The 133699-nt window shown below is 35.1% G+C and overlaps 8 protein-coding genes and 1 long non-coding RNA gene across 17 annotated transcripts; 8 read left to right on the forward strand and 1 right to left on the reverse strand.

Moving 5' to 3' along the window:
* Positions 1-26686: 26686 nt before the first annotated feature.
* On the forward strand, positions 26687-62407 carry Ken (zinc finger and BTB domain-containing ken and barbie protein). 6 transcript variants are annotated; one of them, XM_072886342.1, is made up of 7 exons: positions 53333-54478; positions 54839-55016; positions 55267-55557; positions 55828-56000; positions 56380-56610; positions 56756-57071; positions 57314-62407. In XM_072886342.1, exons 3-7 carry the CDS (start codon positions 55270-55272, stop codon positions 57788-57790), a joined length of 1485 nt encoding a protein of 494 aa, XP_072742443.1. In that variant the 5' UTR covers positions 53333-54478; positions 54839-55016; positions 55267-55269; the 3' UTR covers positions 57791-62407. The 6 variants fall into 6 exon arrangements, with proteins under 6 accessions (XP_072742441.1, XP_072742444.1, XP_072742447.1 ...); XM_072886340.1 differs by lacking the exons at positions 53333-54478; positions 54839-55016 and adding an exon at positions 26687-29895; XM_072886343.1 differs by lacking the exons at positions 53333-54478; positions 54839-55016 and adding an exon at positions 26687-29895 and having other exon boundaries at positions 57317-62407.
* Positions 62408-64102: 1695 nt separating this feature from the next.
* LOC140662742 (apolipoprotein D-like) lies at positions 64103-67295 on the forward strand. The gene is made up of 4 exons (XM_072886347.1): positions 64103-64285; positions 64753-64883; positions 65672-65915; positions 66177-67295. The coding sequence occupies exons 1-4, from the start codon at positions 64118-64120 to the stop codon at positions 66633-66635; spliced, it is 1002 nt and encodes a 333-aa protein (XP_072742448.1). The 5' UTR covers positions 64103-64117; the 3' UTR covers positions 66636-67295.
* Positions 67296-68185: 890 nt separating this feature from the next.
* Positions 68186-71343, forward strand: LOC140662743 (apolipoprotein D-like). 3 transcript variants are annotated; one of them, XM_072886350.1, is made up of 5 exons: positions 68186-68336; positions 69470-69586; positions 69876-70006; positions 70178-70357; positions 70643-71340. In XM_072886350.1, the coding sequence occupies exons 2-5, from the start codon at positions 69476-69478 to the stop codon at positions 70785-70787; spliced, it is 567 nt and encodes a 188-aa protein (XP_072742451.1). In that variant the 5' UTR covers positions 68186-68336; positions 69470-69475; the 3' UTR covers positions 70788-71340. The 3 variants fall into 3 exon arrangements, with proteins under 3 accessions (XP_072742451.1, XP_072742450.1, XP_072742449.1); XM_072886349.1 differs by lacking the exon at positions 68186-68336 and adding an exon at positions 68901-69052 and having other exon boundaries at positions 70643-71339; XM_072886348.1 differs by lacking the exon at positions 68186-68336 and adding an exon at positions 68949-69158 and having other exon boundaries at positions 70643-71343.
* Positions 71344-75456: 4113 nt separating this feature from the next.
* Positions 75457-76900, forward strand: LOC140662900 (uncharacterized). The gene is made up of 2 exons (XM_072886600.1): positions 75457-76201; positions 76571-76900. Exons 1-2 carry the CDS (start codon positions 75623-75625, stop codon positions 76871-76873), a joined length of 882 nt encoding a protein of 293 aa, XP_072742701.1. The 5' UTR covers positions 75457-75622; the 3' UTR covers positions 76874-76900.
* An 8398-nt stretch (positions 76901-85298) lies between these two features.
* Positions 85299-110671, forward strand: Dnt (tyrosine-protein kinase Dnt). Its single transcript, XM_072910994.1, has 8 exons — positions 85299-85895; positions 104039-104169; positions 106964-107370; positions 107462-107647; positions 107798-107936; positions 108167-108459; positions 108890-109049; positions 109288-110671. The coding sequence occupies exons 1-8, from the start codon at positions 85787-85789 to the stop codon at positions 109534-109536; spliced, it is 1674 nt and encodes a 557-aa protein (XP_072767095.1). The 5' UTR covers positions 85299-85786; the 3' UTR covers positions 109537-110671.
* A 2677-nt stretch (positions 110672-113348) lies between these two features.
* Positions 113349-115211, forward strand: LOC140676199 (uncharacterized). Its single transcript, XM_072910998.1, has 3 exons — positions 113349-113669; positions 114470-114781; positions 114898-115211. The coding sequence occupies exons 1-3, from the start codon at positions 113379-113381 to the stop codon at positions 115111-115113; spliced, it is 819 nt and encodes a 272-aa protein (XP_072767099.1). The 5' UTR covers positions 113349-113378; the 3' UTR covers positions 115114-115211.
* A 24-nt stretch (positions 115212-115235) lies between these two features.
* Positions 115236-121688, reverse strand: LOC140676198 (uncharacterized). Its single transcript, XM_072910997.1, has 5 exons — positions 121422-121688; positions 117886-118878; positions 117233-117356; positions 116124-116262; positions 115236-115928 (listed from the first exon to the last, which is right to left on the reverse strand). The coding sequence occupies exons 1-5, from the start codon at positions 121519-121521 to the stop codon at positions 115740-115742; spliced, it is 1545 nt and encodes a 514-aa protein (XP_072767098.1). The 5' UTR covers positions 121522-121688; the 3' UTR covers positions 115236-115739.
* Positions 121689-125553: 3865 nt separating this feature from the next.
* On the forward strand, positions 125554-128204 carry LOC140662769 (uncharacterized). Its single transcript, XR_012046173.1, has 3 exons — positions 125554-125665; positions 127129-127365; positions 127481-128204. It is a non-coding gene; the product is annotated as an uncharacterized lncRNA (long non-coding RNA).
* A 904-nt stretch (positions 128205-129108) lies between these two features.
* Positions 129109-132330, forward strand: LOC140676323 (uncharacterized). 2 transcript variants are annotated; one of them, XM_072911248.1, is made up of 5 exons: positions 129109-129215; positions 130466-130703; positions 131007-131332; positions 131560-131807; positions 131903-132330. In XM_072911248.1, exons 1-5 carry the CDS (start codon positions 129155-129157, stop codon positions 132215-132217), a joined length of 1188 nt encoding a protein of 395 aa, XP_072767349.1. In that variant the 5' UTR covers positions 129109-129154; the 3' UTR covers positions 132218-132330. The 2 variants fall into 2 exon arrangements, with proteins under 2 accessions (XP_072767349.1, XP_072767350.1); XM_072911249.1 differs by having other exon boundaries at positions 131581-131807; positions 131903-132328.
* Positions 132331-133699: the final 1369 nt, after the last annotated feature.

The following is a 133699-nucleotide window of genomic DNA, read 5'->3' on the forward strand; positions in this document are numbered from 1 at the left end:
TCGAATTCAAATTAATCAAGATGAAAAATGATCTGAGATTTTTACGTAGTGCGAGTCAGGTAAGATTTATTTTTGGATCCTTGTCTAAATATTATCTTGGAGAGTTACTACCTTTAAATGTTATATAAGTTGACTTTAAATTTTCAATAAATAATGCCTATGTAGCGTTGCGCAAAAATTCTTTTATCTTAATTTTTGCACGACGATTATTTAAATTACACATTATGTAATGAATAATTTTGTCTATTTTTATTTCTTAATTAAAAAAAAAAAATACTCGTAAATGAATATTTTGTAAGTAGAATTTTATTTATCGTATATTTTCTTATCTTAATTTATAGCAAGATATATATTTTCACACAAGCATTTATGAGTATATTTAAATAACTGATTTCCTTCATTATTCTTTTTCGAAATACATATATCATATTTTACTATCTATTGATAAATATGCAATTTCAGATATTAACAATCTTATATTTCTACTTTAGCTAAAGTAAACAATCTCATAGAATTGGTGGCTCCTCGTAATAAATTTTTCCTTAAAAAATACTTTAATAATTATTTTATTTAGAATAAAAAATTCATAACAATGTATAAAATTAATGCAAATAGCATGCTACGAAATAAAAAAAAGTAACATATTTCAAAGTAGAAAAACAGTATTAGCTACACAAAACAGAAAAAAATAACATGTTACACGAAATGATGATTGGCCATAAGATTATAATGCATCGTATTATCTTTTACGTTAATTACCGAGTCATTTAACGGGTTAACATGTGCACGTGTAACATGATAAAAACGTGAAACTAGTAAAATGTTGCCTTATCACTAATAGCACAGCCGTAGAGTAATAGTAAGACGTCGTTTATGATGCGCGACTGTTCCTTATCGACGTTAGTTTTTTATCACTTACAGCCGAAGTTAAGTTTATCATTTAATGTCGAAGTTCTTAATCACGTTTTGTTAGAATGCAGTATTGTCGCTCGCTCTTTTCCAATTTTTAGAAAAACATTGTGCAACGGCGTTCGCTGTAGAGTTGCAAAACATTACACAAGTGAATTTTATCGGCACAATTGACCAATAAATCTACGCGTACTTTTAGACAATTAAAATAATTTTACTTTAATTTTAATATCAAAATTTAAATTTTTCTTGCCTATAACGAATCATTAAAAAATCAATTTCCATATATTCCGAAATTACTTTAAGTAATCTATATAGGTATGTATAAGTAATATCTTTAAGGCTATATTTAATTTGTGAGAAAAGAAATCCATTTTTCTTATGAATATATAAAACAAAGCGCTTCGTTATCGGTGTATTAATATAATCTGTAAATTATACAACATATACATATTTGTTACATTTATAGAGAAAAATGAAGTAACTTTAACATAATTATATATGTACAGACGTGCATAATTTTACAATATTACATATGGAAATGTCTTAACCGTCACATTGTTGCACAAATGCGTTACAATTTGCGGCTTATGTAAAATGCAATCATATGCATGACAAAGCAACCGTAAAATACCGCACATTTTTAGAAAGCGCTTAAAGTCATTGCGTGCAAAGTATCTATGCCGATATTATCCACACGTTATAAGGAGGAGGTCATCGTAGAGATAGCGTAAAAGCAACATTGTGAATCTTATCGCTGCCGTTAAATTTGTGAACTATAATTTGCATAAAGTAGAACGGCCGTGAATTTTGCACGTGTAGCTTATAAAACTAAACGACAACTTATTTCTGTTTCTTTATCGACAAATTTTATTATCATTTTCTTTGTTTTTCAATTTTTTGCTTCTGCTCAAGTCATCCTTGAACTCTTGCACATATTTGTTTACTTACATGTAGGTTGAAATGCGTCCGGAATATTTAACTTCATTTAACTTACTTTTTCAAAGATTTGAAATACATGATTAAAACATATAGTTTTCGCAGATTTAAGTAGATATTATATATTATATAATATATAGATATCATATATAATTAAAAGATAAATTTTTGTTATTATTGAAATGTATACATCGAAGTTTAAAAATATTATTTATTGTATCTATTATTATCTATTATTTATTATGTCAGTGGATATAATTTTGCAAAAAATTTGTCGCATTTATACGTGCATGTTTAAAGGTCATTTTACCTAAACTCAGTTTATCCACTCAGTTTATCCCATTCTTCGACGATGAATAGAATTCGGAGATAGAATTTATTTCTTAACAAAGCAAAAGCGCTTTCCCTCGGTTTATCCGTTGTTCTTTCTAACACGGAATATCCCTTGTTGACGACCATTTGACGAAAATGATTATTTTATGACAACAAAACGTACTGTTTCACGATCGTACCTGCTGCAAGAACACGCGCCGCTTGATTACGAGAACATTGGCAGCGCGATAGTCTATAGGTGCGTGCATTATGCGTGGCCATGTATAAGCGTGCTCACGATTGTCACGAAAATAGGTCGTCGAGCTGCTACAACTGAGATTGTGTATGTATATGTATGCGGGGAAAAAGAAAGAATTATACTGTTTGCTTTTCTTCTCTTCAAACGGGCCAGATATTTGGTTTACTTGCTCGCGAACATTTTAATGACTGCCCTAGAAATGTTTCGTCTTTTCAACCGCACACAGTTAAACCGAGATTATGTTATTTAATCTTTATAATTATCACGCATGAATCATTCAGATACGATATAAAGAATGAACTGGTTTATCTAATTTATCAATCAACTACCTAATGTAAGTCGATCTCAAAGATATTCATTGTTTTTTTTGGAATAAACCTAATGTAGGAGAATAATTCACAGTTTTATGTGATAAAATATTATTACAAACTCTATCTAATCTCTAGAAATTTAATGTCTTCTGTGCATGAAAAGAAGTCTTTCAATATATCGAAGAGCTGTTTACACATTTTACGATTAATTTTTTACTTTAGACAATCACTATATAGAATGATCATACTTTCATTATTTATAATAAATAGAGAGACAAAATATAGTGAATTTATCAAGTAATATACAATTCACTTTAATATTTATTATTGTAAGTACAATAATTTCATACAGATAAAGAGAAATTTTTTTCGTGAAAAGTAGTGGAAATTGTTTGCTAGAAAAATTGATGTTTAACTTTTATCACATTCCCAAATTAACAATTAAGTAAATATGATTCGTGCGTATAAAGTCGCCGCCCTCGCGTTCGTTAAAAGCGATGACTGTGGCAATAAAACGTGAGACTATCGTAGGCTTAAAGTGGGTCAGAATGTTCACTGGGCCGATGTCGAAAAGAATCGTGGACGAAATGGGTCAGCGCCGGAAACGATGTCGAAACGAATCGCGCGTCTAGTCGCGCTTTCTTCGCGACCTTCCTCCCTGTCTATAAATACACGTACGTGCGTGCCTTGTATACACGCAACAGAAGCAGACACGCGGGTGCGTGCGAGCTTACGGGCGTGAAACGTTTCTACAACCACGGCCCGGGAAAATAGGTCGGCGACAAACATGATACATAGTTACGCATGTACTTTCGACTGCTGTGATACTCTCATAGCAATCTCTGCCATGAAGAAACTACACTCTGTATAAAATTTAGAGAACATTTTATAAGTTTATCTCAAAACATTTGCGGATAATTTGATAATTAGCTTTTCTTCAAGTAAATGTCTCTTTAATTAATATTTTATTTTAATGTTATCTTTTATGAGGTTCTGCTAATACTTACTGATAATGATATAATTTAATGATGACATAATTTATTTTATTATGATAAATGAGTCTGATGATAAAGAAATTTATGGGAATCAATCGCTAAATAATTGAAAATTATTATTATTCAATAATATATAGTTCACAAAAATATCATATTTTTTATTAGAACTTTTATAAGAATTCTAGTTGTGTGATTCTTATATTTTTATTAAGTCATATATTTGTGCACATTGATTGCATGATATTTTGTAGGAGGAACGCAAAGAAATTTTGTAGCACGTTCCGTGAATAGTAACATTCACAGATGTAAATGTAGAAATGTCTCTGGCTACTTAGAAAGTCGTTAACGCCGTCGTTGCCTTATAAAGTTCCACGATTTTTACGAACGAGGAGCGATATTGTTTCACCCATGATACGCAACGAATATCGTTACACAACGCTCGGGTGATATTATTAGTGACCCGCCTGGATGATTGCTCGGCAGCTGCCTCTGCCAAACGGTCAAATGGTCTAGGCGCTTTCTTCCCGACCTTCCTCATCTATAAATAAGCGTGTGAGCTTACGCGAATGCGTTTATGCAATTGTACGACGAGAAACAGGTCAGACTAACGAGAGCGCGATCTTTCATTTTTTTTTCTTAATAATTAGTCTTTGTCTTATTCTATTTTTTTTTTTTTTTTTTTTTTTTTTTTTTGACAAGAACTCTAGCATGTTTTATTGGTGAGCATTAAACCGGACTTCCTACACCAACAGGAAAGGAATTGTAAACTCGTTAGATGTTAGATCAGGTATTTATGTTCCGTCTATCTTTTCAATATCTATAAGCTTGATATATATTTTACTTTGTACAATATACATCATTGATATCTTATTATTTTTTTTTAATATATAATTGTTATTTTTGCTCTCCTTTTCTCTAAAGGAAAGGTTCATTTATGATTATTCAAGTCTGCAATAAATTGTAATATTGATAATAATTATACTTATTATTATTATTATATTTATATTTATTGGGTGAAATAAAAATATAAGAAAAAATAGATCAAGGGATGTCGCGATAGAATCGGGATCGTAACGTGCTTTCTTCTTGGCCTTCCATCTTCCTTGACTTCTACTTCGTCTTCGTCGTTTCTATAAATAGCGGCCTGCACGCGCTTACGCTTGTGCACGCCGACTGCGTGAACCGAGGGACACGCGTATATTCACGCACAGTGTGCGGTTGCGACAGTCCGCCTGATTACGACAGGGCCGTACGCACAATGTCCAGTGGGAGGAGACCATTTCTTTCTCCTTTCCATTATTGTGTTCTTTTTTCCTATTTGCTCTCTACGATCGCGAGATGTAAAAAAAATGTTATAAAAAAGTAATGCGTGCTGTCGATTTCCAATATACCCTTTATTTTTGCTTATTCGGGGCGAAATAAGTCTCCGATTTTTTTGACTTTCTAGGTAGAACAGACGATAAAAATACTCTAGTGTAATATCTAATGACTGTTTAAACAACCAAGACCCTTGGACTCTTGTATAAGTAGGTTTCGTCACGCATTTTCTAAAAGTGGGACATTATCCAATTGTGGTTGACATTATCGGTAGCAAGAAGTTACGGTAGCGCAACAAGTGGTTCTTTCAACAATCTCAGTTAATCCGACTGCAGCAGGGAGCTACATTTCTAAGAAATCGACAAGGTGCGAGAAAGCTTTGAGAAAGGCCGGTTTTAACAACTTTCAATGATAAAACGAAAGCTTTTAATGTGTTTAAAAATGACATTTTCTAACGCTATTGTGCGCAACTATAAAAAAACAAAGTAACTTGGTTTCACAGCTTTTAGCCCAATTGGCCTGAAAATGCTTTTTTAAATGACTCGACCTATTGTTGACCATCGAAAAATAAAGAAAATAATTTAAAACATTTATAACTTTTTACAAAATGAAAAATAGTCTCTTTTATACTGCTTTTCGATGAACTTTGTGAAAACGAGCTTGTAAAAGTACAGGTGTGAATTGAAAGATTATCTGTATACATATATATAAATATATATATATAATTATAACTACATGTTAAAACAGGATGTCTAGTCCTTACAAAAATCTTAAATTCTCAAGAATTTCTTTTCTACCTGAAAAAATCAGAGAATTGTTATGGAACGTTAGTGGGACACAGGAAATTTTTAACTTTTAAAATATTTACTTTATGATAGTATTGCTTTTATATTGTAAACAGTCGATAATCCGCCAATAAGCCATAATGAGTTATGAATTATGGTTAAAATACATATATTATAAATATATATTTGTCTCTGTTTACATATTTAATATTTTAATAAGAGAGTCGCGTGTCGAAATAATAGTGGCCACTCTTATTATATATTCGTTGCCAACGTTAACTCTGATCGTACTTTAAGATTTTGCTGATGATCGCGTTCGGGCAAGGAGAAATTAATTTAAAGGCATAAAAATATTTTTAAAAATGTAAAATGTGCAAATAAATATAAATTTTTTTCTCTTACAGGATATCTACTGAAATATATATAAATATTTTATTAAAATATTAAATATGTAGTATACATTTTTTATTGTAATTTTTAACGATAAAGATCACAGTATTATGCAAATAAAAATGTTTATCTCACGAAAACACTATTAAGTTCTTTTTTTTTAGTACATTTTCTCATATTCAGCACTCGAAACTTAAATGACTTTGTGTTTTTCCTTAGAATAGTAAAATTTTTTCACAAGATTTGAGTAGATATCCTGTAAGAGAAAAAAATTTATATTTATCTGCACATTTTACATTTTTAAAAATATTTTTATGCCTTTAAATTAATTTCTCCTTTCCCGAACGCGATCATCAGCAAAATCTTAAAGTACGATCAGAGTTAACGTTGGCAACGAATATATAATAAGAGTGGCCACTATTATTTCGACACGCGGCTCTCTCGCGAGACCGGCCCTTCTCCTCTCTTCTCCGCTGTTACGGGCCCCGCTTATGTAATTTTCTCAACTGTCGGAGTGCGCGGACGAAACGAAATTGAAAGTAAAGTAACCAAACGTTCCCCGTACTGGTTGAAATACGATGAGAAGCGAGTACGCGGGGTACGAGAAGTACAACAAGTAGAAGCTCGGTGAAAAGTCTCTTGGTCTAAGTGAGAGAAGGAAGAAGGCTTCCTGCCCTTCTTACATGCAAAGGAAGTGGTCGTGGAGGAAACGGCACTCTCTTTTTACCGAGCTCGAGTTCGAATAAACTCGTAACCTGGTGAATGGCACAGGACCATCGCGCCGAGTCAGTGTGCACTTGCTAGAGTATCTATTAAATCTTACAGTTAATTAATCCTTTTGGTACTCTCTCTGGACTGCGTCTCTACCTATGCAAAAGAGAGACAGAAAGAGAAACAACCACAATTTTTTATGAGCTGCTTCTTAGATTTGTGTTATATATTTCGTGAATTCTAGGGAGATTTTTAAATAAACAGTTTTTAATGAGCTGCCGTTGTTTATGAATAAAACAATTTACTTTATGTAAACAATCGATTTCTCAAGATAAATAAACTAACTAGTTTTTCAAAATAAAAGTTTGTTCAATCAGGCAAATATTTTAAAATATTAATATTTGTATTTAACAAACTATTAATATTTAATATTTATGCAGGATTGCAAATGTAGCATCAATGTTCGACTTTTTTCTAAACTTTTCTGCGTGACATTGCGATGATTCACAAAGTGCAGCCGGTTTACGTTTCTCGGAATTTCACGGCGATTTTTGGATGAGTCGATGGAAAAGCTCGCGCGACGATGTCGTGTTGGCCCGGATGAATTCACGGGAAGATCTATTTTCCCGCGAGTCAGTCACTTGGCCAACCGCTTGGCTGAGAGCCACTTATTGCATCTTAGCAACCTCTTCCTAACTCTCCGGACCTTGCTCCCATTTCACCAGGAGATAAAACGGTAGGAGCAACTAAATCCTCCGCGCGAGAGACGTGTAGGCTCGATACTCCTCTCGCGCGAAAGTAATCGTTAAGCAAATAGCACTTTGCGGTGATAAAATTAATATTTCCGCGTAATGTTGAATCGATAGATATGTTAAATGTGAAAAATGTACAGAGAGATTTAGCAGAGCGTGTTTTTTCAAATTTCTTTTATCAAAGGATGTTATAAAGTAAAAAAAGAGCAGCACTAATTTTATGAACCATGAATGCTAAATCTGCTAAGAAGAATTATTTTTTTCTTTATATTATTTATTTCTTTATATTATACTTTATATTATATTTTGTTTATCCTAATTATTTATTTCATCATTTATTTATATCATTCTTTCGGTTGCCCGAGCTTAAGAATAAAAGTTAAAAATGTATTCTTTCAAATCCACTTTGGTTTTTTCAGATTCGATTATTTTTGGCAACGATATTCAACTTTAAAGTTTGTGAGAGAATTTTAAATAAAATATGCGTATAGTGAACGTATTCTTCGTCAGCGCCTACAGTTCAAAACGTGTATACGCGTACATGCTAATGTGTAGTAAAAGACTACGAAAGAAGGCAATTCTTTGCCTGCATTGAGATGATGAAAACACGGGAGAGAGGGTTTAGAGTCGATAAATACTGTGAAAGTGACGAACCACGGAGTCCTAATCTTTCCTATATCATCCCAACAACAAATAATTGCCTTCTTTCTTTCGTATATATTTTATATTTTTTGAAGAATTTGTATTAGTACATGTATTTGAGATCTTCGCGCGATAAATGATTTCTAAGAGCCACATTATTCAACTTATCGTTAGAGTAAAATAAAATTGCTTCGTCGAATTTAGCACAGGGTCATGAACGGCAAAAGCTGCACTCGATTTCACTGGTACAGTTTAGTTTTCCTGACGGAAATGGTACAATAACCCGTTTATCGCCTCTTTTAATACCATATTGCACTGCCCTTAAATCGTACACACGTATAATACGCATTAAAGGCAATTTCTATCCTTCTTGGCAACCTTGAGACTAAGAGAAACGCTGGTCCTTCGTCTCGGTCAGTTAATCCACAAAAAATGTAAGAAAAACTTACGTGAAGGAAAGAACCGAGAAACGAGTGAGTGAAAATTGTCGGTTTACATGATTCTTTTTCTTTAATAAAATGGACGGAAAGAATGGAAAAAAAAAGAATGAAAAAAGAAGAAGACTTTTCTACTCAAGCCGAAACTCAGGCGACTTCCTGAAACTTTTTTTAGACGAAAGAATCTCCGAAAAGAAAACACAGAAGGGAGTCCGTACGGAGATTGAGTAGATAGTATTGTACGAATTAAAAAAATGTCATAATTTTAACATTTGTAACCATCCGAGTAAGTCAAGCCAACGCTCGTAAATGCTCTCATAAATGCCTCTAATGCCAACGATCGTTTTTGCTAGTCCGATTTGAAAGATGCACAGAGAGAGGTAGAAATTTTTGGCAAACTCTTACATTCATCTCTTCCGCCTATGAATACGTTTAAAGACGCGCGCCGAAAGTTTTTTACGAATATATCTGAAATTAAGTTTATCACCGTCCTTGGTTTTTGTCCTTATTGTGCCAAATGTGAATAGTTTCCTGACCATATCTTCGAATTCGCATAATGCGTATGTAAAAAGATTTGATTTATAGTTCCTTTTTTGTATATCCATTGTTCTTAAAAAAAAAGATAGAATTTGTTAAAAAAAGATTCATTTAAAAAAGTGAACAAATAATGAAAATACATATATTATATTTACATCATAATGTTTTAAGGACATTAAAATTATAGTATAATAATAATATGTTACATTTTAATTCATTTTTTCAAAAATATATTTCTCTTTTATCAACTAATTTTTAAAATTGCTACGATATATTTATTTTAATATATTTACAATTTGTTTTTTTAATTTACATTCTGAAATTGTTTAGGGGAAACGGAAGATAAATGTCGATGAAGTAACTAAAGCATATAAGGAAAACGAGAATTTTCTCAGTGATTCAGTATTAAAATGTAATGAAAGAAAAAAATTAAATTTAAATATAAATTGAATATTTATCCATTATAATAAACAACTTTATACATAATAAATGTAATTCAATATACTTTTTGCCATTCAATTCCTTATCGTTCATTCACACAAGATGAGACAAATGAAGAAAACACGTCCTTTCAATTTTTTGAAACGCGATTAATGAATCGGAAAAGATTTAGAAACGACCATCGAACAAAATTTTTCTCGAAAAGGAGCTTTTAAAATTTAATTATATAACTGTTTCTCTTGAATTATTTAATATTTATTACTTTTACATGCATTAATTGTATTAGATTAATTATATTATTTATTATATGAGAAACAGAAAAAGAACTTATGATCATATTTAATACTAATTGTAAGACCGAGGTTACATTTTATGATATTTTAGTCCCAGATAGTTCTTTACAAGACGGTATCTAAAAGTATTAAGCTGTATTATGTTAAGATTCGAACATTTGTTTGATTCTTTCTATATTTCTGTCATCGATGTGATACGATACATATTGATGACTTAAAATTGTGAATCTCTGGTAATATAGTATCACAGCATAGTCCACAATTTCAAAGTTCTTAATTATTTATGATTGACAAAAAATATGTTTACTCTCTGAATTTTGTAAAAATTGTATAAAACCATGTAGTTTTCTTTTTGTCATTACATTTTTATTTATTATTATACGTAAACAAAAAATAAAACTCAACAATCAATATAAAATAATATGTATACGCTTGATTATATTATGCAATCGATATAAATATTATGAAAATTATGCAGTACTTGTAATTATATTATTTAAATATTTTTAACGTTCAGGACAAAATTAATGTTTTAGTAACGTTGAGAAAACAAATTATTAGTATAATAATTATTATAAATTTTTGTTTTTATTAATCAAAGACGCAAAAAAGTTTTTGCATTCAATGTTTGTGACAATTATTTTATCTCTTTTGGATAAAACAATAGCTTCGACATTCTTCGTAAAATAAAGTTTCTTTATATTTTGTTTCTATTCATTGACACCTCGATAATGATTAAATCTTAATAGAAAACTGACAATGTGAAATCATGTCGAGGTTGACTTATCCAGATGTCATTTGACTTTTCATCGTCTCGAGGTTATTATTATGATGAAACACGACTAGTTACGGGCCGACGGCTGAGATAAAAGATAATATGTAACTAGATAAAACACGTATTGTGATATAGGACGTTGCACCTTGGCAGCAACTATAATGGACAAAAATAGAAAGTACATTTGAGATTAAATAAGACAAAAAATTTTACTAATAAAGAATTAATAAAGAATATACATAAATACGATAAATAACATTTATAATTATTTATTATACCTTTTTTATTATACCTAACCTTTTTTATTATATATAGTATGTTACATAATAGATAATATATACCTACTACATTTACATATATGTATATATAAATTGATGTCTTTGCACACATAATATTTTTATTTTTGATATATATATATATATATATATATATATATATATATAATTAAATATTATAAAATAGATCTTTAAGAACAGATATTTATTATATATTATATATATTATACATAAAAATTGTATATATTAATATATTGTAATAAAATATTAATAAATAATTATAAATATTATTTATCCGCATATATAATATATAAATCAATGTCTTTATATAACATTGTTATAGAAATTTTTTAAAAAAACCTATACAAAATTACATTATAATTTTTTTAATTAAAAAAGAGAAATTATTATTTACCAAAAAAAATAATGTATACTATACGTGACATTTAGAGATACACTCAAGTTTTAAAGTAGATTTATATATTTATATATATATATATATATATATATATATATGACTCGTGCCATGAGACTATCTCTATCTATAATCAGTCTTTTATCTTGTGATCTAAATATTTTAGTGTCAATACATTTAATCAAGGGAAGTGATTAATGTAGAAGCGGAAAGATCCAAGAAATTAGATCAATGACGCCGAAATCTATTCTCTCGTTCTGGTGACACAAAAGAAAATTGCTCAACGGTGTCTCGTCAATACGTGAGGATGATAAGTATCCGCGACTATTCCACATCTCGTTATCAGCAAAACTTCAGGCGCAGTTATCCACAACGGGCGTTTCAATTTCCGAATGACCTAATTTTGCAATGACGCCGCCATACGCATACACGCGTGTGCGCTCGCGTGTGTTGCATTTGCCCCCGCGGATCGTTCTTATGTATCCACGTGTTCCCAAAAGTTCGTTTAGCTTGACACGTGCGGAACAATAACTTGTGTTATCAGATACGAGGCGTCACGATTGAAAAGACGTTAGATGCTGTTCCAGTCGCTGTCTTTTATGGCGAATTTTCGAACTTTAGCTTTAATCTCGAATAGATATCTCGGGAGAGAAGAAAATGTACTATTCTTCAAACACGTTCTACATAATATGATTGTATATAATTTTTTTCAAGATTTGATCTTGACTGTAACCTTTTCGTAATAGACAATGACAAACCAGTCATTTCGCACGTTTTGAATTTACATATTTGCTAGCAGGTACAAATAAAGAAATTACCATAAATTTTGCACACGTTTCCCTTATCAATATTTAATGTAATATTAAACGACGTGCGAACTGTTTCCTATCATGTCTCGATAACTATTACTGATATCATTTCATGTTTGTAGTGAGATTAAAAAAATATTTACTAAACATTCTTCGCACTTCTTCGTACTTAATGTACGCCAATATTTCACGTGTAGCACGTGTATGACATAAAACAATTATATACTCTTTCATATTTTATTGTATGTATATGTAGACATTAAAAAAAATATGTATATATATGTGTATATATTTGTTTTATTGTAAATCAATAGTTCGGTAAAGAACTGATATATATATATATATATATATCTATTTATTTTTTTATTTATAGTAAAGCTCAGTTTCTAAATCTCTCTCTCTCTCTCTCTCTCTCTCTCTCTCTCTCTCTCTCGCTCTGTCTCTTTCTCTTTCTTTTTTTTGACCGTAGTTTGTACTTTATTATTAGGGATAATTAGGCATAACATTTCTCTTTAAAGCGGAAAATCTAAAAGAAAGGAGAAAATCAATTGTTTATTTTCTCACTTTTTCTTCTTGTCTCATATATTTTCTTTACATAGAATTACTCACCTATATTTGTTCCGCATATGTCATTGTTAGACATTTATCTCATCAGTTTTTATCGATTCTTTCGTTCAATAATCATTATTATATCGTTCAATATTCATTATTTTTATATAAATTATATAATTATATAATTTTTATATATTTTTATATAATACATATTTAGTGTTTTTTTAAAAATTGAATAAAACCCTTTAACATATTTTTCTTTCACTTTTCTCCTTTGAAATGCAAGAACAAATGATTATTTTTGTCTGTTGAAAAATATATAAGCGTGTCCTTGAAAAAACTTTTTCAAGGAAATTGTGAACTTAACCGATTGCATTATGTTAAGACACTCCGAGATCAAGAAGCATTGTTGTAGGCTGCTATTTGTATATTTCATTTTGTATGACGTCACATAAATAACGATTTCTCATTCTTTGCATATTTAAAATATGTATCACATAATGTGTGAAATTCGCCGTTTCTGTAGAAAAATCTTTTTGAAAAGGTTTCTTTCTGACAAAGCAAATACTTTAAAGAAAGAGTGTACATGCTTAGCTATTACAGTTACGTTAAAAGCGCGATGCAACGTATCTTGTGCCTTTAAGACAAATGGAAATACTAGAGAGCTCCCATATTTTTGTGGCGAGTGGTTTCTAAAAAAAGTAAACTTTCGATAATGTTCTTGGATTGTCGCGGTTTCTTTTCGATTGTATCGAATTTTTCAAATACTAAACGCGACATTAGTCCCTCCCTATAAATTGCTATTGTAAACTATTATTTTCCATAGATTATTTTCCAGAGAATGTCAAACAATCATTCTATCATGCATTCCAAGGCCAGTGTCCCTCTTCATCTTCCATCCGTCGCGTACTTTGTAAGCGTCGGCAAAACAACATTGGCAGGCTGGCCTCTCAAGTGAGAAGAAGCCGGTGAGAGCGCGGTAAAAGGAAAAAAAAAAAATCGAGAAAATCCTCGGCTCGCGCGCGAATAGGCGTTCAACGTTCACGCGTGCTCGCCCTCGCGCTTGAGCGCGACGGCGTCGTGCGACGCGTGTGTACACATGCCGATCGCGCTGCGTGCGTGCGTGCGTGCGTGCGTGCGTGCGTGCGTGCGTGCGTGCGTGCATGAATGCTCGCGCGGGCATTAGTGACGCATATAAGTGCGCACCGAGTGTAAGTAGGCCACGGTGCTTTCACACGATAAGACCTTATCAGAGGCGTGCGCGTACGCCTTTGGTTCGTATCGTGTATGTCTCCCCCCTCGTCCGTCTCCCCCTTACTCCTTCCTGCGCCTGTTGGCACTGTCGCCCCACCCCCCTGAAGCTCCCCGACTGCTCCGTCCCCATGATCTCGAGATCTCCTTCCCCTCTCTTTCATTTCCCCGTGTAACTCATTTCATCTCTTTCACGCACTCGTTCCGTCCTATGTTTCTCTATCCTTCACACACAGGTCTCTCTCTTTCGTTGGTAGTATCAACAGATTATCCGTTTCCTCTCGCTTGTTGTACATAGCGGGGTATGAAGGAGTATTTTTCTTTTTCTCGGACGATTCCCGTTATCTATAAAATTCTTGTCTCTAAATTAATGTTTCCGCGGTAAGATAATAGTAAGCATCATAAAACACACTTATCTCTTTAAATCGCTCGGTTCAGTTTGTGTAAACGATCTAGAACATATACTGCATATGTACATACAAACACACACACACATATATATATATATATATATATATATATATATATATATATATATATATATATTTAAAAAGACTTTTAATTTATTAAAAGAGAAAAAGTAGGGAAGAAATAATAAATGATACGTATATAAGAATTAAGAATAGACCAATAATACTATACTTTCAAAATAATAGAAAGTATGAGAAACAGCCTGCGACATGTTTCCTATCCCTATATCTTCTTATATATATATATAGTCCGAAAATAATTAGCTATATTATTATTATTATAGAAATAATAATAATAATATGAATAATTATTGCTATTTAAAAAATAATTAGATTACGTCACAATACAGTCGGGCCTCTTATCCTACGACCCTCTTATGCTACGAAACCTCTTATCCTACGACAAAAAATCCTCTCATGCTACGACCGCGAAAGGGGAATTATACCCCCACTCTCAAATTTTTGTCGTAGGATCAAAGGTTTAAGAAGAAGATTCTGGACCGAAAATGTCGTAGGATAAGAGGTCCGATTGTATATGTGTATTTTAGAGTAGTTTTACCAAGTGGATAAATGCGGTCAGAAAACGAATATTTATGACTTGTAATATAAACGAAAATGAAAATTTCGAAAGCGATTGTCATATATTTATGTTTAAAGAAAAAAACTAGTAGAGTAGTTAAACTAGAAACTGTTGAATAGAAATAGTTGTATATTGTTAGAGAAAAGGGTAACCTTATATATAACAAAAGAACAATCTTTTCACTACGCGCATATCCTTCAGTTTTACGAGGGTGAATTGGAGGAAGACGAAAGATTCGTTAACATTAATATATTTGATGTTTTTATTTGCCGTTTATTGGAGCATTTTCTCTTAGCTTAGCCTATTGCAAAAGAATTTTAGTTCAAAGACGCTAGTTAAAGAAGAAAAAGTTCTTAAGCGATATTGGAGATATCTCTTCGACTAAAACCCATTCAAAGATAATTTGTTGGGTTCCCCAACGTCATGTTAAATGGTTTATTCTATTAGTAAGAAAAAAGAACTTTACGAAAACTCGAAGATTTCTAACGATACATTTTACACGCTTTACATACGTAAATATTGAATAGATTCTTTACATTTCTATACATTCTAGCAAGCATGCGTATTCTAGAATTTTATAATTTTAATTTGATAGATTTCACATATTATTTTTTATCATTTAAGAACTAGTTTTGATTTAAAGCGTAGAGATATAAATATAGTTTTCAAATTAAAAAACAATTGTTAATGAAACGGTCATCAGGGGAAATTAAGTTTCTACGTAATAAACGCTCGTTTACTTGAATTCAAATGCCTATTCAATTTACATTATTTCATAAGATTTTCCGTATATATCTGCACGAGAGAAATTTTCTTCGCACGAGTATTTGCGGTGCACAATGAGATATTCGTGCGTATCACGTCCCTGGACCGCATCGGAACGCGTTAACGCGACATACAAATAACAATGTAGGGACCTTGAGAGCGCAACGGTGTAAGGCATCGAGAGCGCGAAACGCTCGCATAACGTTATGGCATTACATAATGATGCGTGAATGCAACGTCGCGTTTACTGTGCTCGAAAACAGGGCGAAAAAGCTGAGGATCGTGCAGAAAAATCGTGCGGAAAGCTGCGCGCGTGCGCATTAAATGTTTAATCGCGCGCGCGCACGTGTGTGTATGTCAAGTCAAGGTAACAGAAGATTGTACGATCGATTTATCGCGCCGTGGCTGTTCTCAAAATATCAACAATTAGCGTTTGTTCTATTAAGGAAAGCACGATTCCGTTTCTAATCTCGAGTATGCATTCTATCAATAATGATTGATAGTGGATTCCCCACGTGTAGCGGCTCGATATTACGACATATTTTAGAAAGAAATCGGGTAAATATCATTTTATCTCAATGTAATCGACAACACGCTCCATCGTGGAACACGTGGAATCAGTTAACGTAACCGCGCGTTATATTTTTCTAGCTCACACATACATCCTCACGACACACAGTAGTCACGTGTTTCGAGAGAGAAAAAAATTCTTGAAATATTTCTTTGAGAGTGAGAGAGAAAGAAATTTCTCAATTGCGCTTTTTCTAAACCCGCATTTTTCTCTATTATATGTATCGATTCTCTGTACGATGACATATTACTCGCATTTTTTATTGCCAGTAATCATAGACAGTTTACACTCTTTCAAATACTTTCTAGAAATATAGAAATGAGATAAGAGTAATAAGCACAATAACTCGTTATCACGGAAAATTGTGATTGCATGCAACAAACGTAAGCATATGGATGAAAGATTCTATCATAAAAATACTGTTGCAATTGCGTCGTCTAATATAAAAATATATAAAAATATTGTGCATAATAACAAGAAAGCAATTATAGAAAAGAAAGCCGAGATATGCGAGCAACGCAGTTAGGAATGGCCGTGAATCAATCTGTGACGTGATGCGAATTTGCGTGAATTGTGAGACTTTAATCAGTTATGCGAACCGTCGCTGCATAATTGAATGACATTTTCGTACACGTTCTATCTTTCTATTCAGATTATATAATTGTTTTTATAGATGTTTTATATATACAATATAAAATAGTATTCAATCAAAGAGAAAGAGAGAGGATCTCGGTCTCTGCGTATTTGTGACACATATTACGTCCTATGCTCTTCGTATTCTGCTTAAAATTAGCAATTAACAAAAAAAAAAAAAAAAAAAAAAATGAACGAACAAGAAATTTTTCTAGAAATAATGTAGCGATATACTCGTACAAGCGTCGACATTCGCTTCTGCGCGTCTCTCCTCGGCTCTTGTCACTTGGATGCATCGACTCCGACCGATGCCGCGCGATTGCGTCAACGCCTCTAACCGTTTCTATCGGCGGTACGAGAACTGTCGTTTCAGAAAGACGACCTCTTATGCAACCTCGTCGTTGTTTTTTTCCTATTTTTCTTACGGCGAGGCGCGCGTGCGTCCGCGCGCGCGAGCGCGTATTCTTCTTTGGAAAGTCGAGGTCTCGCGGCTTATTATCTGGCCACGTACGTGGAAAAGAGACCTTATCGTTCGTCGCCAACGCAGATTCGTCACGATCCGTGCTTCGTCAGCGCGAATCGTTTCGCGAAAACTTTCGCGATCGCGCAACTCGCCTTTCACTTTCAAATCGCATTGATAATTAGTGATGCACTTTATTAATCTGATACAATTTTAATTATTTAATTTAATTTAATTTTAAATATTTATTTTTCTCAAGACACGGTGGCTGTATATTATCTAATGATTTGATTCGAGACGATATATGCAGAACAAATAGAAAAAAAAACACATGAAAAAATTAATTTAAATGTCCAGTTTTAAGTGGTAGAATTATAGATTTTTTCTAATTTTTTATTATTTATTATTAGTGCGTCAGCTAAAGATTCTTGTGTTATTTAAAATACTGCTCTCTCTCTCTCTCTCTCTCTCTCTCTCTCTCTCTCTCTCTCTCTCTTCGTAAATCATATTTTGAAAAATATTTGAATCCATGGAGAAAAATTTCAGTAAATATTAATCATCTTCTTCGCGACGATGCATTTTACAAAGTCAGCAAAGGGATATTTCTTGGCAGGAAGCGTGTTTACGATTGCATTTTTGCGCGAAATACCTTCCGGAGCGAGAATTCTCGCATGCTTCGATTCTATTTCGATGAACGGGAGCTCGGGAGCGGACACGCTAGCGTATTTCTGTCAACTACTACGTACAAAGTAGAAGGTTACCGCATGACATCAGGCCGGGAGCCATTACTACACTCTATTATTGCGTTCTCCGCGATAATAGCACAATTGCATTTTCTTCTATTACGCGAAGTTATGGGCTCGCGAGCTTGTCGGCGGGGAATCGCCGATGGAAAATCGTTGAATGGGATAAAGCGGCACGTGGGGGCGCGCGCGACGTCACTTCGGAGATGCAAGCGGGACTCTTCAAGGTAATTAAAATCTTTGCGATGCGCGATTAGCGGATGAGTTTTATTGACTGAAACAAGAACAGATCCGCGCGTGCGATAAGACGCGCATGCACGAACGCGACACGTCTCTCTTACACGCTTAATAAACAGCATAACGATGTCAGGCTTACGCAATCAGTTTCGCACGTTTTCAATTGTCTAAGGCATCGGGGTTCCAAACTGGGGCGTGAGGAAATTCTTGTGCAATAATATAATATGAAGCGTAATATATCTAATTCTCACCAGGAGGAAAGAAAAAAAGATATTAGAATATTTTTCAATTTTTATTTTATATTTATATAAAAAAAAAAAAAAATTAAGTTAATTACAAATTTCACGCGGTGAGTTTCAAATATTAATTTTATTATATATTGTTCAAGGACGATGTAAAGAGATGTAAGGCTAATATAGTTTTGAGAATGTTGATGTGAAAGCAGCGAAAAATTTGTTGCGATTTAATTTTTTATTTAATTCGACGTAGTATAATTTTTAATCATATCTTTATGTAATTTGTTAATTACGAAAGAGTACAAGTAGTCTGCTAATTTTTGTTACAAACATGACTGATGGCTTTGTCAATGGGCGTACGCTGCCGCGGCGGAGGAGCGTTACAAAGAGAAGCGTTTGTCGCGACCTAAAGCCATACATTCGCTCAGTGAACGAGCTCGGCATGCTGATATTTTGCAAGACGCGCAAATATGTGCATAAATAGATGTGCCCATCTTGTAATCATTACGCGAATAGTTCCGAGACGCTCCTACGGTCTTAACGGCCGTATCTTTTCACTTCGTGAAAGCAGGACGGCAATGAAGTCGGATTATCTCCTTCGCCAAGAGATGACTTCATCGAGCGTGTTTCTTCAACGATTTAATAGGAATAATTTTAAACAAAAGTACTTCTCTAATGTCTATTTTACGAAACATACACAACTTCAAAAAATTGCGAAATATTCTCCGGGAAGATTTTCTTTGGTACGCGCCGCTTTCGCGATAGTTCGTCATAGATTGACAATGATTTCGATGCTCGAGGCCGCCGCGGAAATCGCGAATCGTTGATTCGATCGGCTTACGCAGCGCGTAAATAAGTGCCCATCAATGCTAATGACGAGCGCACACGCCCGTGCAACCTCGTTCTTATTTTAGAATCCACTCGTATCTTTCCGCGAAAAGGTGTTACCGCTTTTCATTAAGCATCGTGCGGCAAAAAGCGCTGCACTCTGGGCCTACCTTTCGCATAATTATAGATAATTTTTCTTTTACTTATGTGCAATAAACCCATATTATAATTTAATATCATAATTGTCATAACAAATGATGTAATACTTGGTGTTTCCGAAACAACAATATAGGAGCGCATGTACAGAAAAAAACCAAGCTTAGCTATTAATTATTGTCAATGATAAAAACGTCAGTGATATTATTTAAATTTTCGTAATTATCTCTTAATTTAGAGAAAATTTAATTTCAAATTGTCATTTAACATATCGAAGATATTAAAGTGTGCATGTAATCAGATGTATGGTTTCTTTTAAATCGAGAGATCTTTTTATTTTTTTGAAATATTTTTTTCAAAAATTCACTGGTGGCCAATGATTCGGTATTTTATTCCTGTATCGTTCTATACAAGAGCGAAGCATAGTACGCCTAGTTAACGTGCGTAACTCATGCGCGAGACTCGCGCAAGTGTGAGGTGGCAACCTTGAAACTGGGCACCACCTTCGTCACTTCCATCAACTGTACCACCACTCTATCTCTCGTGCGAGCCGACCGACAGCCGGTAGCAGTACCAGCAGCAGCAGCAGTGACGGCGGTTTCAGCGGCAACGACTAATAGAACAAGAGGAGAAAGGGCCGGGAGGGACAAGGGGCGGGGGGCCCGGCGGGGGGGAAGGAGGAAAGGGCGGGAGGAAACGGCGTTGGCGGAATGAAAGAAAGAAGGTTCCCTCTCCACGTGCGCGAGCTATACGTGGCCCTTTCCTTTTCCTGCAACTCTCCCTCTCTCTTACCCTCTGTCTCTCGCTCTCCCTTCGGTGCTCTTATTGTTAGCCGTGCTAGCTCGCGTCGTGCAAACGCGGGAAGCGCAAACCGGATTCGCAATAAAACGAATGAATCCCATCTCGAAGTGCGCGCGAGACCAACTTCGGAGGATCTAAACCTACACACGTTCAAACTGGATCTCCCGCTCTTTCTCTTTCCTCCCCCTCTTCCCGCGCCCTCGCCCTCATCGTCCCGGCTATCTCTTAACGTTCCTCGCTGTTGCTTCCTCTCCCTTCGCCTTTCGCGCGACCTCCCTTTCTCCGAGAGAGATTCACTCGTCCTCTCTCTCGCTCGTTGGCTCGAGTGAAAGGGACGCGGAAAGAAGGGATGACCGAACTTGCGACGCACTGTGAGAAAGGTGCAAGTACAATCGTTGTCGACCGCGTCCAGACGAGGGCAGTTAGAAAGGACTGAAGGAGAAAGAGAAAGAGTAGAGAAAGATAAAAGAGCCTGGACGAGATAAAGAAAAGAATTGGAAGTAGTATCAAAAGGAAGGGTGAAATTGTCTCACGAGAAAATTAAAAAAAAAATCAAGATTATTTGTTCTTTCAAATATCGTCTTGCATGATTAAGTTCTTTTCGACGCGTTTAATAGCAACAAGTTAATTTACAAAAATAAGAGAATTAGGTACATTTTCATGATACAATGATAATACAACACGGTATGTTTTTATTTCATTTCGACTGACAAATTTGTAAAAATAAAGTAGTAAATTAAAGTACTGTATCTAATTATAATCATACATGAATCATATTGAATTAAGAACCTTTGTTATATATATGTTCTAGACTGTGATAAGAAGATTGAAGATAATACTGCAAAACTTGAACCTATTACGATTTCGAAAATTAAGTAAAGTAAAATTGATTGAATTGATATTTTATAATTCAATTAGTATTTTTAATATTGAGAAATTTATTGACACACATATATTTAAATATGTTATTTATAATTATTTAAATGTTTAATTTAAAAATAAATTGAGATATATATAGTAGAACAATAATAGACGGAAACAGATCGAATACAAATCAGAAAGCGAATGGTTGCAAAATTATATTGTCTTAAAAAACCTCGGTTTAAAAAGCCTCAGAGAATCTAAAGTGTAAACACACTAGGAAGGCGGGAACGGGGAAAAGAGCAAAGTGTTTAATTGTATGTATGTCGAGGCACTGAGAGAAGGAAGACCTTGCGATTCTCTCCTCTCTCCTTCTTTCTCCTCTTTTTCGCGCATAATGATAAACAGCAACCGCGTGCTCCCTACAGCGGATTACGCAACGTCGCTTGGCCTTCTCTCGCGTACCGATTGTAAATTAGACCGCATCATAAATAAATAAATAGCGTGCAAGCGACATCGTTGATCGTTGCGTCGTCCGATAAATCGACGGATTCGCGACGATCAAATAAGCGTGATAATTGTCGCAATTAATATATCGCACGTGTGATAGCGGTATGCAAATATTTGTGCATACGTAAGCGTGAGAAACACGGCGCTGTTTCCGGAAATAATACGCCTTCGCTCTTATATGATTTGATTCAGTTCGACTCGATGTATTATTTACTGATAAATCATTTCGCGCAGTAATAACGATATTTATCTTTTTTTTTTTTTTTTTAATTTTGCTTCGAATGTGCATGGTAGAGGTTTTATTCGCGAAATATATAGATAGAGCGTGCAACAAACAAAAACATTGATTAATCGCTGATACCGGGCGTGCTAATCTCCAGGAATCTGTATACGAGGGATATTACTCGCTCGTAAGTCTATATTTGCCTATAAAAGGTCACGGATTTCTCATCGATTAACGATTATTAAATGATCGATTGAGCAGTTGACATTTTTCACGGTTATACGAAAAGGATAAATCTCCGGATTGGCGAATATTTATTATTCGAATCAATCAAATTACAATGAAAGCAAAAAAAACAATGAAATGTAAAAAAAAAAAAAACATATATAATCTATTGTATTAATTATTTTATATTATCATTATTCGGTACATTAAGCTTTCGACATACATTGAATTTCAGAATTGTATAAAATTTCTTTTTGCAATTAAACATTTTTACTAAAATAATCATTAATACATTCTCGTATGTTTATTACATCATTTGGTGTGACGTTATATAATTTAAATTCGTCACACGTAATTTATATACTTTGACAGAGATTTGTATGCACTAACATTATAAATTTAAACAACTATTTAAGAAAGTTATAATTATACGACGTGATCAAGCACTCCCAAGTGTGCCATTAAATGTATGACGCCTGGATGAAAAGATTTTAAAGGAATCAAATAAATAAATAATAAATTGTGCGATTCGAGTGTTGTTTTGCCAGCTGTTTTGCACACATGAAGACGCGGAAGGCGGGAAGGAGAAAGAGTGCGTTGAGAAGGTAAAGGCGCCGTCACACCAGGCTCGCTGCATCAGCTGTTCCACGACCTCCTTTCCACGCGGCCCTCGAACGAGATTCGTCTGGCGCGCTAAGTTTAGCCGTCGGTCGCGTTGTTGCAATCATCATGCGGATCATCGTGCGTGTCACAGATTCGCCGATCGCCGATGACAATCCATCGTGACGACGGAAAAAAATAGAACTGCTCATTAGGTCGCGAATTATAAACGTCAGCATGTGCAGATTACCTACTAAATAACGAATCTACGATGACATTCGAACATTTAGGCGTGATATTCGTTAACGAACGACACGCGCGTATTTGTGTACTCACCCTCAGCTGACTTGCGTAACGCAGTTTTCAGCTGACCCGTCGCGACTCACGTTACAAAAGACTAAAGACAATCGCGGGACTTCAATGAGGGCTTTGTTACATAAAATAGTGACAAAGCAGTACATTTATTAATTCACGTACATGTTTTCGTCTCACCTTTCAACGTGGTGATTTCTTGCCGTAATTATATCCTTATATGAGCGATTGATAATTAATCCTCGTAATGCGTGTTTTAATTTTTTATATATAAGTACGTGAAGTATATCGTATAATGTAAATATATCGTAAGTTAAAATTCAAACCGATGTAATATCGCTGATTTCATTTCTCGATACCGATAAATGCAAGCATGGAAATTATTTTCGTGCGCTTGCATATCGAAATCTTTGACTTCACCGAATTTATACCAGTTCCTTGCTCTACGTTTGATTGAAAACTACATGTCTGCCGATCGAACAAAACTTCACGTTTCCTAGCGAACGAAGGTAACGGACATTAAACCGGCCGTGTTTACCATCGAATCGTTGAAGCATTTCGCGATCGATTGCTCGTAAAACGCCGCCGCAACCAACGACCAGCATGTTGATATAATTCTTGATGAGAAAGAGATCTTTATACTGTGCCTGTGTATTTTTCGAAAAAGGGTGCAAATGAAAAAGAGGAAAAAGAACGAAAGAGGGAGAGAGAAAGAGGGAGAAAAGAAGAATTAAACGAAAGTGTTGTGCGAAGTTATGGGAGAAAGATAAGAGAAAGGAAAAGCCGAGAGTGATGAAGTTCCATCGATCTGTTGTTTCGTGAATGCTTGAAGATATGCGCCGATTCTTGGAATACGTGCAAAAGTTGCAAGAAAAATGCAAATTATAAGAAAGCAGAAAGAAAGAAAGAAAGTTCACTTTATACAATTTATCACAGAATATTTTTGTTTTCAATTTATATATATCCAAATAATCTTGCACTTTATCTAAATCTAAAGTAAAATGTTAATGTTATGTTGGCAACAGTCGGAAGTAAAAAGTCCTCTTTTCAAATAAACGGTAAGAAAAAAATTTAATTTTTACAATTTTGTTTTGTATATTAATTATTAAGAATTTTGTAATAATATATTGTATTATTTTGAATATAACTTTTTCAATTCACCATTAAAATATTATAATTAAAAAAATTGTAAAATTTTAATGGTAAATTGAAAAAAATGACGGATAATTAATACAAAGATATCATACAAATAGAAGAGACGATAATATATTGTGAATTAATGTAAAAAGGAAGAAATAAATAAAGATTGATGAGTTGGCATTAAAGAAAAGAGACTCTGGTTAAGCATTGTAATAACAGAATAGAAAAATGGCAGAGAAAAGGAAACATGGGTCAGAACGTAGGAGTGGCGATATCTCACCAATGCTGAACTGGAAGAAAAAAGGTATATAGAAACAGAAAAGGATGAACGGAATAAGGAGGCGGAGTAAGAAATTGTGTATGGATACATGTATGGAGTCCATATTGAAATGATGAAATGAAAGAAAAAAAATGAAAGAAAGGCAAGGGATATAAAAACGGAAGGGATAAAAGGGCGGAGTAGAAATTGCAGGTACAACGCGAAGAGAGAAGGAAAGAAACGTGCAAAAGAAAAAATGAACAGAGATATGACAGAAAGAACGTTCAGGAAGTTGTGAAGGACATATAAAGGTCCAGGAAGAAATATGCCAAGATCGCACAGTAATCCTTACAGCCTTTTCTCTCTCTCTCTCTCTCTCTCTCTCTCTCTCTCTCTCTCTCTCTCTCTTCTTCTTTTTTTTTCTTTGGATCCATTCTTATTACATATTACACGTACGGGCTCTTATATTACACCATTGCGGCGACAAGGAGTGTCTCTATTCCGAATGATGAAGACAGAAACACATAGACTATTCAGCTTGATGTGCGTATATTTCGCATATGCTATTGAGTAAAAAATAAAGAAATGAAAATAGAGTCTAAGATATTCAAGACTGAGAGAGTGAGTCAGAATAGATGAATTGGAAAAAAAGAAAAGGAAAGGGAAAGAGAGCGAAAAGGAGAAAAAAGAAAGAGAGACACAGAAAGACAACAACAGAGAATCATGCTCCAATAAAACGGGTAGAGACCAGAGAGTATGTTCTTATCGTGACGCGCACGCCTGTGCATGTGCATTCTGACAGCGCACGTAAGCCACACGCGTACACGCACACATGCGATTGCTCATACGTACAGATATGTATATTTATATATATGTACAGACAGAGAGAGAAGAAAGAAAGAGAGAGAGAGAGAAAGAGCAACACCTCACCAATAAGACCTAGGCAAGAGAGCTATTTGTAATGCAATAGAGCACCAGTGGGGAAAGAAAGAGTGGAGGAAGGTGGTGGTAGGTGGAGCGCTTATAGTGGGGGAGAAAGAGCGAGAAAGAAAGAATGGAAGTTAGACGGATGCAAAGAGAGAGAGAGAGAGAGAGAGAGAGAAAGAGAGAGAGAGAGCAAGATGAAAGAAAACAGAGAAAGAGGGAGAGGGAGGGAGAGAGAGAGAGAGAGAGAGAGAGAGAGAGAGGAGAGAGAGAGAGAGAGAGAGAGAGAGAGCGTTCTCGACGAAGAACCAATACTACGATCCCTTTACAAACGGACTCACGGACTCGTAAGGTCTCCTCCTCTTTGAACGCAGAGTATATCGTTGTGAGTTCTCGATGGAGAGAGACGTGCTTTACGGACCCTCAACCCTTTCTGAATTTGCTTGTAAACCCAAAGGGGCCCACCTGGCCTCCACTCTACCACTACTGATCCGCCACACTGCCGCTACAACTACTACTGTCACCGCTACACCACCACTACCGGCGCACGTCGCTGCACTCATTGGATACATTAGAGTATCGCTGATGTGCCACCACTACCAACGTGCCGGTAACCACCACCATCGCCGCCACCTCCTGCCGACCATCCGACTCTACCTCTCTTCGCGCTTACCTAGGACCAGACAGAGAAAGAGGGAGCGCGAGCGAGGGGAAGAGTGAGAGCGGGAAAGAGAAAGAAAGAGAGATTGATTTAAGAGAAAGAGAGAGGTAGGGAAAGAGTGAGAGAGGGTCCCGGCTTTGCGCAAAAGTTACGACGGAGCGAAGAGCAGTGAGACATACCGCGGAGACCGGAAGAGAACCCTCTCTCCCTAAAGAAGTCCTCTGACAAGAGGAGCGAAAAAGAGAGAAGGAGAGAGAGAGAGAGAGAGAGAGAGAGAGAGAGAGAGAGAGAGAGAGAGAGAGAGAGAGAGAGAGAGAAAGAGAAGAACCAAAAAAGAGGGAGGTAAAGAAAGAGAGAGAAAGAGAGAGGAGAAAAGAGAGAGAAAGAGAGAGAGAGAGAGAGAAAGAGTGACAGTAAATACATACTTGCAGAAAACATACATCGTTCTAATCGAGAGTGTCTCTGCGAGCGCGGAAGTGTGTTACAGACTATCACGAGTAAAACTGACAACATTCTCACACGCTGTCCGTCGCGTAAGGACACGTGCTGCGCGACCTAAGTGCCTCCGAACATCCCGCGGGATTAATTCGTTTGAATTTTTTTTTTTTTATTTATTACTTGTGATTTTTCGTGAAAATCTCTCCTACGGACAGAGCCTGGACGTGTTGTCATCTTTGACATTTTTGCGAGTGACATATTTAAAAATACTACCCGTGTGTCACATGTTCGCTCGCACGTGTTTCGTCGGCGCGCGTGTTTGTCAATAGGATACGTTCGAAAGAGAAGAGATACGAGAAAGTCTTTTGACAGTTCCAGTTTGCGTGTCAAGAGTTAGCGCTGGCTTTCGATTTGGTTCCGCGATGATTGATACTTGTCAACGAAGAAGAGCTATAAGGAAGTGAGAAAGGAGCAGCAGAAAAAAGAAAGAAAAAAAAAGGGCAAGAAGAGAAAATTGAGGAAGAGGAAGAAGAGGAAGAAGAAGCAGAAGAAGCCTCGAAGCGGAGAGCAGGACTCGCCGCACGCTCGCCGCTTACGTATCAGCAAGAGCGGGCCGCGTTGTGTAAGAGCTGAAAGTAAAAGTTGAAACCGCTGTTACTTGAGCTCGCGGGAGCGCGTGCTGCGCGCGCTAAAATCCGATCCTGCCTCCCGTAAGCTACGAGCATAGCCGAATATCTCTTGCCTCTCTCTTTATGCCCGTCTTTCTCCGATGATTTTTGTGTGCTCTTTCTCCTAAAGATAGACAGAAAAAAAAGCGACGAAATAAGAAAGAGAGAAAGAGAGTGTGCGCTCGCGCGCGCGCGCGGGTGTAGTGTGTGTATGTGTGTGTGTGTATTTGTGTGGTATATGTGTATTCGCGCGTCCGGATTCGCATAATCACGGACGCCTCTTCGACGCCCTTGACGAGAAACGCCGCGGAGGACGTGGAGGATCTATCCGTGGAAGTCGGAGAGGGCGTGCTAGGGAAAGAACAAGGAGAAGAGAGAAGAGGGACGGCGCTCTCCGTTCATTGCGTAACCGACGTTTTCTAGTCCGCTGCTTCGCGAAATACGCTCGCGCGGTATTTCGCTCGCGCGCTCGTTCGCGGAGGAGGTGTATCCGCGCGCGTGGTGTTGACGATACCTGGTGATTTCCCGTCGTGATTGAAAACGCGAGCTGCACGGTGCTAACGGCGCTAAAAACGAGCGATGGAAAGTAAATGCGCGTTTCACTTTGTCCAGCGCGAAACGCGAGTGTTCAAGGTCACCATCGTTGATATATCCCATCGATAATCCCTCCATTTCCGGAATTACTAGAGAGCGATCTTTATCATCGTCATCATCATTATCATCATCATCATCATCATCATCCTCGTCGTTGTCATCATCAACTGGGTAACACCACCACGGTGGAAGGACTCAACGCGGTATTCGCGTGCGAATTTAACCAGTCTCTCTCTCTCTTTCTCTCTCGGTTCGCGATCGACAGCGCGCTCGCTTTTACCTCGCCGCCTCGTCCGGGCGCAAGAAGTTTCGCAAAAGGGATTACAACACGCTGAAGAGAAAGGAGACAAACAGACGGAAAGGGAGACGCGGAAGGGAAAAGGACAGCGAAGAAAGAGAGAGACAGACCAAAACGGAGAGGGAGACAAGGAGCAAGAGGAGGAGGAAGAAGAGGAGAAGGAGAAGGAGAGAAACATACCGCGATACGACACCCGTGTGCGGGAAAACCACAGGAGGAGGACGCGGATCTTTCGCGCGGAGGACAGGAATCCTCGCGATCGTCGCCTGGTTCGACGAGGACGAGAAAGGTCGGAGGAAGTCGAGGGCTCGCTCTCTCGGAACGAGGAGAAAGAGGCGGAGGGCAGACAGACCGTGTAGGACGGGTCTGAAAGACGATCCGGATGTGGCGAGAGCTGCTCGCTTTCCGCTCTACCGCTCTCCTGTCGATTCTTACCGACATTGAATTCGTGGAGAAGAGTATCATCATCGCCGTCATCGTTATCGTCGTCGTCGTCGTCGTCGTCGTCGGTATCGTTGTCGCGCGAGAAATTTGCTAATCCGCGAATAAAGGTGCTCGCATTGGAGAACCGTCACCGGGGGACACATACGACCGAGCGGAATTAAAAGCGCGTTTAAAAAGGTTAGCGGGATAAAAAAGGCGCGCGCGCGAAAGGATAAGAGAAAGGAATAGGAGCCACCTCCGAGTCCTTGAGAGTACCCAACGGGTAAAAGTGCCGCGCGCAGAGAGCCAGCCGGTTGACCCTGGACAGTCAACGGAGCAGACTTTGTGAAAAAAGTTCTTCGCGTCGTCGCCGTCATCGTCGTCGTTGTCGTTGTCGTTGTCGTTGTCATTGTCGTTGTCGTTGTCGTTGTCGTTGTCGTTGTCGTTGTCGTTGTCGTTGTCGTTGTCGTTGTCGTTGTCGTTGTCGTCGTCGTCGCCCTTCGTCATCATTGCGGAAGGGTCGTCCGCGAATCTGCTCGCTGTGCACGTCGATCTATCGGGGACGCGCGTTGTATGTGCGTAGTGTGCGTGCGAGAGGCAAAACCACGTGTGTGTGACATCGCCGCATTTAAAGGAGCAGCCGAACGGAACGCGATGACAAGAAGAATCGGGAGAAACGGCTGAAGGAATCACCGGTGAAAATCCGACAATCTCGTCCAACCGGCTTTCGAGATTGATTTTCGTTTGATTTTTCATCGAAGAACGTATCTCCATGTCTCTTAGTGTCAAGTGATAAAGTGTCAACGTCGCTGATTTTTTTTCTCTCGACAATCCGAATTGGAGTACCTTTCGTGTTTGAGTTTCTCTTTCTCGTTCGACGTCGTTGCTACTGATCTGTTTCTCTCGTGCTCTCAGTGAGTGATCCATGCCGTGGAATATCAATGTACGTCACGTGTCTACAGCGTCGTTCACGTTGCCGCTGTCACGGGATCTCGGCTCGACGTCGCCGGCTCGCAAGGAGGATGCCTCCACGTGATTCGACGAGATAATCCTGAAGGATATATGTATATATATATAGGTATATATATATATATACATAAATAACGCGTCGCATTGCCCATCCTGGATACCATTGTCGATCGCACGTTGGATAGCAGCAGAAAAAACATAAGGTGAGAATAATTAACTACACAACTCTTATGGGTATGTTTAACAATTTTGATGATTCAATTACATAATTTATTCCTCCTTTTTTTCGAGAATCTATTTTTTTTAGAATATCGAAACAATGTTAACTGATGAGTCGTGTTAATTATGCGATCGTCCTGATAGATTCTCGAGTAAAGTAACGCGTTGCATAAGACGATTGAGAAATTAGCACGTTCGCCTCCACATGCATCGCGGCGGTTTATTTCTCACGCCAGCGATATGTTTTACGCTTGTATTGACGGCCAAACTTAAGGTAAACAATCGACAGGTGCTGTAAATGTCTTGTACTGTATCGACAAGTGCAAGTAAACGTCTGTATACTATAAGTTTTGTTTCTCACGTTGGTCATGTACCGCCGGCGATATATGTATACGCGGCAGTGAACGTGTCAATTTCACCACCTGCGTTTTGACGAGTCAAACGCGATTTCGAATATATCAGATGGAGGTCTCGGGGTAAATTGTTCAACGAAATTGTGCGAACAACTTGGATGATTTTATCATCGCTGGTGCACAATATTTTGAATATTGCGTTACAAAGAGATGGATCGAATAGAGTGATAGAGAGTAATTAAGGATAAATTGCGCTGCGACCTCTCGGGTTAAATGGTCTTGACTCGATCATTCTCTCTGTTATTACTGGCGTCCGATATTTCGATAGTAGGTGAGTCGGCCGTTCGCGTTGTTAGCTCGAGTTCGGGTTAAGGATGATCGATGATGTAATGTTGACATAAGCGTTAGAAAATGTTTGCGGCCACTTTTACGGATATGATAGGATAAAGTGAAAAGATACAGGTATCGATCCGTGCGACAACGATTGGCGTTTAGTCGCGCGTTTAGTTACGCGATATATATCATATATATGACGACAGAGATTCTTTTCGTTTTCGCCGATATGTACGGATTTCCCTTCGTATTCAAGGACGACGTCCAATCTTTCGTCAAGTCTTTATCGACATATTTCCGCGACTTATTGTCGTCTTTGTATCCGCGAAACGGTGAAACTGCGGGCGATAATGAGGCAATTGTCCCGCGACGGTGAACTGGCATTTCGATTCGCGATTGGATTCAAGAGACAGTGTAAATTAATGCGGCGACGTAATTGGTAGCAAAAACGAAACGACAAGGCCTACCGCGCCGCGAGGGACAGGTAGATGGATTGCGGCGAACCGCGCCGACAATGGGAAAATATGATCGGTGGTATATGCCACCGAACACACAAGTGACATAGTTATTGCTTTTTAAAAAAAAAAGAGAGAAAAAAACTATTTTTCTCCATCTGTGAAAGCTTGTGCTGAGCAATATCCGCTGAACAATAATTAACTTTGCTAAGCCAACGAAATGCAAATCTTTGTTGTGTGTCACGAGGATATTTATTTCATTTTGTAATTCTAATATTCCACGAGAAAACGTATTGTCAGGTGAATACATAAATACAATATGCGATCGTAGAGAGAACTCTTTCTTCGTATAACTTGATGTGTACGATCAGAAAAAAAATGCGGAAAATTAATTCATATTGGTATGCACAATCTAAAAAAAAATCTATTATGGTAAAAAAAAAATGCTAATAATATTAATGCGATTTGTATCGAATGAACGTTTGACGAATAAACGTATGCATTATATAATCTTTCTTATCATCGTAAAAATTTTGAAAGCATTCGCGATATGCCGACTATTTTATTTAAAGTTTTCGTGGAAAACAGGAAACGCGATTGAAACTGTACTTACTACAGTGACGCGAATAAAATGCGCTTAATATCACACGCAGCTTGTAATAGGCAGGCAGCTTAAAACTCTCTCACGAGGTGGTAGGAAGGTAGAGAAGGTAGGAAAACTTCTTTTGAATATAATAATTCAAGTTCACAGTGGCAGCACCATGGAGTCGTGGATTATTATGGACGAGTGTTGCGTAATCGTTTAAAAAAAAAAAAAAGAAAAAAAAAAAAAAAAATAACTCGCGCGAGACCAATGCGGTCATCAATGGCGCGGAATGACGAATCGGAAAGAAAAAGCGATCTCTAGTCAAGGTCGCGTATCGAAAGGTGCCTTTGCGTTCGCCATTTCATCTTGCCATTATTTGTCAGAGAACTCGTATGGCGTTTGTTCTTACATAGTGCACAGACTGCACATAAAGACACATATACCGCGAATGCAACAGAAATCACCGCCGGGTTCTCAAAAGGTGAACCAGTCGAAATTCCGGGTTTCCTCTACTTTTTGCACGCTTCGCATCACGCTCGTTTCTCTTTTCTTCAACGAAAATAATCACAGTGTGAGAAAGCATATTCGGTAAGCAATAGTTGTGATGTAAATGTTCTCTTTCTAGAATACACGTTTTATAGCAACGTGTACATAAATTATTTATAGATTCAGTGTTATTTAGAATAATATATTTTTTTTACTAGTAATTTTTATTTCTTATTTCTTTTTTTTGCGCGTTTTTTTACAGCTAAAAAATTATTCATTACATATATTATATTTTCTAATTAAATCATCATTATAATCTTATAATTTTGTGAAACCACTTCATTTTATATAAGTTTTTATTTGTTTTCATTACTCTCTAGTATTACTTTATACAGAAAAAATTTTATGTACATTGAAAAAAAAATAGCTTGATCAAAATTTGGAAGGAAATTAAAACTAAACTTTCCTTCTTAAATAAAAATTGATAATAACGTTACAGCTATATATATTTACAGGCCTTTAACATAAATCGCAAATGAATTCTTCATGTTAATTAGCGATACCCTGTTACGGAGTTATTCGCATTATTGTTTGCGCGAATAAATTTGACTATGTCAACTATTTGATTGGCTAATCATATGTATTGGGGACCTAATTCGCAACAAAGATTTATGGCAAAATCATTTAACGCAGTCCAAAATGATTTTGACAGTTGTTATTCGTGCCACCGAATACCTTTTACAATACATCGTCACTCTCTTCAAATTTGCCGAAGTCATTTTCGGAAGATTAGCGCGACGTGCAATTACCACATTATGCAACCAAGAAAAAGGACGAGCGAAAACTTGTCTGTAACAAGCAAGGATTATGAGTAATTAATATCCATTTGCGTCGATACCCGCTAATTAAAGGAAATATTTTGTAAACGTCAAATATTGCGTATAACATTTTGGAAGTTTCATACCTATATTCTGAAAATAATGACATTTAATTAAAAGGCTTTTCTATAATTATGGAAACAATAGTTTATATGTTCACAAATTTCACAGATTTATACTGTTGTTATTTGTTAAAATTGTTTTATCTAGATCGTTTGTATCGTTCAACATATCTTTCGGAAATGCTTCTAAAACAAATCAAATTATCGAATAATCGGCAACGAGATAGAAATGGATTACGAGATTGATACAATTAATTAATGAGATAAGGGACGATTTTATGATTTGCGATATTATCGAATACGAAAGGTAACACGCATTTAATACGCCCTGATATCAATCGGTCGCTATCTGACGTAGTAAATTGGAGCGAACCGCGAAATGAATCACATCTAATTCGCGTTAAATAAACTGACTAATTAGTTATTCCTGTTAATGGCAAACACCCCATTGAATCAGAAACGATTTAATTGCATTGAAATTTTTACTCATCTTTAAGAGAAATGACATTCTTCGAATCAATCAGGTTCGCTAATAAACGGAAAGAATGCCGCAGCACGTGGAGATATCGCAGTTGTTCGTCAATGACTGTATTGAGAATTACTTTGTTATTATCGCAACTTTATGTCATTAACGTGTATATTACGAGATAAACGCAATCGAGATAACAGATTCACACCAAGTTCTAATTGGATATTTGTAAATCTCTTATCAATTTTAATATCGTTTGTTTTCAAAATATAGATGCTTTTAACTTGCAAACTCGCGCGATCCGGATTTCTGTCAACATATACAATTAAAATTACAACGATAATTGCAAGTAACACGATATATCACATATATTATATTGATGATTATTAACAGATAGCTAGTCGTTTGCATTAATATTATAGATATAACACTGATATGCATAACTCGTACATCTACTCGAGTTTATCTCGAAGAAAGACAATGCACTTTTCTTCGTGTATTTCACTGGAGGCTTTTCCATCATCCACGGTTCGTTCCTTTCTCAGACGTTTCTTCTTCGCATACGCGCGATAAGACGCTTATTAAGACAACGCGTTCCCGCCGTGCGAGGTCCGTGGATTGGCCGAACCGGCGCGTTAAATAAAGTTGCAATTAAGAGAGCTAAAAGCTACGCGGCTGACTGTATGCCTTCTCAAGGCCTCGAGCCTCGCCAGAGCGTACTTCCGCTTCTGATTAGCTTCCTCTTTTCCCACATCGTCCTCGCCGAGCTCTCCTTCCCTCTCCGCTTGCCCTCCTCTTCCTTTCTCTCTCTCTTTCTCTCTCTCTCTCTCTCTTTCTTCCCATCATTCTTTTCCTTCCTCGTTTTTTTTTTTCTCTCCTCTCCGTTTCCCCTTCACATCTCTCCTCGCGGTCTCTCTTTATCTCCCGCCTGTGCCTTATCTCCGCACCGTGGGAATCCGCGCGTGCGATTCGCGCCGCGAGAGAGGAAGTTCTTATTCCTGTTTCTCTCGCACGTCGCTTTCGCGCCTCCGTAATCGATTCGGACGACGACTTGTCGCCGGATCCACTTGTTGATTCTATCAGACCACGTGTTACTATCTTCCTAGAGTTGTAAGACCAGTTGTAAGATAGATATCACATGGGTCTAATCGTCGTATTTGATTTAAGAAATTTATCTGAAGATTATTCTATATTGAGGAAATATTTCGATCGTTCGACCTTTGGAGTCATTGATATCATGGATCACACATGTCATTAGAGACTTAACGATCAAAGAAAAATGATGCTGCCATAATCGATCATAGCGATCGTTAGATTTATAATTGTAGACTAATCAGCATCATGTTGCTCATGGTAATTGTCGCAATTTCTAGAATTTTCAAAGAGAAACTTGCGTATGATTTATTTTTAGAATTCCCTCTGGAAATTTTCCATCAGATAGCCAATCCGATCACCCGACAAGCACCACGCGATGTCTGCGTAATATCGATCTAACGCGGGCGCGGTTATGACGTAGTAGAAGGACGATACTTTATCTGGATTCTCTGGATTGTGGCGGGGGACATGTGCGAGGCTCCGGAAACGTGTAATGCGTGACGCGGACGATTTGCATAAAACGGCGCAAAGTTACAAGTTTACGGATGCACGGCGAATAAATTTACGTAGATAATGGCTTCCTATCTACGCACATTGGTACGTAGAATCACCGGCATGTAGGTAGGTATCGCGGCTTTCTCAGCACCTTTGAAGGAATTTGTAGCGTGAGAATTCAGAAAGCACGTTTCTGTGAAGGCACGTTTTTTCGGCTGTCGTTTGTTAGGATTCTGACATCTCAAGAACGAGTGAATTCTTTTCAAACGAAGACTGCGAAAGTCATTATGCTGTGAACCGAAGAAGAATGCCGTTATTATCGTTTGCGTCGACTATTATCATTTGCGGTGAGAGACTTTAATTTCAGATAAATTATTCGCGACTATCCAAAAAATTGGTCGCATTATTGGAGAAACTCTCTCTAGTCAGATAATTATAAAGGAACAGGAGAAATGATCACTTGGAAAGGGATAGGAGAGATGATTATTCTGTTATCAACATTAATTAAATTGGTACAAATCGATACGCGAGATAAATAAATCGCAAATATTATTGTTTTGTCGATATGATAATTATAAAGGAACTGTAATTGTACGAGCTGGTACAGTTCGTTACATATTGAAGTATATATATATACATTGGAATCTATGCATGCGACATTAAATAGCAGATCTTTTATATAAATACGATTTTGACGGTGCCAAGATTTAATTTAATCTCAAGTTTTTACATCAATATTTTTGGACCTTGTTAAAAATAAAAAGCTGCAGCTTGTTGCAGCCAGACATAAAATTTGTAATTTAAAGTATGCTGTCAAAAAATAGCTCCTTTACAATGTCTATGTCAATGCATTGAGATTTAATAGCTGCGTACAAAGAGATAATTATAGCTCAAAGTACCTAGAAAACGAGCTAACGAGTTAATGCATTCTCACAATTTTGTCAATAATTAAACTGAAGGGTGATCAAGGATCGAAATTGGTTTTTGTCGCACAGCGGCTACACGGGCTTGCGAAAAGCGTGACTTTAACGATTTAGGACGTTAGGCGAAAATGTTTCGTTCGCCGCGTACACTTTCACCAGAGCCGAGTCGTGCCGAATTGGCAGGTATGATTACGACGGCCGATGAAATTTCCGTCGATTGTACGAAATACGGTTGTTCACGTGTGTGTTGCGCTGTCCTAAATATCACGTATATCTGAAATGAGCCTCGTGCGCAATGCTCCTCGTCGCAGTTCGCGAAGAAAGTTTCGCGCGCATTCCTATTTTTAACTCCCCCGCCACGTCCCTACGTAATCGAGTATAAACCCGTCTTCCCAGACGTGTCGCAACCTTGAAAGTTTGGCTCTCGACACACTCGTAAATTTCTTACAGAGTTTAGCTGTTCGTCACACATTACTCCGTGCACAATGTACGCATGAAGCTTATTCAAATGATTTATCGACTAATATTGCGTGTCGGGGAATTTCATATTTGAAATTGTGAACAAATCATAGGCCTATATTTCTTATATTATCACCTCACGTGTGCTGTATAAATTGTGTTAATCTGTTTGCTTTTTTAATTAAATTTTTATTTGTAAAAATGCAATTCTTTTTCAATTTTACATCACGTTTTTATTGTATGTCCAACTTATTTTTTTATTAAAAATTATTCATGAAAAATATAATATATTTCATGACAAATAAGATGAAATAATACATATTCGTAAATGAAAGGGAGGAATTTCTAATTTTATAATTAGAAAATGTGATGCATATTAGATTGATTATACCGTTCTGCATTGACAAACATAAAACCTGTTGAGTATAAATGCAAGAAGCATGTTTTATCGTTGTGCCGGATGTACGTACATTCGATGCACATTATAAACTGAAACATTATATTAAAAAAGATTCACATAATATAAATCTTCTTGTTATCCTACACGCGTGAAAGATCATTGAATCTATATTTTCGATTTAATTTAATATATAGCGTTTTACAAAATAGAGCTTGGTCATCATTATTTTGTAATTTAAAAGTCATATTTCATAGAGAAATGCCAGTTATTCTCGAACGTAGTTTATTTTTAACATTGTTTGCGCTTACATCGAATGAAAGGATTGTGAATCGGAAGGAACGTTAATTATCCCTTATTGTACATTCGACGCGTGGACGTGACAGTATATACAAAATTCTTCGCCACCGCAATTATTACGCAATTTTACAGGCTGAAATACCTAAAGCCAGGTCTACGCGACGGTGTCCGGTAGGTCGTAACGGAAAATTATCGCAAAGCCGGACGGAATCGCATGACAGGAGTACGCTCGCGAGAAAATACAAGCGTCCCTCTCTTCGCCTCTTTTACTGCAGAAAATCTGCGTCGCGATTCGCGCTTATACGTGCTTATATTAGCACGTGTGTATACACACACACACACACACACACACACACACACACACACACACACACACACACACACACAAATTATATACATATGTCGCTTCTGCGGGTACATACATGTACTTTAATCGGCAGCGACCGCCCGTATGGTATTTCGCTCTCGGTTCACGGGGCCCGTCGTTCTGTGGACTCGTGGCGATTGTAAATCTCGCGCTCTTGGGCCCCCGAGCGGGCGGGCGGCCCGGAGTTTGTACGGCGAGTAACAGCAGCGAGTACCTACCTTTACCTCTGCCAACCCTTTCTACCTTTCCTTTCACTTTCATCTATCGCGGGCCCCGCTTGTACACTCGACGAGGCCCCTTCGGGACTCACTCACTCACTCACTCACTCACTCACTCACTCACTCACTCACTCGCCGCCGCCCGCCTGCCTGCCTGCCTGCCTGCCTGCCTGCCTGCCTGCCTGTTACACCGCCTCCGTGTAACGTATTCGTATATGCGCGATGAAGAAAAAAGGATTGTATTATTGAAGAAACGGTAGCGCGAGAGAGAACCCTGCAGTGTCGGTGCTTGATGTGGGTATCTAACAGATGAAGAAATTCATCGGCTTGACTTTCTATCATGATCTTTTTCTTCTAAAGAGAATAAAGTTTATGAGATAGTGAGAAAATATTAATGACGTAAAATTTTAAGCAGTACCTCGATTAAATAAATACAAGATGTTTACACGAATAAAAATGATACGATCGAGACTAGATTAATGTTTGAACGCATTTTCCTCTCTGCAATATTTTTTTCTTAGATTTCAAAGAGTCCGCGTTACATGTAGAGCACACGCGGAAAACCTTTATTAAGATTACCATACTCGCACGTAATAGCTCGAACATGGATAGTCTAGTAACGAGCGAGCCAATTGATATATGCCTTTAAGAGAGTATCGTTTACGACGTTGAAAAAAATGTGCTAGGAAAATAAACACGCAATTACGTAGACGCGTTCATAACCGCGCATCATAGTTATGGCTGTAGTTTGCTACTGGAGTTTTCTAGCAAGTCGTAATTTCGCGTAGTATTCGCGTTATGACTCGCTCGAACGAAAATCTGTTTTCTGTTCACGTAGAGATTAAACGAAGTATGTATCGCGTTATAACTTCGTCTTCTATCGTCAAATCTACGGGCGGAACGAAATTTTCAAAAACCCTCACACCTGTTTTTTCTTCAGTTCTGCATTTTTAGTCAAATCTTAGCAATGCAACTTTAGCAATCGACTTATGTTCGTCAATAAAAATATTATTTCCATAAATTAAAGAAAAAAAAAAAATACGTACATAATAATTTTCTAGCATTACAATTAGAGAATATTAAATAGATAAACCTACATTATACATAATTAAAGGTATTAAATATGCAAATAGAAATCATAACATGACTTAACGTTTTACTACACTTCTAACTTTATTTATAGATCAGAATATAAATGTCATCAATGAGATTAGAAACGTTAAAAGGTTAAATATTCAATAAGAAAAGGACGCACATCTTCGAAATTACGTTGGTATTTTGTACGTAACACATTGGAGCGATGCGCGAGGAGGAACTGTAATTTCGAAGTAACGACTTGTGCTTGAAATGTTGTACGTCCCTATTGTACCTCGCATGAAATATGGCCGGTCGAGGGGTCGGTGAGGCGACAGTGAAAGTGTCCTAATTTTGGGTCGCGAAAGAGTTCACGCGGGGCCACAAACTATACTAATACAACGTGTGTATACACTTCTTACTGACACGCGGCTTTATCATTCTATTACATTTTGTTACAAACGCATAAATATTTAGTAATGAAAATAATATAAGATATACGTATTTAATGTCTAATAAAACGTATTACGTCATGTTGAAAATATCGGCGCAACTGGTTAGATAGATAACCAGAATTGAGGAGAAAGGAAAGCAATAAGTGACTTTGTAGTGACATGCTTTAAACAGTTTTAGATTTTTTTTATAATTCATATATTATTTTTGTTATACTTTTAGAATTTTTATTTTTTAATACAATTACATAAAAGATATATTTTTTAACTTTAAAATATTGCATTATCTTATATATTATAGCTATATATCTCATATATAAAGCTAATATTTTTTTTAGAGAGAGAGAGAGAGAGAGAGAGAGAGAGACAGAGAATTATATGTATATTATTATTTATAAATTTTTATGGTACAATTAAAGCAGTAGTCCAGTTTAAATCTTAAACAAACCTTTAAACAACAATGGAAAGTCAATCGTTGAATAAAATATTACATACATTTAGAACGTTAATGAAGATATAAATATTATTGAAATAATAATAGCATTTTAATATTTGACGCTTATCTTTATAAACTATGTTTCCGCTTCGTATAGTTGCAATCAGTGTTTCAGGCTATTATTAAAAAACTTGCAGCTTAGAATTTATTAATATACTTATTTATAAAAATTATAAAATTAAAAAAATTTATATTTATAATAATAGTCATATATCATAAATTAAAAGTATTTCAATAATTCCGTTATACGAACAACAGGCATGAAAGCGTAATAAAATTATTACAAAATATTTATTCAGTTTTACTGCAATTTAAATTAATATTAATATTAATACACGAATACAATAGTGCTTTATAAGCACGGAAATTAAATAGTATTAATAAATCCATTAGGTTTCTGCTGCCGCAAAGTTCGCGAGTGAAATTTACGTTCGTGCGGGCCGCGTTTTATGAAATAAATCCGCGAATTATGAAACAAAAATGACTTGTTTGTCGCCGGTAATCTTGCTCGGTTTCCCGACTTCCTCGCGCGTTTTCACCCGCACATCCGCCCGTTCGCGGAGGCGGACTTTCTTGCTTACGTGCCCGCTTACGTGCGACGCGCTCTCGTATACCTATAGCTAACTGCCAACGTAATTTCTCCTTTGCCATTGTTACTCTCAAACGATCTTGCAATCGTTGTCTCTCCCTCTCCTATGACATGCTAATCATCCTCAGAGCTCGTTACGTCGAGTATCACGTAACGGATGACCCGAATAACGGATTTCATCTCGTTTTCGACAACGTCAATGACAGCCGTTCATCTCTCACGGCCATTGCAAAAGGCTTGTTCACGGTCGATTAGTCAAAAGTAGAGCTTAAACTTGCAGTAACCTCGAGGAAATTGATTGCACGATGCAGGAAAGCGATTGAAATAATCCGTTACTTGTATACTTAAAGACTTAATTAATTGCCAATTTATTCTCGTAATAATCGCAATTCTGATGTTTAATAATCATCTCATGTCAATAATATTAATTACAATATCGATTTAGTAAAGCTTAGTATATACATACATATATAAAAGTGTGTAAATAAAGAGGATTGTTTGACATAAGCATATGAATCGTAAGAGAAGATAGCAAATATATATATATGTATGTTTTCAATAAAGTATCGATTTTTATGACTCTAAATAGTATTTATATTACGATTGTAACCATCGTATAGATACTAAATATTATTTACTAAATATTATTATTTTATTGAAAGGCGCATTTTATTAAAAAGCTGTCACGTATTTTGTATTTGTTAAATCGCTTTACGCATACTTAAATCTCATCGATATATTCTTACTATTTGGTTATCAGATTTACACTCGCATTTCAATAAATGCACGGAAGTCCATTGGCAATTTGAATACGTAACTATGACATTCGGATTGACTCGGTCAAGGTTGTGTCACAAATGATTCACAACTCATTATCGATTCTCAGTTTCAAGAGGACCTGTCTAACAGCTGCATCGTGTGTAATGAAAGGAATACGCTAAAATGCAATTCTTTACGTTTGAACAAAAAAGAAGATAAATAGCAAGAAACTTTTTTAGGCCGATTTCTTTCTTTTTAATTATGCATGAATCCTGTATTATTATTTCATTTAATTATGCATGACTACTGCATTATTATTTCATTTCTGAAAAATAAATTTGTAATTTTAAATTAAAATTTTATGAAATACTGACGTATTAATGTAAAATATAAATTTCGGCAAATAAATTAAATAAATAATTAAATAATATAAAATATGACCAAAAAGTTTGAATTTTAGACAGAATTTTCTCATAGTTAGTTAGTTTTACATACAAATTTTTTTTAGCTTCATTGTATTATAGAGATGCTCTTGATTATATGGAATATTGTTGTATTATTCGATTTTGGTGCTGGTTTTTCGAGCGTAACTCCAATCGCGCTTCGTGTATGTACCTTTCCGAAAAAGATAAAAAATTCTATTGTTGTAACGCACTTTCAGACACGGTGTACGCTTCTGGCGACGCACAGAGAATAGTGTTAAGTTATTTTTTTGGATTATAAACGATGCAGAAATATTAATAGAAAATAATAATGTATTTATATTTAAATCGAAAAATATTTGAAATATTTATGAGCAACAAAATATATGAGAATACTATTTTCACGAATTTATACTCATTCTATTTATTTTCTTTTACGACTCATGACTCTCAAATTTTTTTCCATTCACATTTTAAGAAATGCTAATTTTGTTTATAAATTAGCATTATAAAAAAAATTTATTTACAAGATTTTAAATTTAAATAAAAGATTTGAAATTATTATTTTAAATAAATATGTAATAGTTTGTTTCTCTTAAAACAAATATTTCAATTAACTGGAATTAGCATTTTAAATAAACACTTGCTACATTTGTTTCTGCATCTATTGTTCTTGCAAAAAATTTAATATTTTAAAATAATATAATATTTAAGTACAATATATATACACTATTTAAATAATTATTTTATTTTTGAAAATCTGCATTTGAAATGTACCCATCACTGCTTGCGTGCGAATAGACCGCGTTAGCGACAAGTATCCATCCACATTGTGAGATCATTGCGATTACGTAAGTGTCCAGCCCGCGATGTGGACGGGCATAAAAGTATCGTATGGCATATCGCTTCGGTGGACGCTACGCGCCGTACGCATTGTTTTACGTGTGCAATTTTGCACATTGCAATGAAATGAAATTCGCGAGAAGGAGGAAAATCGGGCGAGAAGATAATCGCAAGTATTTATGGACGGAATCAGATTTCGGTATAAGCGAAATGCTGAGCAAGGTTATTCCAAGATGTCTATATGTAGGAAATAAAGATTGATTTATGTTTGCGCCTAAGAAAAGCGCTGCGTGTCGCAGATAATACGAGACTATCGAAGATATTTTATCCGGGATTTCCTCCGCCATAGCGTGATGCAAATTAAACGATAATATCTCGCTGAGACATAATCGGAACGTCATTAATATTCAAACTACGTTTGAACGTTACCTCGAAAATTATACAATAATAATTATGTGACGTGTACAAGCTGTCTCGTTACATTCGTGTGCAATTTGAAAGGATCGCGACAAGAAGCGGGTGTGGTGATGCGTCTATAACAGGATGCACTTTTCTCTCGCGCCTTTACTTATATAACATCTTCATAAAGCTGACAGAAGACTTACCTTCACTATGCTTATGAAACGAGCGATGTGTGAATTAACTTCGTATACCTATAATATTCTACTATAATAAAATTTCTACTAAGAAACAATTAACTTCGAATTTATCAAAGTATCTAGAAATAAAGGAACGAGCAAATAAGACTCTATGTGTCGTATAAAAATCTTGAAGAAATTTCATTCAAATTTCAAGTGTGTCTGAAAAGTGAAGGTCTGATGGATGATGATGGACGAAAGATCGATCGCGGCGAACAAAGTTATGTAAGATTTGAAAAAGTCGACGTAACGCATCAAAAATCGTCCCAACTGATCTCGTCGCGAGTGAACGAGCGCGAATAATCGAAGGCTTAGATCAAATCGTTGATCCGACGAGTTTCATCGATTCTCTTGAACGATTCTCTCATCGCGATATCGATCCGCGGCATGTTTCTTCTTCGTCGACAATGTCGACGACTAGGCCGGATCTGTTCACGAGGAGAAACGACAACGTAACAACGATGGAAACAGGAATAATTATTCAAGGCTACCACGCGGCACAACAGAATTGTCTGATTAGCTATGTAGATGAAAGTCACGTTACGATTAAAGCGCGACGGCTATCGCGATAAACGATCGTATGGAATTCAATACAAGTGTCCTACGCTGCGCTTCCGGCGATGGTGAGCGGATAGCAGCTACAAAAATTGTCACTCGCGATGGTATCAGTATTATCAAAAACAATGTATACTCGTGAGCGTTAATTTAGTGTTAACGGTGAAAACCGCGCTTTTAATCGCGTAGTAATAGCGAATTTTTTTGTTGAGATGTGATTGATGACGTTTCAATTTCACTCTCTGTGAAAACGATTCTCGACAATTCCCTCTCTCGGACTAACTCTCGAGTTATGATCTGTATCATGCGTATGGTATGGACTGAGCCCTCGAAAGATAATTGGCACTTATATATCGGAATTTTCGAATAAGATAAATTATCTGTCAATCTGTAATATCCTTATCTTTTAGAGAGTTTGCTGTATGATTTTTTAAATTCTTTTATTTTTTAGTTTAAGCAAAGTTTTAATTTAAAATTAAAACTTTGCCCGCAGGTTTCCCAGAAGATGCATATTAGCAAAATTGCAAAGAGAGCGAGAGTTAACTTACCGCGAAGCGATCTTCGCTCGACATTCCTTGTTTCCGCCTGACTCACTTACACGCGACAGCAAGGCCATGCCAAAAGCGGCGATCTTGGCTGTATTGAAATACATTCGTGAGGCGTTTCCGAGATGGAGAATGTAAATGCGACATGTGAGAGGTTGCTCGTATAGCGTGCTGTCGAGAAAAAATTTATCTGCATCTTCCGACTTCCACTCTCCGACGTTGTTTTTTTTCATTAAAAAAACTGCTTTGAGTTAATAACGATGTTTGCAGTTAACATAAAATACGACGTCGAGACGTTATATAAGTCATACTTGTTCTTTATCAACGATATGCGTTTGATAATGTAACAGGTGGTTTTTTTTTTTTTTTTTTTTTTTTAGAAAAAAAGACTATAATAATATAATTTTATAATTCATAAATATTGATATTACATTAATAATGCATTTGCTATGTCAAGATTTTTGTTTTTGAATTTTATTCTATTTATTTTGAGGCTGAGTTATTCAGTTTTCCACAGTAATGAAAGATTTTTTTTGGAGGCATTTTTTTTCTTAAGGCCGACACAAAATTAATAAAAAGCATTTATTTTTTATTGTTCTTTGTTGTTACAGAAATTTAATTAATAATATGTAGCAAATATGATATTACAAGGTCTGTCAGATTTTCACTTTAGGCTCTGAAATAAAGTTTCGCTTTAATAAAATAGGCTGGATGTGCCTTTTGAATCCGGAACGGTGTTGCGCGCCTCTCTGTCAGACGGGAAACTGCACGACGGTAGAGAGGTAGGAGGAGAGGAAGAGGAGAAGCGCGCGAAAGGGGGAGCGTGCGGAAAGAGAAAGAGAGCGAGGGATGCGAGGAGAGAAAAACACCGAGCATTCTTGCGTAACGCGCACGCGTGCACGCGCGTCTCCCGCCGCGAGAATGACGGCGACGTGGGTGTATGTAGATCTAAGTAGCGAAAGGTCATCTCCGTTTAATAGTTCCCGATCGCGCGCATGCAGACCCAATCAGATCTCCCCGGATCAGATGACTAATCCGCCAGCTGGGACCGGGGGCCGGGGCCGGGGCCGGGGCCCGTCGTCAGGCGTCGACGCGTGCATCTCTCGCTGCGCAGTAAAAGTTGTTGCAGCTGACGAGCCCGCGCGCTCTTTGACATTGAGCGCATCCGAATCTCCTCCACCGCGCCGTCACTCCTATTTCCATTCTCGTCTGTCGATACAAAACAAGAGTATATATATATATATATATACATATATGCATCGGGAAAGAAGTCCGCGTTACGCAACCGCGATGGTATTCGCAACTTTCTGAAAGACATACATTTTTTTTGTCTTCTTAATAAGAAATCCGCGTCGCGTTTTTAGACGACTCGAGAGAATAAATTTTTCCTAAATTTAACAAGACAAAAGATATACTTATGATTGAATCAAACCTGCTTTTTTTTAATTGATGATCGTGTAAAAAAAAAAAAAAAAAAAAAAAAAGGAGTGAATCGGATCGTTCGACTTGAAATTATTTATGTGCATTTTCTCGAGAAATCAAACTGCGCAGAAAACGCTTGGGAACTTAACTAGTGCTATTTCTAATCTTCCGAGAGAAAAGTAGAAGCGGAGGACTATCATCGTGCATCGGGGAATATACGGATGAGAAATATCCCCTTCTGGGGATAATGTACGTTTATAACGTAATCGTGATATAGTACGGCAGAAAGACGAACGAAAGCATACAGGCTCGCAGGACGGTAATTACAATTTGTGAGAACGCGCGCTTATCCGGTGATTTGAGCGGTTATAGCAGAAGCGGTTTACCTGCGTGTATCGTAGTCTTTTTACACGTAATCAAATTACTCGTTTTACATCGCGATTTATGTAACCCGAGTCGGCGTCGCCGCGCACTTTTTCCCGACGACGCGACGTGCGCGACAAGAGTCGCGGATTCGCTGAGCGACGAAAGCGCGCGGTATCGTCGACATCTCGCAAAAGTGTGGAGCACGCAGCTTCAGATCTACAGACCGGGCATTGAAACCGGTATAATTTCGCCGAGCTCAGATTTCGATGCTGCAGACAACAATCTTGCGCGCGAGAGAACGATCTCTCTACGCGTTTATTTGCAATAATAGAATTTGTCAGAGTTATGTCACTTTTAAACGCAGTAGTAGTACTTTTACTTTTCGAGTTAAGTAAGCACAGATGTCAAACAAAACTTGTGTTTCTATTCTTATTTTACATGCGTATAATTCATAATTTTAGAAACTCGACAAATATTTTGAATAAATATTTTTTTTCCCATCTATTTCTGACATTTGAAAGTTTGAAACTTCTCATTAATTTTCATACATTTACATTCGTCTGTCTCAATGTTTGATGAAAGAGAATAATATTATTACGAAATATAATCTCCGATTAAAGCATAGTACCTATTAATGATATGGTACTCTTAATGCATGCGGCAAAATTCTGTTAATAACAATCCGCCAAAAGCGACGTACAATGTTTCCCAGCCTTTCTCGATACGTCATAAAAATTACCGAAATGCTATCTCTCGTGGTATTTAAATCACTTTGGAAATATCAAACGGATGGTGAGTATCGTTAACGGCGATCTCTCTCTCGGGCGCAGGACGAGAGTGCCCTTTGGATTACACGGTGGTGAAGGCGATGTCGTCCGTTTGAGAGAAACGATCGTGCGCACGTTACGTAAGAGAACATGGTGCGGAGAAGCTCGTGGCATAAAGGCCGATTCACACGCGCGCGCGCACGCGTGTATTTGTGTGCGCGATGATGCGAAATTGGCGTAAAAGAATAAACGGGAGTAATGCTGGGATTACACAAAGTCAGCAAGGAAGCGAATTAAATCGCGACTGTTTGCGAATGATGAATTATGATTAATTGTAAGTTAAAATAAACGAGCTGTTTTCCGAGATTAGAAGTTGACTCGAAATTCCGCCGATTATATCCGCCGATAGAAATTTCTTTTTTCTTCAAAAATTATTTATTACTGACTAGGATTTATATTATACTTTCGTCGCAAAAGTTTTGTAATCTTATTGTGCACTCTTCAAAAAAAAAAAAAAAAAAAAAAAAAAAAATGTTTTTCCCTCGGATGTTACACTGATTAACGAATCTTATCGTTCGCTGAAAATACTGTTCCAGCAGGTGGCAGAAAGAAGGCTCCTTATTAAAGAATAATAATATGCATCCGTGCATTCGCGGAGACTGTCGTTCATTATGAAACGAGTGTAATTAAGTATACTACATAGTCGCGCTAGCTCTCTCACAGGTTTTTTTTTTTTTTTGTTAGATAAATATGTAGTTAATATTGTAAAGAGGAAGATTCCCACGGTCACCATAGTGACCTTGACAATTTCTTCGATCGAATTTCGTCGATGTTGACAGTCGGGAGAGCGCATTCGTCTGCTCCTGTGAAACACTGAAAGCATCACGCAGAAGAGTACGACGCACGCGTACATCGAGCATGCCCTTCAGATTCACAATGATGGAGCATGTCTATTAGAGGAGGCGATTGTTCTTATATAATGAATGGATCATGTAACTAGCCGCTTCGTGGACTCGCTTCGGGGGACGGGAAAGAGAGAGAGAGAGAGAGAGAGAGAGAGAGAGAGAGAGAGAGAGAGAGAGAGAGAGAGAGAGAGAGAGAGAGAGCAGGAGGGACGCCTTCGCGCTCGCATGCACACACAAGCATACGTATATGCACGCACATGTGCATCAGAAAACGCATGCACATATGTATACGTACACGCGCGCGCTCACACAAGGCCGTGTCGCGTGCATCGCGTGTACCTGATGGTTAGGTGCGTATGTGTGTGTTAGGTGCGCGCGCGTATGTACCAGTTAGAGCTCTACTCGGCTAGCTCGGTACGGTAAGTGCAGCTGAAAAGGCTTTTTACTTTCTGGCCTTGAACGAAATGTATCCGGTGACTCGAGCGACGACAGCGAGCGCCGATCGAGCGCGGGGAACTTTTATGTTTCGCTCTCTTCCCCCGTGTGACAAACAAGTCCACCGTCGCCCTGACTGCGTTGTTGCTATTTTTGGCACCCCGTTTTCCATCCGTAATGGCCGATCGGCCGGTGGGTCGCTCGATCTATCTCATGGCGAACCAAGTTCCGCGTCTCTAATTACGAGTAATAAATACACTTTCGCGTGTCGAAAGGGAGCGAATAGTAACAGCGCTACGATACCAGCCATAATCCGAGATGGAGGAGATGCTGAGAGCCTGATTTAATTCTCAGAAACGTCGGATGTGTCCTTTTTCAAGACTTGAATTCAACGGTAATTCCATGTCCATCTTTGCGAGCACACTTGCGAGAGAAATAAAATTTCTCGTTGCTTTTCGTGACGCAAATACTTCTTTTGTTAACACGACACGTGAGGAGAGAACATTGAACACGATAACGTTAACGATATAGTATTGAATTGGTCGAGATAACGCAGGTTCCATAATTTGTGACTGCATAACCGTGGTTCAATTTCTCTCTCTCTCTCCCTCTTGAAATATTACACTATCAACTATAATGATCGAGAATAAATCGCAGATTACGCGACGTATGATCGACGAGTATTTGCGTACAATATCGAGATACATGAATGAACTAGATCTCTTTTGTCATTTCTATCTCGACAATAATTTCAGACTAAAAAATTCATGCGATAGAATTTGCAACACTAACACGCATGTACACTTCCGGTTGTGGGACACACTTGTCGATCCCTTCCGGATAGTAACACGGCGTTTGTTCAACGACCCGTCGCAGGTTGCGAAAGGGCAGCCTTTTAGAGAAACGTGGAAGAATAGTAGACAGGAGGAGAGGATGCCGTAGAGAGAGCACGTCACAGTCGACGGAGCGATGCGCAAGAGGGAGAGCGTGAGAGACCAGGTGGAAAATGGCGATTCGAAATCGAGGAAAGGTGTGAGTCACCTCACGGTTTCACGGGGTGTCATAACCCTGCCTCCCGGGGGCCGCCGCGTTTTCGTAGTTCCTGGGACGCGCAAAATATAATATGTAACGCGCGTATTTAAGTAGTGCTGGGAAGTCAGCGAACTACGAAACTATTCTTGGACGACGGAAACGTAGCCGCGATATCGAATCGACTGTCCGCGAATCGAACGAAAACTAGTCCGCCAGTTCGAAAATAGATGCGGATTTTTCTTCCTATCATGCGCCACCGAATCGGCGTTCAATCTCATGAATAAAGATTGATGTCAGTCGGAAAAAGATAAATTCGCTTTCTAAAAGAAAAACTTTATTTTATTTTGATTTAATTTTATTTTATTTTATTTTATTTTGTTTTATTTTTCTATTTAATTTTAATTATTTTTTGTTTTGTTTTATATATATATATATATATATATATATGTTATATAAATATGATTCATTGACATTTGTATTTTCATTCATCTTTACATACATACTTTTCTTCTGAGAAAGCCATGCAATTTTCTTTGAGAGAAATACGGACACAAGTTGAGGAATCGTTACTGCCAATAAACATTATTAATTTGAAATTTTTTTGGTATCTTCAATTTTCTGATACCATAAAAACGCAGTGAATAAAAAAAGATCCAATTCGTAAAATTCACAAGAAGAAACACCCGGCGTGTTTCTCGAGCTGCTTGTCTTCGCTTAATGTATCGTGAAAGATCGATGTCGCGGATCATCTCCGCGCACTTTTCGAAAAACTTCATTCTGGGTTTAAACGATTGCACTCTGCGGTACAGAATCATTTCTCCATGGGATATTGCTTAGTGTTCCAAACGAGTGGATACCGATGGTTTGAGTATATACGAGCGCAGTACAATGAGACCACGAAACAGCCTATCCAGACTAGCGAAACGTAATTGGGTTTACAAAAAATAGAGCGGAAACGCCTGGGCCCCATTACAGGTCCCCGTAACGAGTTCTCTCTCCGTGTTGCTCAATCCGTGCTGGTCGGCTTGAGCCGCGGTTTGAGCTGCCTCACCTTAATCAGCGTTGTCACGATTTGTGTTTTTTTTTTTTTTTACAGTAAACAACCATACAAATCCGCAATTTCTGAAAACCACGAGAGAAAGATATCGAACATTGAAACAAAATCGATCGCGTGCTATAAAAACCATGTACTCGTCAGTGAAGTGATTTGAAAACATTACTAAAGCGCTTCTTTCGTTTTATCGATTTCTTGACTAATATATTATTCGATCTTTTTGTAAAAAAAAAAATTTCATGCAACACACAAATTATTTTTATATAACTTAGTCTTACAATTCTGAGTCTGTTGACATGATTTATTCAAAATTAATTGGCAAATAAAATTTTATAATTTGTTTAGACCTATATTATTATAATTGAAACTCGCTTTTAGTTTGTGTGAATTAAAATATTAAGAATTTTTATTACAAAGGATCGATTTTAAATCGATTAAGGGTATAGCGTGTATATAATATATTTATAAATTTATAATATATTAGAAAAATTTTGAAAAATTGTGTTACGCAATTGGGTTTAACGAACCACTCATTTCCTACGATTAAGCGCGCGTTTTTTCAACGGCGATCTTTTTCATCGCTCGGCCGCGACGTGAATTCTCCCGCCCGCGCTTAGCCCCTCCGGTGTCTCGCGCTTTAATTTCCAGCCTCGACATTTGCGTAACCCAGTTTCGCCATTGTTCGATTCAATGGTAGATCGTAACGTCCGCCATCCGGATAGGAGATTATAATGCTCGCGTGTACCGTGTATCGTCGCCTCGCGCGCTTATATGTATGTGCACGCGCGTGTACAATCAAACCGCCTAACCGAAAGGAAAGTACACTCACGCACACGTCCGTGTGTACGCATGGAGATGTGTGCGATGCGTGCTTACGCATATACATATACATGCAACGACGATAAACGAGCGGCAACGTCGGTCGATCCGCCCGGTAGAAGTTTACGAATTTGTTGACTTTCTCCTCTTATCTAAGGTCCCGACCTCAGGAACCGTCTCCGCACCAGCTTTATATTATGATACTTGTTTCCTTTTTTTTCCGTCACTGCCAGCATATTACAAATTCGGTCTCGAATGATTCACCGCTAGCGATGACGAAAACACGACGCGCTCGATGTAAATGGTGTCAGTTTTCGACGTGTAAAGAGAAATGAGAGTCGAGAAGCATTGTTGTTTGATTGTGAGATGCGCCTGAATTTCGTCTTTAAAATTTGAAGTGCGAAGTAAAACATTTCTCGAAAGCGCGATTTAATTTTTATAAAAGGTAATCAATACTTAATATTTTTAACTTTTTTTCAAAATTTTGTTACTTTCAATTTTTAATTTTGTAGCCGTATACTAATTGAACCACAGCATTTAATAAACAGCATGAATTGAAATAAATATGCAAAAGTGAAACGAAGATATTTCATTGATAAATTTTAATAAATACGCGATTAAATATAATACCGTGTATATATAGAAATTTAAAAAGAATGATTACTTGATATTTCGTCACGCTATCCTCAAGAAATCTTTCAGTTTTCATTAAATAATAGAAAGTTACATAAAATGGTATTATTGTTCTTGATTTTTAATTTAAAGAAAATAAGCTAAAATATGTTATATTTTTCTTGTTAGTATACGTAAGTATTTTACTGTATAATCCATAATAATATTTATATTAATATTATATTTATACTAATATTTGTATAATATTTATATTGCTATATAATAATAATATTTATATTAATCTATATCATTTATAATAATATTTAATAAAATTATCACTGCTGTTTATAGTGCACTATAAATCATTTTTGCAATAACTTTTTTTTTAAATTGAAGTGTATTTTATATTCGAATATTTTTATTATTTATAGTTTTTATTATTTATACATTAAAACTTCTCTCCCAGTATCTCATACTGAGTATCAACCGATGTTAAGATGAAATCGTGTAGCTTACCGGCATCGAATATCGGGGTACTCGGTTTTAGAAACAGTTTTGTTCTGGCACAGCAGAGCACAGCACATACAAGAGCGAAAGGTGCGGCTTGCCTGGTAAAAGAGCGCCAACTTTACTTTCTTTGAACAGCATGAACTTTTTGTATTGCAACATAATTCTCCCCCTTTTCTCCTTAGTCTAGATAATATTTAATAACAAATAATTTGCAAAAAAAAAATAAATTTTTAAATAATAGCGATGTGAAGTCAGATGGACAAGGAGAGGTAGGAAATTCGATGCCAATCTATATCTAATTTTATTTCACAATCTCAGATGAAGCTTGATTGGCAACCCGGATAACACGAGTATTTAAAAAAAAATTCCTACCTTTTAAAACATTTAATTAGGCTTAAAATCGATAATTTTGATAAATTAATGGAAATCGGACGAATGTAGAGAGAGGTGATTAATTATGTCTGACTTTCCATCATCCATTAATATCAACAATAAAATGCGATTGATGCAAGGGTTAAAATTGATGAATTAAAATTCCTGTGGTACAAGTAAAAGGTCTTTGTACCAATCTTGTTGCTTCTTCAGTCAACGTATAAGGATCAATTTTATAGCATCCGAATCGCCAGTTATCACGCCGACTATTGGGCTGATGCGCGCTTGATATGGCATACTTATTGTTAGTGTTCCTCCCCTTACGTTTCGATCACGGCACGCACAGGTAACACTCCGTCCAGTCATTTGTTACGTCCGCGGCAAGGTGCGCGCGCGCTCGGCACGAGACCCTGCCCGGCAACTCTTCAAGGCCCAAATAGAAGAAGAAAGAAGAACGTGAGCGCGTAAGCGCGAACGTAATCCGGCCGGCCGGCCAAGCACGGATCGACCCTGAACTTCAGTCGCTGCTTACTAGCATTAACCAGCAGCTGCGGCAGCGGTGTCCAGCAATGATTACCTTATTTAGCGATTTTCTCCGTGTATCACGCTTGGCGAGACGTCACTTACGTATGCGAGTGAGCACGCGGATGGCCGTCGTAACTCTTACCCGAAGGACTCGCCTTCTTCTGTCTTTAGATTGCTTTTTTTAAATCTCTCTTTTGATGATAATTATCCGCGTTCGTCGTGATGCATCCTCGTGATATGACGCGACACTCTCACATGCGAAAATCACATTACGAAATCGTTCCTTTTGGGTTATGATGCATCTCGGTCACAAAATAAAAAAAAAAAAAAAAAAAAAAAAAAAAGGGTAACCTTTCTCTCTCTTTTTCTTTTTAATATCTTTTTTTGTACTTTATTTTTAGACCTTCCTATTTCACAATATTAATGAGACGATCGAATGATTTAAACGTGCTAGCTAGCGACGTATCGTTCTCCGTTGTCTCGGTATATCTTGTATACCAAGGTTTCCAGCGAAATTATTTTCTTATGCAAGCACGGATACCAGGCGGATGTAAATTTTTTAATTATGTAACGGCGGTGCTTTGTGACGTCTGATATGAAAGGAATTGATTCTGATGAGACATTATCTAACAATAAGAGTGAATAAACGATAGCGGCTGCGAATCTATATGTACATATGTTTAATGTCAATTCGCTATATAAGAGAATTCGTTACGTTACTTTCAACAATTTAGAATTTCATGATAGATCGTCTTCGTAATTCTTATCCAAGGTCTTCCCTTTCAAATTTGATTGGACAATCGATCGAAGGTCATGGCAGCGCGAATATGCGAGATGTTCTCTTAGATCATGCTACGTACCATCACTTTGCCGCTCTGTAATTTTGAATTATACATTTACATAATTAATGCCGGTCGTAAACAACATGTAAGATTATTCTTTTATAAATATTATTTGCACATTAAGGTAGAAAAATATAATGATAAACTATTATTAAATGTATCTTTCTCTTTCTCTTTCGGAAATATTACTAGAAATGAAAGTTTGTGAGTAGCTGGTCGAATATAAATATTTTCAGTGCGATTGCACACACTTTGACATTGCGGAATTTGTCGATGTTTATGGCGTTGGTTTCATAATATTAGTTATACTTCTCTGCTCTTTGAGAGAATGAAACCGTCGTGAAACCGAACTTTCTCTCTCCAGGCTTCCCTTGAGAAACCGAAGGAATGCTCGATCAGCCGTTAATTCTCAATTCTTAGCCGTGGCCGCGTTAAACTGTTGCAAATCTTAGGATACGGATGAATGGGATACTTTTTGTGCGATCGATATCGTATTAGTCAGATGTTTTCTCAACGATTTACTGTCATACGATTATGTTGTAATAATAATCTATTAATCCGTTTTTAAAATAACAGCTAATTAGGAGGAATTATCGATTTGTCGGTGACACTTGTTGAAAAAATATTTATATATTCTAAAGCGAGTCGGATTCTGCGGTAAGGCGAGAAATATTCCTCTAATAAATAGCAGAATTAACAGACCTTCCAGTAATGTAGTTTTATAAATCGTTTGATTATGAAAACCTCAATTATACAATTACGTCTTAGCTTATTATGTAACTATAAAATATATATGGAAATTGTGGGCTTCTGCACGACATTTATTGCGCTATATTTGTCAGTCAAGTATATAAAAGTTTTATAAAGGGGATCAAATATATATATCGATTCCATTAATAATGAAATATTTTTGAATATGTTTTTATAAACTTCTAAGATAGTTGCAAACGTAACTTAATATATTCAGAGATGAGTAAAAAAGAATGCGTGAGAGGTTTAAATTATTTGTCTAACTAGATAATTGGTGCTATTAAACATGTTTGACGTGGTCAACCGAGAGCTGCGTAGATGTAAGAGAAACGTGAGAAACATGATCTTATGACACGTCAGTGTCTCTTCCGTCGTTTCTTAAGAGAGCCAAGGCACGAAAGGAGGAAATTAATGTAACGAAGCTGTCTTCGCAACACGCGAGGCGGTAAGATCGCTTATTGGGTTAAGGACGCGGGATGAACTTTTTATCGCATAATTTCATTTATACGTAAAACAAAAAAAAAGACTTCTTTTTTTTTTTTTAATTTATTTATCTGTCTATTCATTGTTTCTAATTTTTTTTTTTACGGATGATATATTTAATATAGATTCTGAATTGATAAAAAAAAAAAAAAAAACAAATCTAATCTTTAGAATAAATAGATGCTAATGTTGCTTTCTTATTCTTGTTTCAGACGATGTATACTGACGGTCTCCTGACCCTCCACTATGGGAAACATCCAGCGACCTTGGCCGCTGAGGTCGGGGCCTGGTACAGCGGGGACCGTCACGTGGACGTGACCCTGGCATGCGACGATGGGTCTGTCGTGAAGGCCCATCGCGTCGTTTTGGCAGCAGCGAGTCCCCTCTTAGCTAGTCTACTTCGGAATCCTGTACTGGACCATGTGGTTCATTTATCTGGCGTCCGAAAGACTCAATTGAATCATTTGTTGGAGTTTTTGTATAACGGAGAAGCCCTGATACCGGTACATATTTTATAATTTTAATAATAAAAAAATCAGATTTGGCGTTGAGAGCGAATGATAAATATTTTAAAATTGAGATATGTAACATATATTTGTAATAAGAACTTAAACATAATAATTAGAATATAAAAACAATATATGTTTCCAATGACAATAATTTTGAATTTTAGAAAGAGAAAAATTATTCATGTATATACGAAAAATATTAAGTATTTAAAAAAAAAGTGTTAAGCAAAATCTTTCTTAATAAAAGAATTTTGTGCTGTTTAGTCGACAGAGCTTACACCGTTGAAGGAGCTTTTCGAACTTCTTCAAATTAATTCGGAGCTATTTGGGCCCAATTACCCTCAAACTTCTAGCAATTCTGATCCCGAAAGAATATCGACTCCACAGCCTTCAGAAGGCCAAGAGAGTTCCAGCTATGAATCCCAATATGATGGAAGGTTGGTAGTTGATGTCCTGCGTTTTATCAAGCTTGTGAAAATAAAAAGGAAATATAAAGATTCCTTTATTATTTAAAATAATTAAAAAATAAAATGTTTAAATAAATATTTTTTTTTTAAAGAGAAAACTTACTTATATAATAAATTGTATATTGTTTGAATTTTACAAAATAAACTAACTACTAATTATAATAATTGAACAATTTTTTGACTTTTTACTTTAATTTTTAAATTTTTGAGCTGTTAATTTTTTTTAATATTCTATTTACAAACAAAAGCAAATTATTCTTTCTTAGTCAAACTTTTTAAATAATCAAACGTTTATATCAATAACAATTCGAAGGATTCTATTATATTATAAAAATATCATGTCTTTCAGACAGTCGAATAATCTCGCGGACTGTTGTTCCGTTCTTATTAAAACGGAAGGCTGCGAAGAGGAGCCGGAAGTGGATGTGGAAGGTGGTGTGGAAAACGAGAGAGATCTTCTTACGGATAACAGAGAGAGCAACATAGAAGCTCCTAGAAGAAGGGATAGCTCCGATCCTGTTAATTTGAGTCTCAATTCTGGCGCTTCCGTCACGAGCGACAGCTCGCACGATATACACAGGTCAGGCCTACGTTGATCTCGTATTACGCAATAGTTCTATCATTTTCAATGCTAGTATATAAAGTCATAGCTTAGTCATTTCATGAGCTACAAAGAATTGACGGAAATTGGAACAGTTTTTCAAAACAATTTGGTTTGATCGCAGGCCTGAGAAGCAAATATTCGAAAGGCGAGAATCTATCGAGGAAGCCGAAGAAAGGAAACGACAGCTGGTGACGCGGCTGGCATTAGGTTTAGAACCCGGGAAGAGAAAACCCGAAGAAATACCGATCCCACCTGCGGAGGCGTACGTAGTGACGCCTCATCGTAAGCGAAGGCCAGGCTTCCACAACGCTCCCGCGCAAAATCCTGCCTTCGTACCTTTCAATCCTGGATTCGAAACGCCCAGGAGATTACAGGCGCCACATCAGCTAAGCGTTTCGGCACCACCGTACCTGGTAAGCTACGCATCACATTACCTGGTAAGCTACGCTTAACATTTTTTTTATACATATCTTAATTAATATTAACCGTATTACAAACGCATGATTAATTATTAGATTCTCAAATCAGTACGTTCTTTTTCATGAATTTTACTCTTTAATCGTCGTAATTTTTATTTCAAAACGCATGCTTAATTCGGGGCATATAAAAGGCTTGTTGATTCTTTATTGATGGAAATTTTTAATTCCTCCGTTATTAACAATTGGCAATTGATGTGCAGCAGGATAGGACAGCGACATCGCCGTCACATCGACCGCCGAGCGCCGATCCGGCGGCGGCGGCTCTGGAGCCACCCTGGGGTAGCTGGACCCTGCCACCGGCCGCCCGAGCACCACCGCCGCCGCCGTCGGCGGACGACCCGCCCAAGTCTACTCCCGTACGTGAATACCGGTGTAGCTACTGTGGCAAACAGTTCGGCATGTCGTGGAACCTAAAGACTCACCTGCGAGTGCACACGGGCGAGAAACCATTCGCATGTAGACTCTGCGTTGCCATGTTCAAGCAGAAAGCGCATTTACTGAAACATCTCTGCTCGGTGCACCGCGGCGTGATAGCCGCCCCGGACAATACGTTCTCGTGCTGCTTCTGCTCGTCGTCCAACTTTGTCAATCTACAGGACCTCATCAGGCATCTCTCGGGACCGCACAACAATCTGCTGCTCAGCAGAAATCTACACCGCGAGTTTAATCACGAATAACGACAAGATCAAAGGCCATCCGGTGCTGAAGAGTGCTCCTCGAGCGCGCGATGACGGGTCCTTGGAACAAGTTTTTCTGACGCTCCTAGGATTTTGTTAGGACGCGATCGAGACACTCGACTTTTATATTCGGATTATTTTAAAAGAATATACAAGTTGAAACAACCACAAAATTTATCCAAAAGTAACCATAGATATTATCAATCAAAAACATTTTTATTTTTTTAAGTTATAGTACAAAAAATTTACAGCTTATGATATTTATGTATGATATTTCGAAAAATAACTGATTAGAATAATTTTTTTTTTCGAAAACTTTTTGTTTTATTGTCAAAAACCAAAAACAACGAACCTATAGTTTTCATAATAATTTTAGACAGTGGAGAGTATATATTATCTATAAATATAATAAAAAGAAATAAATGTGCCTTTATCGCAAGTAAAGTACACAAGGCAAAAGCAAAAGCGACATGTGTATAATTTTTCATTTTCTGATATCTAAAGAATTTTTTATCATGAAGATTCACATTCTAGGATTTATTTTTAAATATTATAATTTGCTCTGTTTTCTTTATTGGATACTGCTACGAACTGTACGATAGTTAAAAAAAAACGCACAAATTTTTTCCTTTAAAAATAATATTTGTAAAGTTGTCGTCGTTTTAACGAAGAAATGTACACCAAGTGTTACAAATATTTTAACACACAAAGTTGAACCAATTTTTGGCATACTCGAGGTGTATCGTCTACAAATATTTGTGCATTTAACTTTTAATTATTCAAAGACATAATAATGTATTTCTTTTACATATCTACATATATATCTAAATGTACACGCAATTTTATATCATTAAAATTAATTTATATCGGAAGAAATAAAAAAAGAGAATAAAATCTAATCACACGTATGATTTTTATAGCTGTTATAAATATCTAATATCGAAATTTTCTAGAATCAAAACACAATACGATTTAATAAATTTAAAAAATATGATTTTTTATAATACAGAACCAGAGTGTTAAAAAATATATTGTATATTATATTAATATATATATATCTGCATGTGTGTGTGTGTTTGTATGTGTGTACATAATACTATAATATAATAAATTTCTGCTAGAAAGTTATATATATTATAATATTATACGATATATATTATATTAAATGTGATATTGTAAATTTTTCTGTCTTATACAATTCAGTTCTCAAAATTATTAAGTTTTCTTCAAAAGATATTGATATTAGATGTAAAATCGTTTTGTGCTGAACAAAAATTTAAATATACTTTTCGAAGTGATAAAAAGTACGTTGCTACTACTCAAGTAATTAACACTCATGATACACAAATATCTGCATACAATGCCCAAATTTCAAGTATGCCAAACATAAGTGCAACTTGTTAAGAGATAAATTACATAGTATATATGTATAGGTAATATAAAATTTTTCTTCATTCAGATAAATTTGCACACAATATTTGCATTTAATATTTATGTAATATTTAAACAAAGACAAACAAGTAGATAAAAATTATTGATAAAAAAATGTACATTTTCTTCGAAGACAAACGGCACGCAGCACCGGAGAAGGCCTTGGAAGAATAATAAATATGAAAGAAGTCAATTTTACACAAATGAAAAAGCTTCTTGATACTAAAGTCGCTCGGTTGCGACTTTTTAAAAAGTATCTCACCGTTACGCATAAGCAATAAGTTTGATAAGATATCTTCGCTAATGATCGACGTCGATATCGAACGATATATGTCGAACACGATCGTCGAACATAGTCTGGAAAAGTACAAGGATGATAATGAAACGAACACGAGAGTCAATTATTGTCACGCGTCAAATCTTGGCGAGTTTGTAGGAATGAAGCGCAGTCTATTCGTCGCGTCTTGTTTGTTGTTATTTTATTTTAATCGCGGCACGTGGCATCCGGAAAGACGTCCCGTTTACCTCAGTCCGCATGCGACACTAATCTCATGATGTAAATAATGTTAAATAGGAACGAGCGGAAAAAGAGAGACGGATTAGAATTTATTTATTTCACATTTATCGCAAAGGGACCAACCGACTTTCCACCGATTTCTGTCTTAGGTAGATCTTAGGTGTCCTGCCCGCCAATCGCCTTCAACTAACTGCTCGTATGTAGTTAGTTACTATACGGTTTCGATCGCGAACACACACGAAAGTATCTTGTCGGGATGTTGAAATGAAAAATCATGAAAAACGAAGAGGGAGGGGGGGGGGGAAGTACGATGAGGGAAGAAAATATTATCGGCGAAAACGATTGCGGAAGACACGTTTACGATGTTTATAAATTATTGATGCAATTTATTGTAATATCTAGTAAACGTCGACGTTGTGTTAATACTCTGTCTTCTAAAATCCCGTCTTCCACATCGTCATCTCTTTCCATATCCTCTTCATATTCTCGTCCTGACATCCCATTCACGGTTTTACCCTTCGGTATGTAATTTAGCGACTCGAGTGCCTTGTCAAAATGGGTCCAAATTGGTCGATTGGGCAGTGATTTCATGTGTTCATAGTCTTAAGAGACATAGGCGTTTAAGATGACGATAACGAGCTCGCTTAGGAAATGGAAAAAAACGTTAATGAATTCATGTACAAGATTTTAAGATTTATTCGAATTAATTCAACTTTTTATTAAGGCTAGTTAGATCGTTATAAGTAGCTTTCTTCTCTTTATAATTTCATTTTTGTTTGACGCAGGACGTCATGTTTTTTTTTCTTTCTTTTCTAGCTAGGCATTATATTACCTAAGGTGCCTTGAAGAAGGGCCTCGACCACTTTTTTGCTCCACCTTTGTAAAACCACCTTTGTAAAAACCACCTCGATGATATACTTGAGAAAATGTGATTTTAAAGAATGAGAAAAAACTAATTGACGAGAGAAAGAGACATACCTGAAAATTTATTATTTTCAATTCACATTCCTTATATATATATATATATATATATATATATATATATATATATATATATAAAGTTGACGAAAGTATAATAATTATTTTAATGCAATAATTGATTACTATTATGAGAAGTCAGAAACGTAAAATAAATAAGATACGTGAATCTAAAAATTGACATAGCCGTATTCTTTCTAGCGAAATATAGTTTCGATACGCTCACACCAAAGACATTTTCAATAAAAATTGTTAAATAAGATTAATAGCAAATGCAATTTTAGTTTTTAAAACAATACATTTGACATTTTAGACAACAAGATTTTTATACATAAGTTTTAAACGGCGCGCGCAATTGTACTTGAAAAATATTACAATCTTAATATATTATTCTTAATTAGAAAAATATGTTATCGATTACAACGCGAAGGTAAATAAAACGAATACGTAAAAGAATCTTTAATATTGATGTACGCTAATGACATTAAATTTATCTCATCCGAGTCCTGTGGTATAATAAAAAAAATCGTGTATAAATAAAAATTACATAAAGATGTAAATTTGTCTTTTTGTCTCAAAGTCTCAATGTCTTCGTATCTGTCAAATGAAGCGTCGCGTGGAAAACACGATCGCGATCGATCGAAGTTGCTGTTTATTCTTGTAATTGCTCTCGTAATTGCTTGGGGTGGAGACAAATCGATCGGTATGTCTTCTTCATTCTATCACTTTTTTTCCGTCACAATGAGAACATCGTGACTAAGAAACGTATATCGTATAACGGAGCAGAAAGCGAGGTTAGAGGGGTGGTGTGCGCTTTCGCAAAAGCCAGGCAGACAATGGCCAGCACAAAACACAGTGAACGTAATGTGATACTAAATGATAATAAAGCTAAAGTAATTATTGTTTAGCGCGCGATGCCGCGACGTTCTCGTGATCGACGGGCGACGACCCGTCGTAGGCTCTCGATGTCCAGGAAGAATCTTTGCAATCGCAAAGGCGGGAGGAAACCGATCGAGAAATGATTTTGCGAGTCGCCTATAATAATAATTAGATAAGCACGATTGGCTTTGTCTCACCGTTTCCCTTAAAAAACCCCTCCACCCTTATCACGCGCTCCTGACTTTCAATCGTCCCCTCTTCTCGAGCCGTATAAACGCACTAGGATTATGCATTACAGATTATTTTATTGTTAATTAATTATGTTTAGCGCGCCCATATACGCACCCGGATGTCTTTTTCGGGACTGTGTCAGTATCGGCAAAAAAGAAAGAAAGAAAGAAAGAAAGAAAGATAAAGATCTCGAATTTCGCTCTCGACAGGCAAGTTGATCGGGAATGTAAAGAAAGACGACACTTAGGATTATTCGATACCAAATCGATTAAATAAATTGAATGGTTTAGGAACACCGATAAAGGTTTAAGGGATGTATAATTAACATATATAATTTTGTAAAAAAAAAAAATAGCGAAAAATGTTGATTTATTATGATTCTTTACCACTGTTTTGCGAAGATAGTGTCTTCTTTTCGGGCATCCGGGTGAAACTTTGTAGATTTTAAGCATCTTCTCTCCAAGCGAGGCGCGAGCTTCGTGTGCTTTCTTAGTGTTCATAGATTTACGAAAAATAAATTAATTCAGATGGAAACACATTGTGTACGACAAGATAAAAGAAAGCGAGCTAAAGTAATCGAACTAGTATGTATTGTGTCGATTTTCCTTATCTTATCCCAATAAAACCCTTTATATTCCGGTTTATATACATACAAATTTATAGAAAATAGTTTTTTCAATTTAAAATATTTAATAATTTGAACAATTTTAATAAACTTGATTAAAGAATATAATGCAAACTATACTTTACAAAATATTATGTTTTTGGAAATTTTTAAGAGATAAAATTAGAAAGTTATTTTATATAAAATTAAAAAAAGAGAAAGTTTGTAATTACATTATACTTAAATTATTATTAAAATACATTGACACATTCCAACAATAGATTTTATTGCTTTGGAGATAAAATTACAGAGAAAGAATCTTTTATACATGTGTAGAGAGATTTCCGCGCTATAGAGAGTCACACATTAATTTTTATTTTAATATTAATCAACGATTCAAGTAATAAATCCTCTGATAAAATACGCCGATAAAATACATATCGGGAGTAGGTGTCGCGTTAATTATTTTATACTGTCCTTCGTCGAAATCAAAACACTAATTGTCATTTTCGCGAAACCCGCATAGCGGTTTGCGGTTCGCAAAAGAATCTCGCAAAAAAGAAGAGGCGCAACATCGTTGGCTAACGGTCCGCGAAGGACTTTGGTTTTGTATAAAAAGAAAAGCCGCACACACAGCGCGAAACCCGTTACCAGTGGGCCACGTTCCAGCAAGATGCCGTATGCCACGTACATCCAATCTCAGCACTGTCGATTGCATAATTACATCGCGGCACAGGTAACCTCCGTTCTTCGTTTTGATTCCGTTCAGAGGGATCGTTCGGCACCTGCTCTGAACGTAAATACGCGTTCGCGTGAGGTTTCAGCGAGCTAGAACCGGCTATGAATGAAGGGATGAGGAAGAGAAACGAGATATTCACCTTGTTCCTAATGGAACGCACAAACAAACGCAATTTCTATACATCAGATGGGCGATCATGCATAATATATAAATTAGTATTTATTATGTTATGGAAATATTGACCGTATTTTTCCAGCGATATGAGACATACGTGTAGGTATTTAAATGTTGTATGATAATAATAATGTATATAATAATAAGTTGACGCGTGCAAATTTCGACAAATTATGTCAATTTTGATTGCAACAACAAAATTATAATTATAATTATAATTAATATGAGATAAGGTCAAAGATATTTAGTAATATGTATTTGTGATTGATGTGTGTGAGAAGACGAAACATAGAAAAAGCTTGTTCAAAAAGAACCTATAAATATATAATAGCGTTACGAAGATCTTAAATGCGATCTATAAGTATTTATTGCTTCTGCTTTAGTTGTTTTTAATTAAAAAGCGTGATTTAAATTGAAGAGTTAACATTTTTTTACCACATCCGTTAACCAGGCGTTATTTAATCCGGGAAATCATTGACATTCCACGTAGGTTAAAAGACCTCGCTCTAGCAATGTTCCCGAAGGGGCTGGCTTCTATAGTCTGGAAGTACCGTTCATCCTGAAGTTGCATAATGGATCTTGCATTTCTGGTTCTTGGTCGCCGTCGCCGACCAAGATGGACTTGCCAAGAGATATTATTCGTAGGCGCATCATCATTGACCAATGACCATGGTCTGCTCGCCCAGGCTCTCGGGCCGCGGAGAGTACCGTAAGAGTACCAACACGTGAGTAAAACAGAGGGGGTAAGACCGCTCGGTCAACGCTCTTGCTATAATGTATATAAAGGTTGGCAACCCGACGGATACTCGAGGCAGATCATCATCAGACATGTTCGGGAAGATCATCCTAACGCTCTCGATTCTGGCCTGGGCCAGCGCCCAGATTCCTAATCTGGGCTTCTGTCCAGAATACATACCCATGGCGAACTTCGACATGGAGAGGGTGAGTAATTTTATCATTTATCTAATATATTTTATTATACACTTATTAATTTTCTTCGATATATTACGCTTTCAATTATGTGTGCATAAATTATATTATTAAAAAATATAATTATAATTTTTATATAATTTGTATAATTTGTATAATTTTTATGTTGCATCGGTACGCTAAGCGATTGATTAAAAATATATCAAATATTACTCATAGGAAAATAATTCTCTTGTTCTTCTCATTGATGACTCGTCATCATAAAGATTATACTTCTTTTGCATAAATCATAAGATCTCTCATCGTCAATATTGATTTCCACATAATTGACTTGATATATTTTCAGTCAATCGCACGTGAATGCAATAATTTGGTTTGATATTCTAAAATAAATTATGTTATAATGCTATCAATATCATACAATGTTTAAACAGAAAATGTTGAACTTTTCGAATAACGAATATTCAACATTTTTACAGTTCCTTGGTAGTTGGTATGAAGCCGAGAGATACTTTCAATTAACCGAAGTGGTATCGCGATGCGTCATGACGAATTATACCAAAGGTACTGATGGCAGATACCATGTGAGCAATCAAGTTACAAATCGTTTGTGAGTATATACGCTACATCCGTCATTTGTTTTATAAATTAATTCAAGAAAGATATACAGTATGAGGTGCGCCTATTAAATAACTGGATTAATTTTTTTTTATTTTTATGCGTGACAACTATCAAAAAATGACACTGTTTTAAAACTTTAAGTCAGATTTATTAACTGTAAAAATCTCATTATTATCGGACGTACATGCTATTAAATATATTAATTAAAAGAGCTAGTAAAAATTTGATATTGTCACGAAAGCGTAATGAACCGAAGATAGATTTGACATAAAATAATGATGTAAATATATGCAAATTACTGAAAATTGATGCAAATGTGATTATGAAAATATATTTTTTATTTATGAGCGGAAGAATTTGAAAGTCTTTAAAGACACAATTCGAAAATCTTTGAAGACAATATTTTACACAAAGCTAGCATTTTCACGATTCAAGCGATTCCGGCAAAGATGCTTGAACCGATTCTGAAAAAGTCCAAGAAAAAATGGATATAAAATCATGATTATATGTAATTATATATACATATGATATATATATAATTACATAAGTCCATTTTTTCTCGAGAGGACTTTCAGAAATCAATAATCCATTCAATGGTTGATTGTGTCAATGCTACATCGATGCAAGAAAGGACATATTTTGAATAAAATAAATTAATTTTACCATTACGATTGTCGTTTGATTTTATACAACTTTAATCCAATTATTTATTAGACACGCCTCGTATACATTCTTTTGACAAATAAATTTTTTATTATTAATATTTCTGATCTATAGTACTGGGATAAAGAGGATACTGGAAGGCGAAATTAAGCCCGCAGCTTCCAAAGCCGAGGAGGGTAAACTTCAGGTTAAATATACCACAATTCCACTGACACCCGAGACCAAGTATTCGGTACTTGAAACGGATTACAACTCGTATGCCGTTTTATGGAGTTGTCAAGGCATCGGTCCTGTTCATGCACAAAATGCTTGGGTAATGACGAGGGAACGAATACCGCCTGGAGAAGTGCTTCAAAAGGTATGTACTTAATAAAGTAAACAGATTAAAAAATTATATATCTTAAAATGAGATATATGTAATATGTGTACAAGACACACATATATGCTAGAATTATGATTACTATCTTAAAAAAATTATTCTTAATATATTAATATCGTCTAGAAAATTACCGTCCATTTAACGCTTTAGTAATTATCATTAGTAAAATTTTTAGTGTAGAATCTAAGTACTTATTTCTTAATAATTGAATAATTGAATAATTTCTTATTCTTGTCGCAGGCTTACGGCGTTCTTGACAAATACAAGATATCAAAGACATTCTTCGTCAAGACCGATCAGGCGGATTGTGCCTTTTTGGATTCCCGCATAACAGAGAAACCCATCACGGAGGCACCGGCAAAACAGGCTTCGCAGACGGTCGAGTCTGATTCGAACGCTAAATCAGCTAGCGTCTTGAACGATGCCAACGTCGAAGCGAGAGAAGAAGTCGGAATTTTGGCCGAGAAATCGTCCCTCGACATCCCGAAGATAATAGTGGAGGAATCGGCAAAGGTCGAGCAGTCTGTGGAGACCGTTCCCGAACGGATTCTAAAGTTAGCCGAGACGATAAAAGAGGAGGACGACAATGCAAAAACGATCGTTGTCGAGGTTCAGGAAGCTAAGGAAGAGATCGCCACGAAAAGCGCGAAGGAAGAGAAGAGCGAACTTCCGAACGAGACGAAGAAAAAGACTGCGTAGAAATATCTAAAGAAGTCTGTTAGTCAGGCGCTTAGCAAGGGCATATTTGGGGATTATTCGATGGTCTTAGGCTCGTAGCGGTTTCCTCGTTGAGAACCAGTCTCGCTTAAGTACAGCAAAATCATTAATCATTGTCCCGTAGACGCGTCGCGTGGTCGTCGCTTGAGGACATGGGGTTGGCAAGGCGCTTTGTTTTATAGGCTTACGTACAAATGTAAAAAAAAAAAAAAAGAAATGAAACTAAAAAAGAATAAAGATTGTTATAAAAAACGTTTTAATAAAATTTGCCTGTTTTTGTGTCTCTATCACTTCCATTTCACTGAGCGATGTGTAAGTAAAATCGATTATCGAACATATCGGCTTCGTAATTCAAATGTAAATTAATACAAAGATAATTATATTTAATTAATGAATATCAATTTTGAAAAAAATAACTTCATTAAATGCCTTATTCTGTAAGATTTCTACGCGCAATAGTGCATTGTAATAATTTGTGGGTCGTGTGAGTATATTATGCGAGGAAAAATGTAATTTGCGGACTCTTGGAAAGTCTTTTTAACTCATGAGTCACGATATGGTGCCAGTAAAAGCTAAATGTGTCGTGGCATTTTCATTGTAAACACATAAATATAAGCGGGTCATGTAACGGATATATTTTTTCATATCGTTGATAGTTTGATTTCTTTCTTCGATAATAATAATGTATCGATATAAAACTATCATTTAATATACAGATAAAATAATTTAATGCTAAATTATATCAAAGAATGTTTAAATATTTTATATTTAAATATACAAGTTAAATGAAAAGAATCTATTGAATTAAATAAATGGATAATATAAAAAGTTTAAAAATTTTACACAATTTTTCTATTATATTTGAACTATACAGTGTTTTATTAAAGCAAATAAATAAGAATAATCTCTTGATTGTTTAGTAAATAAGAAACTTGTGAATAAATATACATATTTTATACATTTATAAAAATAAGAAAAAATATTCAAAACAAAAAGTTTGAATATAATATTTTTTAATAATGTTTTTTATAAAGCATTATGGGAAATTTTTTTGTTTCTTTTTCGTTTAACGAGAGCTAAGTAATTAAAATTACTTGGAACACGATAATTTGTGATTGACGCATTGATATTGGTTATTAATTCGCAAAAATTTGCATTCTTTATAATTAATTCTAAACCAGACGTTTGAAACCAATTCAGATTTTATCTTAAATTGAAATAAAATATCCATACTTTTTTCTTCAGCTGTTCTGTGTTAATATTAACATATTATTTATCGCTGCGCAAATATATATTTTTTTGATCCCGGCGTCGGAACGTCAGTTTCCGTTAGCGGTTACTGGGAACTCCACGTGGACGCGATCGAGCGTTTTCGAAAGCGGTCCATCGCACCCGATCGTGAAATAATCCACGTGTCTTTGAAATCGGTGCTCATCTATTGGTCAATTGCAAATTCGAGACGGGTTTCTTGAACCCCAAGCGTACCGTTATTGACCCACTAACTGACAGAACTCTACCAAACGCATTCAGTCAACCTTCACGGGTCCGTCTTCGCAAGCACGAACCGAAGAGCAAGAAGCGCAGTCACCTGGGAACAGTTCGTCGCGCGAGGAGTATCGACATCGATTTCGCATATTGACATTCGACGTGTATCTCTTTCCTGGATACGATCAAGGTCATCGGGTGAGTATCTCATTTAGATCGTAGTGATTGTCAATACTCTCTCCCTCCTTCCACTCTTCCCTTCCCGCTCAGCTTCCAATTCTCCTGCTTCCTTTTGTCTACTAATTGAATTTCTCGCAAATACATTGGTAGTAGAATTACTTGCATACGTAACTGCTTTCGCCAAATAAATATAATAGATGAAGAAATAAGAAATCGTAGGTCGGTTAAATCATCTACGTTTTATAAAATTTTTGTGTGGCCAATTGATTCACATTTAACATTATCGCGTTCTAAGAAACACGTGGACATCATTAGTCTTTCAAATCGTTAATCCAATAAAAGAAACAAAAACGGTACTTGAAATGATTTATTATTTCGATTTTATGTGTCAGTGTATATTTCAGTGATTGGATATACCTATATAAATCAAATTAACACAAGGGATTACATAATATGAAAACTGATGATAAAAACTAACAAAATAATTAATTTATAAACGTCACAAGTATATCAAGGAAGTAATTACATTGTAATGTTACTTACGTCATTAACATAAAAACATGTCGCTGTATACGTAACACGATATAAACGTGTGCGCACTTGTTTTCTCTTTAGTTTTCTGTTAACAGAGTTATGTAAACTGTTAGTGTACTTGAAAAATGTGAAAAGAATACAAAAAAATATTTTTGAAGTGTTTGCCAAAATCGACATAAAGCAACTTGTAAACAAAAAATGTAATGTCATCTGAACTATGTCGTTTTAATAGGGATTATCCGAATATTAAAAATATGAAAAAAATTTTCTGCAATTACAGTGACACAATTCTCGATGTATATAAATGTAATATATTATTTCAACGAGATAAAACATTTTGTTTAAAATTAGATTTACAGCATCTTGCATTCTAGAAAATATAGATAAAATCTAATATTCCTGTAATGCAACGGATCGAAGATTCTAATCTCTTCGAATGTCATTAAGAAACTTATGATTAATTTGATGGCGACTTTTAATCTGAATTGATTGTGTATTAATTTGTTTGCAATGATATATTTCGATGAAATCGATTGCTATTTATAAAAATAATTTTACGTTATACACATGTATATTTTTAATAAAAATTTTACTATAATGTATGTTTTTTTTCAAAGAAAAAAATGTTGCGGATATTTGTAATCGTTATCATCGCAAACGTAGCGATGGCCCAGGTGCCATTCTTGGGTGCGTGTCCAAACTTGGAGGCAGCGCAACGTTTTGAACTTGATAAAGTGAGTATATCGAGACAATTAATAAATAAACGTTCTAAATGTAATAATGCATATAATGTATGATATATCCCGATTTAATAATTTCTTAAATTGATACTAAAGTTATTATGCATAAATAAAGGTTTTATAATATAGAGCGGATAAAATCATAATTATTATTCTGTCCGACAAACTCTTTTTCAAAATTTTCAACTATTCTTTACAAAAAAGAAGAAAATTCATGTACATACATACTTTAATAAATTAAATTTGTATTCAAGTTGAAATATAAGAATATCTCTTTTTTCAGTATCTGGGAAAATGGTACGAAGTCGAGAGATACTTTGCGTGGTTCGAATTTAGTGGAAAGTGTGTGATAGCTAATTACAGTCTGAACGAGAATGGCACGGTGAAGATCGTTAATAAGCAAATTTCATCATTGTAAGTATGACACATAACGTATACCTACATTTGCAGAGTAATTTTAGTCTTTAATAACAAGAAAGAGAAAGAGAGATAAAGGAAGAGACAGAAAGCGATACAGAATGGAATGGTCAACGAATGGTCGCTAGCAATTTTCCACTTGGAGTAAAGTTCTGTCCCCTTGCTTAGAACTGGAGTTGCAACAAGTATCGAGGGCATTGGAAGGTTAATTGGCAGATCCGATGATTCTAAATTGACCGTCACTTTTCCATCCTTACCACTACCGTTCGATGCGCCTTATTGGGTTTTAAACACAGACTACGAGTCATACGCTGTAGTATGGAGTTGCACAAATCTCGGAGTGTTCAAGTAAGTTTATTTGCAAAAAGAGAGTGAACGAAAATAATATGTTGAAGAGAAAGTATAAGCTAGAATTTTTAAATTTAATTGGCAGAATTGGATGTGCGATAAGAGCTCTTTCCCCTTATTTTTATTATCAAATTTATATCAATTTTATATTCTCGTGTCTAAATAGGAGTAAAGCTTAATTTTTAAGTAAACTGTACGTATGTATTTCAAATATCCTAAAGAAATATCCCCAAAGATTATAGATTAAATTAATTAGTTTGAAATTATAATGTATTCTCATTGCAGCGTACGAAACGTTTGGATTTTAACGCGAGAACCAAAGCCGCCAATCGCAGTTTTAGAGAAAGCATACCAAGTTATCGATAAAAACAACATCAGCAGAGCGTACTTTGTTCGCACAGATCAAAAAAATTGCCCGGCTTCATATTAAAAACACTTCATGTATTTCTACAGAAAGATGTTCGGTATAAAAAATGAAGTTCTTTTTTGCGACGACTCTGAATTACGAAATATCTATAGCCAACGTATGAATGCAGACTTTTATTATGATAATGCAGGCATTTTATTACGCAGTATTTGCCAGTGCTCTTGAATTAATATAATTGATATAGACGTCTATGCTGCACTCGAAGTGCCCATACTGCCTAGTTATAATGCTTTATACTTAAAATTGTTTTCTATATCTGTGATTTTTAACGCAATATGTGTGAAAAACTAAACTTATAGTTTCTTTTTATAACAAAGTTCAAGAAATTTTATTATAAATTAATTGGGCACATATAGATATATAGTGTTGTTATAAATATAAAATGGGAGTATGGTTATATGTAATTGTATTGACAACACTTTGAACGCGAGATATGAGTTTTAATTTGTCCATTTGTTTGTGTGATATATATTATAATTATTAAATAAAAAATAAAATATAAGTATTTTGAAGTAGGAATATTTATATATAATTTATACGAGTACTTGCTTTATACAAAAATCTATCTCTAAAAATATATAGATTCTATTATAAAGTAAAAATTGATTAATAATTTTTATAAATTTTTTTCTGCTTGTATTTTATATAAACTTATATTTCTTAATATGATACTGAAGCATTTGAGTAATAACCTCGCGATTAAAGTGTTATAGATACAAACGCATGTGTACATACAATATATGTACATTTGTATCTTTATGTTTATAGTTATATTTACATTTGTTATATTTATTATTAGTTATATTTTTATTTGTTTTTTTACGTTATTCTTTTGTTAATCACAAATTAATGTGTTATATATATTTATTTATTTATTGAAAATATATCATAACACTAAGACTGAACGACAATTGTCTTAACTTTTAAAATATTTGCAGCATTTTTGAATGAAGAAAAAATATTATCTATCAGATTCAATAATCTCTTATGTAATTTCGTGTTTATACATATATTCATATTTTTTCACTCATTATTTTTTAATCTATTTTATATATAGGCGCATATAAGACATAATTAGTACAAAAAAAGAAGGAATTTTGCGAAAAAAAAATAACCTGTTCTCTGACATTAAATATTGCAGTTATATATATTGTGGCAATATATTTTATAATTATATAACAATTTTGGAGTGCTGTGTGTGAAAATATGTAGCAGTTTTACATACTAGAATAGCTGGACAATAATTTCATTTGAGTTACTGATGTCTTACTGTAAACTTAGTCACCGACGATTGATCATGTTGCCAACCTCTGATAAAATGTTAGCGAGCCCATCGGCAGTGTGCTTGGCTGTAGATACCAACGAGATATTGTTAAAGACTTATGGTTACTCGCATAGTTTGAAAAATCCGCTGTACATTAATGCTCTCTCAGAAAATATACGATCAAAGTAATAAGTACTTATAGATGATAACAACACAGAAATACAGTTACTCGAGAAAATTATTACGTTGATATATATGTATGAATGAACCTGTAAAATGTTAGAATATCAATTTAATATAAATACAAATAAATAAAATATATATGAAATACAAATAAATATAAATAAAATATATAACAAATAACAATATAAATAAAAATAATTTAATAAAAATAATAATTTGTTATATAAAAATATTTGTATATAATTTTTTTACATCACAGTTTATTTATTTATGTGTGTGTATTACCTTTTTCTTATATTATTTTTCTCTCTGGACGTCAGTCTTTTGAAGTACAAAACTAAAAGTTATATTGTAGAATCTAACTTTAACGAGTTTAGAGTAAAATATCTATAGTCTAGAAAGATATATTTTTTGTATCATATAATATAATGTATATATCAAATAAATATATTATATTTTATAAGAGTAATAACATAAAAGAAAAATGTTCTTTTATAGTAAAAGCATGAAATATTCCGTGATCTACGGATAATATGACTATGCTTCAACCGTATTATTTGTATATTTGACGAAGCTTTTTCGATTAAATAACGATTTTTATCTCTAAAAAGAGGATGTTGGTTTACGATATCTTTTTTTTAATTTAATTGTATTTTTTATATAATAATTTTATTTTTTTTTTAATTTTTTTTTATTAGGATTAGCTGAATAAAAGGTTTACAGATTTTATTGAGGTAAAATCAGAATTAATTTCTAGTTTATAATATTGAGTACGTTAGTAATCGAGCAAGAGAATTATATTAATTTTTTCGTAAATTATCAACGAATATCTAGCAAATGAGACGGTGACACTAGCCGTGAGAATGCTGTTGTCAAAGACTGAAACCATGTGTTCAAGAATGAACAAATGGATGGCAATAAGTGTTTTATTCTGTCACGTGCAGTGGACCTAACGATCCTTTTGTTTTACAAAAATTAAACACGAATATCTGCCATACAAGAAGATAGCAAAGACCACGAAAATAAGCGAATGTTGGAGATTGAAATCATCTGTTCGAAACAAAGCGGATCAATATAAACGCTCAACTTTAAGAGCTGCTAGAAAATTTAGAAACTCTAAGAAAATATCCTTTCCGACAAAAAACAACTTACGAAGGATTAGAGCAATAAACTTAAGGATATAACTATGGACCGAGGCGGAAACCGAGACGTCACATGTTCTCGTCTGACGGATCATTCTTGTGCGATATCTGTTTGCAATAAAATTGAGAGCGTCAACATCGCCTGGACTTCCATTGGCTAAAACTTGGATCTTAAAATAAAAGTCTATACCAATAGATGTAATTTTCTAAACCTATTGAAAAAGCTGTCACGTATACAAATAATGCGGTCGAGACATGACATAGCTACATTATTTGTAGGTCACAAAATATTATGTAAAATTTCATGCTTTTATTTTCCAATGGTTTTATCCGCGACTCGTGGATTGTTTCATTTTAATAATGAATACTAATCTTTGTCGCTGATTTATCGTTTTTACAGAATGTTATGGAAAGCCAGTACAAAGAATGTCAATATGCAGATTGCGTGAGTTTTTTTCCGGATCAAATAACACGAATAATTGGGCAAGGGCAATAGCAATGAATTGATAAAATACATGCAAACTATTATAATAGCCGTATTATAATAGCCGTTAATAATGGAAGAGATGTATAGTAGCAGTTATGGTAATGATAAAGAATGAGGACAATTATCCTTTTTATCGTTCCTTTCTTACTTATCTCTATCGATTATTTCTTAATATACATTGTAAAAAGGAAGATAGCGCAAAAAGTACGGACGGAAAAATTATGCTTGCAAGTTATGAGACTTTTAAGACACTAGGCGATACGATTGGAAACATATGTGTATTTTTTAATAAAGCGAAACTTCCTTATTGTACGAAACACACTCTTATTGTTAGTAAATGAAGCAATTGTTCATGTAAAAAATGAGCTTTACATTAAAGTCATATTTTTGTACAATAAAATAAGTTTCGCACAAATATATATTTATAAACTATCCAATTAACTCTCTGCTAATTCTTAGTCAACTATACAAATATCGGAACAAAAATAAGCTTGTTATGAAAAATAAATATAAAATCTAAAATAAAAGCTAGTTATTAAAATAAATTAACACATTATACATATTGTATGAATATTATATTAATAATATAAATATTACATAAATATTATATTAATATATAATATAAATTTATATTAATTTTGTGCAATATTAGAAAAAAGTGATTATAGTAAACATATTTTAATATATTTTAATATTTCAGCAAAGGAAAAAGAAAGTAGTAAAAATCATAATACATAAACAAGAAATGTAAAATTATGTATGTTATATATTTTCATTAATTATTGTGTTTTTACATTTAGTAATAATATAGTATGATTATTTAATAGTTTTACATATTTAATACTTTTTAAATAATTTTTTTATAATATAGTACATCAAAATAAAAAAACAAAACTATTGCAATAAGGTATAACAAATTCTTTAAATTATACATGTGTCTCCAACGAAATATAACATTTCGATTTTTTAAATATAATTTAATAATTTTTGTTATTATAATAAATAACATTTATATATATGTATATGTATTTCATGATCTGATAAATGCAGCTAGATATTATCTTATCACAATAAATATATCACGATAAATGTGCATATCATCAAATCTAATAAATCCCTTCAATTTAAAAGAGGGGAAAGCACTATTTATCTTAAAACATTTAAAAACTTGCATAAATTTTCTAGATACTCTTGCACAGAATTTTGTCTCAGACAAAAAATATTTACTATGTAGAACAGATGCTTGCAACATTTGAGATTTAAAAGAAAGATATCTTTTACGATTATATCCTCTATTTTCATCTTTAAGAATATCAATGAAATATGAAAGAGCATATCTTGTCATCTTTATGCATATATCTTTTCATCTTTTGTTCATCATACATAAAAGGTTTTTGCTGAATTTCTTGCACTAGTATACACTAAAAATAGATGTTACTTAGAAGTTAAATAGAAAGAGAGGAAAAATAAAAAAGCGCAAGTTCAGTTAATAAAGATCTATAGGTATTGTTACCCAGTGTTGTTACCCGTTTCTAAGGAAACGAGCTTCCTATTTCGAGGTGTCAATAATCACACGTATTTTAGTTAGCACGTAGATAATTTAGCTATTGTTTCTATACGCGAGACGTTTGTTTTTGTTTTCCGCAGTTATGTGAAAAGAAATATACGGAAAGGAGAAAAAATGAATATATCTCTAAATTAGACTGATTGCAATATAATATTCTAATTGACACTTGAATAAAAACCCAACGAGCGTTTAAAAATGAACGACGATATATCACGAGACGTCGCCAAGGATGTAGCGAGCACGATTGAACATCACGTCATGGACATCCTGAATCCCACGTTGCATCATCACGATTTATTACAAAGTTACGTACGCGTGGAAATTGATTCCGACTCGAAACAGGATGTCGAAGAATTCGAGGAGCCAATCAAGGAAGCGCATTCGAGCAAATATCCGACAAAGGCAAATGACAGCGACAGTCGTAAGGACAATTTTCGCAATGACAGTAGAAAAAAGAAGAATAACGATAAAACGGTAAAAGAGAAATCAGACACTACCGTCGAGTCAGAGATGAGAATTCAAAAGTCGAAAAGAAAACGTCAGTATGACAGCGAGGGTCGTCGACAGGAAGAGATGTACACTGATAAAGATCGCGCCGCTGCCGTAAACATGGGAACAACGGACATAAAGCAGTCTCTGAAGATGAAGCAATGTCAACTTCGTAGTAGAATTCTACAAATCCCAGAGGAGACCAAGCCCGGAGCATTGCTGACGCTTGGTCTACGCGAAATGCGCTTCGGCGATTTCAATACCGCTATCAGCTGCATTAATAAGGTTCATTTGTTCGCTTCGTCATCCGATATTGTCAATTAATTATAGAATATTAATAACAGAGAGTAAAATGAGAAACTGATATTTATGTCTTTCATTTATATATATTTAATTGCACGCACTCACGTGCGTACACTGCGTATGCGTGCGAATAAATATGATCTCTCATAGACAGATATAGTATTAAATCGATTATAACAATTGATACATTATGAAATAAAATTGACTCAACAAATAATAAATAATAAATATGATTTAATAAATATTAATAATTATTTGATATAATAATAAATTTTTCTTTGCAACCATTTTATCAAAATTATAGTAATAATTGCAAAGGATGTTAGAATAATGTAAGAATTATTTTGACAGGCATTGGGTTTGAATCCCGGCGACAAGAACGCTTTAATAGCGCGAAGCAAATGTCATCTTTTACTAGGTAATCCACAAAGGGCGCTGGATGACGCTGAAGCAGCACTACGATTAAATCCTGAAGATTCTAATATTGCCAAAGCTATATATTGCAAGGCGGAAGCTCTCTATCATCTGGGTGATTTCGAAATGAGTTTGATGTATTATTATCGCGGAATGAAGATGCGTCCAGAATTCAGCCAATTTCGTCTAGGTGTTCAAAAAGCAAAAGATGCGATACAGAACGTCCTATGTAAGAATTGATACGCATGCTTATTAAAAAAATATCTTGTGGGAAAATAGAAATATATTTTTAAATATATTAAAATAATTTTTAAATAAAGTTGTTGCTAGATTTATTTGCTATAAAACATATAACAGATATATTAATGCCTATCGCCTAAAAGAATGTTTCAAATTTTGAAATAAAAATACTTCCTATTTCTGATAGCTGCTTACAACAGGCAATAGGCTTACAACTCCTCAGACAGTAAATATGTATTATCACAAACAACTATATTAGTGTACGATATAATAGCTTCCAATTAAATGGTTATTTTATTTTAATTTTTAATATATTGAAAATTGAATTGATGTTACGTGATTGATTTAGAAACGTGTATAATATTTAAAATAATATGTAAAACGACATTTTATAGTTTACAAATGTCCGTTTTAATTTTTTCGAAAGCTGTTTGAATTTTATGCTGCAATAGTCACGTTAAATATCTATCTATGTATAACTAACATATAACAATACATAAATACAATGCATGAATACAAATCATTCGTAAAATATTTTTTTTATCAAATTTTTATCTTTTTATGATATAATATGTTGTCATTATTTTATTTTTTACAATACTATATGTAAATGTACTTTCCATTATCAATAATATAATAGTATTTTAATATATTAAAATGTAATTAAAATATTTGTTATTTTAGAAGCAATTAAAATAGTTGATAATGACATTTTTTTCCAATAATTTCCGTATTTATCGAGCCCACATGATCGTGACGAAAATTTATCCATGGTTGACCATCTTTAACAGTATCTCGTCGGTAGATCTTGAAATCTGTTTCGTCGTTACCGAATGAAAAGTTTCAGCAGCAGGTACCAGTTTCTGTTGCAAGATCGCGCAGACATATCCAAGTCGTGCGAAGCGCGGTTGCTTTCGTAGCCGACACAATTGGTTGGTAAAAAAATTTTCTCAAACCAGTTATGAAAATTTAATTATGCAAAAACGACACGAGAAATATTTAATCGGTCATTAAGTTTATCCGCGTAACGATAATTTACGCGAGTGAGCATCCGCTTCATAATATTACATACATAATACATGCGTGACAATGTTATTTTATTTATCGCACAGGATGTTAATAAATGGCTACGTGAAAAGTTTCATTAATAGGGCAGTAAAAGTTTCGGAGCAATAATCAATCATAATAGAGAGAAAGGAAAAGAGAGCAAAAGAGAGAGAGAGAGAGAGAGAGAGAGAGGAGGGAGACATCACGTCGGGTCAGATAAATTTATCTTGTGAATTGAAATTGGATCTAACAACGTGAGATTATACCCCATATACTCAACTTCGGGCACATCTCTCACGTTAAAAATGAGGGAAATGATTGTGGTTGAAATAAATCGAGCTATGGACCGACGAAAACACCGCGCGCAACAATACCCTTAAATTAAACAAATAACGGTGACATATGGGGTGTGGTCGCGTGCGAGGCCGAGCCTTTGGGTATTGTCACGTGCCATTCGTACAAACAGACAGTATTCAATTGCAGACTTGCAGGATATGCCATCAGGGATGCATTGTGCATCGAGAAAAAGAGGAGTCGCGCGATCCCACGAATCATACTGTAAAAATGACAAAACGTATGAATTTTTTTCCCAAGTGTGCGTATCGTATAAATTCTGACAGAAACATAATATTAATAGGACATACGTAATATACGAGCGTATATTTTTCTGTCTCTCTCTCTCTCTCTCCCCTTCTTTCTTTCAATATTGTTATATATGTATATGAATATGAGAGTTTTATTTAAATACACAAGTTAACATATGTACGGTATATAAATTTATTTTAAAAGTATATTTATATGAATAGAAAGAGACAGATATACGAATATATATGTTACAAACTGTGTATATATTTAAATAAAACAATTAGAATAATAAAAAAAGCTTCTTCAAACAGATAGAAAACCTTGCGCTATATCGTACGAAAGCTAAAATAAATAAAATAATGAAATAAATCTTCCGCTTTCTTTTAATAAGTCAAAAATATGTTTAAATTTCTGCATGCTTTCTTTAATATTTTTGTTTTTTTATTCTTTTATTTTATTAGACCATATTTTCTGCGTTTTTACTTACATGAGCTAAATATTGGCGTATTTTTTCCAGCCGAATAGTCTTTCCGTATAATCGTCGCCATCTCGCTTGTGTAATAAATTAAAACGCCGTAGAATCTAAATCAAGATCTAGATAGAGGCAAAGAACGCCCGCTAGGAGCCGTGGAATCCCCTTCCGAATTTATCTCGTCGTTCTTTTCCTCTCGAGAACTCCTTTTACGCACGAAATGAAACAAGGAGGACGGGCAGAGGGGGTGGGAAGAAGGGCGATGAGGATGCAAAGAGCGGAAGGGGATACATGATCGGGCTCACGAGCGGCGGCCAAATCTCGGCGTGGGCCCTACGGTTTTCGAGGGGCACGGGCAGCGGTCCCTAATAACAGGGTACACCGAGGCTAAACAAACATACACGCCCCTGGCATCTCTCGCTGAAAGAGTGCACGGAAAACAAATGGGAAAAAAAATGCTCTTTCGACACACCGTGCAACAATTTTGAGGATGAAGTATATTTGCTTATTTCGCATAATTTACAGGAAAACAGATATTCTATCGTGCACCTGCTGTTTGCTTTTGACTTCTCGTTTCTTTCTGGAAAAGGAGACGGAGAATCCCCGAGACGCGAGGATTCGAGACCGAGTATTTCGTTGTATGATTGCATTTATAATTGTACTCTCAACGAAGTTTCTTGAGTTATATTTAAGAAAATTGTATAATATATTTTGTAACATTCTAAGTTCTCATTAAGAAATTTAGCCTCAAACTTGATTCTAATTTTATTTCTTAAAAAGAGAAAGAACAGGTATGTATATTATATAAATATATAATATATAATATATTTTGAGAGAATTAATAGTAAGAAAAATTGCTTTAGAATTAAAATTAATATACCTAATAAAATACAGATAAAAAGATACATATTAGAAATGGGACATGAATTTAAAATCTCAAGATACAATCGTTAACAAGCCTTTAACATTTTGATATAACACAACAAAGTACTCGGCATATAATTCTTGTATATATATTATAAATTCATACATATAATAATTAAATGATGTATAAAAACACGTAAGAGGAAATATTCCTATAGAATTGCAGCGATTAAAACTAATTAAATTTTATTTTGCAATGACAAATTAAATTTATATTTTATAATACTTTTATAAACAGTTACATAAATGATATATTGAGAAATATTCTCAGCAACAAGAATTGCTGTAAGCTACCTTTTGTTATTGTATTTTATTTAATTGTTAACATAATATGTAATAAAAAAAAACTTTTTTAAGTATATTATACAGCATATATATATATATATATATATAGTATTTTCTTTTTTTCTCTCTCTTGACATCGGTTTTTTAAATATCTTATATTTCTTTACAAATTTCAGAGAGTAAAAGAGAGTGTTTGTATATATTTTTTTCTCTCTCTTTAAATCGATTTTGAATATTTTATTTTTCTTACAAATATCGGAGAGTAAAAGAGAGTTCACAGACACACACAGAGTGTTCCACGTGGTCTCTTTTTGAAGAACAAGAGAAACATGGTTGTTTGCATTTCACCTGATTCAGGGTGGTCCGTGTCGAAGGACCCATGTCATACACAGCTGACATACACAGTGAATTTAATAACAAACACGGAAGGCATCTCATTCGTCTGTAATTTTACTTGAATAGTGAGTATATAACATATAATTATAATTACTCACATTTCTTATTATCACTACAAGTTGCTCGCATCATTTTAAAATATCGCTCTAGGTATAATTTAACCTATTTAACAATATTATTTGTATCTTTAGAAAATCTACATTTGTTCCAATTATAACATTAATGTGTATAACAATAAGGTTACAAATAAAAGACAGAATCTGTTTCATATCATAGATCCTTAAGCAGTGTCACTGTGTGTGTTGCGTGGATTATTCATTGTTTTCTCAATATTTAGACGGAAATATGGAAGAGAGAGACTGAATATACGTATACGATGGTCGCTCCATTTGTCTCCAACGTGTAAAAGATGGGTAAAAGACGTGCGAGAGAACGAGAGAGAGTTTAAGTAAAAAGTCGCGAAAAGAGAAGAAGAAATGAGTGACGGAGGGGACGAAGGGAAGAGAATAAGAAGGAGAAAGAGGAGAAGAAGAAGAAAGAGACAAGGACGAAGGTGGATGAGACAAGGGGCATTCTGGTTTGTGGGCACAGCCGCTGCCTGCAGCCCACAATTATGATAATAGCCCCTGAGTCCTGAGTCTTGTTAGGCCAACGTGCAGCCCCAGCGCTTTTATCTACATCTTCTTATTTTCAGACTCGCGTTCCTCTCCCGCCCCTTCTCCTTCCTCTTCCTTCGCGTATATATACCGCGGCTCTTCTCCTACTTTCAACCCTTTACGTCTCCTCTCGCGGGGGTCAGATTGGTTCAAACCGATCGATTCTCTCTTTTGCCGAGCGAAAAACCAAACCGATACATATCCCATCGTCGAAAGCCCGCTCGCGCTATTCTGTGATGATACATATCGCGCTACATTCCGAAAGTATTCCGAGTAACCCAAGCTTTATATCTCTCGCACGAATTCCGCGATATCGAATGTCTCGTTGAAACATTGTTTTATCAGGTACTATGGTCAGGTATATACACGTAGAACGGAGTACAAAGCCCATCCTCTTCCTTTATCGCAGGGTTCAAAAATTGTTGTGCCTCGATATACAAAACTGTAGGGAACTGTCAACGCGATTCTGGCAACGCATTGTATTGTACATACGCAAACGTTGTAAAAGGCGGTAGCAAACGGCGTGGGCTTTAATCCATTTTCAACGCTGCACCGGGTCTTTTGAGCGGCCACGTTAATTGGAGGCTGCGCCGCGCACGATCGGCGTAAAGAAAGTCTCGTTTAAAGCGAAAACCGCGTGATAATGCATCCGGAGTTCTTTTGGGCGGATATGGACGGGAGACCTTCTCCTCGTGTACGTGCGAGTAAAAGCGCGCCGTTCGAAAGTGCACTACCCTCATTTCTACTAAAAGCCGCTGCTCGCGAAGCGCGAAATCGTGTTTCTTTAATAATATGCCATTGCAAAGACTATCTAAAAAATGAGATATTCTCAAAGAGGGAAACGTTTTTCTTCTATATAGAAATATATTGAAATAAAGTATTAAGAATACTTTTTTATTCCTGACTATTTTCAGCGAGTGAAATTTTTCAGTTATTTTGATAACGAAATAATTTTCTAATAATAATTGTGAATTATTACGTAATGTATTATAATTATATATCCAAACAAACTTTGTTTTAAAAATTAAAACAAATACTGAATTCTATCAACAGTATAAATACAAATGAAAACGTGTCGTATGAATTGTAAGTAAGAAAAAATGCATAAAGAGAAAAAATATATCTAATATATCTAACAAATGACGTTTCACATTTTCCAGAAGCTGCTACTGAGTATAAATTCGGATAAACCGAAAGTTTGGTTGAAGACTGCTAGATATACGACTGTTTGTACAGATTAGAACCGACAAAGGGGTCCGTTCTCTCTTCTTGACATTGGCTTGATTTAAGTGAACCGACCGGTATTTGCAGTAGATTAAACTGCGTTTTTTGTACCGCGTACCGCGTAGTATCTTGTTTATGAAAGCTGTATCGTTTTAGATCCACTGTACGTACATTGTGTTCACACACGTGCCAGCTACCACAGGCAGATAGCAATTCAAATATATTCGCCAAGATTATGACATGTTTTTTTAACGTGATATATATAATTAGAATTTATATATATTTTATTTTCCATATTAATAAAAAATTTGCGTATTGAGAATGTAACGAGTTCTTCAAATAATGAAACAGAGGTGCTTCTTTACATAAAAGTAACTTCTTTTGCATTAAAATTATTTTCAACTATGCTAAACTCCTCTTCCCCAATCATGGTTATTATAATAATAATATTGCAAGTCACTGCAATCTGATATAAAAAATACAAAAGTTATCTATTAATTGGATCATCGTATATATTCCAGCTCTAATTTAATTTTTTTACTCTTATTATGTTTACACAAACCTTATACTAATACTTTTCTTATTTTCGATATACAGCATGTAATTCGCATCGACGTTATAATATAGAAACGATGAGTAAACATGAGCTGCATCGACCATAAAATATTAAATGATAACTCTCTCATGTAACTGTATAATCGCCGAGATTAAGTTAATAACCTGCACGTGATGAGACGACGTGAACCAATAAGAGAGAAGGGAGATACACGAGGACCGCGTTCTCGTATGAATTTGTTCCTCGTCGACCACCAACAGGCCCGAAAAAAATCAAGCCCCGTTAACGGACAGTGTATCCTATGCCCATGCTGTACCATAAGAGAGTAATCATCTGATTTTTTTTTCTCCTTCCTTTTTCTCTCGTCGCGATTATCTCTCGCGGTTTTTATGCCGCACGAGCTTTTCAATCAACCGCGAATTTGCAAAACGAGCCCCGGTGCCTCCTCCCGTCTCTTCCGTCTCTTCTCTCGTACTCTCACTCTCGCGCATCGTCAGTAATAACGACGTACGGTAATCAAGCATGTTCTGGTAGACACGAGAAAAAGGGTTGCGAGACAGGACCCGGTAAGACGATCGCGATTCGACGCGGCTTCTCTACGTGGGCGTTCTCTCGTATCCGTCGTCGATCTCGAATTATGCAAATGCACGATGGATATTCCAATTGCCTCCGATTCCTCGAGGATGAAATTCGAGAGCACCTCGTATTCCGCACCATATCGTCAGCTCGCAGCGGATACGCTTGTCTTTCAATAAAAGGAGCCTGCACTTAACAAAAAGAGTATGAAAAGAGGAAAAGAAAAGATTGAAAAATGCGTGATCAAATACGCAGTTCATCGTCAGCGATTTAATATGTCAAGAACGCGTTTATTACTCATATATATTTCAGGAAGAATGCTAAAGTGATTTATAATCTGATTTTGCGCAGATAAAAAGATATATGAAAATGTGATTTCATTATGTTGAATGACGATGATATAACGGGATTTTCAGGGTGATCAATTTATATTTTCTTACTTTTGCAAGTTGAGAGGAAAGTTGCTTCGTACTTGTTGTAAAAAATTGTAGTTGTCAGATATTTTTAATTACATATGTTTTGACAGAAAAAAAGAAATGGCATTGAAATATTTAATCGATTACATAGTCAATGGCATTTATAAAATACTCGATAATATATTTGTACGATTTGTCGGTTCCACTCTATGAGAAAATAATGAATTCTTTAAAATAAAATAATATGCTACGTTGGGTGTGTGAGTGAAAGAATGAAAAATTAATAAAAGCGTCGCTTTAATTTCTTTACTGTTTGGCATCGCGTTAATTGGATCGCAAGATATTATATGCCTCTTTGGTGAAACAAAAAGTAAAGAAACAAGATCTGGTCTTCTTGGGACGAAACGGGAGGTGTGCGACTTTCAGCTTCAGGTAACACGTGACGGAGTGTAACCTGTTACCGAAGTACCGTGAATAAAGAAGTTGAAATTTATTGCTTGCGAGAATGCCGTTACGCTTTCAATTTAGTACGGTTAGCAACACCAATGTTACGAACTGAATGACCATAAAAGACATAAATATTAGTTGATGTGAGGAACATCGATTGTAATCATATATTATTCCTTATTTATACTGTTATGCTGTCTCACTCAATTATACTTTTTTTTTTTACATTTTCTTGATCAACCGTTACGTAAAGACATATATTTACATTACGATATAAACTCATTGACTTTTACTTTTATATTTTCTCGAAAAGTCATGTAAATAGTAATAGGTCTATGCACGTTGTAAATTGTTTTATATCAGTAAAAATTTATAATTGTTGAGAAATAACGATTGACAATTAACGATGTACGATCGACTGAATCAATTGAGTATCGATGTTTGATAATTGATGTGCGTACGAGAAAAATGAAAAATAATATTTCGTGAATCTTAAGGATCTTAAGAATAAATAATTTTTTTTCACGAATCGAATTTTTTTCCTATCTTTTCGCATGCAAATATTGCAAATTGATTTAAGTAAACAATATAAGAGACTTGTCGCATATGCGGCGACCATACATCTGCGCTCGCGCCACATAGCTGTCGGTGAATTTTAAATTCAATTCCGGTCTCGTTCGGTGCACAGCCATTCGATCTCTCGGCCGTGGACCCACGAGCATATAACCATCTCTGGTACCCTCGTAGGTGGACCTCGGCAGAACTCGGTGGCGTTCGGCTACGCTCGGTCGGCGGGCCTGCGCCGACCCCAGACGACGACGACGACCCATGGCGATGGTAGCACACAACTGGTTGTGGCTTTCACGAGGCAAGGCACGCTGCGCGCTCTCCGTGAGTGTTCCGCTCCGCTCGCAGCACATTCCGCGTCGTTTCGAGTCCGTCGTACGCGCGTCGCTCGATACCCTCCCGAACCGCCGTCGGGATCGCGTCTATCGAGACGGCCGCGATAACGAGCCGCGGTTTCTCGCGTGGGAGTGTCCCTCCGTTGTGTGTTTCAACGCGAGCTGTCAAACGGAGTCCGGCGTGGTTTTTTTTTCCCGACGGCGTGCAACCGAAAAAAAGACTCGTGCGGCGCGCTCTCGAGGCGCGGCGTGTCACGTGCACGCGTTCTTGCCTGCACGTGACGTTCCCGCCACCCCTGCAACGAGGATTTGCATATAGCGCGAAATATGAAATACGGCGCGTAAAACGAGTGTTGTCGGATGTGCGGGTTCATTCTCGCCGCTGTAAATATACTCGAGTAAGAAACGTCACGTGGCGGTCGACACGATGCTCCTCTGGCGACTAGCAGTGTTGCTCCTCGTTGTTGCCGCTGCGCGGCCAGCCGCGAGTTACTTCAACCTCTTCCTCACGCAGATGGAGGTCCGCAAGCTAATGGGTAAATATTTTATATTAGATTGCTAATATTTTTTTAACATTTATTATAAGGCATGACAAACAGACGAAAATAGAAAGCTGTTTGTTCAACTGTTTCGCCGACGATCGTCTTATTACATTGCGTTGTTTTAACAAAGAGTCCGAATAAATGCGATGATAAAAGAGTAATTAAAGTTTTTTATATCTTTTGTTGCGTATGCATAGTTGTTTACATTAAACACAGATTGACTTTTGCACGTTTTAGTGATATTGTTTTCCGATGACATTAATTATTTTCTAATTTAATTCAGTTGTATATATTTCAGTGTTTTATTATTTGCAATGTTTCGTATAATCCGTAATGCAATCAGTTATAATTGAGAAAAGCTAAAAAGAATAGAATTATATGTTTGAAAAGTTCGAGTGTTAAACGATAAATGAAAGTCAATGTTCTTATTGCATGCAATTTCTTTCGATAGCTTCAAATATATCTTGCTTTCCATGCAAGATAGTAATATCTAATGAAAGAGCGCAAAAAGACAGTTGTATCATTGTTTTACACTACGCGATGAGGCATGTTAATATACTTTAAAGTGTATGCTATAAAAAAGAAATGATATAATCACAACACTTTCAACACCTTTCCTAGAAGAAAACATTATTTTAATTTTTAGATAATATACATGTATTATATATTATTTAAAATTAATCAATAATATTTTTGAATTTATATTTCGAATAGCGTTTATTTAATAGAATTTAATAAAATTTAAAATTAAAGCTAGTTACAAAAATATATGCGAGAACTTGAAAGAGTTCCAACAAAAGATGATCTTCCTCAATTTAAAGTTTTGTTAAAGTTAATTAAGATAATTTTAGATATTTAATTTTGTCTTCTATGTGACTTCTTGAAACTTATGTCAGTTAAAAAAAAATTCTTTCTTCTAATCGAGCGATTACTAAACTATTTTTTGTAGATACAGAGCGTATCTGCGGACTGATGATATAAAGATAGATAATATAAAGATACCAAAGAAAAGAAAGAGAGAGAGAGAGAGAGAGAGAGAGAGAGAGGGAGAGTTTTTCTTCTCTCTTAGGGTTTTTTTGAAAATAACTTTAAACGTTTTAAAATTAATATATAAATATACACGAAACATACAAAGAGTTTACTTTAGATATTATCATTTCATCAATATTTGCATATTGATTGCTGTCATTTATTATTTTTGAGCATTGATCGCTTCTCGCAGGTTTGATATTATGCTATTATGATGTTATGCCTTATTCTTAACACATGTTGTTTTTTTATAAAATGGTGATTAAAAATAATTTGCAATTTGTATAGTAGAAAGTATAAATAACTGTCAGATAAATAATAAGATTTCTAATTTTGTGTTACGTAATGTGATTCTGCCGGAAATTATTTTTCACAGCACATAATAGAATGGAGATATAAATAAAAAATATATTCAATCTAGGACATAGAAAGATATTATTCAACGAGTTAATTACTATACATTAACTACGCAATGACATAAATGCCGAGAATTACATCTTATATCTTTAATCATATAATGACATTAATTTCTGTCGAGGTTACGTGATAATCAGATTCATTCAACGAGAGCAAAACCTCTCACTTCATTCGTCTCTTATTTCTTCACTGCGCGCAGTAATAACTTCAGGTACATGAAACCGGTATAATTTCAAGTATAAATCCGGTTAGGAACGAACCGAGAACAGGAAAATTGACCGTCACGCATATCTCGTATCGGAATTCCCTTTTCAGGCGATCGTTTTCCACTTTGTAGTTATTCTCAAAGTACACGTAGCACGCGCAATTATCAGATAAGGCTGTTAACGGCACATTATCGATAGTGATTTAATCCGAACGAGAGCAACGTTGTATGTGATGAACGAAATTATTCAGACGAGGCAAAATAAGGTCCATTTATTAAATCTCCTATTACGTACAGAATTAAACCACTGTCAAAAATAGGTGTTGACGTAGTAGTTCGATAAATATTTAGTTCGCGCGAATTGTAATTGAGTATTGGACGTTGAATAATAGCTGATATCGGTGGTTCGCGTATTACGCCAACTTTTAAACTGCCCGATAAATAATCACTATCACGCAGCGATTTCATTAGCTACGCATCGTAATTGAAGTATCGCGAGTCACGCACATGACGCATAATCATCGGACATCAATAGTCGGGAAACGGAATGTTAAAGCCATGTTTGTCTCGTTACTACAAACTCATCGTTTTGTGTTTATTACTCATCGTTTTTGTGAATTATTTATGACTCTCTCTGTAAATTATTTAAAATCGAAATACACTAAGAGATATTATTATATATAATTGGAGCATCTTCAAAAATCAAGCACTAATCTTTCTCTTTGTCAACCTCTTTTATACGTAAAATTTATTTTATTGAGTAACATGCTTTCACATGATTTTTATTTTTCAATATAAATTTTATAGTGCATACAAAATGTCAATTTTTCAAATGACATTAGCGAAATTGTCCGTCATTTTTTAATTTATTATATTTCTGTATTTCGCAGCGGAATAATTTTGTCACACACTCAAAAAGTTTTTTATCAGAAATAATATAAAAATAAATATTATATACATATATTTGCTACTTAAAAATTACATTTAAAAAAAGTTTTATTGGAACGTACGCAAATTCGACCTTTAGATTTGATTAATAAGAAATGCATTTAGATAGCTAAGAGAAACGACAAAATCTGTGTAACAAATTATGGCATGCATTGTAGAACTGCGAATAATAGTTTTATATATTTGAAGGTAGAGACACATTTATAAATAAGAGAAACGTTCTTCGAGTTCTTGCCATTGCCTGCCACCCATCGAGCGCGATAAAACCGCTTTTTCTTCTCTTGATCTCCGGCTGTTCCATTCTCACGCTTTCGGTCCTCCTTATCGGTCGTCGCATGCTCTCGTCGGATTTCATTTGTGTGCCACGTTAGTCAAAAATCGTCGCTCGAATCGCTGCACCGGAAACGAATGGGAGCCACTCGATGGCGTGGTGCGGGCGGACAGACTTTCCAATATTTCCTCGATAACTTCCACCGCGGAGGATAATTCGTTTCCGGTCCGCTGGACCGCGAAAACCATCCGCCTCGTTGCCTCTCTCGTCGTAGGGTACGAAGGGGTACGTAGGGTACGATGTATAGGGTGACACGCGGAGATCTCGCGACACCTGAACCCGCTCGGGACTCTCTCCCCGAGGAAGTGCGTTCGCGCGTGGGATTGCGTGTTTTGCCGCACGCACGACTCTCAATTGACGTCTCGAGCACGTTTCGCACGTGTCGAATTGCACGCGGGAACGTGAATTACGATTTTTCATCACGTTCTGAACGAAGCGCGACACACGCTATGATTCGTGAGACACACTTCGCTCGTTGGGAATAATAGTATTTGATTGAAGAAAATTGAACAAAGATTGCACATTCAGTGATTAAGATTTGCACATATGTACATAATAGAGACACGTGACTAATATTTTTTTTTCTTCTTAATACAGAAGAAAGATTTTATTATTGGTCATATATTATTGAAATATTTATATGTGATTTGATCACATCTTCAACATGTTTCACGCTCATATATAAAGTAAAACGCAAAAAAATTAAAATCAACAGTATTGTGTACTTACGACTATACGAGTTATATCGTTTTCACTTCAATTAATTTATTGCAGCACGAATGGGGAATCAGAGGCGCGATATTGAACGTTTAAATCACGCAAATGATGCATTGTAATTAAAGATAAAGATTTATGATTGCATACAAAATTGCAGAGTTGCATTTACATTGGGCCATATCGTTAATTATAGCTCTGTGTATCTTTCATAATAACATCGTTGACCTCATTGCAACATGGCGGGAAATCATGGTGTAATAAAGTCTACAGAATTAAATTATAGAATTAATGATACTAAATTAATGTCATCAGTACTATTGTTGTTATAAACGTTATAAGTTTTTTCCACGAAAAAAAAACGGATGCTTTGACTTATTAATTTTTTTTAAATATTAAATGATCTTGATTAACTTAGATTTAAATCAGAGGGAATTGAGGCCCTAATTAATTTCATGCAGTTTCAATCATTAAAAAATTGTTTTTTCTCCAAACTTTTAATTATCCAGGCAAAAGAGAGAAATTTTAAAGACTATAAAAAGTGTCTTCAGTAATAATTAATTGATTATAAACTTGACGTAAAACGGTTAATTTTGAAATAGAAGAGTACATCGATGTCTCTATATTCAAAGAATTCACAAACTATCGCAAATACGTGCTCGAACAGCAGTTTGTAACTACGATGCAAATAGAACCGGCAAGTAAATACGGCGCGACGTACGAATTTAACATAAATAGATATTAATAGACATTCCAACCGGGTGGAGTCGCATTCTTCGAAGTTCACGCAAGTCTCTCTATGTTTGACCGCGCGATGCTTGAAACTCGCATACCCATCTATTCGAAGCCAAGCTAGCCACAATGATTCGAGAGCGAGAGGCAGACGCTCTTGTCGATATATATGTGGTTCCGACTGACAACGTGATAAGTCATTGTACCGTTTTCAATCATGGCTCCATGTCGATGACGACGGGCCCCATCGGAGGAGTGTTGCGGGGGAGTCCGTCCTTCGTTCCTTCTACGAAACACAGCAGTAAATTTCTACGTCTACATGACTGCGCGAAAGGCACCTCGACCACCTTCGTTCGCAAAGGAAACCACTCGCGGCTTGGCATTATAATATACGAGAGGCGTAATAAAATATTATAACGAGGTCCTTGTTAAACGTCGACGGCAGCGGGGTGGGGGTGGGGGTGGGGAGGGGAGAGTTGCAGGACCGGCTCTAGTTTGTTTAGACAACGAATAATCGACACGATCACTCCTCTTCGTTTTACACACGTGCGAGGGACGCGGCTTGTCTCTCTTTCTCTTTTCCTTCGTTGGTACCTACCTTGCGCAAGTCTTTTTTCCTACCTTCTTCCTTTTATCGCTTTCTCGTTTAGTCCTGAGTAGAGGGCCAGCCCTTAGATGGCCCCTTCGATACACACCGATTTTGAAACACGGCCCTTGTGCCTCGCAACCAGCACAGGCTGCTGTCCGTGTTTTTTGAACCGTATGTAGGACATGGAGAAGGTTTCCGATTTCCGTATTCTTTATATATATATATATATATAAGGTTTCCCGTTTCTTCCGCCTGGTCTTCCCGCGATCCATCCACCTGCGATCGGAAAATTGATCTCGATCATAAGCGTTCTTCTGATCGGTATCCGTCTACCTGTATAACCGGCGATGACGAAAGCGAAGGAATAATCTCGGTTGAGTATTGAATGTAAGTAAGGACCCGATCGGTCGCCGTATAAATTCTCCGTCGTAATGGCGGTCGATAAATTGCGCCAAGAGCGGTAAGCAGGTGGCAAAGACACAGTCTTAAAATTTGGGACTTATCTGGAAGCCTTATGCAGGCCCCGAATATATACACGTTCGCGCGACATAAGATCGTGTGGCGTTAACTTGGATAAGATAAGACGGAATTCCACCGGTGCCAAGTTACATTCTTCTTTCTCCGATTTCACGCAGTCCGAGACATGTAAGGTAAATTATGTTTAATCGCCCATCGATTCTCGCGATCGTGTTGCTGGTCGTGTTGCTGGTCGTGTTTGTCGTCGTCATCGCAGGCATCTCGGAAAGGATAATTTTCGTTTCCATTTATTTATATTTCTCGATTTATTCTTGGCTCTCAGCTTTCTCATGTGCCATCAATTGTAATACGTTCACCGTATCATTTTGTTGCGTCGTAATTTTGCCTCTTCCGGATTGAGTTTCCCTCCTGTTTGACAAGTCGCTTTACCAACTATAAATTCGATTTGATATTTCCATTCCCGTCTCTCTATTACGTCGTACAACTCTCGGGCTTGCAATAGTCCTAATAGAATAGACACGGAATAGCATAGGTAATCATTTACTTTTTTAAAGAATATATTGCCTTTGAAAGCAATTTATTTTACATGATTGTCTTATAACGCTTTATATTTTCTAAAAATTATTTTTTAATATTTTATACATCGTATAAAAGTGTGTAGAAACATTGTCTGAATTAATATATCGATGTTTTATGTTTACATTCAGCTAACAATAATAATATCACAATGTAATAAATGTAATAAAATATAATCAATAATAAAGCATAACTAAACAATATATATATATATAATAAATAAACATAAACAACAATAATATAAAATTGCGTTTAATATAAAATTATAAAGTCTGAAAAATTATTTTTTTCTGTGATTACTTAATCTAATAAATGTCGGTATTTTTGTGTATGACGGGATTGTGTTTGAATTTACTCGTAATATAAACGAGCGACGTTGTGCGAAATTAATAGAACGACAAATACGCTAAACTACACCGATTTGAAGCGAGCGTCACCCGTCAGAAGGTCGTGTCAAAACACAAAAACAGCGTACATTCGGACAAACCTACGCCCGAGGCGTCCCTACATTCGTGTGAGTCCGGCTCGGGTCCGACCTTAGCTAGTTAAGGCCTGACAGGCCCATCTTGATGTTACCCGTGGAGTGGGACCGCTTCAAAGACCTCGGCCGGGGCCCCGTGAAAACGTTTATGCTCGTACAATGGCGTAGGGATTGGTGTGGCTGGGTTCTCCGATGCCTGTTCCGCGATAACGATACGTTAAATTAATCGAGGAACGAATCGATGAATCTCCGCGACGAGAGGCCGATCGATAGCAATAAATATTGTGACGCGTCGTCTGGACGGTGAGAAATGCGTGGGAGGGAAAAACACGGTACCGTAGATTTATAATGATCGATGCGTGCGCGAAAAAAAAAAGCGAGGTGACGCACAACGACATTGTAGCAACGATGCGTCCTATCTATGCACGCGGATGACAGAGAATAATTTGGGGCTGGTATATACACAGGAAACGCGCGTACGCGTGTACGATTTCAAGGATGAACCCGGACCGGGCCCGGACGGATGCTGCGCCCGTGTCCGCATCAATCTTCGGCTCCTCGTTAAGATCCGCGCCTTAAGTTTTCACTTGTGTGCGGGCTGGTTCGCTCGTTTGGCTTCGCCTAACGTATGCGTTTCAGGGCCGCGTCTTCGACTGTGCTAGTGCTGGGACATTTATATGAGATGCCGTCGAGGTGGAAGAAGCGGAACCCCCGTGGATTTTCTTTCGAAAGAGAGACAGCAACCCTCGGCACTTTCTCGCATTTTATTTATTTTGGAACGAAAGAAGGAAACCCTGGAACACACAATCTGTATATCGTTTCTGTCCAGTCTTGATACTTTTAGCAACACATGTTATCTTTCTCAGGTGGGTTGATCTTGAGGGTTTTGACAAGTCGAATTCCAAGAATTCTCTAATGTTTTGTCTAGTTTGTTTATCTCACGAAAAGAAAACAGAGGTCGAATTCTGTTGAAAATCTAAAGTTATATACTTTCGTCTTGTACATTATTGTTGCTCTCAGAAAGGTGCAATTATTTTGTCTTAATTAGATTCTTCGGAAATAAGTCTTTTACATTGCAAGTATACATTATACACAATAATTTTTATGTCAATTTTAAAATATCGCTGCGCATTGCTCTGAATATATATCAATATTTATTATTAATATTAATTTCCGAATTATTTGTCTGAACTACAATTTCTGTACACTGAAGAGCAATTTATAGTTGTCAAATTGGATAGCATCATCATTCGAATCATCGTATAATGGAATTGATCTCTCGCAGAGACCTCGTTTGTCCCGAGAGATTTCAAAGACGCTGTTGCGTGGAGCGAAACGAGTGCACCCCAGTTCTCTCCCAGAGCTCTTACAGAAAGAGCGAGGTCGCTTTTCTGTCGAGAATTATTGCACAGAGAGAGAGAGAGAGAGAGAGAGAGAGCAAAAGTCTCTCGGGGGAGAACGCATTTGTGTGGGATATTTGCCGCGAAGCGACGCCTTTGTTGATTTCAACATTTTCTATTTCTCAAAATATAGGACACGCTCTTTGCAATTCTTTGATCTTGCTTGGTTACGTTATCCAGAGTTGAAAGTGCTCTGAAAATAATTAAAAAGCCGCATTTTTTTAATGTACACCACAGTATTAAAGTAATTGGTGGAACTCGAGCATAACTTGGGCGAACATCGCGATTTATATAATATTATATATGAAAAACTTTTGATATAATATCTTATTCAATATGTCTTTCGTACAATACAACTTAATGAATGAAAAGAAATTTACAAACATTGAACAAGTGTCGACATTAACACTAAACTCGAGGATTCGAAAGTAAAAAGTCTGAGAGAAATCTTCATTTAAATTTAAATTTTATGGGGTGTCATTTTACGCCGATTTTATTTTAAAATAATTTCAAAGTCACGGAAAGAACGCTCTTCTCTCCGAGCTGTCTATTCTTGGTCCATTGCTTTGTACCAATGGCAATATCCATCAATTTTTCGCCGTTATCCTCGTGGGGAATCTTTTAATCCTCGCTCGCGCGCGAACCCACTGCAACTTCGACCCTGAGCGAATCCTGAGTGACAGGATCTTAACGAGCATCTGCTCTTTCAAGATGAGTCGTCGTCTCTCCTCAGGTCTTCTGTGGAAACTAACCAGCTCATTCGAAAAGTACCATCGATAGATATGGATTTCCTTGAAGTTCAATGTAAGAATGTGATTTCTACTCATTTCGATAGCTCGTGCATTCGAATATCGCACATTCGCTCCGGTACTAAAACTACAATCCTACCAAGAGAAAATATTTTTCTAACGTCTATTCGACACGAAGAGAGACCATCGGGGACCCTTATAAAGAGTGACTCAACAAAAATCACAGCGCAAACCTGCTTTCTCGGGCCCGCAAACAGTTTCTGACAAATGGCTCCCTAAATCATTCTTTACCTTTTTTTTACCTTTAAAATAAAAAAGTTATTTTCTCAAAATAATTTTGTTCTTTGTAAAAAAAAAACCCAGAATGACTTATTCTTTTATGTTGTATTTGACGTAGAGCGATAAAAATCCAGTTTAAAATAATACGTTGAACTATACAAATCATTTATGAGATTGCGTCTTCTATTCTTATCTGGATATTGTATCTTGACGTTCGTTTAATACATCCGTCGTGTCTATAAAAGAATTATGATTTAGTGTGGACTGTCAGCTCCGAAAATATATTTTAGTATGTATTATCATAATTTTTTTTCTTTTTTAATCAAACACATCTCGTCCCGTCGAGCAATTCTCTCGATGATTCATCATCCGCTGCGCGTCTTAGTTAATAAAAATAGAACTCGTCGAACGGTCCGTGCATTACCAAGGTTTTGCGTTTCGAGTGTCCTGTCGTGTTCCATGTCATCCTGACAGCAGATAGAATTCCGTGTCCCTCCGGTTATCGGTTCATCGGCGCCAGGAAGAGAAACATGTCGAGGGATCCCTTTAAAATTTCGATGCCTGCGGTCTGGAGATGCCATCTCGTTCGGGGTCCTTCCGATCCCACAGCGGGGGACGCCGTCCACTTTTTCTTACGTCCAACGTATATATTTTTTTTTCTCTTTCTCTCTCTCTCTCTCTCTCTTTTTCTCTCTCTTTCTTCCTCGTTTTCTCTTCTTGAGAGTCTTGTAGGAATCATTCCTCGGCAAACTGCAGTGATAAATCGGGCGTGACAATCGCTCCTTGCTGCCACTGGAGAGTCTTTCGGGAAGATTGATTCCTTCGGAGGGCGATTGTGAAACATGTGTATTTTCATAAGTCATAAAAATATTTTTTCATAAAAGTCAAAAATATTTAAGCATCTTTTTTGACGCAAATTCAACAAAGAAAGTAGAAACTTTTTTTTAAAAAGCAATCTGTAATTTGTATATAATTTTATATCACAATTCGAAAATAATATTTAATGTCAACTCAACTGTTATAACACAAAATAAATTTGATTATTGTTTGTAGAAAATGTAGATGTTTTCATATTTTCATGTAAAAAAGCATAAAAATTAATGTATTTAAAATAAATTATGTTAAAATAAAGATTTGCATACATACGTATACAGCATATATAAAATTTTTTACATTTATTTTACGTATGTGTAGGATGTTTCATAAGGAATAATAAATGGGAGGTTGTAGAATCGATTATTCCGATTAAGAGTAAAAAAATTTGTATAAATATGTGTCCAATTGTCAATAGAAATTTAGCCGTTTGAAACATTGGTACGCGTACAAAACCATTATGAGAGACATTAAAAAACGATAAATGACTTATTTTTATATTTATGGTCTATTCAAATAACACAAACTAATAATTAATGACTAACTTACAAGACGCATTATTATCACAAGAGTTGCAAAGTATGTTGAAGTTGACGGTGAGATTTTCGAACAATTATCATGAACTGTAAATTATTTATAAACTATTTGTCTTACAATTACTTATGTTTTATATTATTTAAATAGTCAATAAATATAAATAAGTTATTTATCGTTTTTTAATATCTCCTATAATGGGTTTGTACGCGTCAGTTTTGAACGTCTGTATCTCCACTGTAAATCCATTGACAGTTGGACATGCTTATATGAACTCTTTTACTCGCAATCAGAATAATCAATGTTATAATACAATCTTTCAAAATGTTTATTATTACTCCTGAAACACTATGTATATAAATTTTACATATATAAGAATTTTTAGATCTCGCACACATTTATTACAAAAAATCGTATCATTCAATATTGATCATTCAATATTATATAATATCATATAGCGTATAATCCTATATCAAGGGATGTCGTTTGAAAGGTTGAATGTCGCTAATAAAATCGTATCAACGGAAAAAGGATCTCGAACAATCGGAAAGCATCCTCTTTATGCAATCAGGAAATAAAGCGGAATAATCGCGCGACGTGACGCGGCCGACAGTTGGACAGATTAAATCCGTAGGAAGCCGTTCGAGACGGATTTAAAAGGATCACGCGGTCCGTTTCTTCGACTCTCGACATCCTCGCTGTCTCTTAACGAGCACCTTCGATTGCGCACGAACGTGCCAGAACGGGACGGAAAGAGAGAGACAGACGCTCGATTCTGCGTCACGATAAATCCAGTCGTCACGTAATCCTCTTCATGTCCGAGTCCTGATTGCCAGCTAGTGCTGCCATATGTCGTGCCCGGTGCTGCGACGACGTCTCAATCAACCCACCCATCTGTCAACCCCTGTTTAGTCGCCTTGATGGCCGGTGCCCGATACATATAACGATGTGCTGTGCAATCGCATCTCGTGCGAATGCGCGAGGGGCCGGGTACGCTTCGGGAACAATATTATTTTAGCTCCCAATGCCGGAGAATCACGTCCTGACGTTTGCTTTGGTTCCCGTTTCGCTACTATTCACTCCTCCCCCCTCCCCTCGACAAATAAACCTAAACCACAGTATGATGCATCGCTCGCAGGATCTATTCGGGGTCTATTCTGCGCGCTATAGACGCGCTTTATTCTAGCGAATACTCGCCACTTCTGTATGTAATCGAACCAAGAATGGACTTCTGATCATAATGGATGATTCCCGGTTTAATGATGAATAACGTTTGTGAAACGTGCAAATATTGCCGCTGAAACGTGACAAATATATTTTTGCTGAAATACTGTTGCCATATATACGCTTTTTTTGTAAAAAAAAAAAAAAAAAAATCATTTATCATTGTAGAGAAATAACGTCGACGGCGCGAATTTTTGTACCGACGAGATATTCAATTCCCTTCACCGAGTTTAATCGAAAATAGTTTTTGAAAAAAATAAGTTTTTGCCAACGAAATATTGCGTGTGCACACGGAACTTTATTTTTCTCTTTCAACCTTTATAATCTGTCAATATTTTACGATCAACGAGTGGGATTTCGACGTAAAGAGGCACGGCTGCTGATTTTTTTCTTAATCCTTCCGGAGTCAGAGCTCGTAAAACAGCTTCGTAAGGCTCGACGAACGTGGATCCCAAAAACGGCAGCCTAACTCTGATCCTTTCTTCCCTCCGATCTCTTTCCTTTTTATCTCATGGGCACCCCATCTTTGCTTCTCTCGCTAACGTTATTTCGGAGTGAATTATAACTGGTGTCGCGCGAAGTTACGCCTTCCTGGATTTAACCTATGGCCCGAGGAAAGGAATCGAGGGAGTCATGTAAAGCGGAGGCAGATGAAGGGAGGAAGGAGGCTGAAAGACAGAGAGGAAGGACTCGGCGTTGACCGAGGAGGTTGAGGGAAGACAGCAGGAGAGAGTGTACAAACGACGCTCAGAACTTGTCCAGGACTTATGGGTTATTCAGGAGACTCCTGTCGGCATAGCGGGAGGGAAGAAAGGCCGTTCGATATATGCTAAGCAGCCAACCTCCTGCATTATATGTATGCACACGTGGGTACGAGTCTTCGATACGTGGGCACGAGTGCGTCTACTACGAACACACATAAGCTGCCTTAGAAGTCACGTATTTTCTCTGCGGAATATATATTGAAAGTTAAATGAAATGGAATTGATATCAAAGCATCAGCATTTTAATTAATAGACGTTTGATTAAATATAAGTCTACAATTTTCTACCAATACACCTACATCGTAAAATAAGACTCAGCTCTAATAAAAATGTATCTATTTTAATCTTGCCAACATTTTTAATGTTGAAAGTGATTATTTGTAGTGAGAAAAAATTGCCCAATTTATTTGTATAAAATATTTGCGACGGGGCGTGGTTTCTGAGGTCACCCTCTATATAGACACCCACGTCGTTTGCTCACGATGATGGCGAAAGTGAAAAATATCCCGCGCGGCGCGGTAACACGTACGCGGGGCACCTATGTATGTATGTACGTGCGGCCACATGTACGTATATACATAGTGGCGTACATACACGCATACACGCGCGAACGCGTTATTAGATCTCTCGGGGCAGCGAGCCGGGATATCGGCGAGTATATGCCAGCTGGCGGTGAGATCTGGTCGTTAACCTCGCTCGGGCGGATCATTTTTGGAGCGCCGGAATTTCCTCAGAAAACTCCGCGTGAAACCGCGCGCGAATATCTCGCGGGGCGGAATTTGTCGTAAATCACTGCTCGCCGGTCGTTCGTTGAACGTGGGTCTGCGGAGCCAACAGAGCAACGCGACTCTGCATTCGGATTCGGAATATCGAGATTTACTGCTCTTTCCGTCACTCGTGATAGATGCAATTGCGAGACAGAATCCATGTCGTTAAACAGACATCTCCGCCATCGCAAAGTAATGTTTCTCAATTACGTAGAAAATTTAAAAAAAAAGGCGAAATAATATGCACACATAAGGTTTTTCTATAATTTTAAGATTACATAATATATATTCTATTCTATATTTTGTATTATATAGGATATAATATTCTACTTATATTTATTATTTATATTATTATATTATTAAATATCTTATATTTATTTTTTTACAGAGAATAATTCTTTTCTCGAAAATTTCTCTTTTCTTCACGCATTGCTACGTATTTTATTTCTATTGTAGATTAATCCCTGCGTGACCTCGATGCACTCGTTCGCAGATCCATTCGAGAGATTTTCCTGTTAACCTGTCGTTCGTTCGCGCTATTGATGCATAAGACGCGATGGCATGGAACGGGATGGAATCGAACGAAAATCATGCATACCGTATTGTGGATAGGCGTCGCGTAAATCCAATATTTCCTGTCCCTTCGACCTGTGCGTCTCTCTACCCTTTTTCTCTTTCTCTCTCTATTTTCTCGCCCTTCGTCGCGTCCCCGGTTTCAGGTCCACGGCTTTTAAGAACCTCACCACAGTAGGATCTCGTTATACGCGTACCGAATTTCATATTCGGAAGGTGTTGGGTTTCTGACCCAAAGGACCCCCTGATCCCCCCGCCAGTAGTAAGTCCCTGTTGAAGGCGACTCTGCATGGCCTCGCTTCAGGGCCCGGTCTTTTACTCGACCAGCCTCCGAAACTGCACCCGTCAGCCTCGTTCAATACCGTATTTTGACAACAGGAGACACCACGGAATTTCGCGAACGGTTTCGCGCCTTCGCACGATGCATATACATCCGCTCGTTTTATTCACTCGGTTTTCGTTTTCTAATTCATCTCACGAATACGATTGTTCTCTAAATTTGCTTTGGAAATGTCAATTAAGAAGCCAAAAGTATGTGAGATTTTTCTGAATATTTTTAAATAAATTTTTACCGATATTTGCATTTGATATTTAAAATAGTGCATAGAATGCAAAATTGTATATAAAGAAAAATTCCTAATTTGAAGATCTTGTTATAAAATTTATTACATAAGAAATTGTGCACGATATATTTTTTTTCTTCGTTCTTTAATCCTTTGCGGATCTATGTTAAAAAAAAAATTTTATAAAATTCTGCAGATATTTGTATAAAAATATTTACTTTTAATTTTTTTTGTTCTTTAATTATTTAAATTGATAGATTATATTTTTAAACCACAATGTTTAATCTTATTATAAATAAAAAGATTCACGCAGTATAAAGACGCTATTACCTGAAAAAATCTTCTCGATATCCTCAGATTCGTTTAGAGAGATTACGCAGACGCTTTCATTCTAATAATACTTCACTGTCTTGAACACGTCTTATCCTCACTCTCGGTGTCCGTTCTATTATTCGACAAGCTTTACTCGTCAACGTGGCTCAATGCCGTATTTTGACAGCGCAGAATACCATGGCGTGTGAAAGTTCTCCGGCTGCGCTTGTATTTCACCATTTTTCTTTATAAGCCTATTCGGCTCATTTAACGAAAGTAAAAAGTATTTCTTTAGAATTATTACGTCTCTAGACCTAGACAATTGCGCAAGCTGGAAACTACCGCAGTGAGAGATGGTTTGCTTCAAACAGCGTCAAATATTCAGACTATCGTATTCTTACGTGAGGAGCGTGGCAAATTTTAGTATTTTCTTTCTATGGCCTGTATCCTTGAGCTCGTATCTATTGCTAAATGTGTTTTTATATATTTTATATAGACACATTTAGCGACAAATGTGAGTTCATTGTCAGAATACGGGTCTTTGCATTTGTTATTTGTTTCTTTTACTTTCATCTTTTATGTACAGTTCTATTTCTTAATATAGTTTTTTTGTTGCTGAAGGAAGTGTTTCAAACATTTTGGAATTACAAAAGAGTTTTGCACTCTAATAAAAATTTGTAAAATTTGTAAATATTTAAGATATTTTTAATTAATGTGCGACTTTATCTTAGCGTGACTTTATAAAGGAACTGTATAAAGTTTTTTCATTATTTTAATATTAATACTTTATTAATTTAATTATTAAATACGAGATATTTTTTATTTTTATGACATTAAAAATTAAATTATTTTAAATTTTATCGAGTCTTTCAAGAGATATTCGAATTATGATATAAATTTTGATATTATGCAAGTCGGTAATAATTTAAAAAAAATTTTTTTTTGTTAAGAAAGAAAACTTTTGTAGTCTATATAGATATAATATATATTATATTAAGATATATATATATTTATTATTACACTTGGATAGCCACATTTGCCAATGGTTAGAAGCTCCTCTTGCTTTTCATATTGTAATTTTCTCTCGCAAAAGTGGCAATAATTCGCTATTCCGTTCAGCGGACACGGTAATCGGTAGTTTGTAGGACGCGGCAGGCACGACTTCTGCGAAAGAAGGTGCCCTGGCAGAATCCCTCGTGACAATTGTGTCTGGAAGCAGTTGCAAGGGTCGACGCCTTTACTGAAAGGGCTTTTCTCTCTCTCTCTCTTTCGCTTTTAAGTTTCTCCCTGTCCTTTGCCGCTGGCTTACACTTCTCTGTCGCTTTCTGGTTCGCGCGCGGTAGGCACAACGGACATCAAAGAACCTTTGGTACCCCTCGACCTGTTTCCACCCACTCACAAAGTTCCCGCATAATCGCGCGGGAAGAGTGCCAAAGAGGCTGATGCCACCCTTCTCGCTTGGATAAGAGGCGAAAAGCAAGCTGCGATAACGAGGTCATAGTCGGAACGACAAGGTCATCGACGAGGCAAAGTTATCTTTGATGCCGGAAGGATTACTTTACCTTCCGATGCGCAGGAGTGGAGTGGACTGTGTGCCGGATTAACGATCGTGAAAGGTTCCCTTGAGACGGAGAATATATACGCACGAATTGGATTATCTGGGTAGAAACATACCGAGGCGCAATTAATTACTGTCTAGTCTGATCTTTATCCTTCTGGGATTGAGTCGTATATTATTCGTAAAGCAGTGAATTTCCAAAAGGGAATATAACAATGATGTTTGCCGTTTACGATCGTATTCGCTGTATCCGTCGTGTTCAAAGGCAACGAGCGCATCTGTCGTTGGTCTCTCTGTTGGCCTTTTTCACGTCACTAAGATTTTGTGGAGAAATCGATTTTTATAGCAGGTAGTCTGAATAGATTTTCGTAGGCCTTTCAAAAATCGGAATAATTATTTTCGAGAAGGAAAATCCACGCGCGATGGCTTCGTCCCTCGTGCTGTTTACGAAGATCGCCACGACGGGGATCCTATCCTCGCATCGGGATAGGAGAGCGAGAGGGACTTAGGTCGTAGAAACGAGCGAGGTCGTGAGTATACGATATCTGATGCAGAAAACCGGTAAAGGCCGGAGGGCTGCGGAGGCGGGAGGGAGACGCCAGATCGGGCGAACTGAAAGCAAAGACACGACCGCGGGGATAGGGTGGCGCATTGTCTTCGGGTGACTTAAAAATCCTACTCGTGCCTCGTTAAGCACACGCTATCAGATACAGCCGCAAAGGATGTAGATTCCCTCTTTCCGAGAGAGTAACACGACGCGCGTCCGTGTCCCGGTCTCTTTTTTACGCTGGGATTCTTCTCCGATACTCCACCTTCTCGCCCACGTAATCTTGTAGCTCTCAACCTTCGCTTGGGTCGGGTCGTCCGGTAGCGTAATGTGTGCTAAGTGTGAGCCCGATGGGATGGGCGAGAATTTAGCGAAGCGAATGCGCATCACGCGCCAATTTGTTGCTCTCTTTCGTGTCAAGTATTTCTTTAATATCTCTGCAAGTGTTAATCATTTTCGTGTGTTTAAAAATAATTAAGCGAACAGATTTTTTTATCTTCTGAGAAATTTAATATGTCGATTAAAAAATGTGACTATAATATTATATTGTAAATGTATACATATAATTATCAGCTTTATCAAATAATTATTTTATTAGTTTTTCAAATAAATAATTGAAAACAACACAGTATATTTTACGAGAGAGAAATTAAACTTTTTAGTAATCTTGATATTTGGAGCGAGAAGAAAGCTAATTCATTGTAAATTACTGGAGCGAGAACGCAACTGACAATTCAATTTCAGATTCGTTTCCGTCTGTTTTTCTTACAATTAGGGTAAACGAGGAGAAATATGAGAAGAGAAGAGAGAAGAACTACCGTTTCATGTTCTATCTTAAGCAATTTATATTCGTTTTTGAAAAGTTAGTCTTAACTATAAGCAGGCGTAGTAGATTCTTTATGCAAATTTAAAATTACTATTTTATCTCTTTATCTTTCTTTATAAAAAATTTCTAACTTTCTCATCTGTGATTTTCTTTACAACTATTATTAATAACAATGATAATTTCTAAAACATTCCGTATAATTTTATCTTTGAATATTTGTGAAGTTTTCGTGACATTTAATATACGAATGGAACGTTTAATGCAGGAGTCACGACACATTACTCGTAGATTTGTGGGGTAAACGCACGCTATGTTAATCGTAATATAAAGCTGAATGAGTCACATCCACTCGTGAATTAAATAATGTTCACGCATTGAAGCATTGCATATGAAGCAAAAACTTGCAAACAAATAAATGTCTTCTTTTTTTAAATACAAAAATTAATTTAAATACTATTATTTCAATAAATTTCCGAATATATTTGCAAGAAATTTATGAGTATATTATATTAATACGAATATTACGAGTATAGTATACTAATTAAAGAGAAAAGTTAAACATATATATACAGGGCAATTATATAAATATACAAAAAAAAATTAAAATAAATTGTTATATAATTTTTTCAGCTTGAATAATGCATAAAATACTGAACTTGTTTGTTCTAGGAGTGTCAAATGCAGAATTATTTTATGTCAAGGAGGGCGTCATAAATAAATATGCCGTGAAATTCATTGTTCCTGTACCGGCGCAGCTTCACAAACTTCACTTTACGTGGGAAAATCTCGCCGGTAAACCGGTAAGTTCTTGCAGAAAAATAATACGAACATTAATTTTCTATTCTCTTGCACGCACAGAACCTTAAACACAGTAATGTATCGTAAAAAACGTCATTAATAAAAATGTAATAAAAGTTTAAGCCTATAAAAAGAGAAAATACGCAATTATTAAACAATATACATATATATAATATATTGTACATTGAAAGGCTGATAAATTAATTTATATTGATTATGCGAAGCTTGATTCTGGTAAAGCAAAAAACTTTACGGCACATTAAAAAATACTGTTAGAGTCGAAGGTGTCTAGCACTTGACTTTTGTCAAGACGTATAACGCGAAAAGATTTGAAAGCATATAATAAAGTGAGCATAGATGTAACGGTGTGTCGAGAACAAGAATTATGTGAGCATAAGATATTTACGCGCACAATATTTTCTCGGCGAGTGCCTCTATGTACTTGTTATTTGCATTCCCTTAATTTTTCTACTACTCTCCTCTTCGCGTCTCTTCGGCGCTTTCTCGCCGGGATTAAAGTCGCTTGCGGCTGAGAAACGCTGAAATTGCTCGTTAACATAGGAATCCGCGTCACCACGTAAGACACTTCGGAGCTGATTCTCGTCTAACAGAGCCTCAGCGAGCGTTTTTCAAGGTTCAGCGATTACACCGTTCGAGAGATCTTTAGTCGATCTTTATATTCTTCGTGTTTCTCTCGTGTCTCTGTGGCGTGCCATACTTATCAGAATTATCGAGGCATATCGTTTCTTTCCGTTTCTCAGGTTCTCAGCAGGGCACAATGGCGTAGACTTTTCGATAAATAATGAATTAAGCATATTTTAGCGAGAAGTCGCAAATATTTGAGAAATAGGTATCCATCTGTTTTAAAAAACGATTGATTGATTTGAATTTTGTTTCTTCTTTTTTTAATTAGAAGTATCTTCTTCTCGCAATCCTTTTTTCACCTCTTTACGTCTTCTTATCTCGCAGCTAATCATGTATGTTTATTAAAATTACCAAGAGCCGGCCGATCGACTTGTGTCACTTTTTGTCTCGAATAAATAACCGGTAAGCGTCCTACCGCGCGAATTAATTTTATGTTACTCTTAATGTAACGACGCGACTGACGCGGCCGTGCGATAGTTATGACGGTGAGAATCACGTGGCTGCATATTCATGCGGGATATAAAATCGAAACCAGACTCTCTCTCTTTCTCCTTCTCTCTGTCCTTTTCTTGCTCCCGTCCATGAGTCATCGGCGAAGCCTCGCAAACCGCTTCTGCTCGCCGTCGACATCCGTGGTACATTGACAAAGTGGCGGCGAAAAGTGGGCAGAATGCGGCGGGGTGTCCGATTGACTCGTCGACGATGCGCGGAAAAAAAGAACAGATCTTCAGGAGGAGCGGGACAAAGTGGTCCATCCACTTCTTCTTCCCCAGTTGTCTCGACGTAGCGTAGCGAGAAGAGAGATAGACTGGTGGAAAGAGGAGGAAAGAGAGAAGATGAGGAAGAGACTGACGAGCGACGCAAAGACATCCGTCACCTCCGCGCGGCAAAACCGAGTTGGCTTGAATGGCACTTAAATCCAGCGGCTGTCCGTCAAATCGCGCGGGGATTGTCTCTCGATAAAGAGTGGTTCCGGACACGAACGATTGTACACGTCGAATTATCAGGGAATCCTCGTGACGGCTTTACGACGCATTCAATTTCGATCGGACATTGCGCGGATATTTGTACAGCGCGAGTAGCAATTTTCCTTCTCTCGCTCATCACGCAATGCTATTGCTTGTTGAGGATGAAGCATGTGACGGATTCGAAAATTAACGAGGGGATGTGGAAGCTGCGTTACAGTCGCAATGGGAATATGGGAAGGATTTTTATGTTTAAAAATGACATCCTTTTTATGACAGATATACATATGAAAGTAGTCATGACACGTATCTCTTGCAAGGACATTTTTTTCAAGGATACCACATTCATCACGCTATGCTTATTTGTCAGAAGCAGTTAAAGTACAGAAGAAAGTACAGATATATCGAAAACATTTTAATTATAATTATATATAAATACAAATTTTTTTATTCTATATCTCTTCTAGACTGCTATTAATCAAAATAATATCCCATCTTCACATATTTATATTTTGTAACGTATGAATAAAGTGTCACTGATTGTAAATTATTCAGAAGAGAAATCTCATCTCTCGTCTATCTAGATTCTTAAGTGGAATCCGCTAGTCCATTTGGAGGAAACTGCCTGCTGACTGACCGCATAGCCGCGATCTTCGCGACCGTAAAAGACCGCAGGAGAGCGGTAGATACATAGGAATAGCGACAAGCCAGTAGGGTTGACGAGGTACTTTCTTCGCGGCCAACCGAGAGAACCGATCATCACTGCGAGCTAGTAATCAGCGCTGCGAGCTCGCGTTCGTCTAGCTCTTCATTCCACTGGCCTCTCTTCCTCCTCTTCCTCTTCTCCAATCTTGTTCTCGCACAGTCGGTCCTCTGGACTCACTTTGCTCTCGCTGAGCGCAAATTGTCTTCCGAGAATGGTATATACATTCGAGATTATATAGGAAAGTTCAACGTTTTCTTAAGATTATGACGGAGCAACCGGTTGAATCTTACATCTTTGACATTTATCCCATTCTCGAGTAGTTTAGGTCTGTACTTATCAAATGTTTCGGGCATATGTATATATGTGCATTTTTAATCTTTTACATATTTCTGTGCGAGTGTTCCTCTAAATCTCCCATGAGTCAAATACTTCGAAATTTCATAATCAACCATTGGACAACGGATAACTTGATGCTTTCAGCTGCCGTACACGATGTCTGTGGATATCAGCAACCCTACGGCGCTAAGTAGTTCCTTGAACATCTCTCAAGCTGGCGATATACCTCTCGGTGGCCTGCAAACGTGGGCCCTATCGTTGCACTGCGGACCCTACGACGCGGAGATCGACCTAACTCTCCGAATAAACGTCTCGTTATCACGGAAGAACACCACTCATCTAGAATTCAGGCGGAAGAAGATCTGTCTAAAGGATAAGAGCTACATCGAACCTGAGGAAGTCCTAGTCGCTGTCTCCGGCTCTACTACCGGCGGCCAGGTCTTCTACGCGGCGATTGGTTGTGCGTGTGCAGTCATCGCAGCTCTTATTGTTCTGGTGATGATCTATTACGTGCGCAACAAAAAGGCCACAAGACATCGAGATCCCCTTCAGTAAGTATATGAGATGTTCTTAGACTGGCTAATTTTTTTTTTTGAAAATTTACATAAAGAATTTATATTTATATCGTATTATAAATTCTAGGGAATCCAGGGGTCTCAGCTCAGCATGCAGCATGGAGAGAGGTGCCGGAGTGGGACCTGCGCAAACCTTTTTATCGCCGGAAACACCACCACCTGCGTCCGCTACCTCAGGATCGTCCTATAGAAGACTTGACGATCGTCCTAGCAGGGAACTGCATGAAAGAATCCAGGAAATTACTGTACAAAGGTACTTATTATATTTTAAGAATTCATAGTACAAAAATAATTAAATTAGAAATAATTAAAAAATCTTTTTACAAGTATAATGTGCCATGTTTGCCTATTTTATAGGATAAAATATAAAATAGATTAAAGTAATTTATTTCTTTTGTTATAGATGCAGAGTACGTCTTCTTAGTATCGAAATGGAGGGAACATTTGGACGCGTGTATAGAGGTAGTTATCACGAAGAGGGTGCTTTATCCCCGAGGGATGTACTTGTGAAAACTGCTGCCGAGCACGCATCTCAATCACAAGTAGGTTAACTTTATACTTTCTATAGATATAAATAATATAAATTAATAACATAAATATAGGATAAATAAAAATTATAAAAATTAAATATCGAATATATTAGTTTTATACACTGCTTCTTAAATAAGTAAAACAGAGTATTTATCTTGCGTTAATATTATATTTTAGAGAAACAATATTTTTTTCTCGAAATAGTCAAGATGTTTAAATGTGACTTTTCTATTTTGCAAAGGTGGCTCTTCTCTTACGAGAAGGCTTAGCCCTTTACGGCCTCAGTCATCCAGCATTGCTTCCGGTTCTCGGTGTCTCCATCGAAGACAGAAGCGCGCCTTTTCTACTTTATCCTCACACGGGCTATAGAAACATGAAGAGATTCTTGCTAAGGTGCAAGTTAAGTAGCGAAGGACCTCCGAGAGCTCTCACCACACAGGAAGTCGTCGAAATGGCACTCCAAGCCGCCAAAGGTGTACAATATCTTCATAGAAAGAGGCTCGTTCATAGAGACTTGGCTGCCAGAAATTGCGTGTACGTAAGAACAGTAAATCATTATACATTGCTTTTCCGATCAATACTATAAAAACCTCCATTAAAGTGAACATATCTTAAATTCAATGATTAATTTTATTTTACATATCTTTTTTGTAAATATTCTTAAAAAATTTTAGTATTATATATATATATATATATTACTTTTAATATAGTTTGATTAACTTTATATTTTATTGTAAGCCTGTACGAAGCTAAAAATCTCGTTATGTCTTGTTATCGAATTAATTGCTCACGTAGACGTAATAGACGGTGTGTTACCGTCAGATTTTAATTAGTAGCTAATTGATTATTCCACTTCGAGAAAGTACTTAACTAACGAGGCGGTAATAAAATTACTGTGTGATGCTTCTCCGCTACATACATACAAAATCATCGTCATAAATTCATTAATTTTTTTTCTTTTCAGTGTTGACGATGACTTGAGAGTACAGATTACGGATAACGCCTTAGCTAGAGATTTATTTCCGCAAGATTATCACTGCCTCGGCGATAACGAGAATCGTCCTATCAAGTGGCTGGCGATAGAAAGTTTACTCAGTAAGACCTTCACGACAGCTTCTGACGTGGTAAGTTACATATAGTTTAATGCAAAAATTTGTTATTCAGGAGAATGAGCAAATATCTTATTTAAATATTTTTCTCTTGACAATATATTGCGTTTTAATTTTATTAGAAATTTTTTTATTAAAAAAATTTTAGTTAAAATGCGATATAATTATTTATTTACATCATTTGTAATAATTATTTTTAAATAATGTTTAATACATTTATCATTTTCTCATTCATTTTTTTATTTATTTTTAGTGGGCATTTGGAGTTTTATTATGGGAGTTAACGACGTTGGCGCAGCAGCCTTATGTAGAAGTGGATCCTTTTGAAATGGCATCCTATCTCAGAGACGGTTACAGATTAGCGCAGCCGATAAACTGTCCGGATGAGCTATTCGCGGTGATGGCTTATTGCTGGGCCATGTCAGCAGAAGAGAGACCGACATTTAGTCAACTGATTATCTGTTTGCAAGATTTTCACACTCAATTAACGCGATATGTTTAATTGAGCTGTAAAATAGGACTGGATTTTACTAAGATGTCTCAATTTAATTTCAGAACATATCAAATTTTTATCAAAGAAACAATGTTGAGATGCCAATATAAAAAAGCGCTTTTGTATATATTCTAATATTTAAGTACTCACACAATTTCAGCATTTTTATAGCAATTATATGTAGGATACTCGAGTCTAATGTAATATATTGCATTTCTCTTTAAAAATTATTCAGTTAAGTGTAGTTTGTTTAAGGAATAATTGTCGGCCAAAATCGAATTTAAGACAGAATAGCATTTTAGTGTTACGCGGTGATTTACATAAAGCATTGAAAAAATTTTATTGAGACGTAATACCAATAATATCATATAAAACAAGATACAAAAAAAATAATTAAAAAAAAATTAATTGAAATAAATTTTTAATTAAATAATTGCAATTTTTTATCATAGATATATCGGAGAATCTTTGCAAAAATTTTATCTTTTTATAGATCTCTTTAAAATTTCGGTCTATAATTTGGCACTTTACAAAAAGGCTCTTTGTAAGAGATTGATTATACAAAAAAAGAACTCACAAAAAAATATACCATAATTTTATAATTCGTCTCAGGAATCTATTTTTAGCAGTGATGTCTACTTCTTTGACATACTGTTTAATGACTGAGCACAACATGTAGAAATCGCGTGAATTATTCATACTATAAAAATTAAGACTGAATTCTATCGCGCGTTGCGCCATGTATCTGGTGGTCGTTCGATGTGATATCGCTCATGATTACCAAAATCGGCGAACATACGTTATTGTCACACTGCCACAATTCCGTTTTCGGAAACCTGTACCGCCTGTAGCGAAACGGAGCGGGTTCTCTCGGCGAATTTCAGCCATGTGATACACGCTTTGCTTGCCCACGTGAGTTTCGAGTGTGCCAATATGTTTATTTTTTTTATACTTTTGTACATAGTATGTATTTACATAACACGTCTGCATATACGCGTTATCGACGCGTGTGCGTCACACTTAGATAAAAAGATCCCGTGTACATAATTAATGTGTAACTTAAGAAACTTATAAATGTACAAATCGTCCAGACGTTACGAGCACAATAAATTTCTATCCATACCATAAGCAGTGTTGTCGCTTTAATCTGCATCCACCCTTGACACTGACTTTACTAAAACAGCTGTAAATGTCATTCTTTCTAGGACGAAGGGATTCAAGCTGTTTGCTGGTTATTTCTGACCATTCTTCCTTTGTAGCGAAAGGAAGGGTGCGAACGGAAAGAGTTTCTATTTTCTCGGAAACCGTTCGTCAAAGCCATATGTCACATCGTAAACGAGTCTTGTAATTTGTAGCAATACGACAGTTATGCGAGTGTCACGTGAGAAAATTAACGGTGTCTCCGTGACATCCTGTTTAAAATAACAAGTTTTCTAGAATATATTTTCATTTGTCTTTCATTTTTGGATATATTTTTTTATGGAGTTTATACCATTTACAAAAATTCATTCTTTAATTATAAATCAACTGGAATAAATTGTAACGAATAAGCAGAAATTTCTGATCGATATTCTATAAAAATTTATATATCAATTTTTTCTTATTTTTACTAATAATGTGGAAATATATTGCGAGATTCACATTTTTAAAATCAAAAACAATTTTCTCGACAAGATATCACACTTTGTAAATTCATACTTTGAATGTTCTATAATATAATTGTTTGTTAAACCCGTATCATTTTTATTCATTATTATTTACATTTTTACCCGCTATAATCTACGTATTTTATGAGGTATGTCTGTATAATATAATACTTCTACGTTTATAAATAATACTTATGTACTTAATAAAACAAAGGTATATGTTAGGCTTGAATGTACTACCAGCCGTTATCGAGGCATACCATGCGCTTTTAGATGAGCTATATTAAACCTTTCCCTCTTCCCGGTTTTCTTAGCCATAAACCGTTTTATCCAGAATTTACGTTGTTTATTCGCGCTGCTACACGCGCTGTTCGGCATCTAGGAATAATAACGCTTCACGAAGCACGTTCTGTGGGAGCAGAAACGGCCTTGCAGTCGTTACCGCCAGAACATTAATTTGCAGCATATTTACATTGTCGTCTCCGGATGATTTCCCAATAATGCGAGTCCGATTAGGCATGCTACATTAGGCACTTGGTTTCTCTACGCTCCATCAGCGGTGAATGCGCGAGAGGGTGCCTGGGAAGCCGGAAGCTGGTAGAATACACATGCGCGTGTGAAAAAAGAACAGAAGAGACATATATATTTATACAGTGAAACGAGAGTGATCTATCCGGGGGAGTTTAATCGCTCGAGAGCGACGGAAGCTCGCTTAGATGCGGTTTTACGATGCGTAAAACGTTATCGATGCACCACGCCTCTGCGAGAAAGCCCGAAGAGAATTGGAATACGAATTAATTATTATAATAAGGAAAAATAATATCCGCGAGATGAGAATTTTCTTTCCGGATATTCACAACAGGATGCGCGTGTCTTAACGAAGATTCCGCGTCATTGTGCGACCGTGACGATCCGCAACGCCGATCCTTATGAAAAGGATTTACGTAACGCGTCATATCCTGCGGTCGCCTGACAATCCGCCGCTGCATAATTGCATCTTTGGCACGAACGACTTAAGTGCACTCGCAATGTTCAGCGTGAATGGTTAATGCCTGTTGGCGTGGGTGAATCATTATTCCGTAAGGCATACGAAGAGAAGGGTGACACCGTTAAAGTCGGTCGCGTAATTTATTCATCACTGACACTCTTTACATCGTTTTTAATAAATGTTTACACGAGATGACGGAGGTAATCTTTTAACGTTGTGATAATGAAGGAAACCTTAAGAAGGATCGGGAAAAGAGAATTGTTATAGTTATATAGGGCTGAAAGGGGCAACAAGCCCCTTTTAATGAATTTCAATGAAGACCCCTTTGTTTGCGCCTGAGATTTTAGCTAAAAGTTAGGGGGTGACAGGATTCGAAATTGCTTTAGCGTTGATGTGTTGGCTGCAACAGGGTCCACAACGGGGTGCATTTTTAGAACGAGCCCTTCGCTCATCGTAACGGGTGCGAGATAACGTCATTCATGAGCATTCATCGTACCCTCTGTAAACCATTCACAATAAGCCATTATTACAGCAAAGCTTTGTTCGGCGCGAAAGTAACTGTACTCTACTCTTCAAAGAAGTAGTGAGTTAAGTAATGTACATTTATTAGTCATTTTTATTAATAAAATGTTCTTTCCTGAAATAAACACATATTAGAAAACGAATTGATAGCAAAATAGACAACAGATAACTTACGAATGTAACTTGAACTTTTTCAAGATATAATATAAAAGATATAATCTAAGAAGAATAAATATTAATTAACAAAATAAAAAAATTCTATTTTGTCTTTTAATCTTGTCTATTAATAATCTTATAATATTTACATATAATGTTTTACCCATTTACATATAATATAATGATCCTTTATTTATATCTTTTACAATTTTATTTATATCTTTTACTTTTAGCTTGTCTGTGCGATATCTTGCGACATCTTGCGATATCGATCTCAGGAAACAATTAAAATCACTGATCTAAGATTCTTTGAGAAAAAAATATAATATATTTGTTCTCCTCTTTTTTTCAATTTCCATCCTTGTTATGCTTTACGAGTCGGATTCACGGAGGTCACTCAGTAATTTTCTTCGATAATGATTGTCATTACTATATGCACATCCGGCTTGAGTATTTATCCCTTCCTTGAAATATCTTATACAGCGATAGAATAGATATTTTCGAAAAATCAGTATCCTTTGTGTATTCGTGGGCGAACGATGAAGACACGAACGAGGACAATCCTCGCCGCCTATTTCGCGATCGTGACGTTTAATAATTTTGGCACGGCGAACGTAAAAGTTTCGTCGAAGGTCCACTTGGATTCTGATGAAAATGAAGACACATTGACCAATGCGACCTTCGATATGGACGCGAATCTGAATGAATCTACTGATCCATTGGAAACAATTTCGCGTGCGTTTAAACCATCGACACTTACAAGCTGGCGTCACGGAAGTGAGTTCATAAAATCAAACGAGTTAAGAAAAAGGAGAATTTATCTTTCGCAGGTGAGTGATAGATGTTAAAAAGAAATTATTTTACAATCTACAAATATTTGATATTTGATATTTGATATTTAGTTTTATATGAAATTGTTTTATAGTATTAATAAAAAAATTATATATATATGTATAATGTATCAAAAATATACGACAGATAATTGTTATTATAGAGTGTATATTAAACAAGTATAGACTGAATTCTGATTAAGATTAGAATTTTGACGGATAAATGTAACGAATAAAATTTATATGGAATTTGTAAGAATTAATAAATAATATTATATTGAATAAATTCGTTTTTTGCAAAATATTTTTATTCGCACAAGAATAGCGAAATTATATTATACTGCCAATGATACGAACGTATCAATCAATGTTGGATTACTGATTTGATGGACGAGCTCGTAAGCCGATCAGTTATGGATTTACAAGAAACTTCGCGTATGACGTGTCGTAAATTTTACAAGCTTAAATTCATCATAGTTGTTTCAAGATTTTATCTAATAATTAACGAGATGTTGTTACCAAAACAAAAGTTTGACGAAAGAAAAGTAGTTAGACCACATTAAATTTACAAATAATAGATTAATGAAAATAAATAAATTTTCTGAAATAATTATTTAAAGTACTAAAATAACTTTTACAAAAATTACATTAATAATTATAAAAACTATACTTAATAATTATTTTATTTACAATATATCCAACATTGGATTATTTTTATCACAAAAAAGAATATTAATAGTCGTACACTTTACCGACATTTGAAATTATTGCAATCTTCTTAAAATTAAAATGTTTTATAGGAGGATTCAACTAAACGATCAAAAATTATCAATAATATTCAAATCGTCATAAACAGCAACGATAGTCTACCAAACGGAAATTCCTGTAAAGATTCTGGTATATGTAACGTATCTGTTTCTTCGAAACCAGATGGGAAAGGAAATATTGTAACCGAGGTGCATCTTAGCATTATCACGAATGTAAAACCTAATCCTGAGATCGAAGATATTCCAGTGATCGATAGTTTTCGAGGTGTGAGCGAAGAGAAACCAATTTTTCATCCAATAAGCACGCCAAATCCTTCATATTTACATCGTCATAATATTCCACAGGTAACAAAATTTGTTTGCTCCATTGTGTAAGTGATTTAAATATTTTATAATAAAATTAATCTGAATAATGAAAGCTTTTTGCAACATATTACAATATGTAGAAAATGTACTTTTAGATTCAAACCAATTATCAGGGATACGGCGAGCCCTGGTATCATCATCGACGAACTTTTCAACGACCGCAAACATATTGGAATTATCATCGTTTTAGAGATGATGGCAATGTAGAATTTCGAGGTCCTAAAACATGGCTGCGAGACAAACCCATAGTGGATGATAAGATTGAACCACCACTTAGCAGAACTAAATTCAGTGACGATACAGAATCATGAAATAATTTGTTGAATATTGTGAAATTATTCTTTAATCAAATAAATATTGTAATATAAAAAATGATATTGGATCACGTAATTAAATTCGATTTCATTACCGTATAATAAAATAAACAAAATCATATATAAAAGCGTCATGAGTTTAATTTATACATACATACAATCAAACAGTTATAATATTTATATATCTCATTTAAGCGTGTAAATATAAATGCGGTATATACGTATATAATCATTAATTTGATTGCTCGATATTGCTCGAGTAAAAGAGCGAGTAAGAAAATTTATTAAAACTTGAAATATTCTATTACACAAGATTATATTACATATTTTTACTTGCAAATAATCAACACAATTAATAACTAAGCTGTCAACGTAATTAATAATTATAGAAAAATTTATAAAATTCTTTATAGAAAGGATCTATTAGTTTTAAGAAACTTGAGTATTTGAGTATGTGGTAATCTTAGGAAAATATTTGCGCCTGAATCCTAGATCATGGATTAAGACTTTAAATTATAAAAATTTATCTCTATCATGGTAACATTGTATAGCACATACGAGATAAACAAGTAGTAAAGTAGTAGTTAAAAATAAGGTATGTGAAAATACAATCAAAGAGATAATTAATCGTGTATCTCACGGAAAGAAACCTTTCCGTTATCGTTCACACCAGTGATAGACGATTTATGGTTGATTTGCTTGCCATCCGGACCAGTTCTGCTGGAAGAACTGGAACTGGCGAACACTCCAAAGCTATTACCAGAAGGTGCGGGAAGATCGTCAGCAAATCTAGACTCTATTCCTGGCCCAACCTACGAGAGATAACCGATAAAGAAAAAGATAATAACGATGCTCTTCACGGAAAAATGTTACACTTTTTTTACTTATTTTATATCATGAATAAGATGAATTAAAATAACAGATAATTCGTATGTGCTGTCATTTATCGCAAAATTGCTGAAGTAAATTTTGTTTGTAATTCATCAAGAGAAACATAAAGGACTTACGGGACTTATCTGGCCTGTTTGGAAACCGCCATCTGGGCCTATTCCAATACTGGCACTCGCAATCTGTGGTACGCCACCACCATAACCTCCGCCGTAATTAGCGGCTTCGCTGGCAAAACGATTGTGGGCCTCCATATTACTGAATGACACAAATTTTTATTTACATTATGCTTAAGAAAACTATCGTCCATCGTAAATCACGGTTTATGAAAATATTTGAAAATCAAGCAGCTCAGTCGTGACATCTCCATAAAAGAATTGCTTATCATTCCGCAGCATGTTTGTTACAACTTCTTTTCAAAATTTAATAAATGCAAACCTCAAGAACCGACACGTCATTCAAGTATGTACAACATTACGTGATGTTTGGGAAATCCGTTAATTTTGAGCGTTAAATTTGATGATTATCAACACCTAAGCTTAATTATAAGTCATCAAAAACGTCGGATAACATCTTATATAGTTCGTAATCAGTTGAACATAAGAATAATAAGAATAATTAGGTATGCTTAGTGCAAATAACTGCTTTTGATTTACACGGTGCAGAGTTATGAATTTTACCAATTCTTAAATCAAAATTGTGTGCAAAAAGAATCATCACCGAAAGCACAAGATACATATATGCAAAATATTTTATAGAATTAATCATTAATAAATCAAAATAAGCAAATATAACTTTTTATAATCCAAAATAAAATCTCTCAGAATAAAAAGAATAAAAGAGAAAAAAAAATATAAATTTTTTAAATTTTGATTTGCCTTACATATATATATATATATATATAAAGTTTGAAATGAATTAATTAGAAATACTTATTATTTATTTTAATTTTCTCTTTTTTAATAATTTTTTTGTTAAAACATTTATGTAGCGATAAATATGAATAAATTTATATTTATAAATATAAAAAATCATTAAAAAATATTTATAAATATAAATTTATTTATATTTATCTCTATATAAATATTTTAACAAAAAATCATTAAAAAAAAAATCAAAATAAACAATAAACGTATCTATATACGGTGCAGTTATTTTAAAATAAATTCGAATTAAAAGACTATTAATTCTAAAGAGAAAGGAATAAGAATTTATATTACAAACTTACGCCTGATGTTGCGCCGCGATTTGCGCCTGAATCTGTCTGATCATGTCAAAAGGATCATTATTGTATCCTCCTGAAGGAAATTGTCCAGGGAAAAAAAATCCGGGTCCTGTATTATACAAGGGATCTGCGCAAAACGAAGTACATAATGAAGCTCAAACAACGTACATATGGCGTGAAAATCATGCAATAAACATGCGATATAAATCATAAAATTTTATGTAAACTACTTAAGTATACATACACGTATATATATACCTAAATAAATACATAAATAAATAAATAAATAAATAAATAAATAAACAAATTAATATATAAAACACATGCACACATATATAACTAAATAAATAATTAAATATACATATAATTGTAAATACAAATAAATAAATAAATGTCAAAAATTATTGTCGCGTGACATCAGTCGTTTTGTACAAAAGACAAAATTTTGTCTTCGACAAGTATCATGCATTTCTAAAGGAATGTCAGTACAATTTCGTCAAAGAGAGATATTTCGAGATATATGTCTCCTCCATCGTTTCAATGATTTATCGATAAATTTCCGAATCGCAGCATGCAATCCCAAAGAGAATTCATTCATTATTCTCCAAAATCCTGAATCCGTCTTCGCCCTTGGACTTTGGGGCTCATGCTCGTACCTATTCCGCCATAATTTGGTGTGTTCTGGCTCGGTGTGTTCTGATTCGGTGAGTTCTGACTTGGTGAGTTATCCTGAAATCCTCCTCTATTATTGACAGACGGTGAATCAGTAGTCGTAGGATTAGTAGTAGGTTGTTCTCCCATTGGATTTCCCATTCCAGGATATCCTGGTCGTGGGTATTCCGGTCTTGGATATCCTGCTCCCGGATACCCCTGTCCTGGATATCCCTGTCCTGGATACCTTGGTCCTGGATACCCCGCTCCCGGATATCCTGCCCCTGGATATCCTGGATATCCTCCTGCAAAACTTCCGGCTGACGCGCCCGCGGACGCGTATCCTGGTCCATTGTTCGTACCGGTCCATGCGTAGTTTGGACCAGGATCTGGTATAGAGTTAAATCCAGAGTAACCAAAGGATGGATAAGGATCGAAACCTGGACCAAAGCCAGCTCCGGGAGCGCCTGGACCTGGATAGTCCCATGGAGTCTTGTCACCCTGGGATGATGGTCCAGGTTTTTTATTGGAGTCTTTTGGTCCGGAATCATCGAAATTCGAGCGCGACTGAATATCATTGTCCGTCGATTTCTTTGGCTTGGATGTTGATTTTGTGTTTTCTGGAGTTGTCGTGCTAGGTGTTGTAGAGGTAGTAGACAAAGTAGTAGTTGTGGGAGTGCTGGCGGAAGTGGATGTCGGAGTAGTGGTAGGTGACGTTGCTTCCGTTGTAGTAGTAGGTGTAGTGGTTGGACTGGTAGATGGGGTGGTCGTAGGTGATGTTGGTGGTGTGGTCGATGATGGTGTGGTCGATGATGGAGTGGTTGATGATGGTGTGGTTGATGATGGTGTGGTCGATGATGGTGTAGTCGTAGGATTTGTCGTTGAGGGAGTCGTAGTCGCTTGACTGGTGGTAGTCTCACCATTCGAATTATCGATTTCTCGTTTTGACCTGGGTATCCCGACGAAATTCACCGATCTTGGTTCACCTTGTCGTCCATCTTCGAGGAAAACAAGAACAAAAGAGTATTTTTTATCAATTGTTGCTATTGAGATAGCTTGTATAAATTGATGATTCTCTCAGTTGCTTGAAATGCCGTTGTTAGTCTCAACATGCGGGGCTACTTCTCGGAATTCCATTACCAGAAATCCGAGAATGTGTAAAAAATGTTACTAATTACATTTACATAATCACGATGTAACACGGATAATTATGGAGCTCTAATTGCTCCAATATATAATTTAAATATTAAATAATGTTTAACGCACATATATAACAGGTAATAGTAATATTTAACAAGTGTTACTGATCACAATATGTTGCACAAATAATACATATTTTTATTTATGTTATTTAAACAAATAATTCTAAATATCATATAATAGGTTAACATATAATAGCTAATTTTTATGATAATAGAACATTAACATATTGGAGGAATGATATTTAGGAATCACTCACATTGAAAATACATAATCTAAAATTTCTACGAAAGCGTACAAATGAACTCTTAAATCAATTACATAATTATAATATTAATCATCACTCTATTAAGTTATGAGAAACTTGTCGATAAAATTTACAAATAAATTGTGTTTATCGCTTAATTAGCCTTTTAACACTAAATCGTGCATGAAAATTTATGATAGCTTGAAATACATAATTAATTATGTTGTACTCTGTGACTAATTGAAGCAGTCACGTTAATTTGATAAACCACGTACAACATTTCTTTTCCGATAGTACATGTTTGTGCTTAAAATCACGTGCAGAAAGTAAATTAACTTCTACATACATAATATGTCTCAATGTCTTGTCAATGTGTTATCAATTATGTATCATAATTAATTACAGACCATAAAATGGGCTTAACTTACCTTTTCTTTATTTAATAATTTTATTACTAAAAGAGAATACAAAAATGCATATTGTTAGACATGTAAATAAATGTATACTTCTTGCATGTTTAAATAAAATTAATACATTTTTTAATTATTTAATTAATACGACATATATTTTTCGACATAAGAGAAATGTCGTATCATGCATAAGAGATTAAGAGAAGGAAAAAGAAGAAAGTATTCTTTCCGTGGGTCAAGGTGAAGAACGAAATGAGGTCACGGTCCGCTGGTGTCAAATTATCTTTATTTGGTTAGTGACTGTGTGCCGTTATGTGTATACATACAACAAGTCGCGAACGAGCGTATAGTATGCGTATAGGAAGCACATAATTATATATGCAGAGATCAAGTTATCTTAGTTAATTAATCGCGATTAATATCGCCTTTAATATCAAGGTGATTTAACGGCGCACAACATAATGACACGGAAATTTACGTCTCGAAAAGCAAGTACTATTTTAGGAAGGATCCAATGTAGGTGATTTCATCAGTTATAGTTATAAAAATATACGACAAATGGAAGTACATAGATAGAAAGATATAAATAATTATTATAATAAAATTCCACAAGAATAAGATAATAAAATAAGAAGTTTAAATTTTATATTATTTTCTATTCAATTAATGAAGAAATTATATATAAGTAATTTTAGAAAATAGCGAAAGATTATCGTAAATTTATATTACAAATTATCATAAACTACTGAAGAAGGTTCATTTAGCAATTTGACGATGACTAACTGCGATGTTTCTATGCAAAAAATTTTGATAAATTGCCATAACGATTTTTTGTAGCATCAGAATTAACGTAAATAGGTAATTATACTATTAATTTTTAAAAAATCTTTCTCTTATAGATAATTGCACAATTTCTTAATATCCACGTACAAAAAAAAAGTAAACGCAACATCAGCAGTCTGATGGCACTTTTCCTTAAAGACATTGATTCAAAACCGTGAGATCATTTGTATATGAAGTGTGTTATCGAATTCATCGTGGAATTTTGCTGCGTTTGCTAATCTCGCAATTATATCCTGAAATCCCCGCGTACTATTAGCTATTTCTACTTAAACGCACGACGTTGTCGTTATGTAATTTATCGTGGATGTAATTTTTACATATGCAGTCACACACATACACACAATGTATTTCTTTTGGATTATGTATGGTTCTACTCAATTAACAATTACAGTGTTGTAGAATTAACTTGGATTCATTTACATATTATACCGTGTTCGTGGTAAAAAAATTACTCGATAAAAATGCAAAAGAAAAAATAAAAGCATTATCACGCACCAAACTTAGGATTACTTTTAGTCACAGCATACTATATTGTTTGTTGATATACGACTCGTTTACGAGTAATTCTCCTATAAAGGTTAATAGACAGATGAGTATTGTGAAGATGGCATTTATAAAAAGAAATGGGAGAAAAAAAGATCATCAAAATATACATGATTATTATATTAAGAGCTTGTTATTTAATTTTTTTTCAATTAAATGCATGTTAAAAAATAGTTCATATTTAAATGTATTTGATATGCTCAAATATATTTATTATTACGTTAATAAATGAATAGAAGATTATTAAATTTGAACTTAATAGGAAAAAGAGAAATAAATTCCTTCGACTACTACTCACTTCCATAAGGAGGAGCATAACCATAGTAAGCCGCTTGGGCCTCCATAAAGGATCCTAGGACACCAACGAAAACAAGCAGCGCGAAGATTTTAGTATCCATCTTTCTGATCGATCGTTGAAGAAGAAACTCAACGCGGAACGATCGGAAGACAATTATTATGTATGTTATTAGTTGTTATGTTTATATCACCACCGTGCGCGCAAAAACCGAAATGATTCTGATGTTGTCGCAGTCTGCGGGAGAATGACTGACTCAGCTGGTAGCGTGATCATCTTATATAGTATTCGCTTATATCAGCAGTTACCTCTTTCTTGCAACAGTACGTTTATGAAAACTCCGAAAGATATTCCTACGTCATATCATCGATAAGGTGTATGTAATTAGTCCAGAATGTGTTTCCAAAAGCTTAGGTATTTCTTGCAGCAGAATTTATATTATGCACTCTACAATTTTATTATATAAAATACTTTTGAAAATTATTTTAATAATTTTTTAGTGTCAATATTACATTGATTATATATACTATATTGATTATATTATAATATTTTATATATTGTAATATTTAATATTAATATTATATTAATATTATACTGTGAATTAAATTAATATTATACTGTGAATTACTAATGATTATGAGAATATTAATTAATCAATTTAATTTGATATTAGCTTACGTATTTATTAAGTTGTTGATTTAATAATAAGTAATGTTCTTAAATTCAAGCTTTAGAATATAAAAATAAAAGTTTTTTTTTTGTTTTTTGTCAATTACAAGAATTTACTTTCTTATTATTATTTTAAACGAATTATATAATATTAACTCGCAATCGCAATGTGTAATTTTTAAAAGATAAAATATCGTTTATGTCAAAATTTTAAATTATAAATGTATTTAATAGAGAAAGCCAGGGGAAGGCAAAATCGATTTTAATAGTATTCATATTTTTTTTCTACGATTCTCTGCGTTTCAACGTTTCAATTTTTTTTATTGTCTATTATGTGAACTCTGCCTTTTCTTAATACAATGGGATCGTTTAGACCTTGACAATGATTTTGCTTTAAGTCACTCTAATACAACACAATCCCAATTCTTGTTACATTATTTTTATTTGTAGAAACTACACGATAGTTCTATAACTCGCGCCACGATATGATAACCCTGTGATAATATATGCGACGTAAATGAATGCGAATTTTTCTCTTTATTGATATGCAATCGTAGAATTCATTTTGTAATATCGAAATGATAGGACAAGTTCATCATAGATTTTTTCGTACGAGGGGAAAAACCAGAATAATAATTACACAGCTTTATTCACGCAAGTTCTTGGCGAGCACTTGCAGTTATAAAAATCTATTTATCATTTTTATTAATTTAGAGATGAGAAGAATAAATAAGCTTGCTGCAACATTTAATTAGAGATATATTATACATTTGTCTTATTGTGTGTAGAATATTCCAAAATATAGATTTCTTATGAATTATTTAACCAATAAAGATAATGTACTTATAATTTTTCTGTAATTTATTTTTTATAATTTTTTAATAATTAAAATCCGTTTCGACGACTTAATGAACAATAATCAATGAGTGGTTTATCATGTAATGCCGTAATCAATCATATCTCGAACCCTATTAATATTATGACATTGAGATAACTAATATATTCTTTTCAATTTATCTTTTAGTATCTATAATTAAAAGGAGAAATACAATATAAATGCTTAGTATACAGATCTAGATAATAATGTATTGCTTTTTATAATATCTCTGATGTTTTTTGAAGTACAATAATATTTCTCTTCCGTAACCTGTTGCATTTTGTATAATGTGATTACATATAATTTTAACGTCTTCTTTTAAACCTAACATTAAATGTATATTTATCTTGATCGAATATCATTTTCAATGGTCAATATTTCACCTAGTATTATCATTAATAGTGACAACCATGCGCGTAATTGTTTATGAATAATAATGGTCTGTCGCGCGCGGGAAATGATCGCGACCGGTTTCCACATCCTGTTAGATTGTTGATCGATCCAGGATAAATCGCGATTACTTCAACATTCTATGGTCCTCTTAAAGCCTCGCTCAGAGCTCAAACACGTATTTTCCAATCAATCGATTAGGCTAATCCTGCAAACGATTGATTATCGGGTAGCAACTTCATCAAATTAGTACCTTCTTAGCTGCATTCATAGAATTTCTACAACGCAATCGTGTCATTTAAACGAATTATGGTCAACGTGAAAGAAACGAGTAAAATGTTTTAATGCGATATACCGTCTTTTGTGTCATTATTCGTTTAGTCACGACACGACGTGACTCAGGCACGCGTGTTTTCTCAATAAATGATAAAAAATATTCCGTCCAAGTGAAAAATGGTGCAAGAGAAATGTGAGGGGAATTGACGTTAATGTCACTCAACGTGTACAGCGACGATGTGTTGTTCACGTTGAGGAAATTTGTATTTTTGTTTATACAGTTGCAGCGAAACATATTACCGTCCAGACGAATTTAAGCAAAGGATTTATTTTCTGTTTTCGCGGAGACATATGGCGGTTATGCTTAATGTTTTTTTTCCATTTGGCTCTCCGAAAATGAAACTGCAGAAGATTAATATAATACATGTTTATTGCAAAGTAATTTTCTCATTACTTAACAATTTTGCGAGCGCTTGATAACATTTTATTTTAAACTGGATGCTAAGTGTCGATCTCTCTTAAATAGATAACGTTAGATTGCCAAACAAAGTTCACGTTGTTGATTTGACTAAATACAACTTTTGACCATAATTGTAAACCGAAATGCCTGAAAAACTTTTACATAGCGTCGATCATTCTTGTGTTGGGTGAATCTTTTTCTTTTTCAAATAATCGTGATTGACGCGGGGCTGTTCGGGGAATACCCATCGACAAACTTGATTACCTTCTACGCAATAATCTGACAGCCACTTCTTCCTGACCGATCTATTGTATTCTCGAAAGTAAAATGCCGCGTCTTCTTCGAGATCTAGCGAAGCAAACCTATCACATGGTTGAATGTGCATGCATTTTATAGATAATTTTCATCTTCATATTCAAAATTATTTATAACATATATGATTTAGTACTTAAAAAATACTAAAGCTCATACAAATATGCTATTAATAATTTTTAAGAAATTAATAAACTTTTATTTGTTTGTATACAAAACATATAGCATTGATCAATGTCAATGCTTGCAAATTAAAGAAACAAAATAAAAAATACGAAAAGGTTATATATTGATATATTTCTACAAATATAATAAATATTAAAATATTAATAGAAAATTTTAATATTTTAAATATTAATAAAAAATATTGTAAATATATATACATTGTGCTTTTTTTTTAAATTTATTAATACTATAGTAGTATAATTATAAATGGGCAAATTGAGAAATGCGTTTATATTTGAAAATATCTTTTTCTTTATGTCTGCATTTCAATGTCAGAACAAAGTATGTTTAACTTTGACTCAGCACATATTTTGTATAGTTGTTTAGATTTTATGACTCATTAATTATTAGTGATTGAATGGCGTGACCATCTTTTTTCAAAGAGATTATTGACCTTAATATTAATGTGTCATTAATTCGCGTGTAAAATAAACAAATTAATCAAAGGCTAATAGCTCGAATAATTAAAGTGCATCACGATTTTCTTTACCGGATATCCGCTGCTGGCAGCGACGAACATTCACAGAGTAAAGTACGAGCTTCGTTACACGAAATATTTCGTAACAGATTTATTGTATTGCTTTTTATTATTATACATATAATTCACACGAGATGCGCTCATCTGTAACAGAGAAAATGGAAAGTTATTGTACATTCTTTCACTCTTTGTTCTAATCTTTTAAAAACGTCTCTGAGAGTTCCGAAAGGATTGGTTAATTCTTTTCTAACCATTAGTGATACGTTAGTCCTTAAATCTTCACGAATAAGGAATGCATCAGATGTGTTAGCTAAAGGTTAAAGAATGGAAATGGACTACGATATAGATTTAATGGGGACGAACGATAAGGATTTCTTTATCACAATACCTGTTTTTTTCAACCTTATATAAGTTGGATGCATTTCAGGAGGAAATTCAGTATTAGTCCAAATAGTACAAGTAAGTCTTGTTTATTTGTGCCTCAAAATTCTCAAATAAAATCATGAAGTGGATTCTCTTATTAACAATATTTATTATTGTACAATATGGAAAAGGGAGAGGTAAAAACTGTTATATATTTCATTTATAGATTATGCTAATCTTATATATAATAATAGAAATAATTTAATAAGATATAAAAAACTAATATATAATAGATGTCAGCTGTTTTAATAAACTAAAACAATTGCGAGTTTAATTATTTGAATATTATTTTGACAATAATACCAAGAAATTTTTACAGATGTTAATTAATATGCGAGTGAAATATTTTTGATTTACGCACTTACGAAATAACAAGAATATTATTGCATCAAGTAATGTATTTATTTAATGAATTAATATTGCAAATTAAATACATAACAGTACAAATAAAACGCAAAACGTGGAACATATATGCATTTTTTAAACCGTAGATGAACAGATTATCGATAAGATATCAATTGCATATATATAATTAGTTCCACATGATTTATATGACTATGTTTATTGATTAGAATGGTAAATGTTTGATGACTAATATTCATCCTCGAATGTTAGAAGCGAGAATACGAGAATGTTTTTTTAATTATTTCTCGATTTTTTCTTCTTTTTTAAAAAAAGATGAATAACACCTATTGTATCTGATAATATACAGATTTACGGAACTCGACATATTAAATCTTCGTAGCACAGAAGTAAAAGAATGTACAAAATCTTTACGTAACAGCAACTAATAAAGTATTTGTATTTTTTCAATATTAATAGAGATATATTAATTATGTAAATTAATAATATTAATGCAACAATTAAGGAACAGTTTCTCTTTGACTATGTTAAATCGTTCGAAGATTAGTGAAATACTTGTATCACGTTGTTATTCTGGAATATGCAAGAATATTCCAGAGTGCATATTTACACTCTCCACAATTTCTTACAATATTTGATATTGCTGAAATGTTCTTTCTCCTGATATTTATATCTCGGTATGTTGTTTTCCTCTTTTAATCTCTTCGCTAAAACACCTCGGTATATGTTCGTGCCTCTTAATGTAAATTATCGAATTATTTGATAATTTTAGCAAAAAATAAGTTTTTCGCAATACTTATTGCAAAGAATATATTTTTTCAAAAATAACCAAAATAAAACCAGCAAAGTCCTCGAAATATATTTATTTAGTATTTATTTAGTTCTAATATGTTTACTGATTTATGTACAAAGTTCCATATGTATAAACTGATCTCTGGAACATTTAACTTATTTATCCGCTCTTATATTACCTGAACCACTTACTGAATTAATAAAATGTTAAGTATTAATAATGCAATTAAACACTTCATACATATAAAGCAATATTAATTGTAATAATGTATCAACACATGAAATACAAAATTAATAACTCTATATTACTAATATATCAGAAATTGCTTTTTCTTAGCGGTAGATTATTTGATAAATTTCTTACTCAATTTTTTCAACCAAAATTTAATAAAAGTATTAAAATTTTTGAAAAACAAAATTAATGTAAATATATATTATAATGTAGGTCTTAAGAATGACAATTCACTGGTATCATCGGTAAAGGATAACGAAAACGTGTCAGCTTCACTGAACGAAACTGTGTCAGCTTCACAGAACGAAACCGTGTCAGCTTCACAGAACGAAACATCGACATCAAAATGGCAATATATAAAAAATGCATATAGTAATGTTCAAAATTCTATCAAAGAAAAATTGACCCGTTTGGGAGCAGGTTACGAACACCTCAAGCAGTGTCTCAAAGGTAAGCTCTTGAAGTGGACATATAATATTGTAATTTATAAAACACACACACATATATATATATATATATATATTAATTGAAAATAAACATATAATAATTAAACATTTGATTATAGGTTTAGGGAAAATAATTAGCGGAACTGAAGAGATTTCAACTTTATCAGAACAGAATAACAAAACAGGGAGTCTAACAATAACTGTTGAGACACATGAAAACACTTCATATCCAATAGAGAATAACAAGACACAATAAAATGTGAATCTAATAATTCTAAAAGCGCCGAACGAATCGATAGACACTCCTACGTCGGATGAATGAAAAGCCTATGCTAAAAATGACGAAAAGAATAAACCTGATGATAAAAAAGATTCATTACATATATCCGAAATCATATAACTGAATCGCATCAAATAATGAAATAGAAAAGATAATTTAAGTAAAAGATCCCGAAACCGATTGAATCGATTCTATTTAATCGAGCTCTTCAAAAGTTAGTTTAAAACTGACAGAGAAGAGAAGCCTGCTGAACAAGAAGACAAGAAAGATACACTCGTACCAATAAAAAATGATGAAGACAAGAACGATTACACCATTGATTATCAATAATGAAGAAATTAGTGGCTGTCAAATCGAAGAACCAAATTGAATATTTGGATGTTAAAACATTGATTAATAAAAATGATCAAACGTAAAAATTTACACCGCACAAAAATAAAAAATTATTATTCGTTATATTAGAAGATTCATATCTTTCAGATTGTTTGAAAAAGAATATTCTTTCTCTTCAACACGTACAGTTTTGTAATCTCAAATAGATCTATAAAAATAAGAAGACAAATTAAAATCATTGTAATAAGTGAAAAAATCAATAACATATAAATTTTTATATTAAGTATTTGAGTTTTTAAATATAAGCATTTTTATTTTTCAATTTTGAATAGCTATTATATAATTTTTATTAAATAAATCAGATAAAAATTATGCTTTAAAGAGATTCTATTCATTTATAAGTTTCCTTCATTTATAATTATAAATATATTATTAAAGTTCTTTTGATTAAAAATACAAATGGCATACACAGATAAAATAGTATTTAAAATAAAAAATATAAAGTTCTTTTAATTAAAAATGCGAATAGCATACATAGACAAAATGATATTTGAAATAAAAAATATAAAGTTTTTTTTATTAAAATGTGAATCGCATACAATGATAATTGAAATAAAAGATAAACATTTTTTTGGTAAGTTATTTCTTTCATCAGATTATATAAATGGTTATATATATTTACATGTTAATTAAATTTTTTTTAAACATTTATTTTATTTTACAAATTTTATATTGTAAAATGTAACTTTAGTTGATAATCTGTTATTATAATAAATAATAATTATATTTTTAATCATTTTTATAATAAATATTTTAAGATTTTACAAAGGTTTATATTGTGGTAAGAATTATAATAATTGATATAATAATTGACTATTGAAAAATTAACAACTTTAATTTGATTGTAAAAAATTGATTAGACAAATTCTTGAACCATTGCATTCCATTTCAACTTAATAGAAGTATGTTTTAAATAATTAAAAATTTTATTTATTGATCCTTGACGCCTGTTGATCATTGAGAATTACAGTTCTCTCTCATGATTCGTCTCATAGCGACGATTCATCGGGAATATCACGTAGATGAACGTGTCTTGCATTGTAATAACCATTCTAAGGTCGTGCATAGTTATTAAAAAAGGGCAGAGCGTTGTCACGATCAAGTCAGACCGTTTTCAGACATGACGAAGAACGTCGGTAGCATCCTTCTGCTAATATTCGTGTTATCGTTTGCACGAGCAGGTGAGAGAAATATCTCTGAAAGTTAAAGGAATATAAGTGTCGCGCACGTTGGTATCGACCTCGAGGAGCGAATTTATGTGTTATATTAAGAGTGCCATATTAGCTGTGAATATTAGAAAATTTTCTTCTCAAACCTGTTGTATGTGTTATAATGGATACAATATGTCGTCGTTACAAATTGATGGAATTTTTATGATCTCTGCATTAGATGAATATAAACCGCTTGATATAAAATTCCAAGATTCCAAAATTCTTAAAAAATGAAGAAAGATACTTATCGATATTGTCAATTACTTTTATAACGTCTGTAACACTTCAATGTACGAAATATTTAATACTGAGCAGGTTGATATAATTTGGTTTTAATAATAATTAATTTAATTTTAATAATAATAATTAATAATTATTAATAATTTAATAATTGAACTAACATGATTTTGAAATTTAACAGTGCAAGCATGAAATACATTTTGAATTTATAATAAAATAATTATATAATTATGAAGTATTTTTATATTAGTTTTTTTTCCAAAAAGCATAAAAAAGCACAATTTAATAGCAAAGTAACAAAAAAGAATAAAGCATCTAACGTTTTTATATAAGTTTTTTGCTAAATTAATATATATATCAAACTTATAATTAATGCATAGCAAATGGTTTTCCTGCAAGCATGTTTATATTCATTGCTCATCCGCATGTGATGAAGAGTTCTAAGAAAAATAACAGAGCTACACAACAATGTCGAATAAGCGAAACTGTAATTAACAAAATAATGACTCGTCAGTAGAAAAGTGAATAATCAAATGTTTATCTGATTGCAACTTTGTATGAAACGAATATTTTAAACATAATTTGTTTGTTAAAAGTGTTGAACAATGTATCATTATTTATTCAAATATGTGGCAATGCAAAACTTTTATATCTACGATATTATAAAATATCGTTTTTTCTATTTTAATTAATAAATTGATATAATTAAGATTTCATAATATTTCAGAAAAACAGAAAGAGAGAAAAGTGATTACTTAAATTAAAACGCACAAATGCACATTCATTATATTCGTGATATTAGCTAATAAAAGTGTTACATTTTAAAGATTTTCAAAGATGCTCTTCCTTCAGTCTCAATTTTTTTCTTATAATTGGATTAAAAATTATAAAAATAATCTCATAAGATACACAAGAATATGCTTTCTTCCTTCACCTCTTGGTTTCTAGACCTGGTTGAAGAAACACTTTTCATTGAACAGACGAGAACGAGCTACGACGAAACACGCCGCCGGAATTAACGCCGGGGTTGGTCGTCAAAACGTCGAGTGGTGAAGAACCCCAGACACGTCTCCTCTCCTTCAACCCTGTCACGGCGACTGTCACTTTGAACGCGGGGCGCAACAATGCGCATTCTGTCAGCCTGGGCGCAAGCCTCGACGGTATTAGCTTCTCGGAAAGTAACAGTTACAATCACCCGACAAGATATGGAATGGATGGGTAAATGTAGAATAATTTAAAATTTATTTATAATATTTGCTGAAAAAGTCGAATAAATAATAAGTAAGTTTAAATCGTTCAGAAATTATTAAAAGTTAGATATATCAATTAGAATTTTTTAGTAACATTTTGTCAATCATTTCGGTTCTGTATTGTAATATATATTTACTATTTAATATTATACGTATAAAGATAAAGCATATAAGTATTTTTCGTTCTCATTTATCGAATGCAAATGATATCTTAAACTTATTTTTTTTTTGTAAAGATAAATATATAAAAGACAAAATTATTATTTTTTAGATCTCCCCTTTCCGTAAGTAAATCTGCGACTGTTGCCGCAGGATTATCAGGAATCTCTACAGCAGATTCGAAAGCTTTCAGCGACGGTAGTAAAACCAAAACTGAAAGCCATTCGCTTAGTTTCGGTCAAGCAACAGCAACTTCTTTCGGAATAGTCGAAAATGGACATGCGATTACCGGCGCTGCGTCTTCCGTTGGTGTCTCGCAATCCTCTGCTGTAACTGGTGGCAATCGAGGACAATTCTTCTCACAAGCTGGTGCCGTCAGTGCGCAATATCCGTATCAGCCGACATGGAACAATGTTGGTCCAAGCGATGGACACAATGGCAAGTGCAGTTGTCAATTACATCACATATTCTTCTTCGTCGTTTCGAATTTTATTCTTATTATTTAAATAATTTACATAAAAAATTTACGTTAAAAATTCAGGAATATGCTCCCTTATAGCCAGATAATTGTTATTTATGAAATACTATCTGCATATTATAAAAATGTTAACATTTATTGCTGAAATAATAGTTGAAGATTAAAGTATAATATTTTTCTGTTCAAGATTTAAAATTCAGTATTTCAGATCGACGTTTCAATCGACCTACGTTGACCATCTGGAAACCGTATGATGGAACACGACCGACATTGAATATCGATGCGTTTGGTACATCCAGACAAGAGGAAAGGCCAATGATTCACATCCACAAATGGCGACCTGATCACCAAATATTTTCACGGCCAGATCTATCGATTGAACATCAACCGCGCGACTCTTGGAATGATCAAACACGTGAATCAACAATTCTTCGAGTAAGTTCAAACTCTTTCCTTTACGGTTTTTCGACCGGTCATCCGATCTTTCAAGGCAACGTCGATCTTACAAGTTTTATGTCCCTGTCAATCAGGAATATAACTCAGGAAACACTCAAAATTGGAAAAGTGCGTCTTCCAATCATGTTTCTAGTGGTTCTTTCAATGAAGACCATTTCAAAGGTACATCGACCTCGGGACGTCAAGGTGGGAGTTCCGTGACGCAGGTCAATGCTCAAGCAATTGCGTCGTCCGTGGAAGAATTCTTCCCTAAAGATAGGAGTGCACAAAGTCAGATTATACCAATGGAATACGTCGGAGGTAAAGATTTTGAAGAAAAACAACCAGACAGTGATGTATTATCTGATTTCGCACAGACTGTTGTCGACGAATTGTTCGATGTAGTATGATGGAAACGAAAAAAGATGTATATTTATACAATTTATTTTATGTCATTTTGAATTTTATATTATAATAGATATTTTGTATTTATTTGTGTATCCAATCTGATAAAACAATCAATTAAATTTACATCTTGTACCAGTATTTTTCATCAATAATGAATTATAAAACTTTATATTTGATAAATATCAATATTTAATAATCAATACTTTTTAAAAATTGTACATATACTCATTTTTACAAACATTTATGTTAAATAAATTTATTTTATTTATCTTCAATTTGTATTACTATTTATATTTTCCGTAACAAAAATGATGAAACGTATCCGGCAGTAGAAACGACTACAGATGACAGCACCAATTGAGTTACGTTAGCAATTACTGTGCACGCGGTTTGTGATGTAATTTATTATTTCTCTTCACACTTTGAAATTCTGCGTGTCTCATCGTGTTTCCCGGAAAATAATTCGCGAGAAGATAAGTTTTAATGAAATATAAACTTCGTACAATGCAAGATCAAAAGAATCAAAGAAAAATAATTTATTAAACCTTTAGTTTCTCTCTCTCTCTCTCTCTCTCTCTCTCTCTTTCTTTCTTAATGAGGAACTTAATAAACTTATGATATTGTGACATTCTCTATTTAGAAAATATCCGGAGGAAGGAAAAATGTAAAAGTAGAATTGAGAACTTTAAGTACTATATATCCTGTACTGTATATCCACACAATAATAAGGCTGTTACATGTTTCTGCATTCATAAGATTTTATATTTTATATTTCATAAAACGTCCGTCATAAATGTATATTGAAGTCACTATTTATTAGATAATAAATATTTATTACAAAAAAATGAGCTTGTGATTGGTCTTCGAATTTAATTTTTGTACGAATACTAATTAGTGTAATGATTGTCATAAATATTTATTTACATGTTTATTACATCACTTGACTCCAATTTTAAGTAGGTGAAGGTCAAGTAATGTGGAGGAACCTTGAAGGTCAAGACATGATCTTGAACTTCTGGCGACATCTTTGAAAGAGCTGATGATTTGAATAACTTATGGAATGACCGAAGGATCTGTCATATCCACGGCGTCAATAATCTTCAGCAACCATATCAGCAGATGGTACTTGAGCTAGAATGCTCATTGATATAACATGAACATTTGGTATCTAACATTATTTAATTTTTTCAATAGAAATATAAAATCCAGTTTGTTAAAAAAATGTTAATGATAATATATGCCACTGATGTAATGCAAAAGGTTCTCATTTATAAATGATAAAAGTTTGTCTGAAAGTCAAGTATATAGTTCAATCTAAAAGTCAAATGTTTATTAAATGTTTATAAAAGACATTTAATGTATCATCTTTCTAATAATTATAAATACATCTTATTTAATTTTCGAAAAATGAATTTTTAGTTAGAAGAATCTTACAATAAAGTTAATTTTTTATGAGATTACAATAGATAGCATATGCTGTTTCT

Source organism: Anoplolepis gracilipes, chromosome 2, assembly GCF_047496725.1.
Source record: "Anoplolepis gracilipes chromosome 2, ASM4749672v1, whole genome shotgun sequence".
NCBI lineage: Eukaryota > Metazoa > Arthropoda > Insecta > Hymenoptera > Formicidae > Anoplolepis > Anoplolepis gracilipes.

What these genes read in the sequence shown, in the direction of transcription:
- Ken (XM_072886340.1), top strand. Translation starts at nt 55,270, where the DNA reads ATGTATACTGACGGTCTCCTGACCCTCCACTATGGGAAACATCCAGCG. An exon ending in GAATCCCAATATGATGGAAG is followed by an intron (nt 56,001 to 56,379) that starts GTTGGTAGTTGA and finishes CATGTCTTTCAG; the next exon opens with ACAGTCGAATAATCTCGCGG. An exon ending in GCTACGCATCACATTACCTG is followed by an intron (nt 57,072 to 57,313) that starts GTAAGCTACGCT and finishes ATTGATGTGCAG; the next exon opens with CAGGATAGGACAGCGACATC.
- LOC140662742 (XM_072886347.1), top strand. Translation starts at nt 64,118, where the DNA reads ATGTATATAAAGGTTGGCAACCCGACGGATACTCGAGGCAGATCATCA. An exon ending in AATCAAGTTACAAATCGTTT is followed by an intron (nt 64,884 to 65,671) that starts GTGAGTATATAC and finishes TCTGATCTATAG; the next exon opens with TACTGGGATAAAGAGGATAC. An exon ending in CTGGAGAAGTGCTTCAAAAG is followed by an intron (nt 65,916 to 66,176) that starts GTATGTACTTAA and finishes TTCTTGTCGCAG; the next exon opens with GCTTACGGCGTTCTTGACAA.
- LOC140662743 (XM_072886348.1), top strand. An exon ending in AACGTTTTGAACTTGATAAA is followed by an intron (nt 69,587 to 69,875) that starts GTGAGTATATCG and finishes CTCTTTTTTCAG; the next exon opens with TATCTGGGAAAATGGTACGA. An exon ending in ACAAATCTCGGAGTGTTCAA is followed by an intron (nt 70,358 to 70,642) that starts GTAAGTTTATTT and finishes TTCTCATTGCAG; the next exon opens with CGTACGAAACGTTTGGATTT.
- LOC140662900 (XM_072886600.1), top strand. Translation starts at nt 75,623, where the DNA reads ATGAACGACGATATATCACGAGACGTCGCCAAGGATGTAGCGAGCACG. An exon ending in CTATCAGCTGCATTAATAAG is followed by an intron (nt 76,202 to 76,570) that starts GTTCATTTGTTC and finishes TTATTTTGACAG; the next exon opens with GCATTGGGTTTGAATCCCGG.
- Dnt (XM_072910994.1), top strand. Translation starts at nt 85,787, where the DNA reads ATGCTCCTCTGGCGACTAGCAGTGTTGCTCCTCGTTGTTGCCGCTGCG. An exon ending in AAAATCTCGCCGGTAAACCG is followed by an intron (nt 104,170 to 106,963) that starts GTAAGTTCTTGC and finishes TGATGCTTTCAG; the next exon opens with CTGCCGTACACGATGTCTGT. An exon ending in AGACATCGAGATCCCCTTCA is followed by an intron (nt 107,371 to 107,461) that starts GTAAGTATATGA and finishes TATAAATTCTAG; the next exon opens with GGAATCCAGGGGTCTCAGCT.
- LOC140676199 (XM_072910998.1), top strand. Translation starts at nt 113,379, where the DNA reads ATGAAGACACGAACGAGGACAATCCTCGCCGCCTATTTCGCGATCGTG. An exon ending in GGAGAATTTATCTTTCGCAG is followed by an intron (nt 113,670 to 114,469) that starts GTGAGTGATAGA and finishes AATGTTTTATAG; the next exon opens with GAGGATTCAACTAAACGATC. An exon ending in ATCGTCATAATATTCCACAG is followed by an intron (nt 114,782 to 114,897) that starts GTAACAAAATTT and finishes ATGTACTTTTAG; the next exon opens with ATTCAAACCAATTATCAGGG.
- LOC140676198 (XM_072910997.1), bottom strand. Translation starts at nt 121,521, where the DNA reads ATGGATACTAAAATCTTCGCGCTGCTTGTTTTCGTTGGTGTCCTAGGA. An exon ending in TTATGCTCCTCCTTATGGAA is followed by an intron (nt 118,879 to 121,421) that starts GTGAGTAGTAGT and finishes TTTTCCTCGAAG; the next exon opens with ATGGACGACAAGGTGAACCA. An exon ending in ATCGCGGCGCAACATCAGGC is followed by an intron (nt 116,263 to 117,232) that starts GTAAGTTTGTAA and finishes TGTGTCATTCAG; the next exon opens with TAATATGGAGGCCCACAATC.
- LOC140676323 (XM_072911248.1), top strand. Translation starts at nt 129,155, where the DNA reads ATGACGAAGAACGTCGGTAGCATCCTTCTGCTAATATTCGTGTTATCG. An exon ending in GTTATCGTTTGCACGAGCAG is followed by an intron (nt 129,216 to 130,465) that starts GTGAGAGAAATA and finishes TTCATTGAACAG; the next exon opens with ACGAGAACGAGCTACGACGA. An exon ending in GTGAATCAACAATTCTTCGA is followed by an intron (nt 131,808 to 131,902) that starts GTAAGTTCAAAC and finishes CCTGTCAATCAG; the next exon opens with GAATATAACTCAGGAAACAC.